This window comes from Heloderma suspectum, chromosome 3 (assembly GCF_057233095.1).
Source record: "Heloderma suspectum isolate Gila_16-S chromosome 3, 16-S_ref, whole genome shotgun sequence".
Lineage (NCBI taxonomy): Eukaryota > Metazoa > Chordata > Lepidosauria > Squamata > Helodermatidae > Heloderma > Heloderma suspectum.
Genome location: NC_139460.1, coordinates 128,454,549 through 128,598,727, shown reverse-complemented (window position 1 = coordinate 128,598,727; position 144,179 = coordinate 128,454,549). Strand labels below are relative to the sequence as shown.

The 144,179-nt window shown below is 43.6% G+C and overlaps 2 protein-coding genes across 2 annotated transcripts; one reads left to right on the top strand and one right to left on the bottom strand.

Annotated features, from left to right (window-relative positions):
• The first annotated feature begins 52,128 nt into the window (after positions 1-52,128).
• Positions 52,129-105,672, top strand: UXS1 (UDP-glucuronate decarboxylase 1). The gene is made up of 15 exons (XM_084844488.1): positions 52,129-52,408; positions 65,348-65,375; positions 70,829-70,877; positions 73,604-73,647; positions 78,774-78,834; positions 86,012-86,192; positions 89,795-89,899; positions 90,767-90,826; positions 92,524-92,645; positions 94,302-94,421; positions 96,688-96,731; positions 99,875-99,935; positions 100,731-100,788; positions 101,250-101,353; positions 103,895-105,672. The coding sequence occupies exons 1-15, from the start codon at positions 52,309-52,311 to the stop codon at positions 104,024-104,026; spliced, it is 1,269 nt and encodes a 422-aa protein (XP_084700614.1). The 5' UTR covers positions 52,129-52,308; the 3' UTR covers positions 104,027-105,672.
• Positions 105,575-114,499, bottom strand: ECRG4 (ECRG4 augurin precursor). Its single transcript, XM_084844494.1, has 4 exons — positions 114,390-114,499; positions 112,913-112,960; positions 109,255-109,412; positions 105,575-105,941 (listed from the first exon to the last, which is right to left on the bottom strand). Exons 1-4 carry the CDS (start codon positions 114,472-114,474, stop codon positions 105,780-105,782), a joined length of 453 nt encoding a protein of 150 aa, XP_084700620.1. The 5' UTR covers positions 114,475-114,499; the 3' UTR covers positions 105,575-105,779.
• Between the last annotated feature and the right edge of the window lie 29,680 nt (positions 114,500-144,179).

Genomic DNA, 144,179 nt, shown 5'->3' with positions numbered 1-144,179 from the left:
TTCTTCAGCTACGTGCATAGTAAAAGACAGAGGAAAGAAATGGTGGTTCAGCGATTAAATAAGGATGGCAAAATGATAACAGATGACAAAGAAAAGGCAGAGGTGCTCAATTCCTACTTTGGCTCAGTCTTCTCCCAAAAGAGGGTCTATGACCCCCCTGGCAAAGGCAAAGTACAGGCTGAAGGGGCAGGATTGCAGCTTGAGATCGATAGGCATATGGTCAAGGAACACCCAATTACTTTTAATGAGTTCAAATCTCCAGGGCCACATGAACTGCATCCTAGAGTAATCAAGGAACTGGCAGAAGAACTCTCAGAACCACTGTCTATTATCTTTGAGACATTATGGAGGTCGGGTGAAGTGCCAGATGACTGGAGGAGGGTGTCAGGGGCTCCTTGGAGGCCTCTCTCAGTCTAATCCAGTAGCCAAGTCCAGACACAGACAAAGGAATTCCTTTCCAAGCTTTATTCTTCTTTTACAACTTAACAACTCTACAGGTAGCAACTAGATCTGAGCAGCAGAGTACCTATGCCCTAAGTTGGAACAGTTGGTCCCCGTTTGAAAGGGAATTACTGGCAGACCCCTGAACTTAAGGACTGGAGAGAGTCCCTCCCCTTTTCCCTTGGATCCTCTGGGCGCAGCTGTTGTTTGCGCGCCAACCGGGCACCACGCTTCCTTTCTGCGCCCTCCATTTGGTGCCGCTCTCTGCATCGGCATCGCGCATCCACCAAGTCTGCTATCCACGCTCGGTCACTGCCTGGACTGCTATCTAATCTAGGAATGCTGGTGGGAGGAATCTCCGTCAGCTGTGGGCCCTGGGAAAGAGGAGCGCGCTCCTCTCCCAGGAGCGACTGCTCTTCCTCAGAATCAGAACTACTTGGGGATTCTATGGGCTCAGTGTCCACCCTGACATCATCCCCGCTCCCATGAGGCCCCCCCTCGTGCTCCTCCCCGGGGGGCCCAGGTTTGTGGGGGTACAGCTGGTGGAAGCGCCTCAGCAGCAACGGAGCAGGCACATTTTCCGGGGGTTCCCAGGATCGCTCATCAGGCCTGTACCCCTTCCAGTCCACCAGATATTGCAAGCAGCCACGAGAAAGGCGGGAGTCCAGAATCTCCACGACCTCAAACTCCTCCTCCCCCTCCACCAGCACTGGCGGCAGGGGGGAGCCGACTGAGCGATGAGAGTCGCCAGAAACCAGGGGGGACAGCAAGGACCGATGAAAAACGGGATGGATCTTCATGGAGGGTGGGAAAGCCAGGCGAAAAGCAACAGGGTTAATCTGGGCCGTAATCTGGAAAGGCCCCGTGCGGCGAGGCGCGAGCTTCCTTGCGGGCGAGTGAGAGGGGAGGTATTGGGTGGACAACCAAACCCAGTCCCCCGGTTGCAGAGACGGACCCGGCTGGCGCCGCCAGTCTGCCGAGGCCTTGTAGGCTGTCTTGGCTTGCTCGAGGGAGTCCCGTAAGAGGTGGTGTACCGCTCGCAACTCCTCTAAAACGTCCTGGGCTGCCGGCACCGAAGAGGGAGCTAGGGTGGACGGGAAGGCCTTGGGGTGGTAACCAAAATTGGCAAAAAATGGAGTTTGGCGGGTGGAAGCATGGCAGGCATTGTTATAAGCAAATTCTGCAAGAGGCAGCAAGGAAAACCAGTCATTCTGCTGGTAATTTACATAACAGCGCAGATATTGCTCCAGAGTCACATTGGTGCGCTTGGTCTGACCGTCTGTCTGTGGATGGTGGGCGGAGGAAAGACGGAGCGTCACATGGAGCAACGCCAGTAGCTCCCTCCAGAAATGGGCAGTGAATTGGGGCCCCCTATCGGAAATGAGACCCTCGGGCCATCCGTGGAGGCGGAAAACATGCATCACAAACAGCTCTGCCATCTCCCTGGCTGTGGGCAACCCAGAGCAGGGGATGAAATGGGCCATCTTAGAAAACAAATCCACCACCACCAGAATGGTGGTCTTACTGTGTGAGAGAGGCAAGTCAGTGATGAAGTCAAGGGAGAGCAGTTTCCAAGGTCCTGAGGGGGTAGGCAGGGGGTGAAGCAAGCCTATGGGCTTGCCCGAGGGGGCCTTCGCCTGCTGGCAGGTTGGGCAGGAGGCGACATAGGACTTGACGTCCTGACACACACGCGGCCACCAAAAATCCCTCGTCACTCCATGCTAGGTCTTGGCAACGCCAAAATGCCAAGCTGTGGGGGAGTCGTGGCACTGATGGAGGACCTTTTCGCAGAGGGGTCTAGAAGGCACATAGACCCGGCCGGAATGGTAAAGCAGGCCACCTTGCAAAGAGAAGGGTGTAGAGTGGGCGGGGCAGAGGCTAGCCCCAATTCCTCCACCCTTGTGCGAACAAAAGCATCCTGAGCCTGTGCAGAGAGAAGGAGCTCCTCCCAAGAATGAGGCACTGCAGCTGCCGCCAGGCCTTGGGGGGGAAGCTGGTCAGCCTCCTTCTTGTCAAACACATCCCGAAAAGCTGCATACTTCTCTGGGAGGATGACGGTAGCTGAAGGACTGCCAGAAGCAGACAAGGAGGGGGGGAAAGGGTTAATGCCTGGGCCGGGACTGGCACCTCCTCCGTGAGGCAATGCTCCCGGCAGTAGGGAGACACAAACTCCACTTGCCGAAGCCCCCAAGAAGTCTGAGGGTTGTGCTTAGAGAGCCAGGAAAAACCCAGCATGATTGGGTATAAGGGAACCTTGGCTAAGTGAAACTGAATCTGCTCAGCGTGGGACTGGGTGCACAGAGTGAGCGGAACTGTAATACGGGTCACCTCGCCCGAAGAGAGAGGACGCCCATCAATGGTCTGCACTGCCAAGGGGGCAGGAAGGGGCAGGGTAGGAATCTTGTGGAAGAGGGCGAAGGTCTCATCCATGAAACTAGTCGTAGCACCTGAGTCCACTAAAGCTAGGGTCTCCATCCCACCCCACTGTGAGAAGCGGAGGTGAACATGCAACAGCAGATGGGAGGGTGGGAGGGGGTTGGGGTAGGCACCCACCCAGTGGGGAACTGACCCCCACACTGGAGGCCCCCAACAAGCTTGGGGGGCAGTCTAGTCAGGCCTGGGGACGAGGAGGAGGAGGAGGGGGAAAGAGAGGAGGAGGAGGCAGCGGAGCTGTGGATCTAACTCGGCAGGTCTTGGCAAAATGCCCCAGGTTTCCACATCGAAAACATCGGCGCTCAGCTCACCGGCACTCAAGTTCCTCTGGTGGCAGTGAGGCTTGGGTAGCCCCCAGCTGCATCGGGGTCTCCTCCCCCCCCCCAGCGCCGGAGCAGGGGGTGGGGGAGGAGGCAGGAAACGTGGGGGAATGGGAGGAGGGAAATCCCGGTCCCCGGCGCCCCGCCAGGTCTGCCGGCACCCCTCCAGCTGACTATCTATCTGAAGGCAGGTCTGGATGAGCTCCTCCAAAGTAGGCGGGCTGGGCGTGCACGCCAACTCATCTAAGATCTCGTCGTTCAAACCATCCAAAAACTGAGCCACGAGCGCGGCATCATTCCACTGTAAATCCTGCATCAGCAAGCGAAAGGTTGTCGCGTAGCTGGAAACTGAGTCCTTCCCCTGCTGGAGGCGGCGAATCTCCCGAGAAGCCGTCTGCATGCGCAGGGGGTCCCCGAAAAAACGTGCCATGGCTGTCATGAAACCTTGATAGTCCCCGAGCAGGGGGTCATTAGCGAGCAGGAGTCCCGAAGCCCATTTAGCTGCCATGCCTGACAGTAGGTTAATGATGAAACCCACACAAACCTGTTCCATCTGGAAATCCTCAGGTCTAAGACGCATGTACAGCTCTGATTGAGCCCTGAAAATCTGAAAAAGTCCTTTCTCACCAGAAAACTTCTGTGGCAAAGCCACCGGGTACTTGCAGCGGGGGGGGGATTGGAGGTGGAGGGGGCTGAAATGCCGCCTGTAGGTTCTGCATGGCAGCTGTCAGTTGAGCCATCTGATCACGGAGCATCTGGTTCTCTTGCGCCAGAGCTTGCACCGCTGGGTTCCCGGCACCCTCCATAAGGCAATAGGGGAAGAGAGAGAGAGAGAGGAGAGAAAAAAAAGAGGAACGGGGACCAAGCTGTCAGGGGCTCCTTGGAGGCCTCTCTCAGTCTAATCCAGTAGCCAAGTCCAGACACAGACAAAGGAATTCCTTTCCAAGCTTTATTCTTCTTTTACAACTTAACAACTCTACAGGTAGCAACTAGATCTGAGCAGCAGAGTACCTATGCCCTAAGTTGGAACAGTTGGTCCCCGTTTGAAAGGGAATTACTGGCAGACCCCTGAACTTAAGGACTAGGGAGAGTCCCTCCCCTTTTCCCTTGGATCCTCTGGGCGCAGCTGTTGTTTGCGCGCCAACCGGGCACTACGCCTCCTTTCTGCGCCCTCCATTTGGCGCCGCTCTCTGCGTCGGCATCACGCGTCCACCATCTGCTATCCGCGCTCGGTCACTGCCTGGACTGCTATCTAATCTAGGAATGCTGGTGGGAGGAATCTCCGTCAGCTGTGGGCCCTGGGAAAGAGGAGCGTGCTCCTCTCCCAGGAGCGACTGCTCTTCCTCAGAATCAGAACTACTTGGGGATTCTATGGGCTCAGTGTCCACCCTGACAGAGGGCTCATGTTGTCCCTATCTTCAAAAAGGGTAAAAAGGAGGAACCTGGGAGCTACAGACCAGTCAGTCTGACATCAATCCCAGGGAAAATTCTGGAGCAGATGATAAAGCAATCCACCTGGAAGTACCTTGAAAACAATGCAGTGATTACTCGAAGCCAACATAGATTTGTCAAGAACAAATCCTGCCAGACTAATCTGATCTCATTTATTGATCAAGCAACCTCCCTTGTAGACTGTGGGAATGGAATGCTGTAGATATAATACATCTCGACTTCAGCAAAGCTTTTGACAAAGTGCCCCATGATATCCTGATGAGCAAACTAGCTCAAAGTGGGCTAGAGGAAACAACAATCCAGTGGATCCACAGTTGCCTACAGAATCGGACTCAAAGAGTGCTTATCAATGGGATCTTCTGAAACTGGGAGAGGGAACGAGTGGGGTACCACAGGGCTCAGTCCTGGGCCCAGTGCTCTTCAACATTGTTATTAATGACTTGGAGGAGGAGGTGCAGGGAATGCTGATCAAATTTTCAGATGACACAAAATTGGGTGGGATAGCTAATACTTTGGAAGACAGAAACAAAATTCAAAGTGCTCTTGATAGACTGGAGCACTGGGCAGAAAACAACAGAATGGCATTTAATAGGGACAAATGCCAAGTTCTGCACCTAGGAAAAAGAAACCAAATGTACAGTTACAAGATGGGGAATACATGGCTCAACCACACTACAAGCAAGAAGGATCTTGGACTTGTTGTAGATCACAAGCTGAATATGAGCCAACAATGTGATGTGGCTGCAAAAAAGGCAAATGCTCTTTTGGGCTGCATTAATAGAAGCACAGCTTCCAAATCCCGGGAAGTACTAGTTCCCCTCTACTCAGCACTGGTTAGGCCTCATCTGGAGTCCTGTGTCCAGTTCTGGGCACCACACTTTAAGAAGGATGCAGACAAACTGGAGAGGGTTCAGAGGAGGACAACAAAGATGATCAGGGGACTGGAAACAAAGCCCTATGAAGAGAGACTGAAAGAACTGGGCATGTTTAGCCTTGAGAAGAGAAGACTGCGGGGAGATATAATAGCGCTCTTCAAGTATTTGAAAGGTTGTCACAGAGAGGAAGGCCAGGATCTCTTCTCGATCATTCCAGAGTGCAGGACACGGAATAATGGGCTCCAGTTACAGGAAGCCAGGTTCCAGCTGAACATCAGAAAAAATGTCCTGACTGTTAGAGCAATATGACAATGGAAATTATTACCCAGGGAGGTAGTGGGCTCTCCCACACTGGCGGCATTCAAGATGAAGCTGGACAGCCATCTGTCGGGGATGCTCTGACTTGGATTCCTTCCTGCATTGAGCAGGGGGTTGGACTCGATGGCCTTGTAGGCCCCTTCCAACCCTACTATTCTATGATTTTATGAAACCCCTGGGGATCTTATCTGCTATAAAAGGTTCGTTCTTACCAGATAAGTAGGTAGAATGAGACGTGATGTACTTGCTAAGGACTTGTAAGAGGCACTTTAATTAGTCACAAACGTTTATGCTCCCAGAAAAGGAATTTGATTTTTTTTAAAAAATCTGGCAGCCTGCTGTATCTAAAGTAATTCCAGCCTGTGTTCTGTAGTTTCAGATAATCAGACTTGGCAGAAGCTCCCAACTCTCCTTATCCATGGGGGATTCATGCTCTGCTGGGTATTAAAAAGGCTGATAACTGCATTGCTGTGTTTCTTTGTGCAGTAACTATGGGCTTATATAAGAGGATAGAGGCAGCAAATGTGGGAGGAAATTATTTCTTTAAAAATAATCAGTATGTCACATTGAAATGTGATTTTGACTCCGAAGAACCAACCCTCACCAAGACAATCTGGGGTATGCAATTGTAGTTTGCTGTATTTTTGCCTTAACATAACACAACCTTCTAACTATCACCAAACCCCAGAAAATGGTTCAATCAAGAGCAGCAAAATGAGATATCTTTCGTCAAGCATCATTAGCTGCCACACGATGTAGTGAGAGCTGTTAGCTTAGATGGCTGTAAAGGGGCATTAGACATAGTCATGGAGGATGACTCTATACCAGGCTTCCTGACATACCTTGTTTCACTGTTTTCCCACCATGGTTGCTGTAAATGTGGCAGGGAGGTGCTGTGTGCCTTCCCCCCTCCCCAAGAAGTTGCCCACCTGCGTGCTAGAGGATCAAAACAAAAGACAAATGAAAATTCAAACCTGACTTCTTTCTGGATATGAATAATCTCACTCTAAGGTTAAACCACCATCTAATCAGGAGAACCAGAAAAGGAAGCAAAAGGCATTTAAAGTTGCAATTCTATGCATGTTTAGATCGAAAAAATCCTACAACTCCCAGCATGCCCCGGCCAGCCATGCTGGCGGGGGCATGCTGAGAGTTGTAGGACTTTTTTCTGTCTAAACATGCATAGGATTGCATCCTAAATGCTAATCCATCAGCAAAATCAATATGTATATGTGCATAATCAGGAAGAACTAAGCCAAACCATCAACAAGCAGGATTGCTACAGATGCCAATAGAAAAGCATTACGTTAGCAGACTATGTTATCGTGGCAAAGAGGGACAGAACTATTGGAATAATTAATATTTATTTTTATTTAGTTATTACATTTTAATACTGCCCAATAGCCGTGGCTCTCTGAGCAGTTCACAATAGATATGCCAAGTGCTGAATGTATAAAACGAGGGGTGCCAGGACCCAAGCTTTCCTAAGCTCTGCAGCTTTTGCCTTGGGCTAGATCTACACTCCCCTTCATGGATCACTGCCTTGTTGTGGCGAAGGGGCTTGCATAACTCTGGGAAGCCATAAGCTATGCCGTGCAGGGCCACCCAAGATGGACAGGTCATGGTGGAGAGTTCTGACAAAATGTGGTCCACTGGAAAAAGGAAATGGCAACCCACTCCAGTATTCTTGCCAAGAAAACCCCATGGAATGTATCACAAGGCTAAAAGAGATGATGCTGGAAGATGAGCCCCTCAGGTCGGAAGGTGTCCAATATACTACTGGGGAAGAGCAGAGGGAATTTCCAAGTAGCGCCAGAAAGAGTGAAGTGGCTGGGCCAAAGCTGAAAGGACACTCAGCTGTGGATGTGTCTGGTGGTGAAAAGAAAGTCCGATGCTATACAGAACAATATTGTTTAGGAACCTGGCATGTAAGATCAATGAATCAAGGTAAGCTGGAGGTGGTCAAACATGAGATGGCAAGACTGAACATTGACATCTTGGGAATCAGCGAACTAAAATGGACAGGCATGGGTGAATTTAATTCAGGTGACCATTATATCTACTACTGTGAGCAAGAATCCCTTAGAAGAAATGGAGTAGCACTCATAGTCAACAAAAGGGTGGGAAAAGCAGTACTGGGGTACAATCTCAAAAACGATAGAATGATCTCAGTATGAATCCAAGGCAAACCATTCAACATCACAGTAATTCAAGTCTATGCCCCAACCACTGAGGACGAAGAAGCTGAGGTTGATTGGTTCTATGAAGACTTACAACACCTTCTAGAACTAACAACAAAAAAAGATGTCCTCTTCAGCATAGGGGATTGGAATGCTAAAGTCAAGAAATCACGAGGATAACGGGCAAGCATGGCCTTGGTGTACAAAATGAAGCAGGACAAAGGCTAATAGAGTTTTGCCAAGAGAGAACATGCTGATCATAGCAAACACTCTTTTCCAACAGCACAAGAGGCAACTCTACACATGGACATCATCAGATGGTCAATATCGAAATCAGAGTGATTATGTCCTTTGCAGCCAAAGATGGAGAAGCTCTATACAGTCAGTAAAAACAAGACCTGGAGCTGACTGTGGCTCAGATCATGAGCTGCTTCTTGCAAAATTTCAGCTTAAATTGAAGAACGTAAGGAAAACCACTAAACCGTTCAGGTATGACCTAAATCATATCCCTTATGAATATACAGTGGAGGTGAGGAATAGATTTCAGGGATTAGACCTGATAGACAGAGTGCCTGAGGAACTAAGGATGGAGGTCTGTAACATTGTTCAGGAGGCAGCAACGAAATCCATCCCCAAGAAAAAGAAATGCAAGAAAGCAATGGCTGTCTGATGAGGCTTTACAAGTAGCTGAGGAAAGAAGGGAAGCGAAAAGCAAGGGAGAAAGGGGAAAATATATCCAACTGAATGCAGAGTTCCAGAGAACAGCAAGGAGAGACAAGAAGGCCTTCTTAAATGAACAGTGCTAAGAAATCAAGGAAAAAAATAGAATGGGAAAGACTAGAGAGAGATCTTTTCAAGAAAATCGGAGATCTCAAGGGAACGTTTTGTGCAAAGACAGGCATGATAAAGGACAAAGAAGGCAAGGACCAAACAGAAGGAGATAAGATTAAGAAGAGGTGGAAAGAATACAAAGAAGAACTATACAGGAAAGATCTGAATGTCCCATGATAGTGCGGTCACTGAACTTGAGCCGGACATCCTAGAGAGTGAAGTCAAGTGGGCCTTAGGAAGCATTAGTAACAACAAAGCTAGCGGAGATGACAGTATTCCAGCTGAGCTATTTAAAATCCTAAAAGATGATGCTGTTAAAGCGCTGCACTCAATATGCCAACACATTTGGAACACTCAACAGTGGCCACAAGACTGGAAAAGGTCAGTTTACATTCCAATTCCAAAGAAGGGCAATGCCAAAGAGTGTTCAAACTACCGCACAATTGCACTCATTTCACATGCCAGCAAGGTTATGCTCAAAATCCTACAAGCTAGGCTTCAGCAGCATGTGAACTGAGAACTACTGGAAATACAAGCGGGGTTTCGAAGAGGCAGAGGAACTAGAGATCAAATCGCCAACATTCGCTGCATCATGGAGAAAGCAAGAGAATTCCAGAAAAACGTCAATTTCTGCTTCATTGACTATGCTAAAGCCTTTGATTGTGTGGATCACAACAAATTGTGGCAAATTCTTAAAGAGATGAGAGTACCAGACCACCTTACCTGTCTCCTGAGAAACCTGTACGAGGGTCAAGAAGCAACAGTAAGAACCGGACATGGAACAACTGATTGGTTCAAAATTGGGAAAGGAGTACGACAAGGCTGTATATTGTTGCCCTGCTTATTTAATTTATATGCAGAGTACATCATGAGAAACGCCAGGTTGGATGAATCACAGGTTGGAATTAAGATTGCCAGGAGAATTATCAACAACCTCAGATACGCAGACGATACCACCCTAATGGCAGAAAGCGAAGAGGATCTAAAGAGCCTCTTGTTGAGGGTGAAAGTGGAGAGTGCAAAAGCTGGTTTGAAACTCAACAGTAAAAAAATGAAGATCATGGCATCTGGCCCCATCACCTCCTGGCATATAGAAGGGGAAGAAATGGAAGCAGTGACAGATTTTATTTTCTTGGGCTCCAAGATCACTGCAGACGGTGACTGTAGCCATGAAATTAAAAGACGCTTGCTCCTTGGGAGGAAAGCTATGGCAAACCTAGACAGCATAGTAAGAAGCAGAGACATCAACTTGCCAACAAAGATTCATATAATTGTTTTCCCAGTAGTAACATATGGCTGTGAGAGCTGGACTATAAGGAAGGCTGAGCGCCGAATAATTGATGCCTTCGAACTGTGGTGCTGGAGAAGACTCTTACGAGTCCCCTGGACTGCAAGGAGGTCAAATCAGTCCATCCTAAAGGAAATCAACCCTGAGTGCTCATTGGAAGGACAGATACTGAAGCTGAAGCTCAAATATTTTGGCCACCTAAAGCAAAGAGAAAAGTCACTGGAAAAGACCCTGATGCTGGGAAAGATGGAAGGCAAAAGGAGAAGGGAACGGCAGAGGATGAGATGGCTAGATAGCATCACCGATGCAATGAATATGAACTTGAGCACACTCCAGGAGAGAGCGGAGGACAGGAAGGCCTGGCGTGCTATGATCCATGGGGTCACGAAGAGTTGGACACGACTTAACGACTGAACAACAACAAGATCTACACTAATGCTTTTTATCGGCATTGAAGAACACTGAAAACTGTTGGGGCCCATTATGCATTCCGTATACCGCTTCTCTAGCATTGTTTCATGCTTTTTATTCAGTATCCAAAATACTGCAAAAGATGTCGTCGTGTGTGCTGCAAGGTATAAATGCACAAGAGGGATATAGCTTTCCCAAGATGGGATCGTATCGTTATGACATGAAGTGTAGATCTGGCTTTGGTTTTTCTTGGGCATAATCCCAGTGATTTAACAGGGAGAGAATGACACTCTGAACAAGCTGAAGCTTAATCCAGATAAGATGGAGATACTGTGCGTGGGAATCGGCCAATCTGGGTGGAGATTTGCAACTAGTTCTGGAGGGGATTGTTTCTGAAAGACCATATTCAGTGATTAAGGGAGCAATACTATGGCCACTAGACACTGTCTAGAGGGCCATAGGATATGCTCATTTCTGGAAACCGGCCTCAGAGCCTGCGCTCCGAGGTCGGTTCCCAGAAAACCAACTGCCCCCCTCATCTGTGCTGCCTCGGAGAAACCCCATCCTCCATGCTCATAGAGGAGCACAGAGCAACTGAAAAGGGGCAGGGCTGGGGGGCGTTCCAGGGTGGGGAGAGCAGAGCTGCTCGTACAATACATCCAATGTGTTGTACAGCAGCTTCCTCTCCTGGTCAGCCCCCCTGCCGCTAGACAGCTGAAAACAGCTGTCTAGTGAAAAATAGCAAGGCAGGAGAGGTGCGGAGGGAATGATCCCCCCGTGCCTCTCCTGCCTTGCTTAGGATAGGCAGTCACCTCTGTGTTCGGAGGCAGCCACCTGTCTTGATAGGATTGCTCCCTAAGAGTCCTCCTCGACTCAACCCTATCTCTGGAAGCACAGATGGTGGTGCTTTTTTACTAGCTTAGGCTGGTGTTTCAGTTGCAGCCCTATCTAGGAATGTGGGCCTTGGTTACATCCAGACTAGACTACTGTAATGAATTCTATGTGGGGCTGCCTTTAGAGAAGATTTGGAAACTTCATTGGATGATTTGGAACTCATCTACCCAAATGCTTGCTGGGATAGGCATTTAGAGCATATCACACCCATTACATGAGCTGCAGTGCCTGCCTGTTCATTTCCAGATGTAATTTAAAGTGCTGGCATTGACCTTTAAAGCCCTAATGGTTTGGGACCAGGTTATTTGAAGGACTGCCTGAACCCATAGGAATCTGCCCAAGCCTTGAGATCAGCCACAGAGGCCCTGCTCTCAGGCCCACTGTCAAGACCAATTAGACTGGTAGGCACAAGTGACAGGGTCTTTTCAGCAGTGGCCTCAGGTTTGTGGAACCCTCTCCTTTTCTAGTGGCTTTAAATAGTCCTTGAAAACCCTGTTTTATTCCAATCTGCTTTTAGTTGAATGATGCTGGACTTTTTTCTGGGTTTTTTTCCATTGTTGCTGCTCTCTGTTCTACGTTGTTTTGAATTGCTTAACTGTTTTATTTGGATTTGCTGAGCTGGCTTAGAGTGTGTTTTATACTGTTACTTTAGCTGATGATGTTATATACCACTATATGTTTTAATTGTTTTGTTTTATTGACTGTGAGCCACTCAGAAAAGCAGTACAGACATATTTAAATAAATACAAAAATAAGTAATGCTCTAAGGCACTTAAGAACGTAAGAAAATAAAAAGAGCCCTGCTGGATCAGACCAAGGGTCCATGTAGTCCAGCATTCTGCTCACACAGTGGCCAACCAGCTGCCCACGGGAAACCCACAAACAGGACATGAGTGCAACAGCACACACACACACACACCGCCTGTGTTCCTCACAGCAACTGGTGTACATGGGCTCACTGCCTCTGGTACTTGAGATAGCACATAGCCATCAAGATTAGTAGCCATTGATAGCCTTTTCCTCCTGGAATTTGTCTAACCTCGTTTTAAAGGCATCCACATTGGTAGCCATCACTACATCTTGTGGTAACAAGTTCCATAGTTTAACTGCTCTGTATGAAGAAGATATCTCTTCTTTTATCTGTCCTGAATCTCTCACCAGTCAGTCAAATATGACCCAGTGGGATGACCCCTGGGTCATATTTCAGGAGTGGGAGAAAAATGTCTCGCTATCCACATTGTCCACACCATGCATAATTACACCTCTATCATGTCTCCCCTCACCCTCCCTTTTTCCAAGCTAAACGATCTCAGCTGTTGTAACCTTCTCTCATAGGGGAGATGCTCCAGCCCCTTGATCATTTTAGTTGCCCTTTACTGCACTTTTTCCAGCTCTACACTTCTTTACTGTTTGCTAGTGAAACCCTTTCATGGATCACTGCCTTGTTGTGGCGAAGGGGCTTGCGTAACTCAGTGAAGCCATAAGCTATGCCGTGCAGGGCCACCCAAGACAGACAGGTCATGGCAGAGAGTTCTGACAAAATGTGGTCCACTGGAGAAGGAAATGGCAACCCACTCCAGTATTCTTCCCAAGAAAACCCCATGGAATGTATCACAAGGCTAAAAGATATGACGCCGGAAGATGAGCCCCTCAGGTCGGAAGGTGTCCAATATGCTACTGGGGAAGAGCAGAGGGTATTTCCAAGTAGCGCCAGAAAGAGTGAAGCGGCTGGGCCAAACCCGAAAGGACACTCAGCTGTGGATGTGTCTGGTGGTGAAAAGAAAGTCCGATGCTGTAAAGAACAATATTGTTTAGGAACCTGGCATGTCAGATCAATGAATCAAGGTAAGCTGGAGGTGGTCAAACATGAGATGGCAAGATTGAACATCGACATCTTGGGAATCAGCGAACTAAAATGGACAGGCATGGGCGAATTTAATTCAGGTGACCATCATATCTACTATTGTGGGCAAGAATCCCTTAGAAGAAATGGAGTAGCACTCATAGTCAACAAAAGGGTGGGAAAAGCAGTACTGGGGTACAATCTTAAAAATGATAGAATGATCTCAGTACGAATCCAAGGCAAACCATTCAACATCACAGTAATTCAAGTCTATGCCCCAACCACTGAGGCTGAAGAAGCTGAGGTTGATCGGTTCTATGAAGACCTACAACACCTTCTAGAACTAACACCAAAAAAAGATGTCCTCTTCATCATAGGGGATTGGAATGCTAAAGTAGAAAGTCAAGAAATCACCGGGATAACAGGCAGGCATGGCCTTGGTGTACAAAATGAAGCAGGACAAAAGCTAATAGAGTTTTGCCAAGAGAACATGCTGATCATAGCAAACACTCTTTTCCAACAGCACAAGAGGCGACTCTACACATGGACGTCACCAGATGGTCAATATCGAAATCAGATTGATTATGTCCTTTGCAGCCAAAGATGGAGAAGCTCCATACAGTCAGTAAAAACAAGACCTGGAGCTGACTGTGGCTCAGATCATGAGCTGCTTCTTGCAAAATTTCGGCTTAAATTGAAGAACGTCGGGAAAACCACTAAACCGTTCAGGTATGACCTAAATCATATCCCTGATGAATATACAGTGGAGGTGAGGAATAGATTTCAGGGATTAGACCTGATAGACAGAGTGCCTGAGGAACTATGGATGGAGGTCCGTAACATTGTTCAGGAGGCAGCAACGAAATCCATCCCAAAGAAAAAGAAATGCAAGAAAGCAAAGTGGCTGTCTGATGAGGCTTTACAAGTAGCTGAGGAAAGAAGGGAAGCGAAAAGCAAGGGAGAAAGGGGAAGATATACCCAACTGAATGCAGAGTTCCAGAGAATAGCAAGGAGAGACAAGAAGGCCTTCTTAAATGAACAATGCAAAGAAATCGAGGAAAACAACAGAATGGGAAAGACTAGAGATCTCTTCAAGAAAATTGGAGATCTCAAGGGAACGTTTTGTGCAAAGACGGGCATGATAAAGGACAAAGAAGGCAGGGACCTAACAGAAGCAGATGAGATTAAGAAGAGGTGGCAAGAATACACAGAAGAACTATACAGGAAAGATCTGAATGTCCCTGATAGCCATAATAGTGCGGTCACTGAACTTGAGCCGGACATCCTAGAGAGTGAAGTCAAGTGGGCCTTAGGAAGCATTAGTAACAACAAAGCTAGCGGAGATGACAGTATTCCAGCCGGGCTATTTAAAATCCTAAAAGATGATGCTGTTAAAGTGCTGCATTCAATATGCCAACAAATCTGGAACACTCAACAGTGGCCACAAGACTGGAAAAGGTCAGTTTACATTCCAATTCCAAAGAAGGGCAATGCCAAAGAGTGTTCAAATTACCGCACCATTGCGCTCATTTCACATGCCAGCAAGGTGATGCTCAAAATCCTACAAGCTAGGCTTCAGCAGTATGCGAACCGAGAACTACCAGAAGTACAAGCTGGGTTTAGAAGAGGCAGAGGAACTAGAGATCAAATCGCCAACATTCGCTGCATCATGGAGAAAGCAAGAGAATTCCAGAAAAACATCTATTTCTGCTTCATTGACTACGCTAAAGCCTTTGATTGTGTGGATCACAACAAACTGTGGCAAATTCTTAAAGTGATGGGAGTACCAGACCACCTGACCTGTCTCCTGAGAAACCTGTACGAGGGTCAAGAAGCAACAGTCAGAACCAGACATGGAACAACCGATTGGTTCAAAATTGGGAAAGGAGTATGACAAGGCTGCAAATTGTCACCCTGCTTATTTAACTTCTATGCAGAGTACATCATGAGAAATGCCGGGTTGGATGAATCAGAGGTCGGAATTAAGATTGCTGGGAGAATTATCAACAACCTCCGATATGCAGACGATACCACCCTAATGGCAGAAAGCGAAGAGGATCTCAAGAGCCTCTTGTTGAGGGTGAAAGAGGAGAGTGCAAAAGCTGGTTTGAAACTCAACATTAAAAAAACTAAGATCATGGCATCTGGCCCCATCACTTCCTGGCATATAGAAGGGGAAGAAATGGAAGCAGTGACAGATTTTACTTTCTTGGGCTCCAAGATCACCGCAGACGGTGACTGTAGCCATGAAATTAAAAGACTCTTGCTCCTTGGGAGGAAAGCTATGGCCAACCTAGACAGCATAGTAAGAAGCAGAGACATCACCTTGCCGACAAAGGTCCGTCTAATCAAAGCTATGGTTTTCCCAGTAGTAATGTATGGCTGTGAGAGCTGGACTATAAGGAAGGCTGAGCGCCGAAGAATTGATGCTTTCGAACTGTGGTGCTGGAGAAGACTCTTACGAGTCCCCTGGACTGCAAGGAGGTCAAATCAGTCCATCCTAAAGGAAATCAACCCTGAGTGCTCATTGGAAGGACAGATACTGAAGCTGAAGCTCCAATATTTTGGCCACCTAATGCGAAGAGAAAACTCCCTGGAAAAGACCCTGATGCTGGGAAAGACTGAAGGTAAAAGGAGAAGGGGAAGGCAGAGGATGAGATGGCTAGATAGCATCACGGGTGCAATGAATATGAACTTGAGCACGCTCCGGGAGAGAGCGCAGGACAGGAAGGCCTGGCGTGCTATGGTCCATGGGGTCACCAAGAGTCGGACACGACTGAACGACTGAACAACAACAAGTGACACAGCAGCCATTCCTTTATATGGAATAAAGCAAAGGGGTCCACTTAGAGCAGCCCTAGCCTAGCCAGGTGAAGGTATGATGAGCCTTTTAGCCCAGAACATCTGGAATGCCACAAGTTGCCCATTTCTGACTCATACAAACCATTGGGAAGGGGCTAAATTTGCTCCTGGTGACCCCAGTGTCTGGGATGAGGATCATGTTTAACCTCCTTTCAGTTGTGTCTCAAATGAAGCCCATTTATTTTGTCCCATAGAACTACATGGGAGCCATTGAGAACTGAGCCACACCCATCTGCATGGGTCTGTCCTTCATATAAACATTCTCAACCTTGATTGTTGGCATGACAGACATTCTTTTAACTGCATGGCTAGCAGCTATGTTTTTTTCTTCATTTTTACTCTAGAGTAGGCACAAGGCACCCAATCCAGGTCTTAAAAGCCCCCTCTAATCCCCACCCCCATGCTAGGGTCTCAGTCCAGATCAGGGCTCTTGAGCCTACTCTAGAGTAAAAATAAAAACATAGCTGCTAGAAACACATTCAAGTAATGTCTGTTTTGAGCCTGAATTGCTGGGAGTGTGACAGAAGTCTGTGATCAATCCATCCATCGGGACAGGGGTAGACAATCCAGCACTATCAAGATGTTTTGGATTACAGTGCCCATAATCCCTAACCATTGACCATGCTGGCTGGGGCTGATGGGTATTGCAGCCCAAACATCTGAAGCAGGTTGCCTATACCTGCTATAGGGTTTAGCACTATCACTGAAAACAAATTTGGGGATTAAACACAAGTATGAAGTAGTGAGAAATATCATATTATTCATGATTTATATAAATTACAGGGAACTGCTACACAATATTTTTTAAAACAATGCTATATGTGTCATTATAATTTTGGTCGGTAGCCTGTGTAAATATTGACCTGGTTTGCACATCCTGCTAAGCCTCATTGGGTTGTTACCCTGGGTGGTTGCAGGGTGGCTTAGGGTGGCATCCAAACCCTGCGCAGCTTTTTTGTTGTTTTTGTGAGTTGTGGTTTTTTTGCAAACAAGCTACCCTGAGAACCAATGGCTTGTAATAGGGTTGTTTAGGGTGGCTTGTTCTCAGGGTAGCTCAGCACGTCATCTGAACCTGGCAGAGGTGCTTCTGCATGGGTTGTTTGCGCTGACGAGATAGCCGCCCAGCAAAGAGTGGCACAAAACTCTGCCGACTGATCCTCGCTAGTGCCACCGCCATCCACCCTCCTCCGCTGCTGTCAGTATCCAATCCTTCGCCAATACAGCACCGATGTTTGGCGATGTCCCTATTGCATTTGCAGCCCTTTTTAAAACTATTTTTTCAGTCCTTAAACATTGCGCAAATGGGTTTGGGGGATTTTCCCCTTCAGTCCTGCACAAGTGTGCACATCCGCAGGACTGCAGCAAGGCATATTTTCCTATTTTATTCATCTGCTTCATTGATTGTTAAATTGGCAAAGCAGAAATAAGCTCCAAATACTCCTGCAGTAATGACACCTGTAGCAAAAGCTCCCATCTCATTCAGCCGCCCCTTTTGGAGTTTGGGCAAAGCGGAGGAGGAATTTGATGGCTGCCATTTCTAGGCATGCAGTGGGAATATCGATGTGCTTGGGTACTGTACTGTACTAATACAGTTGTAACACTGGCACAACTTAGGAATGTAAATGGCAGTCTTGCAAATGTGATCACTTACGCAGGACTGCAGGAAAAAAAGTGATCCCATTTGTGCGAACTGGAAGGACCCATTTTCCCTCTGTAGGGAATATGAAGCTCCGAGATTTTGCACTTTGCAACTTGTAGAATTTACAGCATATGATGATCTGAGAGGGGTTGTGCCACAAAGGCAACTGGGATAAGCGCTGGGGTGGAAGGGAAGACTGAGGGGGAAAGAAGCCATGCCAAGCTGCCAGATGCCTGATGGTCTGTTGATATTAACTTGGGTTGTTCAGAGAACAACCAACCCACAGTGGCTTATTCTCAGGATAATTTAGCATGACATGAGAACTCACCCATTATGTTGAGAAGTTGTTTCTGGAATTAAATCCTTGAGTGCTCTGAGCTTCAATCAATCATCCTGTGAAGATCAAATGTTCCAGTGGTACTGGCCTGAAGTAATACAAAATCAAGCAGAGCAGTAAAAGTTGTGCATTTCATAACCCTAACACCCTCATCATGTCTCTACTTGAAACTCAAGGCTTGCCTCCAATCTTAAGCAAACTAAACAGCTGGGATCTCTTCAGGGACCAAGTGATGTTTACAGACATATAACAAATTCCCTCAGGTGTGATTGTTGTTGTTCAGTCGTGTCCGACTCTTTGTGACCCCATGGACCATAGCACGCCAGGCCTTCCTGTCCTGCACTCTCTCCCAGATTGTGCTCAAGTCCATATTCATTGCATCGGTGATGCTATCTAGCCATCTCATCCTCTGCCGTCCCCTTCTCCTTTTGCCTTCAATCTTTCCCAGCATCAGGGTCTTTTCCAGGGAGTTTTCTCTTCGCATTAGGTGGCCAAAATATTTGAGCTTCAGCTTCAGTATCTGTCCTTCCAATGAGCACTCAGGGTTGATTTCCTTTAGGGCTGACTGATTTGACAATCTGTTAAAATCAAAGATGTACTGACAAAGTGTTTGAAGGTCACTATAACCCACCGACTATCATGGCCAAAAAGGCATAGAAATATTTCTTGAAACTCAGCGTTGTTTGTTTTGCCCCCCCCCTTTTTTTTCCAGGGAAAAGATCTGATGCAAGACAATTACACACAATCCTACACATGTCTACTCGGAAGTAAGTCCGTCTGAGTTCAATGGGGCTTACTCCCAGGTAGATAGGTCATAGCATTGCAGACTTAGTAGGGTAGTGAAAGAAAATTAGCCAGAAGTCCAGGAGGAGTGCTGACCTGTGTTGGACCTGAAGGAAGGCAGCTGCAGCAAGCCCGTCCCCCCTCTAATACATGTGCTCATTTGCATGTCTGTCGTCATGGAATCCTGCTCCCTTCTATATCTGCTGCAAAGATTCATGGGAAGAATGCTATCCTCCTGCTTGGATGCTGGTCACACACACACCCAAATGGAAATGTGGGAAATACCCTGGAAATGGCAGATCTCTCTTTCTATTTAGGATGTCCTTGTTCATGTCCAGCTGGAGGAAAACCAGCTATGCAGACATCAGTGCCTATGTTGCTCCTTCAATCCCTCTTGACAGCTGAATCATCCTTGTTCGAACACAGGTGTGGGGAATGTGTGGCCCTGCAGAGGTTGTTGGACTGAAAGCCCCATCAGCCCCAGCCAGCATAGACAATGGTGAGGGATGATGGGATTTACAATTCAACAACACCTGGAGGGCCACACGTTCCCCCATACCAGTTTTAACAGAATCTTTCTTTTCACACTGATAGAGTAGCACAGGCTGCAATATCCTGAATATTTGTACTGCAGGAATCCGGTGCACTGAAACATCCCACACCATCGCCCTAATTCACCCAATGTCCATAATCCACTTGATCATCTGAATAAAGCTTTTGTGGGCATGGTTCAATAATTAATGTGGGTGAAATGCTTTCCAGGACTCTCTCTACACAACACCCTCTGTTTCCATGGTTCAGGCTGTGCCATTGCTTATGTGACCAAAATGGCATGCAGAAGAGAGAGATATTAGTAGGCTCAGGGAAACCCCAAAGTTTGCAGAAGTATTGAGAAATCTTTAGAAAAAGGCAGGGGGAACCTCACTATATCCTAATGAGGACTGGGCCTACTGGGCATGGGAACTCACTGACTCTCACCACCCACCACTGATGGGGTAGGTGGAGAGAAAAGGAAAAGCGTGGTTGGAACCCACTCTTAATTGTGTGTGGGTGTGTGTGCGCGCGCACGTGCACATGCACGAATTGTGCAGAGTGCCTCCAAGCACATTCTAAGCCCAGGATTTTTTTTCAGTGCCAGAACTGAACTGAGCCCATAGTCCTTTCATACAAAAGTCCATACCTGATGACCCCAATTTTCTTCATTTCAGCAGCCTAATTTAAGTGGGAAAAGTCATTTTGTTGCTGTATCTGTTAAACAATTGGGAGTCAGAAACCCTTGCTGACCTGCCACAAATCACCCAGAGTCGATCCTGATCGATCTTCTACCACCCCAGCTCTAAAACTATTAAGAGTTCAGAAGCAACATTCACAACATTCAGAAGCAACACCTTAAGAATCTCATCTCAATATTGCTAAGCATATTAAGGGAAAATATATTTTTATTGTCAGAAATAATTTTGCTAGATGAGGGGACCCCGTGTGGTAGATCTAAGAGTAGCTTTTTGAGCAGAACAGGGGCTCTTGAAATGAGCAGCATGGTACCTAGATTTCAACCTTGTTGAAGACAGAGTATTTGAAATGACCTCTGAACTTCCTCCAAAAATCTTGGCAGACCCAGCAAAGTGTCTCTCAATGATAAAGCCCTGCTTAAAATATCCAAAATTTTGTCATATTTGGATTATTCTTGTAAATGTGTAGTTCAGTGGGCTATTGTCTTATTTGGCTTAATTTGGTTATTTGTTATATGTTTTCATAAATTTGCAGGTTAACCAGGAGGAGAAGTTCTGTAGGCTCAGGAGATTGGGAAGGTGCCCAGAAGTTTCATCAGAGCTAATGGACATGCAAACATTACAGGGCTGGGCATTTTGCCCACTCTGTAATGGGTGGTCTCCAGGTCCTGTAATGGGTGGTCTCCAGGCTGGGCATTTTGCCCACTCATGACTTAGGGCTTCCAGTTAGGTAGGTGGCTCAGGCATGAGTCATGGAAATATAACGCCTGGATAGCAGCACCCTGTATACTGATGATGCAGAGTCAGAATCTCACCTCCACATTGGTTCTAGTTTTGTTTGAATTGTTTAACTTGATAAACTGGTGTTGTCTTGGACCACAATTCCCATCATCCCTGACCACTGACCATGGTAGTTGGGGCTGATGGGAACTGTATTCCAAAACACCTGGAGGGCACCAGGATGGGGAAGGCTGAACTGTGCAAGTCACTACCATAAAATGTAGTGGTGCCGTGGCCACCAACTTAGATGACTTTAAAAGGGGACAAATCATGGAGGAAAGAGTATCAATGGCTACTAGTCATGGCGGCTATATGCTACTTCCAGTATCAGAGATGGTATGCCTCTGAATACCAGTTGCTGGGGAACACAAGAGGGAGGATGTTCTTGCCCTCACGTCCTACTTGTGGGCTTCCGATGAGCACCTGGTTGGCCACTGGAGAAAAGAGGATGCTGGATTAGATAGGCTTTTGGTCTGATTCAGCAGGACTCATCTTATGCTGTGGCCTATTTTAATCATTTTTGGCTGCCTGACTCTTTATTCTATTCCGAAAAATGTGTTGTGTGATACAGTGGACTTGGTGCTGGCTTTTAATGTGGGGGAACCAGGTTCAAATCCATACCTAGATGCGAGTCTCATTGGAATGTTTTGGATCACTCATATACAGTCTCAGTTTTGATGACAGAAAAATGGACTTTCCAACTAGACTTCAATCACAATGACTAAGTACTCCCATTACTGCTCTGTGCTGTGATTAAGGCCTTAGTCTAATTGAAAATGCAAGTTGAGCCAAAAAGTTAACACGCCTTAGAGCCAGTCCTTTCATATAGTCTTCGGCTGTCTTCACACCTGGTATTTTATCCCACTGCAAACCGATCCTTTTGATTCTGGATCCTTTCTGGGATTTAGACCGTCCCTGTATGTAGGCATCCCTCATAGCACATCCCTCCACTCTATACCTTTCCATGGCTGGGCGGAAAAATCAGGACAGAAAGCTGATCATTGGTTCCTGTAACATGATTGATGGCTCCGCCCATCCCTCCCTCCTCCAGTAGGAGGGAAGTTGGAAGCCCTTCTAGTGACTTTAAAGGTGGAGGGAATCAAAGGAGCACCTCCCTCCCTCCCTCCCTGGCATGTGTGCAAAAGCATGGGGGGGTGTCTTATTTTCATCTCTTAACTTGTGCTGAACTGTTACCTCGCAGCCCCCAGTGAAGCTGTTGCAGAACCCAGAGTCAGAGAGACCACGGAGTGAAGGAAAAAGAGATTCTTTATTTAACGCGCGGGCTTAAGGCTGGAATCGTTTCCAAAGAGCCAGAAGCCCCGATTTATATTAGCACATTGGTTTTATAGACATTGTGACACATATGAAACGGCTCCTCCTCCCCCTCCCGCATGGGGTTGCAATCCTCAACATTTTTTCTCTTAGCACTATTGTTTATAATACAAGAACTGGGTTATAGGGTAGCCATGATAAGGAGAGAACAGAAGAGAACAGCAGAGAACAAGATATACAATTGTATGACCTTTGACAAGATAAGGAATTCCTGTGTCTCGTCAGCTTACAACAATATATTCAAGGGAGAAAGAGCTCAGCAAGAACATGAAGCATGAGACTGCATGAGGCTACTTAGTCTGACCCCCGATATGGCTGCTACAAAGCTACAACTTACTTCTGAGTAGACATAAGATTGTGCTGTAAGGTTCCAGCTTCTTCCTTCTGATGAAGTGGACAGGGTGCTTTCATCTGTAAGGCCGACCACCTGCTTACTGGATCCTTGCCCATCTTGACTCATTATGGGCTGCAGAGAGAGACTGGGTGAGGGGATCAGGGCGGTGGTGAACGCCTCCCTTGAGGAGGGAGCGATGCCATCAGCCCTCAAGGAGGCAGTGATAAGACCGCTCTTAAAGAAGCCCTCCTTGGATCCCCAAGTTCTGAACAACCTTGGCCCAGTCTCAAATCTGCCATTTTTGGGCAAGGTGATTGAGCGGGTGGTGGCAATGCAGTTGAAGGCACACTTGGAAGAAACCGATTATCTAGACCCATTTCAGTCGGGCTTCAGGCTTCAGGCTTGGGCATGGGACAAAAACGGCCTTGGTTGCCTTGGTGGATGATATGAGGAGGGCTCTGGATAGGGGTGAATGCTCCTTCCTTGTTCTCCTCGACCTCTCAGCGGCTTTTGATACCGTTGACCACGGTATCCTCCTGGACCGCCTGGAGGGGTTGGGCATTGGGGACACCGTATTGCGGTGGTTCCGGTCCTTCATCTCCGGCAGGTACCAGAGGGTAGCACTGGGAGAGGAGGTTTCGGACCCGTGGCCACTCACTTGTGGGGTGCCACAGGGTTCCATCCTCTCCCCGATGCTATTTAATATCTATGTGAAGCCGCTGGGGGCTATCATCAAGAGGTTTGGGGTGCGGTGTCATCAATATGCGGATGACACGCAGCTCTACCTCTCATTCAAATCTTCACCAAGGTTGGCCGTAGAATCCCTGTCCAAATGTCTGGAGAGGGTGAGTGGCTGGATGGGGAGGAATAAGCTGAAGCTGAACCCCGACAAGACCGAGGTACTTTTGGTGGGAGACAAGAGGAGGCTGGGGGATGTTGACCTGGTGTTGAATGGGGTATAGCTACCCTTGAAAGACCAGGTCCACAGCCTGGGGGTCATTTTGGACTCGCAGCTGTCCATGGAGGCTCAGGTGTCAGCTGTGAGCCGGACAGCGCTGTATCAACTCCATCTGATACGGCGGCTGCGCCCCTTCCTTCCCGACCATCTGCTCCCATCAGTAGTACATGCCCTGGTCTCCTCTCATTTAGACTACTGTAATGTGCTCTACGTGGGGTTACCCTTGAAGACAGATCGGAAGCTGCAGCTGGTACAGAACATGGCAGCTCGCCTGATTAAAGGCAGCTGCCGGTGAGATCACATCACTCCAGTGCTGAAGGAGTTGCACTGGTTACCAGTTGTTTTCCGGGCCAAATTCAAGGTGTTGGTTTTGACCTTTAAAACCCTATATGGTTCCGGCCCAGCCTACCTTAAGGAGCGCCTCCAGCAACACCAGACAGGCCGCTTAACAAGATCAGCCTCGGATGGCCTTCTCTCTGTCCCATCAGCCAGGACAGCTATACTGGTGGGGACGAGGGAGAGGGCCTTTTCTGTGGTGGCCCCCACTCTGTGGAACTCCCTCCCTAGGGAACTCCGCCATGCCCCCTCTTTAATGAGCTTCCGCCGTGCATTAAAAAATGGTTGTTCAGGCAGGCATTTGGGGTGGGTTAGGGTATTTTAGAAAATGTTTTTATTGTAGAATTTTATTGTTTTAAACTGTTTTATTATATGCTGTACATCACCCAGAGTGGCTGGGTGGTCAGCCAAATGGGTAATTAATAAATTTAATAAATAAATAAATAAATAAATCTGCAACCCTTGGCACACTTACTTGGGAGTAATCCCCACTGAACTTAATGGGGTGCTCTGAATCAACAGAGGACATTGATTCGGAGCTTGGTGGGGTGGGGAATCAGATCTGTCTCCCTTCATTGCAGGGAGGCATTGTACCCTCTTCTCCCTCCAGTCAAGAAATGTGCTCAAGCACAGGCAGGCACAGAGAAAGCACAGCCCACAGCCGTCCAAACACAGCGGTTTCTTCCACTATTGCAGAATTTCACCAGGAGATCATGGCGCTCCTGTTCCGTGGGCACTCCTGTTCCGTGGGCGCTCCTGTTCCGTGGGCTGAAAAAAATACCACATTTTTTGTGTTTGGGGAAAACACAGGATAGGCTGGGGGAAATTGCGGGAGGCGCCTTGGATGTTAACAGCGTCATCTAAAGAGCCCTCAGACTTCCATGAGAGAGCCATCTCAATAGCAGGATAAAAGCTGCGTGTGAAGAAGCCCTTTCTAAGTCCCTCTTTTTTTCTTTTTCTTTTTTACTGTGTACTGTTTTCTTAGCACCACAATCCATTCCAGCATATTACTGGAACTTCCTGGAAGCAAGCAGTTCAGCCACAAGACTAATCTTTCTTCACGAAGAGCAGAAGCATCCCCACCCCCCACCCCGCCACTACTAGACCTTGCTTGATCCTACAATGGTTAACTTTACACTTTCAGATAACCGGCTATCGGTGGAGCCCTGGTCATAGCATGACCCCTGCTGGTAAAATGCAGAAGTAACTTGCACCAGTTAAGGCATCTGAGGAAGAAAATTGCATCAATTGGTTCAGAACTCAGGGGAAATGTATGTCAAATGGAAACACAACTTTATGCAAAAGACAGGATGCTTATGTAGAGACAAAATCCTTCACTTGCAGGGCCGGCTTAAGCTGTTTTGCTGCCTGAAGTAAAGGGCAAGAAGGCTTCCCTTCCCACAGCCCCCTTTACATGTACAGAAGCTGAGCAGACTGGGAACTGAATCTTTCGTCAGTGCCTGGCTGTCTCTACTGTACCTGAGAGCAGCAGGCTAGCTCAGTGGGGTTCAAGGCAGGCTGTGTGGTGAACATACAGCTCTGTCTCTCCAATACCGTCCCTCAGCCTCTGCTCCCTGAAATGGCCACTTTACTCTTCCTCACAGAGTAGGGCGAGCCCAGTTCATTAGGTGACTCACATACAGACTTCATAATTCAAAACACTTCTTGCTCAAGGGGGTTGTGTTTGATCCGAGTGTCATCTGGTGATCCAGGGATAGATCACTGTCTTCCACAGGTTGCAATTCATGGTGGTTTTCATAAATCAGGACCTGAATTAGACAATTGAAATAAGGATAATGTAGGATGCAAGCAGTAAGGAAGTTCTCCTGTGCAAACATCACAGCATAATCCTATACATGTTTACTCCGAAACAAGTCCCACTGAGTTCAATAAGGTTTACTCCCAGGTAAGTGAATATAGTTTTGCAGCATTGGCTACTGTTCTTTAATCACTGTGGGTGCTCCAGAAGTGTGCTTACTGGTTTTATATTTATTTTTTTAATCTATTTTTATTTTATTTTTATAAATGAAATAAACACTACCAACAATATAATCAGAATCTTCACTTTCCAACATTACAGTATTCTGAGGAAAAGAAAAAAGGGAGGATAGCAAAAGAGGGAAGAGAAAAAAAGAAAGGGAAAAAAAGGATTATATTAAACTTCAATAAGAACAGACCAAATATCCAAATATAAATCCAATTGCAGATTATACCTATACAGCATTCTTCCAAACCTTGCAAGTATTATTAAATCTTCAATCCACTACACCACAAATGGTAAACCTTATCTTTCAATATCATAACCTCAGCAAAGGAATGGGAGCAAACAATCCATTTCCATTGGCCATATGTTACCATTCAGTTAACGCGCATTAATAAACATTAAAGGTTTAGCCAACAAGAAATAGTAATAATAATACTGGTTTTATTTTTTGATGTGTAAACCAGACCATTCCAAGGAGAGTTCAGAAAGGGTATGCACAGCAATAAATGTCATCATTGTTCATACACTTCTGTCTACTATTGTTATAATGCAAAACAAAACAAAAAAATGCTAACATGTATGTTCATATAATGAAAGCAAAGTGCACTTGACATGCTGTTACTTCCTTAGTCATAAACTGTATGAACAATTCTATATTCCAGCCAGCTACAGTTCCCCACAAATACTCTTCAAATTCTGGGAAATCAATACCTTAATTTCTTGTGCTGCCCATGTCTGCTGCTTGTCTGATGCTTAGAATTATCTAATGAAAAATAATTAAGGGCGCAATCCTATGCAGGTTTAGACAGAAAAAAAGTTCTACAATTCCCAGCATGTTTCAGCCAGCTATGCTGGCTGGGGAATGCTGAGAGTTGTAGGACTTTTTTCTGTCTAAACCTGCATAGGATTGCACCCTAAATCAATGTAATCAGCCCAGATTCCAAATTGGATTCTTCATGTATTTATCATTTAACTTTTTATTTTATAGATTTGTATCTCATATTTTGATCAGAGTGCTCAGAATGTTAGTGAAATACAACAATTCCATGGCAACATTTAATTAAAAAATTAAAACCATAAAATAAGTAAACTTATGGGGAGGGACCAACTGGGAGTGCAGTATTTATTAAATACTGAACAATATACTAGTGTTTAGTAGAAATAGATAAATAGTAATATCAGATTTTGTTTGATAGCAGAGGACATAAAGGAATAAGTCCACAACAACATGAGTCTGGGAAAAGTGAATGTTCCAGATTAACAGAACAAGAATTATTCTGCATCATTCACATCGTCTGTAGATCTCATTAGCTCCCTGAAATTAAAAATAAAAGTATAACCTTACCATGGCCTTAGGTCTTATTGCAAGGTCTGATTACATTATTCCCATTACTTCGGAAGGGTTATAGTCAATGGGCTTTCAACAAGCACTCTGCTGAACTCTTCAGTAGGCATTAGGAGCCCACATGCTCATTTGCATATAAATTATTATCTTTGTGTTGTTAGCCGGCAGATCTAACATGACCTTGGTTAGTACTGAAGCTGCAGAAAGAAAACAACCCACATTTTCCTTAATTTTAATTTTTAATATTGAGGAAACAAATTTGCAGGCCTATCTTACATTCTGACCATCATTACAACCTCTTCAAATTTCCTGATCAGTTTTGGCCAGAAAAGATTATGGTTTTCAAATGGATATACATCTCTAGGCTCCCAATAATTGAATAATGCTTCACTCACACATATAAGAGAAGCCAGATTACTTTTCATGATAGCTTCATGACAATTTCACCTGTTCTGTTAGTTTAAAAATAAAATTCTTGGCTACCACTGAGGATGTGTTTGTATCTACCGTTCCAAATAGTGACAATCCATTCCTAATGACAGCAGCGGAGATATTGGTGGACTGCAACTCCCATCAGTCCTAGCTAGTATAGCCAATGATGAGGGATGATGGTAGTTGCAGTCCAAAAACATCAGGAGGGCCACATGTTCCCTATCCCTACCACAAATCCACGGGGGGGGGGGGATGCCTAGAAGGCATAGATTGCCATCTGTCAACAAGGACAAGCAAGACATAATCAGGAGGAGCAAAGAACAGGCAAAAACGGGGGGAATGCCACACAGGTATTCCATAATTACTATAACTGAAATAGAAATACAGTACATCTCACCCAAATCAACAGGACTGAAATGGTATTTTCATAGAATAATCTACAACCCAGATAAATCTTGGATGGAGGTCAGATTTAAGCAGCCACTTCCTGTACAGTTTTTTTTTTAACCGTCTGTTGTGGTGGTTGCAGGAAAGCATGCTAATTTTGAGATTATTTTTATGGAAGCCTAACTGGTTTTTATTCTTAACCCTATGATTTTGGTTTGCTCAGGTTTTTGAACAGCAGTATTGTTGTTTTTCCTCCTCTGAGGATAATGGTACATTCCACACAGTGCTGTTGAAGAAGAAAGCAGGATAAAGCAGCTTCCTTATTCTGATATGAATCCAGCACAACAGACAGAAGCAAACTGACATATTTTATTGTATTGTATTTTATTGGGTTGTCCTAGAAGCGGATTCATCTAATTTAATTGGAGACATCCCTACCGATTGCAGCACAATTCACTCCTGGCAGTGAGAGTGCTCTGTGGATAAGGACCTTGGGGGCTGCATAACTTGAAGAAGGGTCCAGAGTCATCATCCCTGTATGGCTAAGGACCTTGAGTAAATCATGAACAATAAATTAAGTGGATGTGCAATGGGTTGGTTCTTCTTTCTGTGCATAATAACTGAACTGGGTGGGGATTTATGCTTTTGTGGACATGCATTCTAAAGACCACAGATAAGATGAAGACCACCTGTTCCTTCATATTCTTAGTACAGTACTGAACATTATGGCTTTCGGCTGTTTCCTGTTTAGTCTAAAAGGCTTGCTGGGATTTTCCACCCATCACTAATTATTCAGTGACTGAGTCCAGCAACAGCAAACGGATGCCACATGGCCAAAATTGTGACTGTACAGTGTTGCACACTGCAATGCAACACCAACCCTAATACAGCCTTCCCCAATCAAGTGCTCTCTAGATGACTTGGACTCTGACTCCCATCAGCCACCACTTCCAATAGTCAGAAATGCTAGGAGCTGAACACCAAAACAAATTCATTTCAGATAAATGCTTGATTCCCTATACCTCAGATTTCCCCAGCATGGTGCCCTCTTGATGTCTTGGACTTCAACTCCCATCAGCCCCAGCTCCAGAATGTATTTGATGGTAGCGCCTGGACCAAGGCCTCAGAGCAGAGCGCATGAGGGGATATATACAAAAGAAGATGCTTTTTAACATATATATGTAGGTATCAAGCCATTTAGGGCTTTAAAAGTCAAAACCAGCACCTTAAATTGAGCCTGGAAGCAGACAGGGACCCTTGCACATCAAACAAAATGGGAGTAATATGTCGCATTTGACCACATTCATAAATAATCTGGTAGCAGGGTTTTGCAGTAGCTGAAGTTTCCAAATGCTTTTAAAGGACAGTTTTGTGTTGAGTGCATTACAGTTGTCTGGCTTGGACATCACTAGGCTACTGTAGCAGTGACCTGGACGTCACCTCTATGTGGGGAGATGGTTGGGATTTGGGAGGAGAACTAAAGTTGCTTGAGAAATAGCATCCTTGCTGCATACTATACTCTTCCAATGGTTGCTCAATCTGTATACTTGAAATAAATAGGTCCTTACAATACATCATACTTCTCAGGAACATGCCTTCGAAATGAAAATGAGCATGTACAGACTGTCTTGAACTTCCTACTGGTCGAAGTAGTGGGAATAAAAAATGATACTATGCACTGGGATCTACAGTAGTCTTGCTCTTTTAAAACAACAGCACCTTGATCTGCTTTGCAAGTGAATTCAGGTTTCTTTTCTTTTCTTCCCCCCTCCCCAATCCCTCCCCCAGGTCAAACAGTTTCAGGATTCTTCTTCTCCCCTCCTTTATTTTCTGTTTCTGTTCCAGGGTAATATATTAATTCATCCTGTTTCATTCCTTTGTTGTCTTTTTCTTTTCATGAGCCCCACAGATTCTATAACCTTCTACCAAGGTTGTTCCATTTGACTCTTTTTTCACAATTTTTTTGCCAATCCTTCTTGAAGGTGTCTCTTTTCTTTATTCCTCTGTGCACTCTTAGCTTCTGTGTCAATTTTTCATTTATTGCTATGTCCCAGATTTTCTTTTTCCACAAAGGCATTGTCAACATCTGGGCTGTCTTCCAATTACTTGCAATTAATTGCCTCGCAGCTGACAACAAGAAACCAATTAATTTTTTTTCTCTAATCTCTCTATTTTCTTTTACAAACATATTCAATAAAGCTAATTCTGGAATTTTACAAATCTCTTGATCAGTAATTCTTTCTGTTTCTTGAAATATCTTGCCCCAGAATTTTCTAACCAGGGGCGTGTTTCCACACTATCGGCTTCACTTTGTTTGCAACTTTGTTGCAATGTTTCCCCAGTCACATCTTCTCCTTTTCCTGTTTCCACGGCCCTTAAAGACCCGGCTTTTCCACGTTAAAATGCACATGACATTCGTGCTGAATGGCCAAGCCAACATGGAAAGACAGAGCAGCCAGGTTGGAGTAAATTGCTGGTGGAAACACAGGGCAGGTTTCACTACTAACATCATTCTGCCACTAAATGCATTGTTTATGGGCATCTCTACACCAGCCTAAAATCCTGCATTTACAATGGGGCTTTCTGCTTCTGTTTTAAATGCAGGATCACAACTGACTCCCTTTACACGCACTTCCTTCCCCCCTCCCCTTCCCCCCTCCTTCTCCCTGCATCTGAATCTTCCATTATCTTTCAGAGATCTCGCTCCTCTTCTTGCCGCTTTAACTCTTTTCACAGAGGAAACTGAAGAGGAACACAACAGGGTAATTTGATAGCTCATTATCTGCAATCTATTTAAAAATGGAACAAAGGGCATTTAGTGCAGGAGGGTCACAGCAGGGTCATGGTGTCACGTAAAGAGCCCGCAAACTTCTGTGAAGGAGCAATCTCAATCTCAGGATAAAAGCTCCATGTGAAGGAGCCCTATATCTTGGCACTGAACATCTTTTACTCTCGCTGACACAAACCTTATGACACCAGATGTCATACTCAATCATTTATGCACACCTTGAGCTGATTACTGTTTCCATGGAGGTTTTGTAAAAGATATCCAAACTGGATGAAAATCTTTGGTGACATGGTACTAACTCTTAACCAGCTCTTAGAATTGCTGTCCAAATAAGTTGGGATAACTTAAAAGGGCAAATCAGATGTGAATGAGCCAGATCGTTTTTATGCTTGCCCTTTAAAATAATGATCAAATCTATTTGACCAAATAACAGGTAATATACAAACAAAACTGAGTGTTTGATGAGAACTCAGGCAAACTCTTTTCAAATGCAAACAGTACGCACTTCCAGCGAAGTTTGAGCTTCCATTATTAAAAAGTCAGCTGTCAGTAATAATATGCTTTTGGAAAGAGGTCAAAACATGGCATTGGACAGGGCGTTAGAAACAGAAGATATAAACACTGATTAGGCACATGATGAATGGAAGTTGAAGGACCAAGGAGAATGGTTTGTACAAGCCTCTTTAGGCTGCCTTTACATTAAAGAAAAAATCTGCAGTCCTACCATTGTGGAGCCTTTCCGCATTTACAGCGGGCTCTCAGACAGCGACCATGTGATTGCTGAGAGGGGAAGTTTTTAATTTCAAGATTCCATAGAACTCAGTGAAACAGTGCCATCTAGTGGCTGTTTTAATAGCACACCAATCTGATGTATTTTAATACTTCATTATTTCCGGATCTATTTAACATGGAATAATAAGGAAATACCTCTGGATGTGCCCTGGAGGTTGATGATGTCATGAAAAGGACCCACAAACTTCTGTGAGTGAGCAATCTCAATCGCAGGATAAAACTTCCATTTGAAGAAGCCCTTAGTTGCCAAGCAAATAATCCTCCAACACTGGAAATTTCTTACCTCAGTTTTGCCCAAGATCAAAAAGGTTCCTCTCCCCTCTCCATTTTCTCATGGCACTACCCCTTGTAACAGATGTAGGTGGAAAATGAATTAAAAAATTGTATTTTAGTAAAAAAAGAAAGAAGTGCCTCTCAGCATCTCCTACTGTCCTCTCCTCCCTCACCCCCACAAGCACACCTTGGTCTCAGTACATAAACCATAGTGAAGGCGTGGACAAACCTTTGGGGGTCAAAGACTGCATTCCCTCAGCAGAGACTGGTCAGGGGCCCTATACAGTAGGTGAGTGGAGCCAAAGTAAAAATGGGGGGGGTGGGAATGGGATTCCTTTTATCTCTATTTCATTCAGCTATCCATCCTATCATTCCCTCTTCCAAACACACATCTGTTCATCAGCTTGCTTGCTCATGCACTTGCTTGCCCAGTTAGGTGCTTGCTTGCTTTCTCGCTTGGTTATGTGCTTGCTTTCTCACTTTCTCATGCAATTGCTTGGTTGCTTTTTCATGTGCTTGCTTGTTTACTTGGTTGCCTCTGTGCGTACATAAGTGCATGCTTCTGTGCATGCTTGCTGGCTGGCTGGCTGATGTGCTTTCTTGCTGATGTGCTTTTCTGTTTGCTTCCTTGTGTGTGTTCTTGCTTATGTGCATGCTTCTTGCTTAGATTCCTGTTGTTGTTGTTCAGTCGTTCAGTCGTGTCCGACTCTTCATGACGCCATGGACCATAGCACGCCAGGTCCTCCTGTCCTCCGCTCTCTCCCGGAGCGTGCTCAAGTCCACATTCATTGCATCAGTGATGCTATCTAGCCATCTCATCCTCTGCCATCCCCTTCTCCTTTTGCCTTCAGTCTTTCCCAGCATCAGGGTCTTTTCCAGGGAGTTTTCTCTTCGCATTAGGTGGCCAAAATATTTGAGCTTCAGCTTCAGGATCTGTCCTTCCAATGAGCACTCAGGGTTGATTTCCTTTAGGATGGACTGATCTGACCTCCTTGCAGTCCAGGGGACTCGTAAGCGTCTTCTCCAGCACCACAGTTCAAAAGCATCAATTCTTCGGCGCTCAGCCTTCCTTAGAGTCCAGCTCTCACAGCCATACATTGCTACTGGGAAAACCATAGCTTTGATTAGACGGACCTTTGTCGGCAAGGTGATGTCTCTGCTTCTTACTATGCTGTCTAGGTTGGCCATAGCTTTCCTCCCAAGGAGCAAGCGTCTTTTAATTTCATGGCTACAGTCACCGTCTGCGGTGATCTTGGAGCCCAAGAAAATAAAATCTGTCACTGCTTCCATTTCTTCCCCTTCCATATGCCAGGAAGTGATGGGGCCAGATGCCATGATCTTCGTTTTTTTAATGTTGAGTTTCAAACCAGCTTTTGCACTCTCCTCTTTCACCCTCAACAAGAGGCTCTTTAGATCCTCTTCACTTTCTGCCATTATCGTCTGCGTATCTGAGGTTGTTGATAATTCTCCCAGCAATCTTAATTCCGACCTGTGATTCATCCAACCTGGCATTTCTCATGATGTACTCTGCATATAAGTTAAATAAGCAGGGCGACAATATGCAGCCTTGTCATACTATACCATCCAATATCCAAAGCTCTCTGGGCAGTTCACAACAATAAGATAAAACATAAGATAAATCCTTTAAGTGTTCAAATCAGAATAAAGGTGGAGTAAAAGCCTGCAGCAGTTTAAAGATCTAAAAACACAATAACACATTTAAAAAACAAAACTGAAGGACTAAAAAGCCTGGAAAAGTAAAAAGCTCTTCCCTTGGTGCTGAAATGTCCACAGCGTAGGCATCATGAGAGCTTCTCTGATGAGGGCATTCCACAACTGGGGTGCCCTCACTGAAATGGCCCTGTCTTGGTAGCCACCTGCCTCTACTCTTGTGGTTGGAGCACCCAGAGGAGGGTCTCTGAAGATGGTCTTATGGCTGGGCAGATATATACAGGGATTCACACCTATCCTACCCCCACATCCATCCAGTCCTGTTCTCACACTTTCCTTCCATCCACATCTCCTATTCACACACTTCCCCCCACCCTTCACATGTTCTCATTCACCCCATTCATGCCCTTCCCTCTCCCCATCGACATTTGTTTGTTTATTCAAAGCATATCTATCCTGGGCCAGATCTACATGGCAACGAATTTGAAGCACTTTCATGTTTAATGTGGCTTTTCATGAAATCAGCTTTGGTCCATCAGGGACACACAAAGCAAAAATGCGGAGTAAACGCAACCTGCCTTACTTTGCAGCTGAATGGGCAGAGTCCCACTAGTAGAAGTGAACATCAGCAGCCCCATAGATGCTGCTCAGCCAATGAGAGAGTCTTGCTCCTGCCCCCTCCATGCGCCACTGCTTAGGGAAGTGTAATGGGAGAGATGAGTAATGTTGGATAGTTTAACCCCACACCTCTCCCCCTCTCATCCATCGACTATGAACAAGCCCAGGGACTGACCGACAGGCGGGCACGGGACAGACTAACAGGTGGGCAGACAGGAGGCACCTAGGTCCTGCATGGAGGGAAAGGGCTGGAATTGCCTCCCTCTCCTAGTGCTCTAGAGGCGGCAGCAGCAGCTTCTGCTGCTGCCTCCACTTCCCTGACCAGAACTAAGCTTCTCCTCCCCACAAACTTGCAGGAAATCACACAAAGAGGGGACTATTCTAAAGGGGAGACATGAATGAATCAGAAGCTGCTGTTTGTGAATGGAAAAAGCAAACCGCTACATTACTCTGAAGGGGCAACCCAGTGTGATTCTGTGATTGGGGAGGTTTGCTCCCAGCCCTGTCCGTGCTCCCTTGCTGTACTGGCCACCCTTTCTCCTTCCCGTCTGTGTATTCCTTAGTTGTAGATGTACTGTGTGACTGCGAAGTTGCTCGTGCACCACACGCCTGTGAAATAGCAGCTGGTCACCCTTTCTCCTTCTGCTCTGTGTATTCTTTATTGTGCACTACCTATAAACTGGCTACTCCACTATTGTAAATGAAACAGGGCTACTGATTTTATGAATGGGAAAAGGAGGCTGCTTATTGTGAAAGCAGCCATACTGCAAATAGGGAAAAAGAGGGATGGGGGGAGAAGCAGTCCCACCCCTTGACCACCTCACTGCCAGGTCACAGCCATGTCACAGAGGCACACCCAGGATTTAATGCAGAGCGACAGAGCATACTGCAGGGGAACCGCCTTGGAGCCACTTTAAGTAAGAAATACGGAGCAAAAAGACTTTCCAAAAATGCGGCTTTTCAAGACGGATGCAGCTGGTTGGCTGCGAACTGGCCATGATGTCAAGTGTCCCTAATGACTTTAAGTCACAGCAGCATCAGAGAAAACCTCCCATGTAGACGGGCCCCTGCTCTTCAGTCAAAAGACTCCCAGAGCGGCTTACAAGAATAAAAGATCCAAGACTTGGTGAGGGAGGCCAGTGGCTTGAGCACCCACTGAGGGCCGCACTGTGGGCCATACTGAAGGCCTCTGAGGGAGGCCTGTAGCTCATGGCCTGAAGATGGCCCACATTTGCCCTAGTGACAAAACAACAACTAGTTTCAGTCAAATGAAGCACTGGTGGCAAAGAAGCCAACCATTGCTTGAAGTGAGGATACTCCTCAGTTCAAAATGTAAACAAACAGCAGTGGTACTAAACAGAGATAGGTGGGTAGGGAGTGGTGGGTGAGTGTCAGTAGAAAGAAGATGCCATCTTCTAGAAGCACACCAGAAACACCAAAGGCAATCTGTTTCAGAAGCCCTGATTCTTGACAATGGATTTGCCTTTTTGAGATAACCACCATATCTTTTTAAAGTTTATATTCAGAAAGGGGTATGAAGGTGTTTCATTCTTCCACAAATGCAAAGCCTTGTCTGGAGGTCGTCAGTGGGCTACTCTGGCCTATGGGTCTTCGGTTGCTTTCCCTGCCTCTCTCGGATCAACCCTAATCATTAACAGCCAAACCCAACAAAGGAGGTCTTATAGTACTGCTGGCATTTGCTCATCCTTGGACTGTGTTAAGTTTCCAAAGGGAAGGAATTCCACAATCTCATTCACAGTGAACACTGTCTACACTGTTCATGACATGATGCCCTTTCAGTGCAAACAAACCCCAAACTTATTACAGGAGGGTTTTGCTGTGCCTTGCTTGAAATGCATGACTTACAAGACTAATTCTAAATACATTTACTTGGGAGCAAGTCCTTTTGATTTCAGCTGAACTTCCAATATGCGCATACATGTACTCAGTGTGGTGGGATAGTAGCAGCCGCTAATGTTGGGACTGGGATGGCCAGTTATGAACCGCCAAAAAAGAGGAAACGCATCACCAAAACAGAGGGCACTGATCTGCATAAAGACTGCATACGTTAATTTATATGTATAGATGCAAATTTAGGAATGGTTATAATAACTTAAATAGAAATACAGTACATCTCACCATAGTGTGGAGGACCATGCCTACTCAGTGTGCTGTCCAGCAGTTACTGATGGGCAACTTTAAGGCCCAGCTCTTCTCCCTGATGATTCTTCATTTCTGAACTACACTTGACAGCGCTTCAAATTGGGGATGCCTTCAAAATAGAGAACAGTCCTCTGGCAGCCCTTCAAACAGTGGTCAATCCTCTGTAAAAATGAACATGCATCCAGCCTAGTTGGGGTCCAGAGTGAAATCTGTCCAGCCTAGTCTCATTTGTAACTGTGTGTGTTTTAAGTACTCTGGAGTGAGTTTTGAGGCTGCAATCCTCTGCATAATTTTCTGGGACCAAGTCCCATTGAACGCAGTGGGGCTTACCTCTGAGTAGATGTGCATGGGATTGTGCTGGAAGAGCAACAAACATAACAGAACATAAGAACATAAAAAGAGCCCTGCTGGATCAGACCAAGGGTCCATCTAGTCCAGCATTCTGTTCACACAGTGGCCAACCAGCTGTCAACCAGGAAACCAAAAGCAGGACACAAGTGCAACAGCACCCTCCCACCCATGCTCCCCAGCAACTGGTGTACACAGGCATACTGCCTCTGATACTGGAGGTAGGATATAGCCATCAGGACTAGTAGCCATTGATAGCCTTCTCCTCCAGGAATTTATCTCCCTTTTAACGCCATCCAAATTGGTGGCCATCATTACATGTTGTGGTAGTGAATTCCACAGTTTACCTATGCACTGAGTAAAGAAGTACTTCCTCTTATCTGTCTGGAATCTCCCACCAATCAGCTGGTGCCATCCAGATGTTTTTGCCCCAATTTGCATCACTTTACATGATTTACATGAACAGATGTCTCAGGACCATCATATTGACCTAGTTCGCACATAACAGCAACCCATGGAGGTTTAACAACCCAGAGGAAAACAACACAGAGTTTTAACAGAGAGTTTGTTGTTAGGTTAAAACTCTGGGATGTTTCTCCATCAACAACCTAGAGTTCCAGTTTGCACATCACGATGAACAATCCAGGAAGCATCTCCAAACTAAAAATGAAAAATAAAAGTTACCATACTGGATCTGAATCCAGAGTCCATCTAGCTCAGCCTTTCCCAAACTGGTGCCCTCCAGATATTTTGGACTGCAATTCCCATCACCCCCAGCCAGCACAGTCCAGGATTGGGGATTATGGGAGTTGTGGTCCAAACACATCTGGAGGCACCCAAGTTGGGGAAGGCTACAATAGCTCTTCCCTATTATATGGGTTCCAGTTGTGCAATGATGTCTCCAGAGAGGCTTGCCTGGTCTTTTCAGCACCAGTTGAAGATCTTTTTATTTCCCAGACTGTTTAGCCCTTCAGATTTAAAAATTGTGTTAGTGTATTTTTAGATCTTTGCGTTTCTCCTGGCTTTTATCCTGGTTATTACTGTGGTTTTATTCTGTTTTAAAATTTCTGGTTTTATATTATGTTTCATTATGTTATTGCATTTTCTGGTTTTAATCTTTGTCTTGTAAACCACCCAAAGAACGTCAGCTAATGGGCAGTATAGAAATGCACTAAATACATAAAAATAAGGGAGGGAGCAATCCTACTGGGATAGGTGGCTGCCTCTGAACTTAGAGGCGACCGCCCATCCAATGCAGTGAAGAAGAAACGCAGAGGGGATTATCCCCTACGTGCTTCAGCTGCCCTGCATTTGCAGCTAGACAGTCCATTTCGACTGTCTAGCCATGGGAAGGCGGAGCAGGGGAAGCGGCAGCCAGACGACATGTTGGATGTCTCGTACCGGCATTTCCGAGTTCTCTGCCCTGGCACGCCCCCAGGAATGCCTCATTTTCACCACTCCACACTCCTCTTCTGAGTGCGGAACACAGGGCCGTTCTGCACTGCCTACGAGGCAGCGCAGGAGGGGGTGAAGGTCAGTTCTCAGGGAACCAACCTATCCTATGTCCGTCTAGCCACTGACTAGCGGCCATAGGATTGTGCCCTAAATATGTCAAATAGGCTTAAATTCATTGTGTGAAAGAAGAAAGATGCAGAGAGCAGTGAAGGGAAAACTCTCCTTTCACACATTCGGCTAGTACAGGGGTGCAGAACCTGTGGAGGCCAAATCCAGACAGCCTTGGTTCCCCTTTTGCCTTTGGCCCCATCCACAACTGTAATGTGGCCCCCAAGACCTTATCTAAAATGGAATTCAGCCCTCAGGCTGAAAGAGGTTCAACACCCCTGCTTTAGCAGATCACTGCTGACTGTTTTATCTATGCCGTTTGCTACACAGCATGTCTGCCTCCATTGCACACGATTGCCTGAACATACTCTCTTGAAAAATAGTAAACTATTACAGCAAGAACAGCTGCTTTACATAAATGTAAAACATCCCCTCCCTTGCCAAACAAACACAAATCCAGCACTGTTTTGCAATGACCATGGACACTTCCACTTTAGAGAACAGGAAGCCCTGTTGGTAATTGCAGTGTTTAAAAATGTAATTTTTAGACAATCCATTTCCTCATCTCTCCTGCCCTGTTCTTCACTGTATATGCACAGATTGCATGCAGTCAACCACATTGTACACTGACCTGACCAGCAAATAGTTCAATAAAATATTTAAAAACAATCAAGTGAGCAAGCAAGCAGTAATTTGTGTCTGGGTGAAGGGCTGTTGATGAATAAAATGAGATTTTTGGAGACTAAGACATACTCCACCACATTTTTATAAGATTTCTTGTTTTCATCTTTAAGAGAGCAGTCTTCTGGGCTAGCCACACATGGAGTGATAGAAGCTGTTCTTGCCTCTCTGTCCTCCATTTGAGCATTTTTCATTAGACAAGCCTCTGAGCCTGTCTAACTTGTTCTCTCAGTTGGAGGCTGACAGGACATTGGATCCATGGCCTCTCCCCTCCCTGCCCCCACCTGGTTCCTCCCTTCCCCAGGTTGGAATCCCAACACTGGGAGAGGAAGCCATGGTGGAGCTTTCTGCAGCAGCTGGGAGGGGCTCAGGCTAGGGGGTTCCACAGTCAGATCTTCTCCAAGTTTGGAGCTCTGTCTCCAGCCTCAGAAGGGGAGATCTGTTACTTCCTGTGGCCCTTCGGACCCTATGGTTCATAGGGTTACTCTCTAGGGCTCTCTAGTTTTAATTCTGTAGTTTTGGTCTAAGAGGGAAGAACATGACAAAGCAGAAATGCAATAACTACTACCTTGACTACATGTATGTGTTTCTTTCTTTCTTTAATATATTTTTACTCTGCTACTTCATCAAAAGAATGAAGTAGCTTACATCATAAAAGCAAAATATAAAACAAAACAAAAAATAAAAAGGTAAAGGTGTCCCCAACCAGTCGTGTCCGACTCTAGGGTGTGGTGCTCATCTCCATTTCTAAGCCGAAGAGCCAGCACTGTCCGAAGACGCTTCCGTGGTCATGTGGCTTGCATGACTGAACACCGAGGTGCACAGAGCACTGTTACCTTTCCCGCCAAAGCGGTACCTATTTATCTACTTGCACTTTCTTGCTTTCGAACTGCTAGGTTGGCAGAAGCTGGGACTGAAGACGGGAGCTCACTTCGTCATGCAGCACTCGGGTCTCGAACTGCTGTCCTGCCGACCTTCCAGTGTGCAGTTCAACGTCTTAACCACTAAGCCACCGCAGCCCTGCGGAAACAAGCAAACAAAAAAACAACAAAAAATATAAAACTGCTAATATAATAATGCCTTTATACAAATCTATGGAGTGACCACACTTGGACTATTGTGTACAGTTAGAATCATAGAATAGTAGGGGTGGAAGGGGCCTACAAGGCCATTGAGGAGAGCCCACCACCTCCCTAGGTAATTGGTGCCATTGTTGTATTGCTCTAACAGTCAGCAAGTTTCTCCTGATGTTCAGCCGGAAACTGGCTTCCTGTCACTTGAGCCCATTATTCCGTGTCCTGCATTCTTTGATGATCAAGAAGAGATCCTGGCCTTCCTCTCTGTGACAACCTTTCAAGTGCGCTATCATATCTGGTCACCGCACCTCGTAAAGGATATTATAGACCTGGAAAAGGTGCAAAAGAGGGCAACCAAAGCGATCAAGGGGCTGGAGCATTTCCCCTGTGAGAAAATGTTATTTAGCACAGAAAAAAGATGAGTAAGGGCAGCAGGAGGGATGGGATATGATAGAGGTGTGTAAGATCATGCATGGTATGGTAGAGGAAATAGATAAGGAGTTGTTTTTTTCCTCCCTCTCTCATAATACTAAAGCATAGGGTTATCCAATGGAACTGAATGGAGGAAGATTCAGGACAGATAAAAAGATGTACTTCATCTAGCCAGTGCCTAGCTGAACTACGGGGTTTGCTACCACAGGATATAATGATGGTCGCCAACTTGATGGCTTTAAAAGTGGGTTAGACAAATTCATGGAGGATAAGGCTATCAATAGCAGCTAGTCATGATGACTACATATTACATCCAGTATCAGAGGCAGCAGGCTTCTTTATACCAATTCTCAGGGAACATAAGTGGGAGGAAGCTATTGTGCTCATGTCCTGATCGTAGGATCCCCATAAGCATCTGGTTGGCCAGTGTGGGAACAGCAGGTTGGACTAGGTAGGCTTTTGGTCTGATCTAGCATGTCTTATGTTCTTTAACATCAACAAAAATCATTAAAACACCAACAAGCAAAGCTTTAAAAAAAACAGCAGCAACATAGTGGCAGACAAAAATAATACAGATAAGATTCTAGAAGCAGCAAGCAATAAGACAAAAGAACAGTACACTGAATTAAAGAGCATTTCTACATGAGGCTTGTATTGCATTGTCACGATCGGTAACTCATGGAAGTTTGCGGGTCCTTTACATGACGTCATCAACCTCCAGGGCATCTCCCATGCTTTCTGACATTTATCCCGGTTTTTAAAAGATCAGAGATAATGCAGTAATAAATGTTAATCCACTTTAATAGCTGTGTGAAATTGCATAGTTCTGCTATAACACAGTGCCACCTACTGGCTGTACAATGAAACATGTAGAACTTACAGTCAAAGGAAGTCCTGGAAAAAAAGCCCGTGTCGGCCCATGTAAGGAGCAAATCTTAATCCCACAAAGAATATGGAAGCAGAAGCTCCCGTAAGTTGCAAGATACAAAGCCTGGTGTGGAAAAGCCCAAAATGTCTAGACAAATGCAAATGTTTTTATCTGGTGGCTAAAACGCATAATGAAAGGTGCTGGGTATACAGATATAAGAACTGTGTTTCACAGTAAAGGTGCCACCACAGAAAAGCCTTTTTTTTTCAAAGGAAAACTGACGAAAGGTTTACCAGGTAATCTCAGGACATGGGAAGATTCAGCACTTCAATCTCAAACTATATAGTATATATTATGAAATGACTCCCCACTGGACGCAGCACCTGTAGCATGCTTTAGGTTCCAGTTGAAGACCCATCTCTTCATCTAGGCCTTCCCTGAGTGAGTTTCAGTTATATATAATTGTTTTAGCAGTTATTATATATTTAATTGTATTTTAATGTACATTTCAATGTATTTAAATTCTCTTGCAAACCACTTAGATATGTTTTTGAAATATGGTAAGTGGCATATAAATCTATTGAAGACGAAGAAGATGAAGATGAATACGAAGAAGAAGAAGAAGATAGTTTGTATATATACTATATACAAGTCCCTCCCCTGGAGTGTGGCTTTGGACTGCTATATAGTGATAAAAAGCATTACTTTGAACTGCCCCCAGAAAACCAGGAGAAGCCAATGAGCTATTTCAAAACTGACCTGATAGGTTCCAAATTAACTCATGCCAATTAGTGGCCTAGCTATTGTACACTGAAGTTTCTGAGAGTTCTTTGTCAAGCCGAGATTGGGACACAGATAAATGTGGTCAGGCTATCTCGGTCCAAGAGGGGTTCCACTTGGAATACCAGCCTAACCTGGTGAAAAGTGCTTCATGCCACTGATGGCACCTGGCCAACCAAATTAAGGTCCAAACCTAATACTAGATTTTTTGGATTGTGTTGGTCCACAGTCCAGAAGAGAACAAATGAGAACACCCCCATACCAACATTTCCGTATCATTGGAAGAAATGCAGCTTTAAGACATGAAAAAAAAAAAAAAGAATTGGTCATTAGTATTGAAAAAGAAACAAGTCAGGGCTCAAAGCTGCTTGGAAGTCATACTTTCCAACTTGAAATCCCTGTCTGAAATCCCAGGTGTTGTTGCATTGTGGTTACTTGGGAAGGATGCACTCTTCCAGTGCTCAATTCTTCCATTTAGCTCACTTGTTCCTGAGTGGAGACTGGATCATGGTGACCACTGACAATAATCAAATGTCTTCATTGAAATTAATGTTGCTTGCTTCACATATATTTGATGTGCTTGCAGGTAGGTGTGCTCTCTCTCTCTCTCTCTCTGTGTGTGTGTGTGTGTGTGTGTATAAAAGAGAAGAGACCATGACATATCTAATCCCCTTCTGTTTCTCTAGTGCTTCTGGCTATGGTGACTGTTCATGGCATAGTGGGACCAGCACATTTGGGTATACTATTAATAGTACTGTTTGGGCTTGGTATCAGACATATAAAGCATTTCTATACCAGGCTAAACTTTACTGGGGCTTTCTGCTTCTGTTTTGAATGTAGGATCATGAAGGACTCCCTTTACACGCACTTCCCTTCCCCTTTTCCCTCTTATCTGCATTGTTCTATATGTTTCATTATACAGCCACTAGATGGCATTGTAGTCTAGCAACTCTTATTACTGGATTTCCTCTTTTCAGGAGGGAAATCAACACGCTGTAATTTGATAGTTCATTATCTCCAATCTTTTAAAAAATAGGATAACACTCATTTAGCACGGGAGATGCCCTGGAGGTTGATGACATCATGTAAAGGACCCACAAACTTCCATGAGTAACCAATCTCAGTAGCAGGATAAAAGCCCCATGTGGAGAAGCCCATAGCTATACTGTTGTGATGATCACTGTGATATCCTTTAAATATTTGTTCTTGGCGAAAAGGTCTGGATGACCAGAATTTTAATGAAGCAATGAATTATTTTTAATCAGATTGGATGCTGCCAAGTCATCAGGAGAAACTGAAATTGTCTTGATGTGTGCAGGTCCAGCATCAAGGGTAGGCATGCTTGCCCACCTACCAAAGGCCCAATCCCAGCAGGGGCCCACTGACAAGAGCCTCTGGACTTGCTCCTCCTCCTCATCATTGCAACCTTCTTGTTCACCTGCCTTTCATTCTCGCCCAGACAACGGCGGTGGTGAGAAGTTTCCCGCCTCCCAGCTGAGCAGAGCAGAGCAGAGCAAGCTGCTCCAGCTGGTCCAGGGACTACAGAAGCAGGCAAGCTCCCAGAGAGCGAGCGAACAGAGCGAGCGAACAGGGGGAGCAAACAGGAGTTGGCCAGGGGAGTTGCAGTGGTTGAAGAGACAAAGGAGACAAAGGAGACAGAGGCTAAGAGGTAAGTGGGTTGCAGGAAGCCCAGGGGGCTGCCCTTTATCCTTCTGACTGGCTGTGAGCTCACCAGGAGCTTCTGAGAGCTCCAACTGAATTGGAGGGGTGTGGCCTGAGTACTCCCAGCAGCTGACTGGGCGGGAAGCTTCAGTCTGTTTCCCGCCTCCCAGCTGAGCAGAGCAGAGCAGAGCAAGCTGCTCCAGCTGGTCCAGGGACTACAGAAGCAGGCAAGCTCCCAGAGAGCGAGCGAACAGAGCGAGCGGACAGGGGGAGCAAACAGGAGTTGGCCAGGGGAGTTCGGCAGGGGAGGTCAAGGGGGAGGCCCCTAACATTTTTTTTATTTTATTTTATTTTACTAACTTTTTTTCATTTATTTGTCTTGTAACACACACTTCCACACCAGTGGGACTCTGCTTTTAACCTCTACTGAGTAGAGGAGCAGGCACAGGCTAGTCTAGAACAATCACAAAGCTAGACACAAAAAGGGAAAAGAGGCTATGGAAGGACAAGACTCTCCAGTGGTGGTGACCTGCAAGGTGTGTGCAATGTTTGTTTTCTTGCCTGAGAACAACATGGCCTACACCTGCAACAAGTGCAAGTTGATCACGCTGCTGGAGGAAAAAGTAAGTGGACTGGAGCGGCGACTGTCAACCCTCCGGGGAACAAGAGAACACGAAGAGTTCTTGGACAGAATGGGGGAACTACAGCAGCAAAGGGCAGACCACAAGCTTGAAGAGCAACAGCAAGATGAGGCAGTGGGAAATTCTGAGGTGAAGAAAAATGGAGTAGAGGATACTCCTTGGAAAACGGTGACAGTTAGGAGAAGAAGAACTAGACGACACTCTGCACCAGTGGAAGCGGTGGAGCTGTGGAACCGATTCCAGGTACTTGCAGATGAGACTGGAGGACAGCCTGCAGAGGAAGAATCACAGGGGAACCTGCATGAGAGTGAGCAAGAGGCTAAAGGTCAGTCAAACAGAGGCGATGAAACCCAGGCCTACAAGAAGAAGAAGAGAAGAGTGGTAGTAGTGGGAGACTCCTTGCTGCGTGGGATCGAGACCCAAGTATGTCGCGAAGACCCGTGGACTCGCCAGGTATGTTGTCTCCCGGGAGGACAGATTAGAGACGTGACTGAAAGGTTGCCTGCACTCATAAAGCCCACTGACAGGTATCCCTTTCTTCTCATCCATGTGGGAACAAATGATACCGCCAAGCGGAGCTACGAAGAGATCACGTCAGACTTTGAAGCTTTGGGAAGGAAACTCAAGAACTTTGGGGCCCAGATAGTTTTCTCATCCATCCTTCCAGTAGTTAGAAGAGGGATAGAAAGGGAACGAAAAATACTCCGGGTGAATGACTGGCTACGAAGGTGGTGCCGACGAGAGAGATTTGGATTCTGGGACCACGGGCTATACTTCCTGGAAGATGGGCTGTTGGCTAGGGATGGGTTGCACCTCACAAAGGCTGGGAAGAATGTGTTTGGCCACAGCATGAAGAACTTCATCAGGAGGGCTTTAAACTGAATCCTACGGGGAAGGGAGATGTAATGTTGGGGGTAACAATGGACGTAGGCGCATGCACTGCAATGGAGAGAACAGCTCTGAAAGCGTCCAATAATAGTCTTCAGACACAGGTAGGAAGAAAGCCAGACTATGAAGCACATGGTCTTCGATGTCTATATACTAATGCCCAGAGTATGGGAAACAAACAGAACGAACTTGAACTCTTAATACAGGAGGGAAATTATGACTTGATAGGTATAACTGAGACTTGGTGGGATGACTCTCATGACTGGAATACAGCAGTTGAAGGATATAACTTGTTCAAAAAGAACAGGAGGAACAGAAAGGGAGGCGGGGTTGCACTGTATGTGAAAAATACATATCTCTGCACAGAAATACAGGAGGAGGAGCTTGGTAGCCCCATCGAGAGCATCTGGGTTGAAATAAATGGAGCAAAGAATAAAAGGAACCTGGTGGTCGGAGTCTACTACCGGCCACCCAATCAAGGAGAAGACAAGGATGAAACTTTTGAAAAGCAAATAGCCAATGTTTTAAGGAAGCATGATGTAGTAGTAATGGGGGACTTCAATTTCCCCGATATTTGTTGGGAGACAAATTCTGCCAAACATGGCCCCTCCAGGAAATTCCTGACTTGTGTGGCGGATAACTTCCTCCTACAGAAAGTAGAGGAAGGAACTAGAGGATCGGCTATCCTTGACTTGATCCTATCCAACAGAGATGACTTAGTGGATAAAGTAGCAGTTACAGGAACTCTGGGGGAAAGCGACCATGTTGTACTTGAGTTCTTGGTTCTAAGGGAAGCAAAAGCCGAGTGTACTCAAACGCGTACCCTGGATTTTAGGAAAGCTGATTTTAATAAACTCAGAACAATGATCAGTAAGGTCCCATGGCAAGCAATGCTAGCGAGAAAAGGAGTCCAAGATGGGTGGGAACTTTTAAAAAAGGAAATTCTCAAGGCACAATCACAAGCAATTCCAACAAGAAGAAAAGGTGGAAGACAACAGAAGAAGCCAATGTGGCTTCACAAAAAGCTTAGGGATGACCTGAAAACAAAAAAGGACACATATAGGAAGTGGAAAGAAGGCCAAGTAACAAAGGAAGAGTACAGGCAGGTAGCACAGAATTGCAGGGATGGCGTCAGGAAGGCTAAAGCGGAGAACGAGGTGAGGTTAGCGAGGGATGCTAAAAACAACAAAAAGGCTTTCTTCAGCTACGTGCATAGTAAAAGGCAGAGGAAAGAAATGGTTGTTCAGCTATTAAATAAGGATGGCAAAATGATAACAGAGGACAAAGAAAAGGCAGAGGTGCTCAATTCCTACTTTGGCTCAGTCTTCTCCCAAAAGAGGGTCTATGACCCCCCTGGCAAAGGCGAAGTACAGGCTGAAGGGGCAGGATTGCAGCTTGAGATCGACAGGCATATGGTCAAGGAACACCTCATTACTTTGAATGAGTTCAAATCTCCAGGGCCAGATGAACTGCATCCTAGAGTCATAAAGGAACTGGCAGAAGAACTCTCAGAACCGCTGTCTATTCTCTTTGAGAAATCATGGAGGACCGGGGAAGTGCCAGATGACTGGAGGAGGGCTAACGTTGTCCCTATCTTCAAAAAGGGTAAAAAGGAGGAACCTGGGAACTACAGACCAGTCAGTCTGACATCAATCCCTGGGAAAATTCTGGAGCAGATCATAAAGCAATCCATCTGGAAGCACCTTGACAACAATGCCGTGATTACTCGAAGCCAACATGGATTTGTCAAAAACAAGTCCTGCCAGACAAATCTGATCTCATTTTTTGATCAAGTCACCTCCCTTGTAGACCGTGGGAATGCTGTAGACATCATATACCTCGACTTCAGCAAAGCTTTCGACAAAGTGCCCCATGATCTCCTGATGAGCAAACTAGCTCGAAGTGGGCTAGATGAAACAACGATCCGGTGGATCCACAGTTGGCTACAGAATCGGACTCAAAGAGTGCTTATCAATGGGACCTTCTCAAGCTGGGGAGGGGTAACGAGTGGGGTACCGCAGGGCTCAGTCCTGGGCCCAGTGCTCTTCAATATTTTTATTAATGACTTGGAGGAGGAGGTGCAGGGAATGCTGATCAAATTTGCAGATGACACAAAATTGGGAGGGATAGCTAATACTTCGGAAGACAGAAACAAAATTCAAAGTGATCTGGATAGACTGGAGCGCTGGGCAGAAAACAACAGAATGGCATTTAATAGGGACAAATGCCAAGTTCTGCACCTAGGAAAAAGAAACCAAATGCACAGTTACAAGATGGGGGATACGTGGCTCAACCACACTACGAGCGAGAAGGATCTTGGAATTGTCGTCGATCACAAGCTGAATATGAGCCAACAATGTGATGTGGCTGCAAAAAAGGCAAATGCTATTTTGGGCTGCATTCATAGAAGCATCGCTTCCAAATCCCGGGAAGTACTAGTTCCCCTCTACTCAGCACTGGTTAGGCCTCATCTGGAGTACTGTGTCCAGTTCTGGGCACCACACTTTAAGAAGGATGCAGACAAGCTGGAGAGGGTTCAAAGGAGGGCAACAAAGATGATCAGGGGACTGGAAACAAAGCCCTATGAAGAGAGACTGAAAGAACTGGGCATGTTTAGCCTTGAGAAGAGAAGACTGAGGGGAGATATGATAGCACTCTTCAAGTACTTGAAAGGTTGTCACAGAGAAGAAGGCCAGGATCTCTTCTTGATCATCCCAGAGTGCAGGACACGGAATAATGGGCTCAAGTTACAGGAAGCCAGATTCCGGCTGAACATCAGGAAAAACTTCCTGAGTGTCAGAGCAATACGGCAATGGAACCAATTACCTGGGGAGGTGGTGGGCTCTCCCACACTGGAGGCCTTCAAGACGAGGCTGGACAGCCATTTGTCAGGGATGCTCTGACTTGGATTCCTGCATTGAGCAGGGGGTTGGACTCGATGGCCTTGTAGGCCCCTTCCAACCCTACTATTCTATGATTCTATGATAAGTGTTGGGAATATTGCAACCTCGCCTGCAAGTTACCGGAAGGGGGCAGTTAGCTAGTTAATGCATGGGGATCTGGGGCGTAGCTAGCTTTAGGATTTCTAAGCCTACGTGTGGCTTCCTGCTCTTCCATTCCCCCCCCCCCCGCCCCTCTGCCTTCTTCCATTGCTGGGAGCACATGGCGTGCTCTCTCGCTCTCTCCTGCCAGTGTTATAGAACACAAAGAAATGGACTGAAGAAACTTCTTTTGAAACCCTGTGCTGTGCCTGCATCTGTATGTGCAAGAATACTTGTGATGAAAGCTGTTTTCTTTCCTTTGCTAAGGGAAGAGTGTGGCCTCTTTTTTCTTTTCTTTTTTACTAAGGTAGTCATGCGTGCATGTAAGACTGGTAAATGCTCATTCTGCTTTGCCTTTTGCTTTTGTCTGCTAAGTGCCTTTTTAACAGGAGTTAAAAAGCAATACCATATAATTCCCCTCAAGCGGGAGGAGCGGTAGTGCCACTGCCGACTTGCTCATTGACTTTCTGCCCATCTAGCAAGCAAGTGGTAGCAATGATGAGAAAGAGGATGAGGGCCAATAGCAGCTGGTGACAATGGTGGTGAGATTGTGGACTCCCTGAGAGAGAGAACCCACTGAGGATGTCTTGCCCAAGGGCCTCAAAAACCTGGAACCAGCACTGGCTGTTCACATTCAAAATATATGCAGAGGGTTGTGGAGAAGGAGCCATTTTTAAAGGCATTGCCTGCTATGCGAAAAAAATACCATACCCAGGCTCAGTGTGTAGCCATGTCATAAGTACTTCGTGTTGTTATATTCTTCTTTTTTTTAATGTTGCAAGCTGCTTTTGATGACAGATGATAATAATAGCAATAACAGTGATGCTAACATGCTGTGTGGAAAAAAGGATGTGGGTGATACAGATTTATGGTTTAGAAGCTGAAAAACAACTTTTAGATTAGGACATTTTAATGGGCAATAAACTTTTGCCACAACCCTGTGATAAGTTCTCGGATGAAATGCCCCTATCATTCTAATCAGCTTCATTAAATTTGTCATGATTTAATATACTATTAAATATTGCTTTGACCTTAGAAATGCACATAAAAATGGGGGCTGTGTTAATGAATGATTCTACTGGTCTTCATTGCTTCTTCTCACCACATTACAACGTTACTTCAGAAAAGTTATGGCAAAAAAACTTCACAACATTGGGCCATTTCAAACTGAACAGCCACGATGAAGATATCTCCTCCCAATGGCATTCACAAATGAAAGTGCAAGAGTAGTAAGCTTAGCCTTTGAACTTGCAGGTTTTACCAGAGGAACTCATAGAAGGTTGCCCATCATTCCTCCTTCTGGCAGCCACCATGTTCTCATGAAGCTTTTAGAACTAACACAAGAACTCCTACATCACTCCTACATTTCTGCAGTTACGTTCATGAAAAACTGAAGAGACTGAAGTGAAGTGGTTTACTCAAGCTGCCCAACTGCCAGGCTGATAAGAACATAAGAAGAGCCCTGCTGGATCAGACCAAGGGTTCATCTAGTCTGCGCACCCAGTGGCCAACCAGCTGTCAATCAGGAAACCACAAGCAGGGCATGAGCCCAACAGCACCCTCCCACCCATGTTCCCCAGCAACTGGTGAACATAGGCTCCCTGCCTCTGGTACTGGAGGCAGCACATGGCCATCAGGACTAGTAACTATTGATGGTCTTCTCCTCCAGGAATCTGTCTAACCCTCTTTCAAAGCCATCCAAACTGGTGGCCATCACTACTGGCATCACGCTGATGCCAGTACAACTTCAAAAAGCATACCTAGTTTGCTGTGGGATGACCTCATTTTTATAGCATTAGAACAAACACTGGTTTCCAAGACGATCTTAGTGAGGCCTGAAGAACTGTCGTGCATTGTGGTCTGCTACAGCTTGACCGGGTTTCCCTCCCTGTGGAGGGGGCCCTATGCCTCTGAATGCATGTAAGCACACTTCAGACAGACGCTGATTGCGCATTGCACAGGGGGCTGGCCTGTGCTACAGCATCTAGGGGGTGGGGCTAGCTGGCGCATCCTTGAGGTCTCCTTCATGTGTTTGATGTTCATGGGTACTTAATATCTGCTCACTTTTAACTATCTTTGTTTGCACATTTGTAAATAAAACAAATATTACCATGGCACAGTACCCACCTCCAGTGGTCTCTCATCCAAAGGAAAAGCAGCCTTTTGAATTTCTCACTGCCGAGGGAAGTGGGACCACACAACACCAGATATGAACAAAGAATATCCCCTCTTCAATAGTTAATGATGAAAGTTTAGTGAAATAAGATATTTACCAACTTCTAGAACAGGGGTTAGGAAGGCCTGGCGTGCTATGGTCCATGGGGTCACGAAGAGTCGGACACGACTGAACAACAAGTACAGGGGTTGGCAACACAGTGCCCACAGACACCCTGGCGCCTTCTGAAACCCCCAAGTGCGCCTGTTAGATCCCTGTGGACCCCAGCCCCTTCTTTCCTGCTGCAGCCTTTCCTTCACACCCCCTCCCCAGGGCCTTTCCTATTTACCCCTCCTAGCACTAACATTCAAAAGGCATTATGCATCTATTCTGTCTTTTCTTTCTTAACAGATTTATCTAGATCCCCCAGAAAATTATCTGCAAGGGGCAGGGCAATTGTACCATAAAAGGCTCATCTGGAAGCACCCTCAGACTTTGGTCAACAGTCTTTGCCTTGAAGGTAGCAGAAATAACTAACAATCTGTATTTTCAAACTGCATTCAGAATATTCAGAGTAAACGTGGATAGAACTGGCCTGCTCATCTTTTGAGTTATTGGTAGGTATTGGGCTTGCTAGGTGTGTGTGTGGTATTTAAGACAAGTGGTTCCATATTTTCAAGGTCCACTTTAGTACTAGCTGATGCCGGCGGATACTGTAATCAAAGTTAGTTCTGATTGAACCTGTCATCTTATGTATATTCTGCACTTGCAGTTTGCATTTGTCAGCTTGATTTCATATTTTGTATTTTCAGTGGCTGGTCTGTGACCGTAATTCAGTAAAATTCCATTTTTTCAAGGCAGGGATGTACATTTCCAGAAGGTAGCCGTGTTAGTCTACTGCAGCAAAAACAAGTACAGGTCCTGTGGTACCTTAAAGACTAACACATTTATTCTGGCATATGTCTTCATGGACTATCGCTCACTTCATCAAATGCATGGAGTATGAAGGAGAGTTTCAGGTTTATATACAGTACATATGATAGTGAAGAATTGTAAACAGCGCGTCGGCTATTGGGCGGTACAGAAATGAAATAAATAAACAAATAAAACAGTGAGGTCGGCAAGAAATTGAGAAAGCGCAGAGTTTCTGCATTTCATTTCACGCCAATACCGTGATTGTCACGGCCAGTACTTCCCGCCACAAGACTCTGCTGTTTGCACCGGGACAGAATGTCCCCATTCAGGCGCAACCCATTGGGTGAGGCCGTTTGCAAAACGGAGCGGGATGCAAAGCTCTTCTCAGCAGGGATGATGCCAGCTCGTCATGTTGCTTTGAATATCTGCGGCCTCCTCGCGCGGGTATTTGGCTTTGGATCTCTGCGACGCAACACCGCGGCCGTCGCTGAGCGTGCGGGGGCGGCGGGCGCAAAAGGATCTGCCCCTCCGGCTGCCCACGCGGGCTCCTCCAGCGATCGCGGGCTCCTCGACGACTCCCTCGCCCCCACACGCTCCGGCGCGCCGCTGCGGCGCAGGCGCAGTGGGCGCGCGTGACCTCACCCCCCCCCCCGCCACCTTCGCGTCAGCCGCTCTCCTTCCGCCGCCGCCGCCTCCGCCTCAGCTCGCGTTGCCGGCCGAACCCGGGGGAGCGTCGCGTGCGCGCCTGCGCGGCGTCGCGGCCAGGAACTGGCTCGGCCGCGGCTCCTGCTGCTGCCGTTAGTGGCGCGGCGGGCTGCGGAGGCGGGCGAGGTCGGTGGCGTCCCTGGGGTCCCGGGTCTGCAGCAGATGCTCCGCGGTGGTCGCGCCCGGCTCCCCTCCCGGCTGCTCCTCCCGTGCCCCCGCTGGGGATGCTGAAGAAGGGGACGCTGCAGCGCGTGCTGTCCGCCATCAACAGGAGGAGGAGGATGAAGCTGCTCATGGGGCTCGCCCTGGTCGCCTATGTCGCCTGTAAGGGCGGGGCGGGGCGGGGGGCCTCATTCATTCACGTCCTTCGTGCTGTTTGGAAAACCGGAGCGTCCTCCTCCCCCCCTCAGAAGAGTGGGGTGATGCACGCTCTCCTTTCTGGACTCCCCGTTTTGTTTTTCTGCAAATGCAGCATCGGGGGTGTTGCGCCAGACGCGGGGAGGGAGGGAGGGAGGACGGGCAACGACGTCCGAAGAGACGGGTGGAGGCCGGGTCGAAGATGTGGCAGAGCAATTCCGGGAGCTTGCAAAGGGGTTGGGGGGGGGGGCGGTGTCAGGACAGGGTTGATTAATTTCTCGTGAAGTTCGCAAACTCCACCACAAACGAGGCCTTAAAAAGAAAAGAAAAAGTGCGGGAGGGAGCCATCTCTACGCCATCCCTTGATGGTTTTTCCCGGTAAGACTACAGAAGAATCGAAAAATATCCAACCCCTAAGGGCACAATCCTGTGCATGTCTAGTCAGAAAAAAGCCCTACAGTTCCTAGCATTTCCCAGCCAGGATGACTGGCTGGGGAATGCTGGGAGTTGTGGGACTTTTTTGCAGGCTAAACTACCATAGGATTGCGCTCTAAATGTGCCACCAGGTTAGGCCTTGACGGCGGATTTGAACGATGTCACCATAATATGCCTTGAGATTCAGTAGTCCAGGTTTTGTTTTGGGTGCGAGTGAGAGAACTTCTCCATGCCGTTTATCAGACAAAAGGTGTGTCATGTGTTTACATCTAGTATTTATAACTAAATGTGCTCGGTGGTACCTTTTTTCTTTCGTTTGTTCAAAGAAAAGAACTAGTATAATTGGGATCTTCCTGCTGATTCTCTAAAGTGATGGTCTGTTCACATGACCAGTCTCCCTGTGTCCTGGTTTTGTTTTGTTGTCATCTGAATTACACTGTAGTAAATAGTTTGTCCGAATTGACCTGAGCTGTAATGGCCATTCGCCACGCCAAGCAGGATTTGGCTGAGGCCTGCTAGAAAGTACCAATTTCTGGTATTTTCAAAAACGTGCTGGAAACAGTGCAAAGGAGACTCATTGTGGGCTTTTCCATGACTGATGGTATACACACACATCGTCAGAATAGATCCTGATGTTTTAAACCATAGCAAACAATTTGGCCTCAGTGGTAGTGAATTACATGTTGTGCTTGGCAACGGGTTATCAAATTCTCTCTTGGCAATGTGCACGGTAGGGTATGTGCTCAATTGGGGTTGAGAAGGGTTTGGCCTACATCCCTTATCATCCCTCACCATTGGCTATGCTAGCTAGGGCTGATGGGAGCTGTAGGCCAAAGTATCTGGAGGGCCACCCCTGCCTTAAACCTACCCAAAGAGTATCTTGTTTGGGGCAGTGAGCAGTGTGTCACCACCTCAACGCAGTACAGACAGTGTCCCATTCCTTGTGTTAATTATCAGGTATATATGCTGCAACCCTTTGTTTACAATCTGTATGATACAAGAGTGCAAGGGAGGTCATTGCCAGTTGAACGGACCTGGCAACATCTTGAATGCTGTTTTCTTGCCTTGGGGACTTTGTTATATGGGTGATTCCTAATACAGAACTTCAGTCTGATGGGTTTGCATTTGTGGAGGGCTCTTGTTTTTATACCTATGTGATATATTGGTGGAACATTCTAGACCTGGGTGGGCAGAAAGTAGATCTCCAAATGTTTTTTACTTCAATTACCAGCATTCCTGACCATCAGCCATGCTGGCAGGGGCTTCTGGGAGTTGAAATCATAAACATCTGGAGATTTACCTTCTGCCCACCCCTGTAATCTAGACAACTATAAAGTAGCTTAGCACATGCACCTTGCTTGACAACATTTTACCAGTGTTGGGGTTTTGTAGAGTCAGGGTCAATACACTTCAGGATTATGGGAGATGGATTTGGGAGATCCACGTGCAAGTCTCTTGCGCTTTGCCCGCCTTCCTATAGTTCGTATTGTGTGGTTAAGTTATTCTGTTGACAATACATTTCCCAAAATTGTCAACACTTTTGGTTGTTCACCTGACTTCCCATACTGAGGCTGCAATCCTATACTTACTTACTTGGGAGTAAGTAAGTATAGGATTAAGTAAGTAGCTTTTGGAAAAGTAAGTAAGTACTTACTTTAAAAGTAAGTAGCTTTTGGAAAGCAATTTAGCAATTCCAATTTAGTAGCTTTTGGAAAGAATTTAGTGAGTACATATTATGTCCTTTGCCTATTTAACAAAACTAGTTAACAAAACATGTTATGTTTGCACCACCTTTTTCAGGTTACTATCGTAGAGACCATGATATCTACATTTTTGTCATCCTTGGCTATATCAGACTTTTCCAACTTCTGCAGTATTTTTGTGTTTGAGCCAGCCGCTCGCTGTGTCTTGTTGCATTGATAAAGAATGAGCTGAGAATTGCCACAGAGGTTACTTGGTGGTTTACAGTATTTTTCCACTCCCCTTGCATGTGTTAGCTTGAACAGTGACAAGGAGGAGCTACTGTCAAGATAAACAGTGGGATTATTAAGGGCACACTCTTCCTTGCACAATGCAATACCCTCTGGGTTTCCTTATTAGGGCTCTTGTAGTCATGTGAGGTGGTAATGTGACGATAGTCCCTAGGGCATGAATTTTTTGTCCTAACCAGCAAAGTATGCTTGTGTTCTGAAACACTCTGTAGAGCTCTCAGCAATCAAATAGTTCTACTTGAAGATGTTGAAACCTTGGAGGGCAAGAAATCCCAGAGGTAACCGACTCTTGCCCTACTTTCCATAGAGTCATAGCTGATGAAAGAGGGCATTTGAGTGTGATTACTGAAAATGTGCTACGTTTCAGCCTTTTAACTGAAGGTATGATAGTCTGCATACAATCAGGAGACAGCCATGCTGTTGGTATACTTTTAGAAACTGCACAACCTCCAAAGAGTAATTTAAAAAACAAACTAAATCAAATGCTTCTCAAACTGTTACATATAAACATGTCACTAACTGTCTCACAAAAAATAACCAGTAGGTGCCTAAGACATTAATGGTACTGTATTCCCTACAGCAGGGGTGGGCAGCAAGCAGATCTATAGATGTTTTGGACTTTATTATTTATTTATTTATTTATTATTGCATTTATATCCTGCCTTTTTCCCTCTTGCAAGGAACCCAAGGCGGCTTACATTATCCTCCTCCTCTCCATTGTATCCTCACAACAACAACCCTGTGAGGTAGGTTGGGCTGAGAGTCTGTGACTGGCCCAAAGTCACCCCAGTGAGCTTCCATGGCCAAGTGGGGACTAGAACCCGGATCTCCCGGCTCCTAGTCCGTCACGCTCACCACTATACTACACTGGCTCTCAGCACTCCTGACCATTGATCATGCTTGCAGGGGCTTCTCTCCAAATGTTGGATTACAGTGCCCATCACCACTGACAGCTCACCGTGGGTTAATTTACCTGCAGGGGTTGTTGTGTCGTGCTAGGCACCCATGGGTGCCATTTTTGCATGGTTCCCTTGAGTGCCCAGCTTGCCATGGCTTATGTGTTGTGAAGCCAGGCAGCAGGGGTTGTTTAAGGGTTAGACAACCCTCAGATACCCCTAAAACAAGCCATGGATTATTTTAGGGCTGTCTAACCCTCAAACAAACCCTGCTGCCTGATTTCGCATGACACAACAACCCATGGTAAGTTGGGTGCCCATGGGCGCCATGGAAAAAATGGTGCCTAGCACGATGCAACAGGCCTCACAGGTAAATTAAGCCACAGTGGGATGTCGTGTCATGTGAACCAGGTCATTGTGTGTGTTCCTAGCTAGTTGCCCTATGCAACATATTTTGTATGTTTCGGTTTTTGCAACTCTCTTTGGTTATTTTATATTACTTTTTGTTGTTATGGTTCTGCAATATACAAATGAGTTATGGGTCTGCTGTATCTGTGATTGTGGGATGGAGCCCGTTTCAATGACTGGTCAGTTCCTGAGAGATGGAGTTGGTGGGGTTTTTTTTAACATTCTTTATATAGAAATAAGATAATCTTTAATATCCTCCACTTCTGAAAGATGATATTTTTGGTTGTTACTGATTTTCCCCAACACACTGTTGCAGCCAGATACTGCTAAAGTGCAATCACTTTTAAGGGCTGAGAAGATCGATCCACTTCTGCAGGTGGATGTGCTGGCTATCTGCCTAATGCTGTCTTGCAAAATGATTAAGTTTGCAATCCTACGCATGCTTAAGCAGAAAGAGGTCCTACAACTCCCAGCATCTCTGGGTGGAGAATGCTGGGAGTTGTAGGAGTTATTTCTATCCAGACATGCCTAGGATTGCACCATAGGTGTTTAGTGGCCATGGCCTCTCTGCATTTTTCCATCCCCCTTTCTTTGAAGCATTACCATTAGTAGAGGAGTTCTAATGTTTTCTATTTGGAATATGGTAAAATACTAACACTGACATAATAAACAAATCATCTAGATACCATTCTTACTAAGCAAGGACATTCGACTCCGAGAAACACATACTTTATTTTGAATGCTATTTTATCTGTGCAGACAATTTTTAAATAATACTAAGAGGAAGTTATTGCTGAAATGTTGGAGTTGTTTGGATTTTACTGGCACAATTTGTTGATAACTGGAGCTCAAAAGCTGTTTTGAGCCGGACTTGATCTTGCAATTCACAGCAGCTGCATCTTTTTTTAAATCTCTCCTAAAGTGAGATAGGGCTAACCTTGAGACATTGCCTTGTCTACTTCACTTGTAAAGCCATGAATCATTTGAAATTACATTAATCATTTGGAATCACAGTGATGTGTGACATGGATAGCAGCAGCTTTGGCTAAAGCTCCTGCTAGAGTCTTCGGTGCGTAGCCCTGGATCCCACGCTGGCTTTTCTGTGTGGAGGGGAAGAGGGGAATACGTCTGGTGAGTAGTGAGCTGTTTTTCAACAACTGATTGTTGGAAACCTAGACTTGTAGGTACTGAGAATGTATAATTGGCTCTGATCAACAGTGAGAATTACTTAATCTACCTTTAGCAACCAGGATAAGAGAGAAACAATCTGTAAGCAGAGTGATTAGTCTTGGATAAAGTGGACTTCCTTTTTTAAAAAGAAATACTGTAGGCCATTTTGTTCATTTATTTGTTAAATGGATGATGAACAACTAATTTACTCTTTAAGACAACGGTTCTAATTGGAATTTGGCTGGTGGATAGAGATGAGATATGTCCCAAAGCCTTGCATGGGACTTGGGTAAGTTTGTTCCCACATCAAAGACAGGAAAGGGCAGATGGGATATTAATCTGGACACAGAGTCTGGGAAGTGGGTATATGATCCCCTACCTGAGCTTGTCATTGGTGTGCAGCTGTTGGATGAGGACTTCAGAATTTTTGTTCAGGATTCAGTACTTGACTGGTCAACCCACCATGTCAGGGTGACTGTTTTATATTAAGTGTTATTTGGTTGGTCAAACAAAAGAGTGAGGGCAGGCTTTTGGTTCAAACCTCTCTACCAACCTGCTTCTGGTTTGTGTAGACCTGCATAGTCCCTTTGGCGCCATTTCTAGATTGGTGGATGCTTGTGTGTGTGTGTGTGTGTGTGTGTGAGGGGGGCTGTTATTAACCCTTCCAGGGATGCAAGGGAGCACTTGGATACACCACCTGAGCATGACTAAACCTGCCCTTCTGTTGATGCAGAACCTCCTCTTGAGGAGGTTTTGCCTGCATGTTTATCCTATAATACGTAATATAAGCCACTGAAAATTGACCCTATTCCTACCCTCAAGGCCTTCACTTATTCCTGGGTTCTGCTTCTTTGTATCTTGATAGAAGCCTTCTCCAGCCTGATGCCCTCCATCACTCCCAGCTAGCATGGCCAATTGTCAGGAATGATGGGAGTTGTAGTCCAAAGCATCTGGAGGGCATCAAATTGGGGAAGGCTGCAAATTCAAGAATTAACTGTTAATGTGTGTGTGTGTGTGTGTTTTTAATGATTTGCTATTTTAAATGGTCTTTATTGCCCAATCTATATTGTCTGGAAGAGGATCTTAATGGTCTCTGTAAACCATTTCGCATAACTCTCAGTTTTCTTGAAGTGACTGATTCCTTTCTCTGACTTCTGACAAGGGTTGTAGCTAGTCTTAGATCTTGCTCAGTTTGTCATGCAGCTGTTTCAGAAAATAAGACTGCTTAAGCACGGAGCACAATTCCTTTTCCTTAAGAAATTTCCAATTTGATTGTGAGAACTCCCTATGATGTGCATGTTAGAGGGCTTGGAGAGAGCAGTAATGGTATAAATCACCTTTTACTGGTGATTTATACCACCAAGGCAATTTCTGTACCAGAGCCAGCCAGGCTGGAAGCCAGGTTGAAATGAGTCCAGATCTGGGGCATAGTCAAGAGGAGGCAAAACCAAATCCTTGCAATGACAGTTACAAAATGCCTGTGAAGTGCAAGATAAAAAAAATCCTTTTGTCTCTCTTTCTGCCACTCCTTTTTGTCTCCCTCTTTCTGCCACCTCCTTTTTTTACTGGGTGAAACTGTCCTTTGAAAGCTTATAATGATGGCTGGATGGAGAAAATATGAGAGAAGCTATTCTAGAGTTCCTATAACAGCCTCTCCCTCCCAGTGTGTACTCCTTCATGGACTATTTCCAGACTACTGCTCCTTATATTAGAATGTCTACTTGTAGCAATGGCAGGCAGCCGTGAGACTCCCATAAAATGCAACGTAGAGGAATAAATGTTAAAGCTAATGATAGCCAGTGTGCTGATGAAACCACACTCCAAACCTCTGGATGATATTTTCCAGTGGTTTCATGTAGACATGAAACAGTATGGCAGAGAGAATGGAACCTGGTGGCACTCCGTAGCTCAGATGCTTTGGGTAGGTTAGAACTCATCCTGTACCACTTTCTGAAACCTGCTATCTTCATGGCGTTGGGGCCACCAACCCTTTCTCCCCACCCCCAGTGTCTCAAGAGAAGCAATTTACAAAGAGCCCATGGTCAGTGGCATATTGCTGAGAGGTCCAGGAGAATCAACAGGACCACATGCTCCTGGCAAAAGTAACTCACCAGAACCTTGTAGTAACAGTTACAAAATGCTTATGGAAGTGCAAGATATTGGAACTGGCTTTAAAGCAAATGATTGTTTTGTTGTAGCTTGGAAGGCTTGGAGCAAAAATCCAAACTTGATCTTGACATTCACAACAGGTATATCATTTTTGTGACTGCTATTCTCTCCTAAAGATAGGTGTACCTTGACTTAGGCTGGCATGGTAAAATGCTTAAAATTGTAAGATTAACTCTATGATTTTGTAACTAAATTGAGACAGGAACAATTGGCCTATTGTCCACTGTAGTTAATGGTAAAATGCAACTAATGGATTCACAAGCAGGCTTTTAGATGTCCTGTTAAAGTGGCTTTGAAGTTCCTTGATGTTGATAAAGAATTGCCTTTTGTTTATGGAACCTGACAGGGTCTGGTGACTAAATATCAGCTTGATCAAAGTAATGCTGCCACTGCATGCATTTGAGCTTTTGTGTCCAGTCAAACAATGCACGTTCGTTTTGCCAGAATGTAGATGCTGGAATTAGAACAAGGCAATTCAGAAAGTAAAACACACACACAGTGCTTTCGCCTCCTCCCCCATAGTTGATACAGTGACTGGGTTCACCCGTCATGCTAAGCCACGTGGGTTGTTATCGTGGGTTGCCACAGAGTGGCTTAGTGTAACATCCAAATCCAAAGCGGTTTTCCCATTATGCATAGTTCTGTTCAAACAAGCCATCCTGAGAACCCATGGCTTGTAGTAGGATTGCTTAGGGTAGCTTGTTCTTAGGGTAGCTTATTCTGATGTCCGAACCTGGCAGGGCAATTTTTCTGTTGGTTGTTGAGAGCCTGGCGAGAGTGGTGAAAACCACTGCTGCTCCTTGTGATCTCACTGCTACCGCCACCACCATTCTCCCTCATCCCCTCTCAGCTTCAGGATGGATTTTTAATTTTTTCCCCCATAGGGAACTTGAAGAAAGGACATCAGAAAGTGTTCCAGATGTGTTGGCAAGATGTCTTTTTTCTGGTCCTGTGCAAGTGCGCAGGAATGAATGTTTTCAGTACTACTGTTCTGAACCCAGGAATTTATTACTACTGTTAAACCATTGGGAGTCACAAACCCTTGCTGATCTACCCCAAATCACCCAGAGATCTACCAGTAGACCCCAGTCAACCTTCTGCCCTACTACCTTCTGCAGTATGTGAAACAAAAATTACTTATTTTGCATGTTTTCATGTCTTTCCAATTACCACCCATTACTCATTCCCTGTTCATCACCTGTCTCTTCTTTTCAAACCACTAAATTACTGCCTTGTTAATTAGCTGAAGTCTAATTGACATCAAGACTTTCTGGTTGTTGCTAGACTATTTGTACCCATTGTAAGAACCTGCCATTTTAGCTGTGTTGGTGTGACATGTTAAACACTTTCAGAGATGTGTCTGCTTGATTTGCCCAAGCATGTATGATTTAGCCACAGTTGTGGAGTTTGATTTCTTTCGTTGGGCATACCAGTCCAGATAACTATCCGCCCCTTTCTTCAACGTGGGCAACCTTTATTCTGAGGGCCACATTCCCTCATGGATAATTTTTTGGGAGGAGTATGTCGGTAGTGGGGGGGGAGCCAAAAGTGAGTGGATCACCCTTTCTCTCTTTCTGATGCCCCCTTTTGTGTGTGTGTCTCTTTCTTCCTTATTCCAGGCTTTTGGTTAACTAATCTGCAATCTAAATTGTAAGCCTTTGGAATAGGTTCTTAAAGTTTGTTAACAGGTTGGATCCGTGGCACCTTAAGCCTTTTATTGTTTGTGAGCATTGGTCTATAACATGCTTAGAAGCTGGAGAAGCACAGTCACCGTAAGCCAGAATCCCTGTTGTTACCTCTGGTATTGCAGGACAATCTTGAGGTAGGATACAGTTTTATTCTAGCATATATTCTAGCATATATTGTGACCTTATTGAAGTTTGTGGAATCAAATTATAAAGATCCATCTTTAGAAGTAGATTTCTTTTATAGTGTCTGGGTTGTAATTAAAATAATACTGTTTTATTTCTCCTGTTTATGAGATGCTTGATAGCCTTAAATAACACTGACACCTCAGCCTTGCTTAACATATCGGTACCAGATGCATTTCAGTTTCTTATTCAGCCTCTGTCTCCTAGGTCTAGCCTGTACAGACACTTGGCTGAGAGAAACTTTCAAGTGATAATGATCAAATAGTATGTTCCCACTATTGCCTCTTTTCCCCCACCATGGGGTGGGATGGGGGAATTGCAGTATATGCAATATTTAGATTTCTTATTAAACATAAACTATTTTTTACTGCTTTATCAATATATTATGCATCATTCATAACTTAGCATATAAAATTGTACTATATGTGAAATGTACAGAGCAGTCTTATGCACGTCTACTGAGAAGTAAGACCTACTCTGGTTTAGTGGAACTTACTCCTAAATAAATGTGCATAGGTTTACAATTTCAAAAGTATAAACACCTTACAGTACAGTGCTATACATAACTATTTGGAAGCAAGTTCCATTGACTTCAGTAGGACTTACTCCCAGGTAAGTGTGCATAGGTTTGCAAAAGGACAACAAATACAGGATACTTGCTTCTGCAAAATGGATTGGATCAAAGGTCAGCAGAAGAAGTCAAGCAGCAGTTCACAATAAAACAAAGGCCTGAATTTTCCTTTAAGGAAGTTTGGCAGCACCCCTTAGGTGCAGAACACCTTCTTGGGGTGGTCATATGTCTACAGATGTTGTGGATTGCTACTGTACATCTGCCCTGCAGATGTGTTTGGCTGTAACTCGCAGCCAGGATGGCCATTGGCCATGCTGAGTTATAGTCTAACGTATCTGGAGGACACCACGTTAGGGAAGGACATTCTGTATGCATAAGAATTATCTGATGCTGTTGATTATCTTGTATAAATAGGTTCATTCCACACGTTTTGAGGGGGTAAAACCTCATTCAAAAGACATTCAACTCATTCTGAAAGAAGATATTTCATAGGCCTTTTTTTTAGTGTTCCCCCAAATTCCCGATTTTTCCACTGGAAAACTTAGTTATCAGAATATTTTTCTGTTTTTTCCCCCCTCCAGGCCCTTACACCTCAAGTTCTGGGACAAATATTTTAGGAGCACTGGGACATTTTTGTAGCCTTGATCTACTCAAAATGGTAGGCTTTGGAATATTGCTTCCTTCTCATTGGCATTAAGAACATATTGCATTCGATATGAAGCAGGGAATTTATGAGCCATACAAAATATACTGAATACTAGGATTTTGTACATGATAAACGTTCTATGAAGGCATGCTTTAAATCTGGGGCAGCTTTTGTTTATGTGCACCATTGTACATAACAACCTGGTTGGCCAGCAACCAGTCCATTAAGTGTGTCTTCTGTAAGTTTAGCTTGTGTGGTAAGTGGGCCTAGGAAGTGAAGCTGCATTTTGTCTGGACATGCCCTAAAGCAGCTTATGGGCAAATTAAGGTCATTGCATAAATGCTTTGTGTCATGTATATATATGACAGTCCTGTTCCAACAAGCTTATTCAAGAACCAAGGATTTGAGTGTTTATTGTGTCTGGTTTCAGGGTATAGTAAAGAGGCAGTTGTCGTCATTGGGTTGTTTTGTTCATTATAATGGCTTGTTAATCTTATAAGAATTTTGTGGCTATACTGTTCATTATCAAATGAATAAAATCCTCCCATAGTTGTTTATTTCTCTCAGCTTTCTCCCATATTTTCTTAAAATAGTTTAAAGTGATTAAGTAAAAATGAGTATCCAGGTGCTGTTACTGTGATCACTTCATTAGCTTAAGGCAACAAATTACTTTTAATGTCAAAACACGAATTATAGTATATTCATGTTTTCTGTTTTTCTCTAGACAATAAGAGGGCGCTAACATTTTGTTCATTCTTAATTGTGTTCAGTAGTTCATAACTAGTAAATGATCCAGAAGCTGCTTGTATTTCTTCCATTCTTTAAATCAGTCAACCCCCAAAAGAGGATTTGAAAGGGCTGGTATATGGTATGGAGAAAGTGCATAGGGAGAGGTTTTTCTCCCTCTCCAATAATACTAGAACCCAGGGTCATCCCATGAATTTGAGTGGTGGTAGGGCCAAGACAGATAAAAGGAAATACTTCTTCACACAGCAGAGTTAAACTGTGGAATTTGCTACCCCAAGATGTAATGATGGCCACTAGTGGCTTTAAACAGGGATTAAACAAATCAGTAGAGCTTAAGTTATCAGTGGTGGCTAGTCATGATGGCAACATATTACCTCCAGTATCAGAGACAGGTATACCTCTTTATATCAGTTGCTGAAGAACATGAGCAGGAGAGTGCCATTGTCCTCTTATCCTGCTTGTGGGCTTCCCACTGGTTAGCCACTGTGTGAACCAAATGCTGAACTAGATGGACCTTTGGTCTGATTCAGCATGGCCCTTAGATTTATGCGATCCTTCATACTGACACCTGACCATGTGGATAAAGATCGGTGAGAATCGGGTGAGCTATAACTGCAGGTGCTGGAAAAATGTAGCGATGGTCACAAAAATGACTGCCAGCTTGCTCAGCTCACACAGTATGTCATGTTTGAAGGGACAACCAAGAAAATGTCCAGTGTGTATTTATAGGCATGTGACTCCCTTTGAAATAAGACGTATGTTCAGTAGGACATATGCAGTGGGAAATGAAAGGGCTGCTTATAACATGATAGTTCATAATTGTGTCTGGATTTTGTTTTGCTTTAAGTGTACATGCTGGAAGCTTTTCAGTACATGTATGCATATACACATGTGCACGCGAACGCACACATCCTGGTATGATTGTCAAATATGGTGATAGATATGTGAATTGCACATTATTCCTTGCTTGGCAACTCTTTCTGTGAATGAGTATGTAACATGAAGAAGCTCAAAGAACCTTGCAGAAGGAGCATGCTAAGAAGGAGCATCCAGTTTCTATCTGAAGCTTTCTGCTGTTTAAAGTGTTGAATATTCTTCTGATTAATTGACGTAATTTATTTTCAGCTCTGTTGGAGGTCTAATGATTTCTTTTCAACATCCCAATAGTTTTCCTAATAATTTAATTTATGGATGCTAGAGAAATTCATTCAGTCTGAGTTCTAAAGTGAACTCATCTAATCTGCATCTCCTGGACAGGCTGCTGAGAACAGGCCTACAAATGCCCCTGAGAGCGATAGAACATGGTGATGTGCTGTCCCTCCCAGGGCTGTAGCTCAGGTTCAGTCCCCAGCATCTTCAGGTGGAGCTGGAAAAACTCCTGCCTGAAACCCTGGAGAGCTGCTGCCATACAATGTCAACAATAATGAGCTGACACAACAACTTGAGCACCTGGCACAAGACTGCCCCCACAGGTAAATTAAGTCACAGTGGGCCGTCATGACGTGCAAACAGGCCCAGTATAAGGCAGCTTCCTTTGTTCCTATGACATTGTATTGGGAAAAGATGGCTGCCCCCAGTGGTGTTTGTGGCCTCATTTTCAATGTGTAGGGCAGCAGCTGGGCTATGTAGCTGCTTGAGTTGCCATGACCTGTAAAAAAGAAGACAAAATTCACTAAAAGGCAGCTCTCGGCTGTCTCCTAAGTTCTACTTTTACAATAATGTTGTGTGAATAAAAGAAATCCACACATTTAATGCAGAAACATGATAAAATGGACCTCATTATCAGTAGATAAACTTCATTATCATTATGAATGCATGCAAGAGTGGCACCAACGGGATTTAGACCCATTTGTCCGTTTTAGTTTGATATCTACTGTGTGACGTTTTTGTGGTATAGTTGCTTTTCTCCAAATTAGCCTTATTAGTATTTGAAACAAAAGTATTCTAAATTGACTCAAGTTATTTTCAAGCAATGCTAATTCATTCTTCTTCTTTCCCACAGCTGTATGGGGAAATGTGCTCAACATGAGGTAATATTGAACACTTCATTTGTTTACATCTGTGAGAACATAAAGTGGTATTTCTCTTAGTTTAACAAAACTTGTATTCTCCTAGCATCCCCTGCCTTATTCTATGGAGAGGAAGATAAGGGGGAAAATTATAAGTAGCATGCCCCATCCTTCTTATAAAACTGTCATCTTCAGCTACACATTTGGGGGATTAAAAAGAAACAAGTGTTGGTTAGTATCCCTTTCATGGATGGATGGACCATTCCACAAATAAAGGATAATGAGCTCCACTTCCATTTAAATCAGAGAAGATACTCCATCCAAAACGGTACTGTTGTATTACCTCCCAGCTACTTAACTTGAGCAGATGTTGGCACTACCTTATGAATATTGGAATGGGGGAATAACGTAAAGGAGAAAAACAGAGTTGGGGAACCTAAATTAATCTGGGTTCGTGTGGTTAGTATGCTTGCTACTAATTTGTCAATCCATTACAAACAATCTACAGACAAACATGCACGTCACCTTTCTATTTTTCCCTCTCCCCACCTCCCTCTCCCCACCTCCTCCCCCAAATAATTCTTCCTCCTTTTCCACGTTCTGCCACAAATGTTTGCTGAAACGTACAGTGAGTGTAAAAACTGGGGCATACCCATACCATAAAATAGATGCTCTGTGGTGACCATTTGATTACTTCCCCATATTAGTAAAATTTCCATAAATTTTGATGCTATGGGAAAAGGTTTCTTCAGGGAAACATGGAAATATATGCAATCCTTACTTTCTTAGACTTACTTTCCTTCTGTAACAACCTGACATGCATCACTTATAACTTGCATATAGAATTGTACTATTTGACATACTACAGATTTTGAGTGATTTTATTCATCCCCAAAGAGCATATATTTCATAGGAGTTTCTCTCCCCCGCCCCGCCCCATGTTCTGTTGGAATAAGAGAAAAGTCTAGGGGGGGGAGTCCCCCCCACACATTGCCCTCCAGGTTTTTTTTCCAGGCTCTCACATCTCTGCATATTAGTATAGAGCTCAGTTGGCGTATTAAGGGTTTCACATTCTATCTTTGTAACAACCCTGCAAGTAGCTTAGTGTGAGAACTAATGACTGGCCCAGGGTGACTGAGGCTGCCCATTTGCCTGGGAGTAAGCCCCCTTGATCCCAGTGGAACTTATTTATGAACTTATTTATGAGTAGACATGTACAGGATTGTGCTGTTAGTGAGTTTTGTGATGGGGCGTAGATTCAGTTCTCCCTGATCTCCAATTCCCTGATCTTGAATCTCCAGATCCAATACTCTGTTCACTGCACCACATTGGCTTTCTGTCTTCTTATAGAAAACAAGAGAGCTGCTTTGCGCTGCTTCATTTCCTCAAAAGCTGAGCGAAGGAAGGTTTCTCACCCATGTGTTCCAGGTGAAGCATTTATATGCTTGACAGCCATCGCAAAGCCTTTGTCTTCTACCCCTTAGCTAAACTTTTCCTTACTGATTTCCACATAAGCCCAAAAAGATGGTGGTGGCTGCTGCCAGGAAAACTTAAATAATGAGCGGCTATGGTCAGTTCTGTCCCCTGACAATGCTACATAAGCTCTTTTAAAAATTCTTATTGGTTGGAGCTCATGTACAGGCAGCCACCCATCCCATTACTGCACTAATTCACAAAACAAAGTTATGGAAATCATCTGGGAGTTTTGCCTAAAGCAAAGTGAACATAGTTTTGTAGAGGAATTGTTTACCTCTTTTCTACTGCTGTGCCTACCCAGTTAACAAAAGCCCTTCTGTTGCTGGAGGTGTTGTGGCTGTCCCAAGTAAAGCAGCCCTGTTTTACTTGAAAGACCTTCAATTTTGCAGTGGTTGAAACCTCCAGGATGCAAAACACATTAAACGGTTCCATTATTTTCTGTTCAAACATTCTGAAGCCAAGATAGATGCATGTGAAGTCGCTTGGAGAGGATAAAAGCTGTAAGCTGAATTGGTGCGAATTCTGTATACATAATTTTATTGAAAGACTTTCTATTTGTAGAAATCCTCTTAAGTAAATATTTGCTAAAGGACTTACTTGAAATCTTTGCGGTTAAGCCAATTGCATTGGTTTTTAAAAACCCAGCAACTCTGGAGTACAGTAACCATCCCTGCTCTCCTAGACAGAAAGACAGGATGTGCTTTTCAGAAGCTGACTCTTCCAGACTTTAATGCAGTGGAATATGGGGGAGCCATTGTTGTCGCCTTCACAGAAGAACAAATCAGGGAACAATAGTGGGAGGTTTAAACTTCGGTGAGGTGATCATGTGAACCATGCTGCAGTATTTTATAGTGAAGTTAATATGGAAGTAGACTACTGATATTTTGATAAAGTCATACAAATAAGCTCTTTGAAAGTAGTTTTGGCCATGCACCCCCCCCCCCCCCGATTATCTAAAGTGTGGAAGAGACTGTGACAGGTAATTGGCTATATCCTTGACTCAACACCCTCCTCCCTCCTTGATACTAACGCAGAGTCGTCTCATATGTCACTTGAACGGGCTCTTTGTTGTATTTAGGACCTCACACAGGCAGTCCACGCTTATATTTTTTTATCCTGCTCTTCCTCCAGGCAGCTCAAGCGTTCATAGATTCCCCCCATCCTTATAACAACCCTGCAAAGTAGGTTAGGCCGAGAGAGTGTGACTGTCCAAGCATCCCCCTCCCTTGCCCCCCCAATGAGAATTGTGGCCAGCTAGAGATTTGAACCTGGGTGTCTCCATGCTTAGCCTGACACTTTAAGCACAATACCATGCTAGTCCTCAGAGTTCAGGCATGTTGGGGACGGCTTTGTTCAACTTTTCAGAGCAAGGATTTCTGCTTCAGGAACATCCCCCACCTGTGAAAGCTGATCTGTACTCGTTAAACTATTCACAGAATCTTAAACCAATATATACAAAGTGGGGTGGGTGGGCAGAGCTACTTTGATTATCCAGGCTCCACCATCCAGGGGTGAAGCCCAGCCCCTTGGAGGAATCCCCATTGTTATTTTGATCGCAGATCTGCAATAATTGTGGGGATGCGGGAGGTGGCCACTCTTCCCAGCACTGGCTGTGTTGCCTCTCGCAGTGCTCCCATGGGGACGCTGGGCACCCCATGAAGCCAGGGACTCAGCTGGTGCTGGGAGAAGTGGCTGCTCCTCCCTGCTCTGGCCCAGTCCCTTTCTCCAGAGCTAAAATGGGAGGCATTGGGCAGTGATGTCACTCAGCATGGCCACACCCACTGATGTCATCTGGCCCATGGAGGGCCTGGTGGGAGGCAGTCTGGCCTCCCACCCATATATAATTCTGCACCCTGGTATAAAGCAAGCAAAAACAACTTATATAAGTAAATGGACTGATTCAGCCTTCTTTATAGGCTACTGTTCAGTGGAAATCAACACTAACAAGAAGTATTACTCTCATTATAGAACACTCAGAAGCAAAACAGAAAACTACAGTTCTTCAGCTGAAAAAGTTTGTCCTTTTTTTTAAAGGGATTTGCGACCTAATTCTAGTACTTTTAATTATCCAGTAATAAATTCCTAGGAATTATGGCAAGCCATTTTTGCTTGCTTTTCAGTCAGTGTTAAATTACTTGTGTGAAGTATTATGAAATCACATACAGCGGAACTATGCTTCTGAAAATAACTGTATAAAAATGCTCCTTCAAAAAAGGGGGGGGCACTCCTGCTTCCTGTTGTATCGCAGAGTCAGATTGGATTACTCTGGGGATAAAAATAAATATTTACTGGGGCTAATCCTGCAGAGGCAATATAGCTGGAAGTGCGCTGGGTTCTGGGCTGCCCAAATCAGTGCAACTGTGTGTGTTGCACAGACTCCGAATTGCACATGATGCCCATCAGATGGATCAAGTTCAGCTGAGGACAAGGTTTCACCTGGGAAACCTTTTTACAGGTGATTCTGAATCTAAGGAACCCAGGTTAACTCTTTCACCCCAGGCCAGTGACTGGTACCCACTGGAACACAGAGGAAAAGATCCCCCCTGTGTTCCACCCACCCTGCATTGGATAGGTGGTCGCCTCCGAATTTGGAGGTGGCTGCCTGTCCACATAGGGTTGGTCCCTAAGGGGAATAATAGTTTTTTGGTGCCTTGATGATTCCATCAATGCAATTTCCTAAATAAGCTGTATATTCCTAATATGTGTCAGAAGTAATAAAAGTTCTAACTCCACTTTGTTGCACTCAAGCATTCCATAAATATTGTTAAAAGGTTTTCTGAAGCTTTCCGTTCATCTTGTTGAACTTTTTTTTAATTGTTGGGAACAGTGGATGTGGGTGCCTTTTCAAAGTTAACAGCATGGTCATGGAGCTGTTTTTAAATAGTGTTATCCCTTGGTGCCAAAGCTTTCAAAGTCCAGCATGTGGGTAAGGCCAGTGTTGGAGAGCCTTCCTGTGTAATCGTTGCTCAGCCATATTTGCCCTCGGAAATCGCTACATGTATATGCAGAACTGATCTGTCATGACTATTAGACATAATGCTAAGAGTGGAGCCTCAGTCATGTGTGATTACCAGATTTTGGACACTGTAGATAGGATCCAGTTGTGTTGCAGTGCTAGCGATGTTGCGCTAGCATAAGCCGATGCGCGCGCACTGTCATTAGTGCTAGTGCTGTGACACCATTGGATCCTCCTGAAATACCCATGGGACGGCTGTCGCTATTGAGTCCTGCTTGTCCTACTTCCAAGAGACATGTAGTTGGACATTTTTGGAAACGTATGGTCAAGCTAGACAGCAGCTGCATTCAGGACTAATGGTGAACCATAGTTCAGCAGTTCAGGAGCAATCTTGGACTTGTGTGCTCCGCTATTTCCCCTGTCCTCTTCTGGCATGGCCATGAGGAAGAGATCAGACACTTTCACTTCCATTTTCAACTAACTATGGTTATGTGTTAACCCAGACAAACTGTGGTTAGTGTTAACTATGGTTTAGGAAAACAAGGCAACGTCAGTTTATCTGGGTTTAGACAGAGCAAGTAACCACAGTTAGTTGAAAATGGAAGCAAAACTGTTTAGTTCCACATGTGAGCCAGGCCAATATGTTAAATGTGTTACTGTATTTCTCTCTTCTTGATTTGTTAAAAAAGCTACCGTGCAGGGCTTAACTTTTCCCTCATGGTATTTTCTTGCTAAAATCCCTCTTCCCCCCAAATTTGCTATTTGCCCTGGAAGGGAAGCTGCTATAGATCTCAGCTTCCCCTTGGGGCAAATGGCTTTGAGGGGTGATATTCATCCAGAAAATGGCACATGGAGGAAAAGCATTAACCATCTTTCTTCCTCTGCACCATGGTCTATATTGGGGAGGGCATGCAGCATATGTGTGTTTTAATAAAGTACTGAAATACAATGATGAATTTAATATATCTTGCTTGACGCTTATTGCGGGACTAGTTAGACCTTTAGCCATTTTAAAGTTTGTTATTGGCTTCCTACCCAACAGGTCTATCCAAGATAATGCTGATCTGAAAGTAGAAAATAAGATTGAAGAGGTCAGTACATTGTGTAACATATATAATTTTTTTATTTCCCCACTGTCTCTCAGTAGTTTACTTTAATTACTCTACCAATTGTTTGCCTTCTTTCTGCAAGGTCTGCAAATGGGTAGGATACAAATGTGTTATGTGAGCATATTGCTCGATTTGTGATGGCACACTTTATCTTAATTTCAGTGGTGCTAAAATGCAAATGGGTAGGGTCCAGACTAGAGATGTAAAATTTCTGGAAATTTTGAGGCAGTGTTAAAAATACTGTTTTTTTTCTGGAGGCTTTCAGAAAAAATGAAAATTTGGGGGGGAAATTGAAAAATAAGCAATTTTTTAGCACTCTTTACATTACTAAAGTCACTTTGTTGCTGTAGGACAGCCTTCCCTAACTGGTGCCCTCCAGATATTTTGGACTTCAGCTCCCATCAGCCTCAGGCAGCATGCTGGAGTGCTGGGCATTGTAGTGTAAAATATCTGGAGGGCACCAGGTTGGGGAGGGCCACTTTAGGAACATAAAACAGCCTTTACGTTCCTAAAGTTATATAAGTTGGTTTGCTCATAAAAATATCATTATATTGAAAAACTTTTAAAAGTAAACTCAGTAAAGTTGGAATTGACTGAACAAATTATACTTTTAAATTTAATATACCAAACATAATAATTTTATGAGCAAACCAAGTTATACATAACATATTTTAGGTTCCTCTTTTATGTCTGTTCAGAGGGAACTTCAGCAAGTAGTCTGTGAAACATTTGTATCATCCTAGAAGCCAGAAGAAGTAGGAAGAACTGGAGGCAGAGGAACTGGAAACTGGTGTACAGCATCTGTTCCTGTTTGTAAGGAAATTTAGGGAAATTCCGAAACCTGTTCCTGTTTGTGGGAGCTTAGGGAAATCTGAACGGAAGGCAAAGCTAGTGAAATTTTATTTAGCTGGGAAAGAGTCAGCTTGGGAATGGTAAGCAACCATTTTTAATTTAAGAACCTCTAAGCAATCTTGACTGGTTGTTTGAAGAATGACATTTTATCAATGTCTTTTGTAAATAATTTCCATTAATGAACATCTTATTTTTTTTGGTTTATTTTGAAAGATGGTCTGTAGTGGTAGTGTCAGTCCCATGCCTAAGCCACAGGAACCAAGCAACTGGGTTTCTTTTAGCTAGAAAGGGTTTATTCTAGTGACACCATTTAAGCACTTTTATAGCAGAGGCAGCATTCTGTAGTGGTGAGGTCTAATTGAGAACGTTATTAAAAACTGTGGCAGTGAGTTCTTGTAGACCCAAACCTCAACGTTTCTTTTTAAAAACATAGCTGGGATAACCCACCTGCCATTCTGTCACATCTGGTGACAGTGGTGGGATAATCCACAGCATTCTTTTCACATATGGGTTTTAGATTTGTTGTTCAGTCGTGTCCGACTCTTTGTGACCCCATGGACCATAGCACGCCAGGCCTTCCTGTCCTCCGCTCTCTCCCGGAGTGTGCTCAAGTTCATATGGGTTTTAGATTAGAACTACATTAATTGACCACTGCAGCATCTAACCAGAACAAGCCCAGAAGCACAGGACTCTGTCAAACAAAACTCAAACTGTCAAGAATGTACATTTTCTTCCATGTTATGATATGGTGACTCTACATACATGTTGAGAAACTAAGTGTGACTTGGAGCATCCATAAATGTATATCAGTAAAAGATGCATTAGACCAATAAATTTAGTAAGGAATGGAAGAAATAACTATCCTGGGAATCTTAGAGAGAGAATTTTTTAAAATCCTCCCTTTGGGTTCATTATTTCCAGACATTTTATATCTCTAATCTTTTTATAAGTTTATTGCATTGTTTTTAGAAATCATTGGGGACGGGGGAGTAAAGGTAAAAATATATATAAACACCTTGCTTTAATTCTAAAAGAAAATATTGCATAATCCAAAGGCATTCAATTGGGGGGGGGGGTCAATCCTAGGAAATACATGGAGGGGATGGTTTTTCCCCCAGAATTTTCTGGTTTACTTCTGGCGCTTCACATCTCTAGTCTAGACTTTGTCATACTAAACTACACTCACTGAAATCAATGGGACTTCAGTTACTCATTACTAACTTAAATCCCATTGATTTCTGTGGGTTTTTTGTAAGTATGACAAAGCCTGGAACCAACCCAATATTGCCAAGGCCCTCTCCAGATACCGCTCTCTCTGCGTCTGTAAGTCAGTATCTAGGGGCCAAAGCACACATTCCTTCGGGGGGGGGGGGTAATGCTGCAGTAAGCACGCGGGGTCCCAATATGGATCAAGACCCTAGCTTGGGCTAGATGGAAGCTTTAACCCTTTCCCCCTGCTGTGGTCCCAGTCTGGACTGGGGCTGCTGCACCGGCAGTTGAGGTGGCGCAATCCATGTCAGGACCCCTGCGCTTACCCTAGAGTAGCTGCTAGCTCTGCCTTTAAACTAATATGTGCTTTGGGTCTAAGTGGGTTGTCTTGGGTATCAAACTGAGCAACATATGGTTCTATATTATGGGTGACTGTCTTACAGTAACTAAACATATAAGTTGTTGTTACTGTAAACTTGTAAGAAATGATGTATCTGGAGTGCGTGATGTTAATTTAAACGAGTTAATTCCTGTCTTCTGGTCTAACATGGGCAGCCACAAATATCTCTTATCATTTGTCATTCTCATGGGGAAGGATATTTATGCAAGAGAACACCCTGAGTATTTACTTTTAATTTTGCCTTTAGGTTGTTGCACCTTTAAGGGAGAAGATCCGAGAATTGGAGAAAAGGTACACCTGTTTTGTGATTTGGCCAGTATACGATCATTTGTCTTGCGCTGACGTAATATAAAGAGCCTGGGGAAGAATATTAGTTGAGTGAAATTTTTGCAGTACCGAAGGAGCTCCTGTTTGCAATAAAGATTTAAACCTCCTAGCTTTTCTATTAACAATGGGACATTGCCTATAACAGAGCTCCTGGGAATATTTTTATTTATTTATTTATTAAATTTATTAGTCGCCCATCTGGCTGGTCACCCAGCCACTCTGGGCGATGTACAGCATACAATAAAACAGTTTAAAACAATAAAATTCTACAATAAAAACATTTTCTAAAATACCCTAACCCACCCCAAATGCCTGCCTGAACAACCACGTATTTAATGCACGACGGAAGCTCATTAAAGAGGGGGCATGGTGGAGTTCCTTAGGGAGGGAGTTCCACAGAGTGGGGGCCACCACAGAGAAGGCCCTCTCCTTCTCCCCCACCAGTCTAGCTGTCCTGGCTGATGGGACAGAGAGAAGGCCATCCGAGGCTGATCTTGTTAAGCGGCCTGTCTGGTGTTGCTGGAGGCGCTCCTTAAGATAGGCTGGGCTGGAACCATATAGGGTTTTAAATGTCAAAACCAACACCTTGAATTTGGCCCGGAAAACAACTGGTAACCAGTGCAACTCCTTCAGCACTGGAGTGATGTGATCTTGCTGGCAGCTGCCTTTAATCAGGCGAGCCGCTGCGTTCTGTACCAGCTGCAGCTTCCGAACCGTCTTCAAGGGTAACCCCACGTAGAGCGCATTACAGTAGTCTAAACGAGAGGAGACCAGGGCATGTACTACCGATGGGAGCAGATGGTCGGGAAGGAAGGGGCGCAGCCGCCGTATCAGATGGAGTTGATACAGCGCTGTCCGGCTCACAGCTGACACCTGAGCCTCCATGGACAGCTGGGAGTCCAAAATGACCCCCAGGCTGCGGACCTGGTCTTTCAAGGGTAGCCGTACCCCATTCAACACCAGGTCAGCATCCCCCAGCCTTCTCTTGTCTCCCACCAAAAGTACCTCGGTCTTGTCAGGGTTCAGCTTCAGCTTATTCCTCCCCATCCAGCCACTCACCGTCTCCAGACATTTGGACAGGGATTCTACGGCCAACCTTGGTGAAGATTTGAATGAGAGGTAGAGCTGCGTGTCATCCGCATATTGATGACACCGCACCCCAAACCTCCTGATGATAGCCCCCAGCAGCTTCACATAGATGTTAAATAGCATCGGGGAGAGGATGGAATCCTGTGGCACCCCACAAGTGAGTGGCCATGGGTCCGAAACCTCCTCTCCCAGTGCTACCCTCTGGTACCTGCCGGAGAGGAAGGACCAGAACCACCGCAATACGGTGTCTCCAATGCCCAACCCCTCCAGGCGGTCTAGGAGGATACTGTGGTCAATGGTATCAAAAGCCGCTGAGAGGTCGAGGAGAACAAGGAAGGAACATTCACCCCTATCCAGAGCCCTCCTCATATCATCCACCAAGGCAACCAAGGCCGTTTCTGTCCCATGCCCAAGCCTGAAGCCCGACTGGAATGGGTCTAGATAATCGGTTTCTTCCAAGTGTGCCTTCAACTGCATCGCCACCACCCGCTCAATCACCTTGCCCAAAAATGGCAGATGAGAGACTGGGTGAAAGTTGTTCAGAACTTGGGGATCCAAGGAGGGCTTCTTTAAGAGCGGTCTTATCACTGCCTCCTTGAGGGCTGATGGCATCACTCCCTTCTCAAGGGAGGCGTTCACCACCGCCCTGATCCCCTCACCCAGTCTCTCTCTGCAGCCCAAAATGGGCCAAGATGGGCAAGGATCCAGTAAGCAGGTGGTCGGCCTTACAGATGAAAGCACCTTGTCCACGTCATCAGTATATTTATTAATAGGTCATCTCCATAACTGACTGTTTACATAACTAGTGGCATAATCATATGGTTTACTCAGAAGTAAGTCCTGTACAGTTCAATGGGACTTACTCCTAATTAAGTGTGAAAGGGATTTCAGCCTTAAGAGCTTTTCCTCCAATGAATAGGACAAGGTGAGGTAACAAATCTAGTGGACAGGAAGAAGATAAGAGTTGAAACCACTCCCCCTGCCCCAATTCTCCTCTGCAAATTTCAATACAAAATATTCTTCAAATGTGTGGATATTTGGAGATTGATTTCAGACTCAGTATCAACACTTGGCATACAGTGATCTGCAACAATCAATATTTGACCGTATCTGACATGCAGCAGTAGTCACTATTTGATAGTAGCTGACAAGCAGTAGTATTTAGTAAATGCTGTACTAACTTCATTCGTTTAACCAGGTATCATCAACTTGAAGGGTGCTTAACTAAATCAAATGTGCTTTGCTGTAATTTATGAAGTTCATACAAAAACAATAGTTGTATCTTAAATTTTTGATGCCATATTTTAATTCCAAAATTCATCTGCTGAACTCAAGTTCAGATATTGACTTCAAAATCCAAACTTAAGAATTGACTGGTTTAAATTCTTTTGTAACTTTATTTCGGCTCTAGAACAGGCTGAAAGAAATTATATCCGTTAAGTCAATTCTAAACATTCTTTTAACGTGGAAGCAATTCGTCTTTTCAAATGTCATTGTGACCTAGTTAGATACTTAAAGCTATCACTACTTATTTTTTTTCCTGTCACTGTATATTTATATTCATAGTAACCTATAATAGCATGGACAATTACAGGCTGCTGGTACATCTGGCATTATTCTCTGTGTACCAAAGCAGCACTTCTTCATCTATTTTCATCCACTGAAATGAGATAAGAGTGATGGAAGCTACAAATTGGTTTGTAGCATAAACAAACAGTGGCCTTGGACTGCAAGCGGCAGATCTTGGATGCTTTATGCTACAGCCATTCTACATTAGAGACTTCTAGAGAATATCTGCTGTTTGATCACAGTAAAGGTTTAGTAAGCAAGGCTTCCCATTTACTGGTATGGATTATTGATAGTGTTACTAAAAAAAAATCTGGTGCAAAACAAAAAAGGACACTTCCAGCGTTTGAGTGTGAAATACGAGCTTTTGCTGCTTCCAGCATTTCCCTGTTCTCCTCCTCCTCCAGTTTGATGTAAGTGTGCAGAGATGGCATCCTTTCTGTAACTGTAGGATGTTTTGAGCAGGGCTGTAACCAGTAACGTCTATAACTGAAGTAGGCTTGGAAGTCTTCCCACACCAGTCTAGCACCATCCAAAGTTAAAAGGACAGTTATACCTTCCCAAAAAAAGATCGGTTTATGCCTAGGGTCCCTTATAGGGAGTGATCAGTAAAATCTATAGTGAGTCAAGAACGAGACAATGAGTCACTTCAAAGCTGTGATCCTAAAAATCTGCTGGTGGATGCTGGTCAGTCAGAAAGAGTTGACCAGAGTAGCATGTCTGATTCTTTTCCCCCATCAGCAGTATCCAGTGTTAGGCTGCAGAGCTAATAAGAACCCTCAATGGTGCCTCCCAGCAACCTGATAACTGACCTTTCATCTACTGCCTTGAATGCATGATGTAATTGTTCTGTACTGAAACAGAAACATTACATAAGGTTGTTGCAATAACAGAATATATTACATTATATTTTGGGGCCCGTTTTGTGTCCCTCTCCGGGTTGTGCCTGAGGTAGATGCCCTCGTTGCTCTAGCACAACCTGGTAAACAACCTGGTGTCCTCTGTATATTTTGGGCTACAACTCCCATCCCTGACCATTGGCCATGCTGGCTGGGGCTCATGAAAGTTATAGTCCAAAACATCTGGATAGCACCAGGTTGCCTACCTCTGTACTGACATATGTGAGTCTCCCGAGATTATGTGTGTGGAAGGGTGCAATCTGTGACAAAGGTGTATGCAACCCAGAGAATCAGCTTCAGAAGCTGGCCTGAACATATCCTTGAGATCCAGGTTGAGAGCAATTCCTATGTTACCAGCAGGCCTTTGTGGCTTCTCTCCACACTGCTCCAGTCATGTCTAGATGGAAGAACCACATAAGAGGAGCCAGGAACATGATTCTTCCCCATGTGAATGTCTGCCTACATCCCAAATGGGCAGTACATGAGAAAGCAGCTTCCAGACCACTGTGGGCAACCTATGAATCAACCCTTTCTCTGCTGTGACACTAAACAGATTTGTACATCCAGACCAGATGTATTCATTACTAATGAGTCCTTCAGTATTTCATTGTAAGGCTCCCATTTTGAAAGAGCTGTTCTGGAATTGGGGAACATAGAGACACTTGGTTTCCAGACTTTAATGGGATATGTTATTATTTTTCATCAAGAGCATCCAGCAAGTACAAAAATATGTATCTAAAAATATCAAATTAGTAATTGCCCCCATCCCTATGGCAGTGGTGTGTTTAGAAAGTGTACTGTCTTATAATAAGGTTATTGTACTGCCTTAAAATATTTTTTCTTCTTGTGGGAGATTTTGTACTAAAGGAGGGGAAAATCAGGATCCCAAATGGAACAGTAGTTCTCAGGGGTGGGGGTTAAACCATACTTTTCTCAAGAGTTTGTGTTTTAAAGACACACAAACAGTATCTTTGAACAGCTGGCAAAATTTTTCTTCTGAATTGGATAGTTTTCATTCTCTTATGATGGATGCCATTCAGTACTAATTATTTCAGTTCCCCAAGTAGAGCAAAATGGCCATGTTTGCATACAACAATAAGCTAGAATTCTGGAAACTCCTGGCATATCATTTGCTCCTTTTGGCTTCTCTCACCAGCAAAAGGGCCTAAACTAACCAGAATCAGAAAGCTTACTGTGTCATCTTGTATCCCTGAAACAAGCCAGGAATCATAAACCAAGAACAAACTCTGGTTTGTGTTTCCGGCTTGTATAATGGATGCAACAAAGTAGGAACCCTGGTTTGGAGGATGAGGCAACCTTTCTGATTCTGCTTAGTTTAGCCTCTCCAGCTGGTGGAAGGAACAAAAGGCCTGTGTGCATGAGCACATGATAAGCCAGAATTTGCATAACTTGGTTTGTTATTCTCTCATGTAACTTCCATGGTGCTTCATATGATACATAGAAGAAGAAGTAATAATCTACCAAACTCAGTAAGGTTTAACATTTTTTAATGCTTCCACTTGAAATGTTTCATAGTTTTACTCAGAAGTATCCACCTGTGAAGTTCCTATCCGAAAAGGATCGTAAAAGAATTTTGGTAAGTTAGCAACTTGCTCAAAACCAACTGAATGTTCTAAATTCCTGCATAAGATTAATGAGAAGACACTGCATGCGACAGCCAGTCTCTGTGGCATGGCACAGATCGAAAAGCATGCTCTGTATTTTAAGTTTTTAGCTCTTTCCCTAATTTGGTTTTGATTTTGGCTGATTTGGTGTGCAGAAGGCATTATTAAGAAGCACTAATAGTTGATTTGAAAGATGGCGCGCCAGTGAAGCTAAGTTGGGGTGGCGGGGTTGATCAGTGCCTGGATTGGATGCTAATGGAAATCCCATGAAAGCTGCCTTTTGAAATCTCAAAAGGGGAGGCAAGGTATCATACATAAAGGTTACGATGGGCCATAGGGGAGCGAGCAGTTGTTAGCTCCAAGCTGCGAAGCTGCTCCCATTCCAATCACAAAATGGAGATAACAGTGAGATGCAGGAGACTTGGCCGGCCCTGAGAGGAGTGGCTCCTCCCACCACTGCCCAAGTCATCCTTCACACACCTCTATCCACCAATGGAAAGGGGTGTGAGAGGTGCCCTCAACTCAGCACTGACAAAGGCAGAATGGGTGGGGGTCATGACATCTTTGGGCGTGGCGATGCCCACATACATCCTCCACCCCGGAGAGGGTTCAGTGGGGAGCAATTTGTCCCCCACCTTAAAATAGTTCCTCCCCTTTGTGCCAGGGCTAAGAGGGTCTCAAGCAGTGAATACTGGATGTGAGAGAATATGGCAGCCATTTGCGTGCTAATCTGAGGAGGAGACAGATGCGAATATAATAATTGTTCAGCGTGGACATACCATCTTGGAAGTGTAGTCCAATGCATCTGTAGGAAACTAATTTGGGGAAGGCTGCTTTATATTTTTAGGGCTCTAGTAAAGGGATACATTTTGCATTCTAACTTCAGTTCTTATTCAATTTACTTGGTTTATCAACCTCTGCATGTATTTATAAATAGATCTGTTATCAGTCCACCCTCCGTGTTTCAGTTTTATTTACTTAAAATATTTATATATTGCCTCTTGTGGCTCATATCTTTAAAACTACATTAAAGCCACAATTGGACATCTAATGCCTAAACCGCTACAGCAACTTAGAGTAAGTAACTCTTAGGTAAGAGTTCAGAGGTGTAGGCACTGTTACATTAAAGATCTTGATCCCCCCCCCCCAAACCCATACTTAAATATTGTGTTAGTAATCAGTGGCTTGGATCCCATGAGCTGTGAGTGAGGTTCTCCTTTCAGGATAGGACTTTCTCCTTCCAGTTGCACCTCCCCCCCAGTATCCTACACCAGTCCCAGGGAGACCCATGACCCTTAGGGGTGGCTTTTCAGGGGATGCAGGAAGCTACAGCAGAAATACAGGATGGGTTTGGTGGTCATCAGGGACCCTTCTCACGCCAGTAGCCCTTTGGATCCAACCCAATTGCTTTACTTCTGTGTAGAAGGAAATTTTCATAAACATCGTGCCTATAGATATGAAGAACCATATTGTCAAGTAATTCAGCCACTATAGGGAGGACTTAGAATATCAGACGAGAGGCTATGAATTGTAAGTCTGTTACATCCTTATAAACAAACTACTGAGGATAGATCACTGCAATAACAAATCTATGCAGGAATTGCATAGGTACTCATGCTCAGAAGCCTTAGGGAATTGCTTCCTGCACTGCAGTAGTCACACACACATGAAATGATTGATATTGATTAAAGTATACTTAGCCAGTTTGGGGAATGTAAAATCCAACTATCTGAAATCACCCAAAATAGATGAAGTAGATTTTTCAGTCCTTACTAGCTGACTGGAGACGTACTCTCCTGCATCCAAGTTTTCGGGTGATTATATTGTCAAGACCCCTTCATGGATCACTGCCTTGTTGTGGCGAAGGGGCTTGCGTAACTCAGTGAAGCCATAAGCTATGCCATGCAGGGCCACCCAAGACGGACAGGTCATGGCAGAGAGTTCTGACAAAATGTGGTCCACTGGAGAAGGAAATGGCAACCCATTCCAGTATTCTTGCCAAGAAAACCCCATGGAACGTATCACAAGGCTAAAAGATATGACGCCGGAAGATGAGCCCCTCAGGTCGGAAGGTGTCCAATATGCTACTGGGGAAGAGCAGAGGGTATTTCCAAGTAGCGCCAGAAAGAGTGAAGCGGCTGGGCCAAACCCAAAAGGACACTCAGGTGTGGATGTGTCTGGTGGTGAAAAGAAAATCCGATGCTGTAAAGAACAATATTGTTTAGGAACCTGGAATGTCAGATCAATGACTCAAGGTAAGCTGGAGGTGGTCAAACATGAGATGGCAAGATTGAACATCGACATCTTGGGAATCAGCGAACTAAAATGGACAGGCATGGGCGAATTTAATTCAGGTGACCATCATATCTACTATTGTGGGCAAGAATCCCTTAGAAGAAATGGAGTAGCACTCATAGTCAACAAAAGGGTGGGAAAAGCAGTACTGGGGTACAATCTTAAAAATGATAGAATGATCTCAGTACGAATCCAAGGCAAACCATTCAACATCACAGTAATTCAAGTCTATGCCCCAACCACTGAGGCCGAAGAAGCTGAGGTTGATCGGTTCTATGAAGACCTACAACACCTTCTAGAACTAACACCAAAAAAAGATGTCCTCTTCATCATAGGGGATTGGAATGCTAAAGTAGGAAGTCAAGAAATCACCGGGATAACAGGCAGGCATGGCCTTGGTGTACAAAATGAAGCAGGACAAAGGCTAATAGAGTTTTGCCAAGAGAACATGCTGATCATAGCAAACACTCTTTTCCAACAGCACAAGAGGCGACTCTACACATGGACGTCACCAGATGGTCAATATCGAAATCAGATTGATTATGTCCTTTGCAGCCAAAGATGGAGAAGCTCCATACAGTCAGTCAAAACAAGACCTGGAGCTGACTGTGGCTCAGATCATGAGCTGCTTCTTGCAAAATTTCGGCTTAAATTGAAGAACGTCGGGAAAACCACTAAACCGTTCAGGTATGACCTAAATCATATCCCTGATGAATATACAGTGGAGGTGAGGAATAGATTTCAGGGATTAGACCTGATAGACAGAGTGCCTGAGGAACTATGGACGGAGGTCCGTAACATTGTTCAGGAGGCAGCAACGAAATCCATCCCAAAGAAAAAGAAATGCAAGAAAGCAAAGTGGCTGTCTGATGAGGCTTTACAAGTAGCTCACGAAAGAAGGGAAGCGAAAAGCAAGGGAGAAAGGGGAAGATATACCCAACTGAATGCAGAGTTCCAGAGAATAGCAAGGAGAGACAAGAAGGCCTTCTTAAATGAACAATGCAAAGAAATGGAGGAAAACAACAGAATGGGAAAGACTAGAGATCTCTTCAAGAAAATTGGAGATCTCAAGGGAACGTTTTGTGCAAAGACGGGCATGATAAAGGACAAAGAAGGCAGGGACCTAACAGAAGCAGATGAGATTAAGAAGAGGTGGCAAGAATACACAGAAGAACTATACAGGAAAGATCTGAATGTCCCTGATAGCCATGATAGTGCGGTCACTGAACTTAAGCCGGACATCCTAGAGAGTGAAGTCAAGTGGGCCTTAGGAAGCATTAGTAACAACAAAGCTAGCGGAGATGACAGTATTCCAGCTGAGCTATTTAAAATCCTAAAAGATGATGCTGTTAAAGTGCTGCATTCAATATGCCAACAAATCTGGAACACTCAACAGTGGCCACAAGACTGGAAAAGGTCAGTTTACATTCCAATTCCAAAGAAGGGCAACGCCAAAGAGTGTTCAAACTACCGCACAATTGCGCTCATTTCACATGCCAGCAAGGTGATGCTCAAAATCCTACAAGCTAGGCTTCAGCAGTATGCGAACCGAGAACTACCGGAAGTACAAGCTGGGTTTAGAAGAGGCAGAGGAACTAGAGATCAAATCGCCAACATTCGCTGCATCATGGAGAAAGCAAGAGAATTCCAGAAAAACGTCTATTTCTGCTTCATTGACTACGCTAAAGCCTTTGATTGTGTGGATCACAACAAACTGTGGCAATTTCTTAAAGTGATGGGAGTACCAGACCACCTGACCTGTCTCCTGAGAAACCTGTACGAGGGTCAAGAAGCAACAGTCAGAACCAGACATGGAACAACCGATTGGTTCAAAATTGGGAAAGGAGTACGACAAGGCTGCATATTGTCGCCCTGCTTATTTAACTTATATGCAGAGTGCATCATGAGAAATGCCGGGTTGGATGAATCAGAGGTCGGAATTAAGATTGCTGGGAGAATTATCAACAACCTCCGATATGCAGACGATACCACCCTAATGGCAGAAAGCGAAGAGGATCTCAAGAGCCTCTTGTTGAGGGTGAAAGAGGAGAGTGCAAAAGCTGGTTTGAAACTCAACATTAAAAAAACTAAGATCATGGCATCTGGCCTCATCAATTCCTGGCATATAGAAGGGGAAGAAATGGAAGCAGTGACAGATTTTACTTTCTTGGGCTCCAAGATCACCGCAGACGGTGACTGTAGCCATGAAATTAAAAGATGCTTGCTCCTTGGGAGGAAAGCTATGGCCAACCTAGACAGCATAGTAAGAAGCAGAGACATCACCTTGCTGACAAAGGTCCGTCTAATCAAAGCTATGGTTTTCCCAGTAGTAATGTATGGCTGTGAGAGCTGGACTATAAGGAAGGCTGAGCGCCGAAGAATTGATGCTTTCGAACTGTGGTGCTGGAGAAGACTCTTACGAGTCCCCTGGACTGCAAGGAGGTCAAATCAGTCCATCCTAAAGGAAATCAACCCTGAGTGCTCATTGGAAGGACAGATAATGAAGCTGAAGCTCCAATATTTTGGCCACCTAATGCGAAGAGAAAACTCCCTGGAAAAGACCCTGATGCTGGGCAAGACTGAAGGCAAAAGGAGAAGGGGACGGCAGAGGATGAGATGGCTAGATAGCATCACGGATGCAATGAATATGAACTTGAGCACGCTCCGGGAGAGAGCGCAGGACAGGAAGGCCTGGCGTGCTATGGTCCATGGGGTCACGAAGAGTCGGACACGACTGAACGACTGAACAACAACAACAACATTGTCAAGACATTTGAATTAAATAATGCCAAATAATAGAAAGAGAAATTTAGATTTTAAATTGCTTGCCCTGACAAAGGCAAGTAGAAAAATGTTCCTGGTGGTGGTAGTGGTTGTTTTATCCCAACTTCCATCTGAGGAGCAAATGTCATTTCCCACTTGTTACCAGTGTGAATATACTAATTAACAAATAAACAGCCAAGTTAGTGCATTGTCGGGACTCTTCACCCTTTTCAGTAGCTATAAGAAAGTCGTCTACTGTTCATTATTTAGAGGATCAGTAATCACTTTTAATCCCACAGCTGCTATTTAGATTGCCTTGGTTGAGTACTGAATTTGGCTGTTACATAATTGACCCTTAGGAAGTCGCCACATCAGACTGAAGCTCGTTTGTTTTCTTCAGGAGTTCAATAGTTCTCAGTGATTTTCTACACCCTTTGGAATGTTGTGTGAAATGGGAACTTCTAACCGGCACCAATTATCGAGCCTTTTATCTGTCCCTACCACAAACGGAATGTCCTATAGTTCTGGTTTATTCTCTGCATGCAGAGTTGATGACAGAGACTTGTAGGAAAGAGTATGAGGCATAAGGAAAAGGAGCATTTGCTGAAAACATATTTCTATTTCATTATCTTAGTTAAGGTCCTAACGGAATGCTTGTGCGGAAATCATATTTGTGTAAATGGAGGTGTATCCGTATTAAAGTTAACCTACATTACCTTGAAATCTGCTATGGGACAGGCACAGATGTGCCAAAATAGCACATGACACCATCTTTCCAGGACTGCACCACTTCAGTCTGTAGGTGGTGCTTGCATGTATGTGTTCCTTCCACCCCGCATAGCAAGCATCCCTGTGCATGGAATGCAAGCATACTAGGAAGGTGGCTAGCTTAAAGTACTCTCATCCCTGACATTTATGTTTTTCCAGATGCAGGGAGTTTTTGACACCTAGTAGCTAGTCAAATACGCAATCCTACCCTCCACCCACCGACCCTCACACACCTGCAGTCGGTTTTGCAAAGGTATTTCTGTACACTCTCATCCGCCTTTTGAATTAAATCAGACGTTCTTCATACAAGGGAAAGCAAACACTGCATTTTAGAAACACTTACTGTGTTGTGCTCTACTCTTGGAAGATGGGATTGCAAAAATGTATACCTATATATAAGCAAAAGTAGCTATTGTTGGTCATAAGAAATAATCAATATAAGTGTAATACCTTTATTACGCCAACTCAAGGTGCAGACTTTCAAGATCTTGAGATCTCTTGATCTGGCAAGATGTTATAAAAAGTGGGGGAGGGGATAGAAGGGAGGAAAGACTGATTTGGTGTTGTAGTCATGATGACTGTATGATGGTCAAAGTCTTAAGATAAAATGGGGGAGGAGGGGTTGCAGACATTCAGACTGGGCTCTGTCAGGTAATGTGGTGGTTTCAGGTTTCACCTAGAACTGCTAGGACTGCTGAGAGCAAGAAAGAAGTAAAACATGGTTGTTTTATATTTTTTAACTTATTTTAAAAAATTTGTGAACCGCCCAGAGAGCGTCGGCTATTGGACGGTATAGAAATAAATAAATAAAAACATAAATAAATAAAAACATAAAATATAAAATCCAGCTGTTACTCAAAACTGTCTCTGCATTTTTCATGATTGGTCTTGATGGAAATCTTGATTGGTTCCTCTTCCTTCGTTTTTTTTCTTCTGGCAAATTGTGGGGGCAGGGTTGAGGGGGAATCTTATTTGGAGTTCTGTTGTGGCAACCTATTGTACCAGAAGGGGCATCTACAGTACATTAAAAAAATCTACTTATTTTTGACCTTGCACTAACAGTGTTGAGTTCTTCAAAGCCTGTGGTTACATGGAGCAAATTGTGAAATGAATGGAATACCTCTCTGAAGCGTTTTCGTTGTTGTTTTTTTTAAGTGCATTGAATTCTTTCCCGCTCTTTTCCCTCCCCTCTCTCTGTCAAGATGTAAGAAAAATTCTGAAAACTGCTGTTCATTCATTTCATGTTTCATGTTTGTGGACTTTTTGTCTGGTGTTTTCCTTTAAAAGAGAAGAAAAATTTATATGCAAACTGTCCTAATGCAGATAACTGGAGGAGCAGGGTTTGTGGGTTCTCATCTTACTGACAAACTAATGATGGATGGCCATGAAGTTACAGTTGTGGACAACTTCTTTACGGGCAGGAAAAGAAACGTGGAACACTGGATTGGCCATGAGAACTTTGAACTGATTAATCATGATGTCGTAGAGCCCCTCTACATTGAAGGTGAGTAGCCTGAGATGCCCACGGTGGGCTGTCCCTGCACAAGTGCCAATGAGCTGTTCCTGTCTTCTTCACTCAAGTGCCAGCTCTTGTGTGGCTGGTAAAATCCACCTTGCTTTTCCTAAAACCCCTGTGCCAACCTACTCCAACCTGGTGCCCTCCAGATGTTTCGGTCTTCAACTCCCATCACCTCCCGCCAACATGGCCAATCGTCAGGTACGCTACTAGTTCTAGTCCCAAACAACTGGAGGGCACCAGGTTAGTGAAGGCTGCCCTATGCAATTGTCCCTGGGAGCTTAGAAAGAACCACTGACCATCATAGGAATCGGGCAGCAGAAGATAGTTATGTAGCACTATAGAGGACTCTAAGCTCCCAAGGGCATCAGGCACTGAGTGGGACCTAGAGAGCTTACCAGTTTAGAATGGGTCTGGTTTTAAATTGGATTAATTTCAAACGTTTTCCAAATTTAATCCAGTTTAATGGGAGCCATTCAAAACTGGGTGGGGACAGTGGGACAGGCGTTCTCTCTCTCTGTCTCTCTCTCACTCTCCCCCTCCCCCCCCCAGCACACATCAATTCACATGTACTTTGAGAACGTGGGGACATCATACTGTTCCTCAGTATGATTGCATTCAGTGAAGTGATGTGGGGCTATCCTTGAGTTCTTGGTTCTGCTTCTTACAGCACAAACGGGCTTTACTTCTATAACATCCGGACAGAACAGTGTTACAGAGGAGGGGCTGTTTATCCCTGTGCTTTGTTTTCTTCTTCTCATTAACCCCTCACCTAGGCCCTGTTCACACATTTGGCAGTATGGGTAAAATAGACATGCAGTGAAGCAGCAGGATTTTGCCCACTCTTGCCTCCAGGTGAACCTCATTTTTACCTGTTGGCAAGAAAGTCTGAAGACCATCTGTACACCTGAGTGTGCATACACTGCATAGATGCAGACTCCATTCTTCAGTTTTGTGGAGTAATGGTCATGTGTTTCCAGCATGCAGGCATCAGAATGACAGTGCATATGTTGTCTTTAGAACAGCCCTTCTCCAACCTGGTGCCCCCCAGCTGTGTAGGACTGCAATTCCCATAATTATGGGAATTGCAGTCCAACACAGGTTGGAGAAGGGCTGCTTTAAAGGTTACATGTATCGGCATGGGTTGTGTGTGTTTTTGTCCCCATTGCCTCACAGTGCAGTGTGTTTGCAAATATTGTCAGGTGGATGAATAGGTTCTTGGTCTAAACAGGACACAAGAGAATAGCATTAAGTCTATTTTGGAAACTGAAGTCATTGTTTCTGTGAACTTTTCCTTTCTTCCTCTGATCCTAAGGCCACAGAACATCATCAGTACTCTTTTAAATGTAAAGGAGGGACACACTTCCTGATGGGGGTGGGTGGGAACGTTCGCCATGTCACCGAGAACATTATGAAGTGGGAATTAATAAGCTTCATCAGCTGTTCCTGTCTGCAGTTTAATTGGCTCCCCTAATTTTTGCTTTCTGGATCGTGGGGGTGTACCTGCACAGCAGGAATTTGTTAATGTCGCACAGCACCTCACTTACACAATCAGGAGCTTTTGGCTAAATAATACTGGTGGGACATTATTAAATCAGCAGCCTGCTTTTAGTGCACAATTCTAGGCTTGGCTGGGTATGAATTATATAGTTTCTTTTTTGTTGAGTATAATGAAAAGCAATTCCTCTCTCAGCAAGATATTTCACAGTTCAAAGTGTCTGTGGCAAACAGAAAATACATAATGTATTTCAAACTTGCCTGTAAGAAGTGCACCTTTGGAATTGGCTCTCAATTCTAAAGTATTTCTCTACAATGTTGCTTTACAGTCAGTTTTGTTCATCAGAATTATTTTTCCAACTGACTTAAAAAAAAAAAAAACATAAGGAACAAATTAATACTAGGAAAGTTTTTCAATAATTGTTGTATCACTTCAGTGTAATTTAATGGGAGCTAGTTTAGGGGCAAATTCCAGCTTAAATTTTTTGTAAAGGAAACAAAATTTGGAAAAATGATTTTATTTCCTTTGTTTAGCTTGTACGTTACAAAATGAGCTAAGCTTTGTTTAGCTTGTACGTTTCATAGCTCTCGCCCACTAAACGTTTGACCTGTTCAATTACTACTTTGCATTCTCATTGTTTTATAGCCATCTGTCCATTCTCCTACTTCTACCCTCATAGTAACTTGAGCATCACCTTCTTTACTTCTGTAGCATGTTCTTACCGAGATAACTTGAGATTTTAACTACTGCTGGGACGGGCAGGCCTTTGCAGGGGGAGAGAGTCTTGGGCTTCTTCAGAGGAAAGGAGGATATATATACCTCTTAGAGAATTATATCTCTTAGAGATAATTATATCTTTATATACTACTTATAGTTATATAAGTAGTATATAAATCTGTTAAAATAATAATAGTAATAATACATCTTACTCCCTCTCCTCATTAGCTCCTGGTTCTCATCCTGACTGGAAAGTCACAGAGTCCTTTCTCCCTTTGTCTCTTTTGGGTGCAATCCTATGCAAGTTTAGACAGAAGTAAGTCCTACAAGCCCCACCATGCCCCATCCATCCATCCATCCTAGGAGTTGTAGGACTTCTTTTCTGTATAAATGTGCATCGGATTGCACCCTTAATGCAGTTCTCCAACCATGTCTGCTTCGTACCTTGCTTGCTAGTAAGTAAGAGTAGGCCCTTTACTCACAACCAGGCTTTTGCTCATGGTGGTTGAGGAGAAACAGCTGCCTGGAGAACCTGGCGCCCTGTTGCCTCCCTTTCAACACTGCTGTTTGCCATATGGCTTCCCTCCCCTGTCGCTGACCCTGTTCCCATATCTGGTGCTTTGGAAAGGTGGAAGTGCCCCCTGAATGCCCACAAGTACTAATTACCCCTAATTTTAATCCAGGTGTGTCTTTCTCAAAGTATACCTATCCCATATTCCCTCGTAACCTAACACAGGATATCTTGCAGTTGGAAAGTACTCTCGCATGCACGCCAGTTATATGATGATGGGGTTGATCACAGTTCAAACTTCCATATTGCTTCTGATGCAGTGCTCTTCAATGAAGTGAATTAATGTGTTCAGGTTTTGATTAATCAAATGATGGAAGATCAAGCTGTGTAGTTTATGTGTGAACCTCTCCATAGCTATTCGGAGTCCTGGGATATTCACTCATTCTCTCTCTCACTCTCTCATATATTATGTTCCTCCTAGGACAGGGATGGGATCATGTGGCCCTCCAGGCATTGTTAGACTGCAACTCCCATCACCCCTCACTATTAGTTGTGCTGGCTAGGGCTGATGGATGTTGCAGTCCAACATCTGGAGGGCCACATGTTTCCCACCCCGTTCTAGGATGTTCAACTACCCCTGCATCTTCCATGGGATCAACTACCCCTGCATCAATAAAATGCTAGTTGAAATGTCAGCTGTGTTTTAGACACGCTTGTATCTATGTACACTGTAGTACAGGCTAGAAGAGTGATGTAATTATTTTTGCTGAGTCTCAAATAATTTCCCTAACTTTCTAATCTGGTGTAAAATAAATGGTGCATGTTCTCTCTCTCTCTCTCTCTCTCTCTTTCTTTGTTTCATAGTGGACCAGATTTACCATCTAGCCTCTCCAGCTTCCCCACCAAATTATATGTATAACCCTATCAAGACTCTAAAGACCAACACAATTGGGACACTGAACATGTTGGGTAAGTATAAACCTACATGAATGGTTGATATGAAGTATAATAAATCAAAATGGTACTTTCCTACAGATTTCATTGACGTAAAACCCAGCACCCTAACCACCTCTGTGTCTTGTCTTTAAAAGTCTTAGTGTTCTTATAGTGCCAACAATGTATTTTCTTACAATTTAGTATCCCTGTTGTCAGATATTTAAATGCGGAAGCAGCCATTCTTAGGGGGAGTCATGCAGCATATTTTGGTCCCCCCCAAGCACTTCCAACTATCCCAGTGCAAGCATTTGTGTGCACAAATGTGATTGGTGAACCAGGTAATCATGGATGCATTTTAATTATCATAGTGGCTAGAATGATGGCATTTCCAAGAGTAGCACAGAACTGGTAAAGACGTTGCCTGCTGCCAGTTGCTGCACGGTCAGTTAAGTATGTATTCTGGCCAACTCTGCCCTTAAATTCCTGTCATGTTGCAAGTTGTATTCTTGACAAAGAATTGGTAGCATTGCCAACTTGATATGTAGGTATGGACAAGCTGTTGGCTGTGATGGATACTTGTAGTCTTCAACCAAGTAGGAGGTAATTTGTCGAGTCCTAAGATAGCATTCCAACTGCTCTCACCTATGCTGCATTCTTTGCTTCTGTAGGGCAGATGAGAGGATGCTTTTCTTTTTAACTCTGGATAATACATTGCTCATAAGCCTCATAACTTTCAGTGGGATATCTGCGTTTCCTGGGTCAGAAGTTTTGATTTGAAAGAAATGTGGGGCTCTCGCTACGTAGCCAGCATTGGTAAAACAAAAATAATAATAATTAAGTGAAGAGAATTAGCAGCACACCGGTTCCTTTTCTCTAAAATTCAGCTTTCTTTTGTCTAAGGGTTAGCAAAACGTGTTGGAGCACGGCTTCTTCTTGCATCCACCTCAGAAGTGTATGGAGGTAAGAAATGAACTTGGCTTAGTATGTTGGCAGTGGCTGATGTGGGAACCACTTTCTGCTGCAGGACAGATTCCCACCAGTGTGTAGGCATTCTGACATGCTTTTAAGCAAAGCATGGCTAGCCAGGTGTCCACAGATGTTCAATGACTGTTGCATATTCCTACAAATTTGCCACCCTCCCCTAAAATCTTTGGATCTTGCTACACTTCTTGATGAAGACAGGTATAAAGGTGAATATTTATGTATTTATTACATTTATATCCTGCCTTTTTTCCTCTCGTAAGGAACCCAAGGCAACTTACATTATTCCCCCTCCTCTCCATTTTATCCTCACAACACCCCTGTGGGGCAGGTTAGGCTAAGAGTCAGTGACAGGCCCAAAGTCACCCAGTGAGCTTCATGGCCAAGTGGGGACTAGAACCTGGATCTCCTGAGTCCTCTATACCACATTGGTTCCCCATCCACACAAACAAGTGGCTGATTGGTTGTCTCCATTTTAAAATTCTGAGGACATCCATTTCCATGAATGAGTGGTGTTGATGTTAGTTGTGACTTCACATCAATGCACAGGGGTTGATCCCTCCACCACCATTCTCAAGAGCACCACTGTCCTTTTAATCATGAGTTACTATATGTTTGCATTGCCCTCAAATATGCACAAGTGCTTGCCATGCTATTGCCTAGTTGGTGCTACACAATAAAAGAAAACCTCCACTCCTCCTACTTAAGGAGTTTCTAAAGTATTGCCTTCAATGGTCACTGTAGTCAGTTCAAATTTCCACTGTTTTTTTGATGTACAAGCTCCTCAAGTGATACCTGTGTTTTCATCTGTGGCCTGACCTGCTGAAAATTGAGCAGAATGTCCAGTCTGCTTAGTATCTGTTCTCACATCTACGTGGGAAGAAGCCATGGACAAGTAGTTCATGCAGCACTGTTAGCTGAGTGTTAATCTTTCTTTATCCAGTAATCCATGGGAAAGCATTTTAGAAGATAAGTGTGTCTTTAGAGCCAAATAAAAGTTGTCAACTCTGAATAACTTACCAACTTCTCATCAAATTAATGTATCCTTCATCAAAACACACTGTGGCACATAAGAACGGATTCCATCTGTTTTTCATAGCTGCCGGGAAAAGTGAAAAATCAAGTTAGGAGTGGGAGGAAGTGGCAATTGCTTTCTATATAACTATTTCTATTTTACAGTAACTGAGGCAAAATCATTAAGTACTTTAGGTGAAAACTGAAGTATCAAGGCTGCAAACGTGTTTGCTAGGGATCCTTAATTGTTTTTGACTGAGCCGTGTGGTCAGTATAGGAAGGATTGGCCCTGCTCGAAATGGGCTTCTTTTGCCCTTAGTGAAGCCAGTGAATAGCCAAATTTGGCTATGTAGTATCATGACATCAGATCCCATAAGTGATCCTTGATTGGCTGGGAACACTCAAGAAGGAATGAAACACAGAAAAATTGTCACAGAAGCTGCTGCTTTTGGCAAAATGTTGGCTGCAGACAGCCACAAAAAACATTAAGGCTTTATGGTGGGAACGGCTTGCTGCCCTGAAATTGCAGCTTTCATGGCAAAAAGCAAACTAGGAGAATATTCAACAGAGCCATTGTTCTGTAGAGAGTAAATTAATATTAATCCTTTCATTGTTACTGGATAGAGTGAAAAACTCGTGATAGCTTACTCTTTTCTCTTAAGATCCTGAAGTTCACCCACAAAATGAAGATTATTGGGGTCATGTGAACCCCATAGGACCCAGGGCATGTTACGATGAAGGGAAGAGAGTTGCGGAAACAATGTGCTATGCCTATATGAAGCAGGTATCGGCGGTAACATTTTGATAGTAGTGATAAATATTCAAAACTTGAGAAATCAATGCAATTATTCATGTATTTATTTAAGCCATTTCTTAGCTGCCTTTCATGACCACAGTCTTCCTAAGGCAGCTTACAGCATAATGCAGAGCTGTAGTAGTTAACACATAATATAGAAATACAAGGTCACTCAGGTGGTGTCACTGAATGAGCCTAGGGAGATACAAGATGGTGTCTACTAGGGCTGAGCTGAAAGTTCTCACTAGAGAACTTTGGGGTCAAATTTAGAGGGCCCTGAAATGGGTGCATTCTTCCAGTTTGAGGGGAGGGATAAATTTACTCAAGGGACTTGACATTAGCAGCAGTGGCAAATCTTCTATTCCTTTTTTTTTTGTCCACCATAGTTAGTGCCAGCAATAACAGAACTTCCCTCTCAGTATATTTTATCTGTGAGAACATTCTGGAAGAACTTTTTGCAAAACCTGACCTACATTCAGTATTAGCTCTGGAAGATAAGGCTGTTAATGGCTACTAGTCATGATAACTACATTTTACCTCCAGTATCAGAGGCAGTGTGCCTCTCAATACCAGTTGCTGGGGAACACAAGCAAGAGGGTGCTAAATTGCAGTCACATCCTGCTTGTGGGCATAGGCATCTGTTTGACCACTGTGGGAAGAGAATGCTGAACTAACCTTTGCTGAGATCAAGTAGAGCTCTTATGTTCTTATGACATGCAGTGAACTTCATGGCGTATTGGGGATTTGAATCTGGGTCTCCCTGATCCAAGTACAACACTGAAACCCTGCTATACCACACTGGCTCATGAAGCAGTTGTTCTGCTGAAGCTAAGCAGTAAGCTACCTGGATAGCAGACTGCCTCAGAGCCATGTATAACCCATTTTAAATGCTCTGAAAAAAGAATAGAATCATAGGGTTGGAAAGGGCCTACAAGACCATCGAGTCCAACCCCCTGCTCAGTGCAGGAAGCCTGATTCCCAGGCGGTCTCCCATCCAGGAACTAACCAGGGCTAACTCTGCTTAGCTTCTGACATCAGATGAGATCAGGTGCATCCACCCTTTGCTCAGTGGAGAATATGCTAATAAATACTCATTCCTTCAACCCCACCCAAAATTTGAATGTATGGGATTGACATTAGCAACATTTTAGATCATAGAAACCTCACAGGATACAGTAACACTGACATATTCTTTATGGCGCTTGGGTTTAACATCCTTGGCTAAACCCTGCAATATCAGTTCTGCTTGCTTGCTTGCAGTGTTTCATATCCCAGTTGGCCTAAGAACCCATTTAGTTCAACCTGGACAACCCTTGACAAACCATTCTTTAGTACATCCAGAGAGAGCTCTGAGAGAAGAGTTCTGAGAACAGTAGTACCATAGGTAACAGCTCTGTCATCAGACAGCACAGTATGAATCAGGTTAAAACCACGTTATATTATGTGATTCCAGTTTGGTTGTCGTCCTCTGGCATAATTCCATAAAGATTTGAACACAATGTGAGAATATTGAATTCTTCTTCCTCTCATTGGTTACCTTTGTCTTGTTGGTCATTATCTTCTGTCTGGGGTGGCGCTGGAGGGGAGAACTTCCTTGGGTGGGTAGGGTGGTTTTTTAATTAAAAAGCTTCCTTATGCTTTCAGGAAGGTGTAGAAGTAAGAGTTGCAAGAATATTCAATACTTTTGGCCCTCGGATGCACATGAATGATGGCAGAGTTGTCAGTAACTTTATCCTGCAGGCTCTTCAGGGAGAACCTTTAACCGTATGTATTGTCCTCTGAACTTATTTACTATTCATTGGATAGACAGAGAAGCTGCAAGTGAATAGCTTTAACCAAAGCCTGTCATTCTGTGAAACATCAGTTGTAGGAATTGTTAAGTTTATGAGTAGGAACGCTGAGCTTAGAAAACCCGGGCCCAATACCCTCATGAAATCTTAAAGCTGTGCAAAGAATCAAGGCCTTCTAATACAATGGTGCTGAAACATAGCCAAACTATTCTGCTGATAATGATTCAGTTCAAGGTTTCATTTACATTCAGAGCACAATCCTATGTATGATTTCTCAGAAGTAAGCCCATTATGCTCAGTAGGGCTTGCTACATAGAATTGCAGCCGTAGTGAATATACTGAGCCTTCTTTTTCCAGAGGCACCAGTAGCACACTGTTAAAGAAATCTGTGTCTTACAGTGACTACCCAATTGGATATTTGCATAATACATTCTGCTTTGAAAAAATCCATCTTGTATTGTCACCTAATTTATTTGGCCAGAAGTTTGTTGTTGTTAAGTCGTGTCCGACTCTTCGTGACCCCATGGACCATAGCACGCCAGGCCTTCCTGTCCTGCGCTCTCTCCCGGAGCACGCTCAAGTTCATATTCATTGCATTGGTGATGCTATCTAGCCATCTCATCCTCTGCCGTCCCCTTCTCCTTTTGCCTTCAGTCTTTCCCAGCATCAGGGTCTTTTCCAGAGAGTTTTCTCTTCGCATTAGGTGGCCAAAATATTTGAGCTTCAGCTTCAGTATCTGTCCTTCCAATGAGCACTCAGGGTTGATTTCCTTTAGGATGGACTGATTTGACCTCCTTGCAGTCCAGGGGACTCGTAAGCGTCTTCTCCAGCACCACAGTTCGAAAGCATCGATTCTTCGGCGCTCAGCCTTCCTTATAGTCCAGCTCTCACAGCCTTACATTGCTACTGGGAAAACCATAGCTTTGATTATGCGGACCTTTGTCGGCAAGGTGATGTCTCTGCTGGCCAGAAGTTTAACAGGAGTTAAAATAGATCTTCAAGGTCATGGAAATCATTTTCTGCAAAGGGAAGGTTCACACATGCATGTATGTCACTTGTTGAATAATTAAGTGATGCTATCAACCATATGAGTAAACTGAAAGGTATCTTTGCATTGACGTTGGTTAACATGGCAGCTGAATCTGTGATGCTTTATCTGTGACAGCTATTCACACATCCATTCACACTTGATGCTACCGGTCAGGGGTGGCAAACATGTATGTATGAACCGGTATTGAATAGCATCTGGTGTGATCAGACAGCATCTGGCAGTTGGCTGCTTTGGTTATCGTTCTTATATGTAAATGCTATGAAAATAAGAACATTAAAAATTGCCCATTACATTTTAAAGATTTAAATATCACTTTTTTATGTTATATTAATACTTTATATTAATGGGGCAGAGTTGCAGTATGTTGTAAAATTTAAAAAAACCTTTTTCCAGGTGGAGTCTCAAACAAGGATGTTTTGATGTATTGCACTCATTTTAAAGAACAATAAAATCTCATGAGAGTCGTCCTGCAGAAGATTGAAGTACATTGTTTTCTGGCAAACAACTGTGTACCAACAGAGCTCTTGTAGTCTCTGTGTTGACAAGACTGTTGCTAGAGCACATGATGATTTGCCCAATCTCTCAACTTGCACTAGGAAAAGAAAGATAGTGTAAATTCTTCAGTGCTGCAAACTGTCAGGAAAGGCTCTAGGGATGTCTTTGAGTCTTTCCTTTGTCAACCCACACTAGGATTCTTTTTCTTCTATTTGCGCATTTTATATATATGTAGGTGGTGGGGAGACAGAATGTGTTCATTTGGTATAAACTGGGATGGAATCTTTGAAAAGAAAGAAAAAGAAAGAAAGAAAGCAAGCAAGCAAGCAAGCTAGCTCTTTTCTAGGTGGTGCATTAAAAATGCTGGCTGCTTTGTTGAATTAATTGGTGCAGAAATGAAAAATGAATGGAGGGGCAAAACCTGGGTGTGAAGACTGCCTGAGAAAACTCACTGATGTCATCCTGAGTTGCTTGTGAGAAATATTAAAATATACTTGAGGTTAAAATGAGCTAACTTTCCTAGCCGCAGATAATCAGTTACAAATCTCATAGATCGGGGCAGATTTTGCTTTAAATTCATGCTCACAAATGCAGTAGGAATTATCTGTATGCCACTACAAAATGATTGACACATTATTGATACCTCTCATAGCTTAACATACATTAATAACGCTGGTTGTATTTTCCCACTTAGGTATATGGGCCTGGCACTCAGACCAGAGCATTCCAGTATGTCAGGTACATTCCTTTCATGTAACACTGAACAAAACAATGGAATAAATGTGAAGCGCTGGGGTGGGAGAGGGGGAAAGACTGTATTTTGACACTGGCTATGCAGTGGTGATGGTATGTGGCTTTTCATTACTTTACTATTTGATGTTGTTTTCTCTGCATTATTCACTACCCAGTTAGTTTAGAACAGTATTTCTCAACTGTTTGGGACTGTGGTCTATTATCCTAACATGTGAAAACAGTACATACATTATGAGTAATAGTAACCTTTAATATTCCAAACCAATACTCTTTTTTGCACTAACCTAGCTTCAGAAAGTTTAAATAGGAGGAATAACTTCCCTTGGTGGGATCTAGAGCGAAGTCCCTGTTGAAACTGCTACGGTGGCTCACAAAACAAAAAGGACTTGCCATGCAGCTGCTTTCTAATGCCTAGCAGCCAAACAAAGCACATCCCTCTATTCCAGTGATACATCGGAGAACGGCTCGTGCAAAAAACACTGCTCATGCAATGAGTCTGTTTGCAAGAGTAGTAGGTGCAGCAAATGCTTTTTGTTTCATGGGTGGCAGCAAGCATCTTTATGCGAGTTTCTTTCTCCATCACACGGCTTGACGACTCAGTGCGTTTTTTAGTCCATCTCTGCACTGTCAGAACTAACGCTCAGAATTCTACTGAGCAAGGTGTGTTCTGCGGGTTTACTCCATCTCTAATTCCTCTCCAACTGCCTTCAGATCTTAACTTCGGGAATTCCTTAAATTGTTTTTGCCATTGGCATATGCACCGTTTTGCTACAGTTTTTAGTTTTGTGTCTCCCCCTCCCCTTTTAGAGGTTACTGGTGCAAGCCAATGCTGGCATATATTTGATTAAAGTGGCATGCCAAAAGGACTCTTGATGCAATTGCACGATCAGTTGAGGTTCCTTTCTATGCTTTGTTTTCTAATTAGTGTGCACATATGCTAGTAAGAAGGGAAGTGACATGAAAAAAAAATCAGCCTCATACTGCTCGTGCACAGCAGTGTGAGCAAAGTCTGGACAGTAAAAACAACAGGAGTGGAATGGTGCATCCCTAATGCACCGGTCCTGCTCTAGGAACAACATTAGGTAATTGAACACAAAAGCTTGGGAGAAATGTGGATAGGGAGACCTTCGGAAATGTTCCTTCTTCTAGTTCTGCCTGCTGTCAGCAACCAAGGACATAGCAGCACGTGTGAGACTGATGTCAGAAAAAGAGGCTGCTGAGAGCAATAGTAAACCACCATTCTGAATGCTAACTGTGCTGCCTTACTTGAAAGCCTGGAAGTTCTGTTGATTCAGAAATATTTTTGGTCTGGATGAACTTAAGATGCTGCCGTATAGCAAGCAAGTCAAACCGTTGCTCAGTACTGTCTACTCCGGCGGGCTTGGCTCTCAGGAGTCAAGTGCACTCTTAGCACCTCAGATACTTTTACTGGAAGTTGCCAGGGTTCTTCCGTATGCAGAGCATATGATCTACTACTGGATACATCCCCGTTCCAGTTGCTGAGTGGTACGTCTGTCTGTGCACGTGGATAGTACAGAAGCATGAGTATCCCAGACCTGTAAATGAAACTTTGAAACTTTTAATCCCATTTACAGTATCGTAATTGTGCAGATGAGGATTCTTATTGACAGTTTCAGTTTAAGAAAAGCCCAGCAATAAAAACTGTCTACGGAGTTACCTTTTTACCCTTGAATCACCACTCTTGATCTTCCCTAAGGCAGTGTAAAGGTCACAGCAGTACATGCCACTGAAAAGCACTTACTGCATGTAGCTACCCTACGCTCCCGACATCACATGTCATGGGTTAGATCGTATGTTTATATAATGGGCACACCAGCAGTCCTTGGCCCAGGCAGATGCCCTTTGGCTACCTTTGTGAAGATAATGCTGTTTCACAGAGGAATGCTTTCATATAGGTGCTTTTCAGCATGGCCGTGTAGAACATAAGAGCCCTGCCAAGGGTCCATCCAGTCCAGCATTCTGTTCAGACAGTGGCCAACCAGCTGCCCACGGGAAACCCACAAACAGGACATGAGTGCAAGAGCACCGCCCTCTCATGTTCCCTGGCAACTGGTGTACATCGGCTTACTTCCTCTGATACTGGAGGTAGTATATAGCATTGTTGCATTTAAACCAGCCCATGGTATATCCATTATCCTATGTAGTGTACTTTTAGAGTTTTCTTCCAGTATCCTCTGCTTGCCCAGTGCCTAGCATGCCACTGGTACAAAATAAATGTACCATTGTGTCCACTACTCTTGTTTTCATGAAGTGGGAAGTAAGTGCCTTGGTATGGAGTAGCTTATCTAAAAAAAAGTCCAAGGTGCAGGTTTTCATAAGCTCCTTGTTGATATTTCTAGAGTTGAAAGCGATGGTAATACTAGAAGCCATCGTAAAGTTCAGTGTCTTCTCTTTTTCTTAATCCACTGCTGCCATCTTGTGTTTACAGGCATGATATGCAATTTGTGTTTGGAAAGAGCAAGAGGGTTTAGCTGCACTGATGATAGGAATGTAAGCTCTAGTCTACTAAAGGCACAATGCAATTGTTAACCTTTATGCTGCTGTTGTCATTTTTGCTGCTATAGTTAAATATGCCTACTCTTCTGGAGGTTTTAAGATACTATTCAGTGACAGAAGCAACGGCTTGATTAGGCAGTTGAGGGTCAAAGGGAGAGGGCTTACCATCCTTCTCTGTTTTTGTAACAGAGCAGCAGTATTGGGTCCAAGGAACCCAAATCTCTGCCATCCTGCAACTAAGTAAATCAGCTCCTATCACTCTGAGTTGCATGTTCCTCAGCTTCCAATCCTGGCAGCTTGACAGCTGATCACATGGTTCTCTCTGTGCACTGGTAGGATGCATCCTGTCTGACACAGCAATTGGCACCAAGGGAATTCTGTATTAAACTAGTTAAGGCAGAAATGTATTACTCCACTCAATTATGTGTTCTGCTGAACTCCCAAGTCAGGTGCTATGGTTCATCTGCTGCTAGGGCTTACCCTGAGGTTACAGCTACCAACATGCAGAAGTGCTGCCACTAGATTTCCTAGGAATCAGCATTTTTGCAGGGTCAGGCAGCAAATGTATGAGGAAATGACTGTCTTCTCAAGCTGTCTCTTCTTTTTTGTAGTGACCTTGTGAATGGACTGGTGGCCTTAATGAACAGCAATGTTAGCAGTCCTGTTAACTTGGTAAGCAAGCAGTTTACTTCTTCTTGATATATGGTCTGTACATGAACTAAATAAAGTGACAGGGAAACAAGATAGCATCCAAAATCTACTGGGGGGCAGGGGGGGAGATTTGTAGTATGTAGGTCTGAGAATTGTAGTAGCTATGTACCGTTCTGATTTACTTTTCTGCTGGGCATGTGCGTAACAGGAGGAAAGGAAACATGGAGGACACCCAGCATTATAAATCTGACTTCCTTCCTGTGCTTCTGTTGCTGTGCAAAGCACTTGCAGGCCAAATTTTATAACTTCAGTTCAGTGTGTGCTGGTCTGCTTTTGTAACAATGGATTGTTACACTGTTACACTAAATAAACTGCGTAGGCTTTCCCCACCAAAATAGGTTTCATCTCCCATGGTTCTTTTATCAAAACAGAAAATACATCAGGGTGTTGACTCTCATGCTTGTAAGTATTAGTTGTGGGTCCCTAAGGGTAGCTCTGAGATGTTGTAAGATTTATTGACATAGGTCTGGTTCCAAGGATGGTGGTGGTGTGAGCAGTGGGCACTTCCACTCATGGGGGGTGGAGGTATCCCTGATTTCTGGCGAGTCTTCCTTCCTGCTGCAGCTGCCTGTGCTTCATTCTGTTCCAGAGGGCTTCCTAACTCTCAAGAGTAGATTTTCTGGCAGAGGGAATGGAGAGGCAGAGAGCCCCCATTCTTTTTATGGCACAGAAGTTAGAATCCAAGCCTTTATTGCCCTGTTAGTTATCCTATTGCAAATAAGCTTTTAAAATATCCTTTTAATATTGTATCCTTAGGGGAACCCAGAAGAGCACTCTATTCTAGAATTTGCCCAGTTAATTAAAAAGCTTGTTGGTAAGTATGGTTTACATTTACATTTTTGAGCAAAATGGACATATGGCATACTTGTATCAGCTGGTATGTATCCAATGGTTGCAAACTGGTTTGTAGCTATGTTTAGAGAAAACACGATGCAGATGTAGCACTGACTCTGATAAAAATGAAAGGAAGGGAAGAATTCACTTGTGAGGGGAGACGAGCATGCACACCCACAGAATGCTGTTTATCTTAACAATGGGCTAGAAGCTTGGACCACATAACTGTATTGGACCTTTATGGTTCATTGATTGTATACATTATATTTTAGGAAACCCGTATTGTTGCGAATCCTTTGAGTCAGCCTGTCTTCGAATATGTGTGAGCAGCAAGGGAATGTATCTGTTTTTGCTTGTTTGTAAAAGCCGTAAATACCACCAGTGCATAGTTGTCAACAACAGCATGCATAGATATGTAGTGCTTGTGTTTTTGTTTTACAGGCAGCGGAAGTGAAATCCAGTTTCTATCAGAAGCTCAAGATGATCCTCAGAAAAGGAAGCCTGACATCAAGAAAGCCAAGTTACTACTTGGTTGGGAACCTGTGGTATGTATTGCTAGAGTAACAGTGCTGTCTGTGAATATTTTCGAAATGTAAGATTAGCATCTGAATAAAGTTTGGTGTTCCTTGCTCTGCACAGAAGCTAATAAAATTATTCCGTGTTGTGCTACTTCCTTTTGGGGGTATTGGGAAAAGGTATTTCTAAAAAATCAATATTGCTACTGCTCATGGAAAATGACTACAGTTCTACAATTTGTTCTTAATTCAAAAAGCAAAGCTAGTTAAATTCAGTACAAATCAGCAGGGACTCTTACGAGCCAAAGTGATTTAACAAAGGTACTGACGGAAAGTATGTGCAGTTGTTTTGCATGTGGGTCTAACTCAGCTCCTACTGAGACATGTTTATTATTGATTGGTAGGTCATCATTGAGCCTAGAGGCTAACTGTGGCTTCTACCTTTTGGACTGAGTTGCTAGGCCTTGCCTTGAGACCTTAACATCTGTTTTCACAGCAGTAGCACTGCTGATAGAAAACTAGAATGCTTTTTGTCTGCAGGTTGTGTGTAGATTTGAAATTAAGCCTGTATCAACTCTGTTGCCAGTAGAAGCTAGTTGTAGTTTGCACTATACTTCAGTGGAAGGTATAATTTAATAAGAGTAGTGTCTGTGACTGCTATCAGTCCTCCTCAGCCCAGATATAATCCTTTAATCCATAATCCATATAAGGTTAGACTACTGTCTAACAGTGCAATCTTATGTCCACACAGTAGTAAGTCCCATGTCTGTAGGAAGTAAGCACTGGGCTAAATCTGTTGTCGTGTAAGCAGACTTCCGCTTACACAACTGCACTTTTCCCTTCCGGTCCTCCCCCCTGCAGCCACCTCTACACCCCCAAAATTACTTGGGAGGTCCCCCAACCCAAGGTCAAGAGCAGATTCAGGGTATGCAGTGGGAAGGGGGAATTTGATGTTCCAGAGTGTATGGTCTGCTGGTGGAAGGACACCGCTGGATGCAATCTAACATAAACAGCTATCAACGTTTTTTAAATGGTAGTAATTTGCACTCCATTACAATTCTTTATATGGAAGAGTAAGTAGAGTGCAAGTACGTGAGTTTGTGTAATCTTGTGTGTGAGCAAGAAATTTTGTATCCTGTTCTTGCCAGGTTGTGTGAATCTGTGAAGTTAACAGCATATACGTGTCACTCAGAAGTAAGTCCTCATTGAGTTCAATGGGGCTTACTCCAGATATGTGTATAGGATTGTAATATAAGGCTCTTAGCTGATTTTACTGACTTGTTTCTAGGCTGCAAATCCTGTAAATATGTAGGATGGGGAAAATATTGGGGCAAAAGGAAAAACGTTCCCTGTTAAGGATAAGTAATTCCCATGATCCTGGCTTCACGGGGTGGCAGTTCAAAGCATATCTGCATGAAGCAAATCTGGAAAATTTGAGGGGGAATGGAATTCGGGAGCTGATCATTATGGTTGTCAGTTCCAGTAGGCATCTAGTGTGTTGCAGAAGCCATTTCCAGGAGGGCGGGGGTGGTAAACGATTCTTCATGGTTCATGTGCAAGTGCTATGCCTTGTAGTATAGGTGATTGGAATGAGCATGAAGTAGTATGTGCTTTCCTGGGTGGGAGTGATAGAGGCCTGAAAAGGTGGAGATACCAGGTTTTGATCCATTCCCAAAACTCTCTAGCCACTTCATGCTACCTGGAGCCTGCCCAGGCCCTTCAGAAAGGCCTTTGGGATAACAGCTATCTGCTAGGTAGCTGTGGTAATTCCTGTATGACCCCAGCTCCAAAGCTAGTGGAAGGGGTTGTGCAGGCTGTGGCAACAGCATGCAAGGAAGATAATTAAGTAGCAACCTGATAATTAAGATAATCCGCCAACAACACACTGCAACACTCCCTGCTATAGCATGAGGCTGGTACTCTTCAGAAGGGACTGCAGTAAAATCTGTTAGTAACCATTGGCTAGAGCATTGCATTTATCAAAATGAGCAAGCCCTCCCCTAGCTGCTGGCAAGAGAATCATAGAATAGTAGGGTTGGAAGGGGCCTACAAGGCCATCGAGTCCAACCCTCTGCTCATTGCAGGAATCCAAGTCAGAGCATCCCCACCAGATGGCTGTCCAATGTGTACATGCGGCTATATAGATTATTTTCCAGTTTTCCTCTGCAGTGAGGTTTTAGATGGTGGAAAAGAAATGATGCACTAGGAGGAGAGAGTCACGCATCTTCCCAAATCTTTCATTGCTAATGTGGAGGATGAAGTTAAGTGGGCAAATGAGAAGGCTTTGGAAGTAAGGAGGCAAGTTGTACCTGAGGGCTACCCCAGTTACCTGCACTCCACATTTGGGGATATAAACAGGCTAGTTGAAAGAGTCAGTTTTGCAGCTGTCACAGGAATTGCCTCTTGAGTGCAAAGACTGTTTTTCGGGTATTTGGCAAGGTAGCTAAACATAACTGACTGTAAACGCTTTTGTGTTACGGTTATGATAATGATGATGACCAGCAAAGCATTTTTTTTTATGAAAAGCAGTGAGTAGGCTCATTTGGCTGTATCCATTCTCTTTGGAAACAGGTCCCACTGGAAGAAGGCTTAAATAAAGCAATTCATTACTTTCGGAAAGAGTTGGAGTATCAAGCAAACAATCAATATATTCCCAAACCAAAACCTGCCAGGATAAAAAAAGGAAGAACCAGACATAACTAAAAACTCTGTTGGACAGGATATAAAACTCCTTAAGTTGCATTTGAGAAGATGTAATTTGTCTTTTTTGAAAAAGACTTCAGAAACAGGTATCATGAAGAAGAAAAAACTGGAATTTCACTCTGAAGCTTGCTTTAAAGAAGTGGATGTGCCTAAATAAGAAAACTGCAATCTTTGCCTTGCACTTTTTAAATCTGTCTTTTTATGTAAAATAGAAACATCCTTTTTTAGTATCTTCAAGTTTTATATCTTGGTGTGAGATCATTTTGTTGTGACTGTCCTTGACAGTTTTATTTACTGGTTTCTTTGTGAAGCTGCAGATAAGATGGGGAAATGCCAATTTATTTATAAAGTGGGTACTTTAAATGAGAGATACTATGCATAAAGGACAAAAGTTAGCAGTATTGTCAGGTGACAAACACTGGCATTTAGTATTATAGGGTTATAAAAATTCTGTATGAGAGCTTTATGTATTCTTTTTAAATCAGTTTTTTCCAGAAGTTTAGTTCTAGTTGCACACTTGAATTTGAAAATATTTTCACTGACTATCATGGATAAATGCTATTTTAAATCACTACTGTGTTGTGCATACTCTGGGGCAAAAGTTATTGTATTATTGGTTACCAGTGGTTGAATATGCTATTTTAATAAAATATTGAAACTTAGAGATTTCAGTAAGTAAAAATTCCATGGTGGTGTCTCTGTGCCCTCTTGCATATTGATATAAGGAAAAAGCAAGCTAGCGCCAAACTTTGGCATTCCTTCCTATTTGAGTAACTGATTCTCTCAACCAATATTAGATGAGGTTTCAGACAGAATACATCTCACTGATGTGCACATGACTTATTAATTGCAGAGACCTTGCAAGAGTTTCTCTTTAAACAACCAAGCCTGAAGTACAGCATCAGTGCCCTTTAGCATCACCCTTATCAGGGCAAGGGCAACACCACCAGCACTGTTTGGCTCCTACATAGATGCTGTTCAGGAATTTACAGCTCATGAGCATTCTACTGGCAATTTTTTCCCTGCTGCTGCAGGGACTGTGCTGTATGGATAAGTTCTGTAAATCAGTTCTCGCTCCATTGAATACTTCAAGGTTTAGAAGACACACACAAAGCTGCCTGCAGAGATGCCATAGCCCTGCCATGTGTTAAATACAGCACACTGCTATGGTGGCTGTGATCATGAATCCACTGCTACTGTAGTCCAGCGTCAGGACAGGCAGGAAGAGCAAAGGTTGGACAACCATCCCCACGAACGCAGTAATTCCGTCTGAACAAACATGTTTGGTGCTAAAAGCTAATGGGGTAGGGTGGACAACCCAGAATTCAACAACCCATGGGTTAGCATTATGTGCAAACCAGGTGATTCTACCACTATGTGGATGTCTTAGAAACAGGCTATTGCTTCAAACTATGTTTTGCTGGGGGGGGGGGGGGGTGTGTGCCAAACACAAGACTTTGCCAAAGGCATGTTATAGAGGGCTGTCCACTGCAGCCAATAGAAACATCCAAGATAGTCTTTCATAAGGTAACAGTTTTGAATTAAGTATTTCTGCCAGTACTTTGGTGGAATAGTTTATCAAGAAGCTTTAATTCTAACACTTATACATTGTGTGCTACTGACTGGATATAAAAACATTTCACAACAACCATTTTCTTATTGTTTTTAACAACCTAGTTAAAATTAAACAGAGGAGTAAAGGTATATTAGGGGTTATCAATCTAATTGCTGTTATTAAACAGAGAAGAAAAGGTTAATAATCATCATAGTTGACACTTGCGCCATGCCTGAAGGTATGTGGGTTTCTTGGGCCAATTGGTGCATCTTCATCATAATGGTGATGGTAATAACCACCATAATATTCATGGCCACTACGGCCTAGGTTTGACCAATAGGAGACATCGTCTTCAAATTTCTGCATATAAGAAAAAAGCAGTAACAGTTAGCTAATAGCTGCTACGTCATCATAAAAACAGCTAAAGTTCTCTGCTGCAAGAACCATTACAGCTTACTTTAACATTTATACTTGAAGGTTTTTCTCTTCATACTGTTACCAAAATCATGTTTATGTATACCCTTTTATGCACAGTACAGGATAATGGCATTCTAGTTATCTGGCAGTAAACAAATAATGAAAACATGAGTATTTTTTAAAATGAATTTTTTACAAAGCAGATTTAAAGCTTCCACAATAGTTCAGCAGCTTTTATTTGAAAATATAGCCCATGGCCTATCAGACATTGAAGGCACATTTGCACATAAGCATTCCACATGGCTATGAATTATTACAGGTTTTGCATTTCACACAGTTTATGCAGTATTCATGTTAGTTAGAATTTTTTTTCAGCCACTTGTGCTGGATGGATATTTGAACTTTCCTAAGCCTGAAAATTAAGAATGTGCTGTTCCAACAAGTTACAAAACTCAGTTTCATCTTGGATGAAGGAAGAAAGATTGCAGAACTTGGCTTCACATTTTACCTTGCACTTTGTAGCTCTATAAAATTCAAATTGCATTTCAGGTTCTGACCTATATAACAAACACTCAAAACATTTGCTATGCTCATTCACTCCCTGCTTTCTAGGTAAAGAGACTCTGGTTTCACTACTCTATGCCCTTCGTTGTGCTTTATTGCATTAAAAAATGTCAATCTTACTATTGTCTACTTTTAGGAAAGCATGCAAAATATTCCTTTTCTTGAAGTTTTGTAGTGCTTTTGTAAATTTTAACTGATTGGGATTACAATGAGCTTTGTTATTTCTGACGTATTCAAGAGTTTTATTGGCTTTTTTTGTGTTAGCTACTGATTTTGTGAATACTTTTGTTTCATGGTTTTAAAAGTGAGATAAAAGTGAAATATAAATAGTGGTTTAAATTTTTATGAATTTCTTGATCTAGCTAGCCATGTAGCCAAACCATGCAACAGCCATGGAATGTAACTCAATGATCCAATCTGCTTAATAAGTGAGATACGAACAAACTTTATGTAGTTATATAGAGCTGCTTTTTTCCTCCTTTTTGTACATGTAGGGAAACAAGCCAGGATGCAGCAGTTAACTACAACGTCCTGTTACGTCCAAAGCGGGAAACTATGGTTAATGGGTTCCAAACAAACTAGGATATTAAGCCAAACCATAGCTTAATAATATTTATTTTGACACCATTAACTATAGTTTCTCAGTTTGGACCTGACAGGAAACTGTAGTTAACTTCTGCATCCTGGCTACTTTGCTGCTCATGCAAAGGGAAGAAAAGAGTGGCTATGTTCAAGTGGTTTGTTGATATTTCAACTTATTAAGCAGATATTTGATTGGCAAAAGAATAGATATCGGACAATCGGATGGCACATTACTTCAATTTAATATGTGTTATAAATTTCTCATGTAATCTTGTAAGAGCAAGATCCTTATGAAGTGAAGTTCTGTTGCACAGGAATATTTAAAAGAAATCTATGCAGAAGCTTTCCTTTAGAATGGAAATTTATTGATGTATTTCTATTTTGAAAGTGGAAACTACAAATTTTATCAGATATGAAATGTCCATATGGTACAAAAGTTGTCTCTTTCACTTCCTATTGCCTGCGCATCAAAGTAGTTAAATTGTTGCTTTTCTTAAGAAAATTTCTACCTGGCTAGCCAGTCTGTGTCTAGGATTTAGTTTATATCCAGGACATATATCCTTTCAATATATGTAGAATCCTAGATATATTTAAAGAAGGCTGCTTCTTTCTTTAAAACATGAGAAGCCTCCTTGAAATGTCCTGCTCAGGCAGTGTCATCAAGTGTTTTGTGTTCAAAGCTAGGCGTTTTAAACCTAAAATTTATGATCAATAGAATCCTGGTGTCTCAAAAGTCCAGGTTGCTGGGGGCTTCGATGCACATCCAGTACTCAAACTCACATAATCCACACACATCTTCGGCTCATTTGAGCCAGTGTGGCTTATTCTGTTTACAGAGTCCAATTTATAATAATGTTCCATGGCTCATTGCACTTATTTTTAATTCTTCAATTCTTCCAGTTTAGCCTTGAACTTATTATAGGCCTGACCTTAAATGCCTCTTCCTCTGTTCTCATTCAATTATCCTTGTAACGCTTTGCTTAGTCTAAGCATCTTCTGAAAACTACTTTCTCTCTGCTTAGGTTCCTAGTAATCGTGTGTACCCTGAACAGAAAGAGGTTTTTGCACATGATAGATTGAAAGTGATTTAATTGTTATGACTTCTCCCTTCATTGAAATTCTAGTTCTAAGAGAGGAACTGACAAAATCTCACCATTCCAGGATTTATTTTTGGAGTCCAGTTACACAGTGCAGGTGAGCTGCCCACAATACAATATTAGTGCATCTGTGACATGGCTGTAAGGTACCTTTGTTAGCATGGATCCCTTTATGCCTCTAAAAACTAAAGCTGAAATATTCTGGGCCAGGCTGCAGGCAGTCTCACCTTTCATACTGTGTGACCACTAGTCTTTCACGAGAAGCCTTCACAAAGACGGGGTCAAAATAACTTTGAGTGAAATTAAATCCCTGCATTAATTATAATCACAATAGGTCTGCCCTTATCAACTATTCAAAAAATACTTTACGGTTCACCTTGTCAAATCCACTCTCAATAAGTGGGCTGATTCCTCTGAAGGCTAAGGCAAATTTCCCATACCTGCTCCAATAAAGTTGATATTGTTAGACCCAAATCAAGCACTAGAGAATTCCCTTCCAGACCATAGGATGGATCCAGACTTAGTTATGCTTAAGGTAGACTTCTTGAAATCAGCGGAACTAGTTAGTATTGACTAACTTAAATCCCACTGATTTCACTTAGTCTACTCTAAGCAATCATCATCATGGCGATCACTCGTGACCAAGTAAGATTGTCTTCCAGAGACAGAGTCTTAGTAGTGGGTCTGCAGGTGGCTGTAAAGGCCGATTCTGGATCTACACAGCCTCCCACTGTGAGGACATAGGTTTCCAGGTGGAAGGCGGTCACAATGAGGGTTTGCTTGATGTGCCTTCCGCTAAGCTCGTTTCTCCCTCTCACTCTGTACTCTAAGCAATAGGTCTACATTAAATCTGGGTCCAACCCTATGTCCACAGCTATCCAAAAGGACAACAAACTCTGTGTTCACAAGAAAATAAAACACTGAAATGTAAATTTAAGTTACCACAACACAAGTCCAGAAAGAGAACACCAGTGCATTACTTAGATGTTTAAACAGAACATTTTGCCACTTACAGCTTCATCAAAGCCCAAGTAAAGGAACTGCTGGTACCACTGCTGTACATCAGGTTGACTCCTATCCCAAAGCTGGCGTTTCTGGCGTTTCAGGCTGTTTAAAAATTCCTTGGCCTTCTCTTCATTGACAGACACCTCTGCCTTAACTGGAACAGGGGCTGAAATGGGAGCCAGAAAATAAGAAATGTTAACTCTAGATTGTTGACTATAGATCAGAGATGGGGCCTGTGACCCTCCAGATGTTGTTGGACTGCAACTTCCATCATCCATCACCCATCACCATTGGCTACGCTGGCTAGGACTGATGGAAGTTGCAGTCCATCAACATCCAAAGGAGCACATGCTTCCCACCCCTGCAATATTTTGCAAATTTATGTTTATTTTAAATTTACAAGTGGAAGGTCTTGAATGAACAATTATTGATGCCCATGTCTGCATTTAATGCAACAGAAGTACCCCAATTAAAAGGTAACATTCTTTTCTACCAGCATAACAATGTCCCTGACATAATTCTTAACATAATTCATATCTTCTCTCAGACTATGTCCTTGATTATTGGTCCACATCCTTTGTACTGTCTGTATGGATATTAGAAGGGACACTATCTCCTGTCCTTCAGGCAATATGCTGCCAAGCTGTCCTCTTAAGAAAATTTATTTTGGACATATCAATATTTTGTTTCTAGGTCTCAGAATAACTACCCATAAAGGTAGTGACCTGGTTTGCATGAAATGAGAAGCCACAATGGGCAATAATCGGAGATGAGGAGAAAAAAAAAGATAACTGCAGCTGAGGTGCTCCAGCATAGACAATTCTTATCTCAAGCAGGTTTCATGACCAAGGACCATACACAATTGCAGAAAATAACAAGTACTAGAAGTTCTAGAGTGGATATACTCCACAAGTGTCAAATATTAGATGGATTGATTGTACAATACTGTACAAATGAAACTGGTTTGGAAAATAATAAATTTGAGCTAAATGTCTTATTCACAGGATCTGTGATTTGGCTTATATTCAGTCTGCACTAGCTTGTTCGGGCAGCCAGGATAAAAGGTGAAGTGATATTCTCAGAGCTCAAACACATACGGGCAAGGATCCTAATCAATCATGCAGCTGTAAACAATCTTATGGAAGAATTTTCACTAATACAGTAAATTAAAATCTGAGCACTTGATGGAGTACACAGTGATAATGAGCACACATTGACTGTAATCAGACATAATACTAAAGCATAGTTTAGTGGTATGTGAATTAGTCTTGGGCTTGGTTCCCGAAGACTTCCCCCTCCTATGGAACAGCCACTAGGAGAAGATAGAACTGTTTGCTTCTCTTTTCAACTAACCACGGTTGGTTGCTATATCTGAACTGGGGCAGACTGGTTAGTTTTAACTATGGTTTGTCCAAATAATCCAAATTCCAACCATGAGTTATGATCCTGGCTTTTTTTTTTTATAAGGAAAAGGAAAGGTTCCTCCTGTGTGATCACTGAGTCATTGCTGACTCCTAGAGAGACGCCGCTTTCACTGGTGTTTTCATGGCAGACTATAGCGGGATGGTTTGCCATTGCCTTCCCCAGTCATGACTACCTTTCCCCCAGCAAAGCTGGGTACTCATTTTACTGACCTCATTAGGATGGAAGGCTAAGTCAACCCGAGCTGGCTACCTGGGACCCAGCTTCCGCTGGGATCGAACTCAGGTCATTGGGAGAGTTTCGGTTGCAATACTGCCACCTACCACTCTGCGCCACATGAGGCTCTTGCCTCAAAAAAAATCTATGGTGTTTTTTTTTATAAACCATAGTTAAAATCCAACCACAGTTTCCAGTTTGAACATAATGACAAACCGTGGTTAGTTGAAAAGAGAAACAGATGGTTCTAGTCTTACCACAGCCATGGTGGAGAGACTTGTGCATGGAATGTTTAACTGTAGTTTAATATTATGTCTGAACCTGGCCATTAACTCGATACAGGTTCATTGTAAGGCTATGTGCTCACTAGACAACTTATTAGGAGTAGAAGGTAAAAGCTGACCATCCTATCCTGGAGTTGAATCCAATTTAGGTGTGTGGAACTGGGTTGCAGAAGATGGCTTTGCCCCCCCCCTCCCCAGGATAGCCCCTCCTACCCCCTGAAAATGCTACACAGAGGATCAGGGGACTTTGCTGAATGGGGTGAGTTGTGATGTAGGAGGATCCCCAAACATCAGGCAGAGGCACCTTCTGTGAGCAGAGCCCGTTCCATCAACAGATCCAACCTCAGGTAGTTTCCTGTCTTCTCACTTTTCATGTGTGTGCCTCACATGCACGAATCGCATAATGGAATTTACTTAATAGTAAGTGCCCTGTTGAGATGCTTACTCAAAGGACAACTGCCTTGTGGGGAAGAGCTCCAGCTTGCTGAATGACACAGCAAGCTCCAGCCTTTTCCTGCAAAAGCATCGGTTGTGACCTATCGTTGAATAATATTAACCTTTTGTTGAATAATAATAGTAACCTATCTTTACAAGAATGATTGAAGAATTACCAAGAACATATACATGAAGCACTTGGAACTCTCTAACATACACTATAATGTTACGTATCAACAACATTACCAAAAACAAATATACATGATATGCTTCTGAAGGTCAAAATGTAAATGCCTGTGGGTAATAACCAATGCTGTCACAGCACTAGCATTAGTGTTTGCTAGGCAAAAATAAAAAGCAGCGATTTGCCACTGAAACTGGGTACTGCTGCCTTTTCCCTTTGCCTAGCAAGCACTAATGAGGTTGTGCTGGCATTAGTTTAATTCCAGATAGGAATTTTCAAACATTTTGTTTGATCTGCATTTTGAAGCAAAGAGACCTGATCTATATTTCTTGGACTGATGTGCAGATTGGAACACAGATTTTTAGATGTGGCTCTCAGTTTAAAAAAAAAATACCAAAAGGTATATAAAAATGTTCATTTTCCAACAAAATATGTTTAGAAATGTGCAGTTTATGAGAAAATATGTTCAGACATACATATTCAAATACAATTTTTCATGTGGATCTTTATTTTAAGTCACAGATTATTGCAGACAAGGGACATAATAGATTTACAAAGCTGACACATCCCAGAAACTGATGCATACATCCATCCTTAGTGCCAGACCCTGGAACAGCTGTCATCACCAGATGAGGGACTCTACAGCTACAAGTTCCACCTCCGTCGTGTCTTGAAACAGTGACCACTTCTCCTGTCAAAAGCAGATTCAGGGGCAGGATTTGGAGGGCAGAAGCAGTGTGTGTGTGTGTGTGCGCGCGCGCGCGCACGCACATACATGTGCACTTAACCATTCACTGACCTTCTGCTCTTCTCCTATAACCCCACTCCCCAACTGGGGTTCTAGACTGAAGTTTCCATTTCAAATGTGAGTCTGGAACCCTAATTGGAGGGGTTGTGCAGAAGAAATGAAGCAGGTGAGAGAAAGGTTAAGCCACCTCTTCTTTTGCAAGACACTTATCCTCTGCATATCACTCTCCCGTAACATTACTTTGCAGAGGAGAAGCCGCAGATGGGGCTTCAGGACACAAGGTATTCACAGTTCTGACCTTCCTTACCTGTTCCCCCCCCCCCCCGACAAAGTAACAGCTAAGAGGGGACATGACAGCTGAGACAGGGCAGGCTTACCTTCACGTTTTTGAAGCATCAGCTTAAGCTTGTTTCCCTTTGAGACACCTAAATGAATCCAAAATCAGGTCAAATAAATAAAGTATATATGCATTAAATTTACAATATTTCCTATAAATACTACATTCTTAATAGGAAATTAACTAAATCAATTGGAGGGAAGCAAGCCTGAATGAAAACAAGATGCTACTGTATGTCCCCTTCTCTGTGCTTAGGTCATGGGAGAATATAGCTCTCCCCTGCCACTTTTACTCTGGTGTTAAAGGGAACAATGGCAAATTGTAGACATTTTCATATATACATCTGTCTGTGCTTCCATTCAGAACTAAGAGATGCTATTCCACATAAGTGTATGTTAGAGGTTGGCCTTTGAGGTATAATTATAGATCCAAGGAATTTATTCTATCGGCACCTGCAGTTTTCCAAGATTTGCTATATGTTGACAGGGAGATTATGCCTATGCCTTTAAAACAGAAGTGGCAAAACATAAGCTTCTTAATTGGGGTTGGGGGATCCCTAGGATTACCCCATGGAACATGTCTTACAAATTATTAAACTATCACCAGGGCTAAAACGGTGGTGCCTTTGGCAGAGCAAAGGAACCAACTCCAGAGTGAGGTAGGGTGAGTTGGGAAAGTGTCCACATCATTGTTTCTATAGCTGGCTTTTTAGAAATGGGAATGATGGTTGCTGGGGTCCCCATGTGAGACAGCAAAGTAAATGCACATATGCATAAACGCTTGCTTGTAGTCATATTGTAAGGGGTTTTTTTTAAGATATAACTTTCCAGAGCTTGCATGCACACATGCACAAAAACATTGGCCTTAATTTGAAAAAAATATTAAGGAAATAAATCAGCATGGGATGCTTTCCCCTGTCACTACACTTCCCCAGCGTGGGCAAAGCGCTGCCCCCAGCATTTCTGCTTCTTGTGTAGTTGTTAAAGACTCAGAAGCCTTGCTGGGGATGGGGGTTGGAAACCTTTCTAGAAACAGGAGTTTCCCCCTACTTTTCTTTCAAGCAATGTCTTGCTACGGAGGGAGGAGTCACTTCTATAACTACAACAACAGTGACATCCCCCTCAGACGCACAGATAGTGCAGGAATTTTGGCGGGAGGAAGCAGAGGCGGCCCTTCCCAGGCCTATAAGAACTTAGGAAGCTGCTTTATACAGGCTTAGGCCACCGGCTCATCTAGCCTAGTATTGTCGAGGCTGTCTGGCAGCGGCTGTCCAGGGTTCCACGAAGGATTCCTCCCAGCCTACCTGGAGACGGATCGAACCCGGGGCTTCCTGCATGCAAAGCAGGTGCGCTGCCACCGAGCAGCGGCCCCCTCCCGCGGCCGGGGCGAAGCTTGCATGCTCTCCCGCCCGACACTTCAAGCAGCCTGCCCTCCGATCTTCAGCCCTGGGGCCCTGAACCCCACGTTCTCCCGGGGATGGGGCTTCCCGGCTTCTCCTACGCGCGGGACCGACTCACCGGGACTCAGGCAAACGAGCAGGGCCAGCACCAAAGCGGCCAAGGAGAGCGGCCCCCGGCCGGCCCAGGGGGAGAGCGGCTGCATCTTGGCGGGAAGCTCCTCCGAGGGCGCGTTTTCGCCGAGCCGACGCGCGCTCCTTCCTTCACCTACGCGAGGAGAAAAAGCGAGAGGCGCCTGAGAGGGGGAGACGCAGGACGGGGGAGGGAAGGAGGGACCCTCCGGGGCGGGGAGAGCGCGCTCAGCCAGCCGCGGCCCGGCGGAGAGTAGCTGGCGAGGCTGTAGTCTGGTGGTCGTAACTCGAGGGGAATTTTGCGAGGGGGGGAGGGCGGCCATCTGCTTGGGAAAGGAGGGGCAATGGGCAGCGAACAGCAAGCGGGCAGCAGCTTGGCTCTGCCCGCTTTCAAGACCCAGTCCGTGTCTATCTCCAAGCTCGTTTTCTCCAGATGTGTTGGACTACCGCAACCATTGGCCATGCTGTTGGGGATGAGGAGAGTTGTAGTCCGACACAGCTGCAGGGCACCAGGTTGGGAAAGGCTACTTTGCTCTCACAGTGCGTTTACACCTTTCATCTCTCCCGCTCCCGCGCACGCTCCTCTGTCACACACAAGAAGAGCCCTGCTGGTTCAGACCAAGGGGACCAACACGGCCAGCATTCTGTTCACACAGTGGCCAACCAGCTGCCTGTGGGAAACCCACAAGTAGGACATGAGTACAATAGCACTTTCCCAGCCCAGCAACTGGTGTCCACAGGCATACTGCATCTAACACTGGTGGTAGCATGTAGCCATTAGGACGAATAGCCATCGATAGTCTTATCCTCCATAAATCTGTCTAAACCCTTTTTAAAGCCATCCAAGTTGGTGGCCATCACTACATCCTGTGGTAGCGAATTCCATAGTTTAACTATGTGCTGGGTGAAGAAGTCCTTCCTTTTAGGTGTCCTGAATCTCCCACCAATCCACTTCATAGGATGACCCTGCGTTCTAGTAGTATGACAGAGAGAGAAATGTCTCCCTATCCATTTTCTCTACACCATGCATAACTTGGTACACCTCCACCATGCCCCCCCCCCTTTACTCTTTTCTACATATCCATAACATACACCATGCCTGGTGCTGCTCACCTTTGACTGAGAGGCACTTCCACTAAAAGGGTGAGCAGGTGTGCTTAGCTAAGTACTATATGGTGAGGGCTGCACTGGTTGCTTTCATGCCTGTTCGGTGGATTGTGAGTGATTGCAGGCAGTGGGCTCCTAGCCCTACCAGCCAAAATGCATCATGCAGCTATTTCATCTTAACTGATTTTTTTGTGGAAAGTAAAAAAAAAGATGGAAGAAGCACGGCAGGTGGGAAACATGGGAGGGCTACCAACTGAAGGTGGCAAGATTGTCTAGACCCCCCCCCTGTAAAATTCTGTTAATGGGGCAGGGTGATTACTTGATAAAAATATTATCTGGAAGCATCACCTAAAGTACATAAAACTTGTTCACGTCATGTTAATCGCAGCCTCAAGGGAAAATGTTGTTCCAGACAGGAGTCTCATACTGGAAGAAAATCTAGGAATACTGATTCAGCCAGTGCCCTAGCCAAGTGCTGGAAAAGCAGAAGGCTCTTCAGTACAGGAATTCAGTTATGGTGCCAACCCCCCACCCCACACAACACATGTACTGCCCTAGATCCATGCCAAGCCCTTTCAATAGACATATTAAACACAAATGTAGTTGTTTGGGGCACACCACACCCACCAAAGAACTCTGCATCATTGGAAATAGCTCTTATATTAAGCAATATCAGTGTCAACAAAGTTTATCATTTTAGATTAGCAATTCACCAAGCCCTGGGTAAATTATTTTCCCATCATCTCAAAATGTGACCTAAAAACACCTTTGCCAGACCACATACTAATCTAACCTAATATCATAGGCATTGACATAATGATGATAGATGCTTGATCTAGATGGCAAAAGAGAGGTACACTGTTTTCTCTAGGAAGTTACAGTGGATAACACCTCAAGCAAGTTGTAGGCTTATAAGAAGGCACAAATAAGTTTTATTTACCTTCATCTCTCTTCCAAAATAAAACAAAGATGAATCCTTCTCATTCTGAAATGAAAATGGCATGCCAAGCAGTGACTTGCAAAAGTGTACTTTTAAAAAATTATGTATGTTTGTTCACTTGTCAAAATGTGTTCCAAGACTCTCAAAGACACTATAATCATCCAGCGAGGCAATTATTTCACTACTTAACACACTGCAGTAAACAGTTATGTTATAGCTCTGCATACATTGGTTTATCTCCAACATTACAGTTCTAAAAGTTCATAACTCAGTGATAAAAACATACTTTGGACTCAAAAGTTCCCAGGATCATCTAGGATATTTAGTAACAAAAAAAATAATTTCATGTAACAGGGCTATGAAAGACAAGTGTTTCAAGTAGACTACACTAAAAAAAAGCATCTTAATTTATCCATACAAAAACAAATATTTTAATTTTGCTATTAATATACAATAATGTCCTACTATGGCTGGATCAAGCTCAGGTTAAACTAAGGAGCAACCCAAAAGCAAGTCTATCACAATTTTATCAAGTAAGAGGGAGCAATCCAAAAGAGAGGTCTGCAGAACAACCAAGGTCAGAACAGATAAACAATCAGATACCATACACAGTTCAAGAAGCAGAGTCAAGCAGGAGTCCAAGGTCAGTAGTACAGGAGTTTAATCGCAAGGCAAGGTCAGGAACCCACAATACAAAACAGTAAAAGCTAGAAAAGACATTGTTTCTAGGCAGCCACTGAAAGCTTTTAACACTAAAGCCTGCCAAGTCCCACCCAAGACTCAGCTGCAGCACATTAGAGCTCTCTGGCCAGTCCTAGTCATGAGGAGTCACTTTCTCCTGAGGAGTCCTTCTTTGCAAGAGAGCACTCCTCTGCATGGGAGCCCTATTGGCCTGCCGCTTGAAGCGACGAGGCTCCTGGGGCCCGGGGGTTGCTCAGTCTCTGCCTCAGAGGCAGAGTCCCCTCCCCCTGACAGGGACAGACCTGCAGCCATCTCCCCCGAGGGCCCAGGCTCCTCCTGGTCTGGTGACAGTGACTGATCTGGGGTGCCCTTGGCTTCTGGGAGCTCTAGCTCTTCCTCTGAGGAGGATTCCTCCAGTGGCAGAAGTAAAATAAGCCACTTCCTAGATTTCTATTTTGGGGCACATGGCCTTGATTTGGTGCAGCTCCTTACTGCACAAGGAGCAGCCAAATGAATAGAGCCCTTTTCTGCCTGTTTGCTATGCAGCCACAATATTGCAAGCACTGAATCTTCCTGTGATGTTACAGGATAAATGTGTTGACACATGGCTTCTTCTTTGTGACAGGAGTGTCTCCAAGGGAAGAAGAATGCCTGATCATCTTAGCCTCTGCTGATACAAGATCTGTATGCGTCATGGGGGATAGCGGTAGCAATGTGTCTCTCAGGCACAGAAACACTCCCTGGAGACCCTGAAATCTATGGGTCCTCACCACTCTATCCATAATAAGAAATTAGCAGTTCTTCTAATAGCACATTTGGATGGCCAGTTATCTACCAGTTTGGAAATTGGGCCATCCAAAAATAAGGTAGTTGTATCTACATGCTCAGGGAGCTTCCTAGGTAAGCAGAATTATAATAGTAAATCAAAAGAAAAATAAGATGTTAAACCCCACCCCACAAAAACACCTGACAAGGACCTGTGCACTTCCAGGACTTACAAAATATTGCTGGTGTCAGTTGAAAACTGAAAGTGCAATCCTATGCATGTTTACTCAGAAGTAAACCTTATTCAGGCAACTAATAAATAGAATTGCAACTGTACCAGTTACCAACATTAACCCAAATACAAAATCTATTTTTTGTCAGAAGTCTAAGAAAGAGACATTTTTTATAAAGCCCAGTAAGTTGCCAGTAGATTGACACAGGAGACAATCTTTTGCTGAAAAAAATTCTGCAGACTTTTTTCTCTACCCCCTGAAGGCCTAAAAATATGAAAAAGGCCAAAATGTGTTGAGCATCTTACAATAAATTTATTTTTGCATCTTGAGAACTCATTTCTCTTCCTTGGATACAGATTTAGTCATACTTCAAAAACAGATAAAGTGAAATCAGTGGGACTTAAGTTAGTCATGACTAATTTAAATGGCAGAGATTTCAACAGATCTGCTCTAAGCATAGCTAAATCTTGAGTCAGCCCAGAGCATCCAATACTATGCTACTATTAATTTCTTCTAATGTGTTTTCATATATTACTGTAATTGAACTCCCCCTGTAGTAGGTTAGAAGTTAAATGGACTTGGCATAGCAAATTGGTTTCTAAAGTTAGTTCCAAGAAAATTGCAGTAGTCTTGTGTTTCTTCCAAATAGCAAGAACATTAAACCCATCAGTCAAGGCCTCCCTAAGTATTTTGACTTTCATAGAACAAGTACTGCAGTTTGCTGATGTAGTGTACAGGAGGTTAGCACTTAACCTTAGGAAAAAATCTGTTGTGAACCACCCAGAGAGCTTCAGCTATTGGGAGGTATAGAAATCTAATAAATAAACAAGTTTACATCTATATCTTATCTACTATAATAATGTTCCAGATGTCTGAATGCAATCTTGTCTGTCTGTCAACCTGCATCTCTTGACCTGCTTTACTGGTGAGGGCAGAAGATGTACATTCAGAAACCTGAGCAGGAGGGAAAGGTAAAGCTACATTAAAGGAACCTGTGATCTTTAATCTGGAAGAGATTGTTCACCCACCTACCCACCTAGCCATATGCCTCATACCTCTTGCAACAACAGTAAAAAAGAGGTTCTCAACACAGAGGTAAGGGCCATTGTGACACCAGCAGCCAGTAGACCTGACCAATCCTACTCCTCTGTCCATGTTTCAAAATGACTTACTATTTATTTTCTTAAATTATTTTTTATAAAATGTTTATCTTGTACCTTCAGTGCCAAAGAGTATTACCAGGAAGACTGGAGTCAAAGCAACAATACTAAGCCAAGCTAGGCTATTTGGTGGGATCTTTCTGTAGTCCTTATGGCAATGGGATGTTTTGATATATAGTATGCAACAGAAATAATAGATAACTCACAGGCAAAAACAGTAATATTCTTCTGCAACCTTCCACTTTTTCTTCTACTGCTTACTGTCACAATTCTTTATGGAAGTTGTTAACAGTGGTGGTTCCAGCTATGTCTTGAAGTCATATGGCACATTTTGGATCTGAACCATTGGCGGTGGTAGTTGTGAGGAGACAATGTAATAAGTCTGTGCAAGGCTCTGTGCAAGGTGGTATCTTTTAGGGCTTCCTTTGGGACATATAAAGGCATAGAGTGCTTTTCCTTGTGTTTTTATAATCACAACCTTTATCCAGTTTAGCAAAATCTGCTTTGGCTGTTCACTGTATCTGTCTACTTACTGAAAAGTCAAAAATGATTTTTAATCATCTGATAATTGTGTGATGAAAATGTTTGTACAGCTGTTCTTTGTGTCCATATCTTGAGACTGACTCAGGATGCAAATTGTAGGTCTTACTTGCTAGTATGGTATTTGTTATGAATGTATTGATTTATCATGAAAAAATAGGCTTTCTTGCCACTGCCCTAGGGCTTTGCATAGTCTTAAGAGTGTCCCTAGGTTCAGTTTAATTTATCTATTTGTTCATGTATACTTCAACTTCCTTGCGATAAAATGGCAATTCAAGACAGCTTACTAAAAGTAACATATTTATAAAATCCACCAATAATTGCAATAAAATCAACAATACGTAAAACACCAACATATCAGAAAAAGTTCATTCCCCAAATGCCTTAATTGACATAGAATCATAGAATTGTAGGGTTGGAAGGGGCCTACAAGGTCATCGAGTCCAACCCCCTGCTCAATGCAGGAATCCAAGCCAGAGCATCCCTGACAGATGGCTGTCCAGCCTCATCTTGAATGCCTCCAGTGTGGGAGAGCCCACTACCTCCCTAGGGAATTGGTTCCATTGTCATATTGCTCTAACAGTCAGCAAGATTTCCTGATGTTCAGCTGGACTCTGGCTTCCTGTAACTTGAGCCCATTATTCCGTGTCCTGCACTCTAGGATGATCAAGAAGAGATCCTGGCCTTCCTCTCTGTGACAACCTTTCAAGTACTTGAAGAGCGCTATCATATCTCCCCTCAGTCTTCTCTTCTCAAGGCTAAACATGCCCAGTTCTTTCAGTCTCTCTTCATAGGGCTTTGTTTCCAGTCCTCTGATCATCTTTGTTCCCCTCCTCTGAACCCTCTCCAGCTTGTCTGCATCCTTCTTAAAGTGTGGTGCCCAGAACTGGACACAGTCCTCCAGATGAGGCCTAACCAGTGCTGAGTAGAGGGGAACAAGTACTTCCCAGGATTTGGAAGCTATACTTCTATTAATGCAGCCCAAAATAGCATTAGGCTTTTTTGCAGCCACATCACATTGTTGGCTCATATTCAGCTTGTGATCGACAACAATTCCAAGATCCTTCTTGCTTGTAGTGTTGTTGAGCCATGTATCCCCCATCTTGTAACTGTACATTTGGTTTCTTTTTCCTAGGTGCAGAACTTGGCATTTATCCCTATTAAATGTCATTCTGTTGTTTTCTGCCCAGCGCTCCAGTCTATCAAGATCACTTTGAATTTTGTCTCTGTCTTCCAAAGTATTAGCTATCCCGCCCAATTTGGTGTCATCTGCAAATTTGATCAGCATTCCCTGCACCTCTTCCTCCAAGTAATAAAATTTTTGAAGAGCACTGGGCTCAGGACTGAGCCCTGTGGTACCCCACTCATTACCTCTCCCCAGTTTGAGAAGGTCCCACTGATAAGCACTCTTTGAGTCTGATTCTGTAGCCAACTGTGGATCCACCGGATCGTTGTTTCATCTAGCCCACTTTGAGCTAGTTTGCTCATCAGCATATCATGGGGCACTTTGTCGAAAGCTTTGCTGAAGTTGGGGTATATGATGCCTACAGCATTCCCACAGTCCACAAGGGAGGTTACTTGATCAAAACATGAGATCAGATTCATCTGGCAGGATTTGTTTTTGACAAATCCATGTTGGCTTCAAGTAATCACAGCATTGTTTTCAAGATGCTTCCAGATGGATTGCTTTATCATCTGCTCCAGAATTTTCCCAGGGATTGATGTCAGACTGACTGGTCTTTAGTTCCCAGGTTCCTCCTTTTTGCCCTTTTTGAAGATAGGGACAACATGAGCCCTCCTCCAGTCATCTGGCACTTCACCCGTCCTCCATGATTTCTCAAAGAGAATAGACAGCGGTTCTGAGAGTTCTTCTGCCAGTTCCTTTATTACTCTAGGATGCAGTTCATCTGGCCCTGGAGATTTGAATGCATTCAAAGTAATTAGGTGTTCCTTGACCATATGCCTATCGATCTCAAGCTGCAATCCTGCCCCTTCAGCCTGTACTTCACCTTTGCCAGGGGGGTCATAGACCCTCTTTTGGGAGAAGACTGAGCCAAAGTAGGAATTGAGCACCTCTGCCTTTTCTTTGTCATCTGTTATCATTTTGCCATCCTTATTTAATAGCTGAACAACCATTTCTTTCCTCTGCCTTTTACTACGCACGTAGCTGAAGAAAGCCTTTTCGCTAACCTCAGCTCATTCTCAGCTTTAGCCTTCGTGACACCCTCCCTGCAATCCTGTGCTACCTGCCTGTACATGTTTTTACCCACCTAATCTTAAAGAGATTTGGGCTCTGTTTGGAGAGTGCATGTCACAAATGAGGATGCTACTACCGAGACGGCCTTGCTATCTGCCCCAGAGCAAGTCGTCTCCCAGATACATGGCTAGTGGTGTAGTGGAGCCAGGTCTCCCAGGGTCAAAGCACCAGACTTTTTGATTAGCAGGAACAATGATGTCACCTGCTATACCACTCCTGCTTCTCTGTTTAGCTGCAATCCTCACAGTAGCTGAGGGGGGGGGGGGAGAGGATGGATTTTCCCAGCAACAACTTATTGTTGTGAGCTATCCCTGTTGTAATGCAAAATATTGTGGCCTAGTCTTGAATGGCAATTAACACCCATTAGCATTAGGAAAGACCTCCTTCTGGTGGAGATGAAAAGTGCTAGAGCTGGTTTGTTGATATGGATCAATATGGGGGTTGGACTCAATGGTCTTATAGGCCCCTTCCAACCATACTATTCTATGAACACAGCTGCCAGTGTTTTTGGACTTTCCTTAGGGATATGGCTATGGGGACTGCCATGATGAGAACCTGCACTTCAAAATTCACCGCTACAACACCACTGAAGGTGATACATAGAGCTGAGTGTCATCCATCAATCTAAACTGGCGGGATGGTTCAGTGGAAGCAGGAACTCCTTCAGGTATGCTAGATACTTTAAGGGTCTTATGTACTACATTGTTCCTTGTGTTTTGAGGTGGGTGTTGTTTCCCACTTCTGGTTTAGTGCTTTATGTGCCAAAGTTGGAGAAAAGAAATATCATATATGGACTCACTCTTATTGTCCTTGCTTTAAAATTCTGCATGCTTGCACCAAAAGTGACATGGTTCTCTTAGGATGCATTGTCCCCTGACAAATGGAAGCTTCTAGTTAATAAAGCATTTGTGAAGCTGCATTAAGCTTTAAGTCTAATATGCAAAGCAAGGAAGGATTACTAGGGTAATCGTTTGGAAAATGATAGCTTTGCTTACTCTAAAGCACTTCCAGTTTCATTCCTATCCTACTTGTCCTAATGCAGATGCACAAATGAATGCCAGACAGAAGACAGAGTTGCAGCAGAGTAGTTTATTTAAACACACAAAGAATCAGCACCAGTAACTGTGTGACAATGATGTGAAGACTGGCTTCAAGCGAATATTATTTCTCTTTTTTTAATTGGGCCTTATTCTCAAAGATGAATGCTTTTGAAGAAGTATCTTCTGCTGCTGATTAGCACATATTTTCATGTCAAGTGTGTGACAGCATGTGTGACATGCAGTGTAATTTGCTGTGGGTAATCACTTCTAAATTGGGGGCAATAGAATGGAATGCTCAAAAGCCTTTCTTTGACTAAAGAGAAAATCAGGCAAGTACAAAGCCCTCATTCTCTACAGTGAACATCACATTAATGTACAGTGAAACCATGGTTCCCAAGAGGGTGCTGCATGAGCAATCTGGACAGACTTTACATATTAGATACTGAAATGTTCCAGTAGGAAGATATATTTTCTTCTTCTTTTAAGCATTATTACATATCATGTCCTTCAGACAGCTGCTGAAGACAGTATTGTTCCACCAAGCTTTTAATAGTTAATGCTGTGCTCTGTTTTCATCAATAATCCCCAGTTTTATAATATATTTTAGGTTTTTGTATTTTTATGTATTTTAATCTTTGTATTTTTATTGTGCATCACCTCAAGCACTCATTCAGTGGAGGGTTGATTTAAAATATTCTAAATAAATAAGTGTATCCTTAACATTCTCATTGAGATCAATTGGAATTTAAGAAGTGCTTAACTTTGGATGGAGCTTGCCCTACCTATTTTATTACATTTCTTTCTTTATTAATACTTATCTACTGCTTGAGATGCTGGGAAAGATCAAAGGCAAAAGAAGAAGGGGACGGCAGAGAATGAGATGGCTAGATAGCATCACCGATGCAATGAATATGAATTTGAGCACACTCCAGGAGAGAGCAGAGGACAGGAAGGCCTGGCGTGCTATGGTCCATGGGGTCACGAAGAGTCGGACACGACTGAACGGCTGAACACCAACAACTGCTTGATATAATAAAATCTCTAAGCAGTTTAGGGCACAATCCTATGAAGATAGTTGGCCACCCCCAAACTTGGAGATGGCCAACTATCCAATGCAGGCTGGGCAGAGCGCGGAGGGGATCCTCTCCTCCACACTCTGGCCACCCTGCATTTTCAGCTAGGTGGCCAATTTCGGTTGTCTAACAGGGGCACCTCGGAGCAGTGGAGGGTGGAAGGCCAGATGGAGCATAAGAAGCATCATAATGGTGCTTCTGCAGTCCCCTCCCTTCCCCACCTCCAGGAACGCCCCCTTTTCAGTCACTCCACGCTGTTCTTCTGTGCGCGGAGCCAGGGATGAACCACACCTCCTATGAGTCGGATTTCTGGGAACCAAGCTCAGAGCACTGGCTCCAATCTTGGTTCCCAGAAACCAAAAAATCCTATGGCCGGCTAAACACTGTCTAGCAGCCATAGGATTGCACCCTTATATATAAATATTAAAAATCACTATTTAAAATACACTATTAAAATAATTTCAATAATAATAAACAATACAAACAACAGTAAGATGGAACAGCATGTGATTAACTGCAATTAATTAAAAGCCTGGGTGAACAGTTGTGTTTTCAGGAGGCATTTAAAATATACCACACTTTTTGGCTCCTGAACCTCCTGTATTTAGACGTAAATCATAATTGGAGTAGACCAATTGAAATCAATGGAAATTCAGTTAGCCTTTTATATTGTTATGACCTGTTTTATCATATGATGCACATTTTCATTTTTCACCAGGTCAACCCAAGTGGGATTTAGCTTAGCTAACCTGACTGTGACTCAAGATGGGCAAAGTGGAGGCTGACTTGTCTGTGATTCTCTTATGAGACTTTCATAAATGCACTTGTTGCAGGAAACATTTATGCAAGTGTGCATAAAACAAGAATGAGAAAAGGAACAAGTCAAGTGACAACTGTTGAGTTCTCATGTCATTTTTTTTTAATGAGGGGGTAGAACAAGCTGGAGTTGTCTTATGACTGCAGCGCTGAAAGGCAGTACACTGAATTCTGCCACTGAGCAGGGGACTAAAGGTAACTGGGAGGCTACACCCCCTAATCCCCAGAAAGAATTTCATGGCCTGGGGGAGACCAGCCTTGTCCCCACCCACTGGCCAGAGAAGGAACAGCTGCAACGAGCTTGCTTCTTTTCCTCTTCCAGAAAGAACATTTCTAAGAACGTTGTAACTGAGAACTTGCACCTGAGTTTGCTTTCTGCCCTCCTCCCTCCCAGTTCCTTTTACTTTTGTGTCATGTCTTTTACATTGTAAGCCTGAGTGGAGGGAAATTTATAAGCTGCTCTGGGAGACATATTCAAGCAGGATAAGGAGGCTTTAATTCACTGAAGGTAGCAGAAGAAAGAAAGCAGAAGTATACGGATATGATCATCTTCATCCAGAAGCACTATGGCCAAGCACCAAGCTAAACACAAGATTTGTCCTTACATACGTTGGTGCATTGTAAGCTGAAGTCATATATATAATCTTACTACTCAACCCAGGCTGATCTACAATCCGATTCAGATGAGACGTGAAATGCGTAATTGCATTTCACATGTCTGTTTTTGTTTAAATAGCAGCTGTGGGGTGGGGGTGGGGATTGGGAATTGGGCTACAGCATGTAGGGAGGAGAGTGTTGCCCTTTCCCACTGTGATGCAGTCCTCACAAGAATCTCCTCCCTGAAGCTGCTGCTATTCCCCCAGGGATGGAAGCTGCTATTTGCAGTGGGGCCGGAAATGGGGTTTCCTGGGTACATGATGGGGGAAGCTGTGGATCTGTAGGATCCTAACCCCTATCTCCCCACCCCCACCCCGCCGCCGCCTCCTCCCCAAGCAGGCTCAGAGTTAAGTCAGCACTGGAGCTGGCATAGGAAATTGCCTTGGGGGGGAGGTTAAAAGAAGAAAAGCTACCCCCATCTTTGGCTATGATTGAAATGAACCACCAGAGCTTTGGACAAGATGGAACAACAACCAGAGATTCCACCCACACACATGATTGTTTTGTTAGTCATGGAATATATGTAGCATGTTTTGAAATCAGCCACATACAAAGTAGAAATTTCACCTGCCATTGTGGAGACCATAGCTATATCCTTAGTTTGTCCTTTGAATGGAAGTTAATTCTTACCTAAGACTACTTCAGCTAAAGCCAAAACAAAACGAGTTTGTGGATATCTGGTATGTGGCCTCACCTTTAAGGGGTGGTCTCATAATCTGTTCTTTGAATTACATTTTGAGGATTTGCTTCCTTTTGTTGTGGTGGTTGCTTATTTGTTTTTGATTCCCCACACCCACCCACTTTCCCTTCTCTTTATGCTTAACTCAGCCACTGGGTTAGATGTGGAGTGGCTATTAGCTACCAAGCCACGTACAAGGCTATATTATTGTCCTACAAAACCCTAAATATCTTGGAACCAGGATACCTAGCAGACCACCTTCCCTTGTGCATACCAAGGTGACCTTTAAGATCAGCAGAGGAGGCCTTGCTAGTCATTCCAAAACAAACGGAATATCACCATGAAATACCCAGATGGCGGGCCTTCTCTGTGGCAGCACCACCATCTGGAAAACCCTCCCTCGCGTAGTTCAGGAGGCAGAAAATGCGACACCTTTCCCTGAAAATACACTTGTTCACCCAGGATTTCCCTGGGCTGTAAGTAAATTAATTATGCTGTTCCATTTTACTGCTCCTTAATTTTCTACTGTAGCTGGAAGTGTTTTTTATGTTGTGTTTTAATGTTGTGCTTTTAATATTGTATTTTAATACTGTGAACAGCTGAGAGACGTTATTATATTCAGCGGTATATAAATGCCACAAATAAATACATATACATGTTGTAAATTAAACAAACAAACAAACAAATAAATGCCCAGCCAAATAAGAAGGTCTTTGAAATGAATCTCAGTCTGTGGCTTTGATCATTTCCTGGGGAAAGGAGACCCACTGTTGCAGAGCAACCACATACCTTAGGTATCCTGGCCCCAGATTTTAGGTCCATGGAAATTAGGTCTCAAATGCTAGGCCAGTCTTTTTCCTATTAAGGGCACAATCCTATCCATGTTTAGACAGAAAAAGTCCTACAAGTCCCAGCATTCCCCAAGCAGCATGGCTGAGAGTTGTAGGATTTTTTTTTCTGTCTAAACATGGATAGGATTGTGCCCTATGGATAGAACCCAATGAAAAGGGCACATCCCCATTCCACTCTAGACATGGAGAATAGTCTTTCTGGTTTATGTCGCTAATTCTGCCCCTCCTCCCATTTTCAAAGTTCTTAGAGTCATATGTGGGTGAGGGAAACAAGCATGATATCATTTGCATGGTGCTGGGGCAGGCAGGAAGCAGTGGTGACAGAGGTCTTCTTTCCCTGGGAGAAAAGGATAGCACTCCTGATGCCAAGAGGTGGAGGTTAGAAGGCAATACAAGAGGGGCAGAAAAGAGTATTACACATGTTTTTCCACAGTATTCGGTCTGTTAATGCCACCACATATCACCCCATCTTCCACACACATTAGACAAAGGGCTACTCCACATAGGGCGTTCATCCTGTGATTGAGATTGGATACTCATGGAAGTCTGCTGGCCCTTTACATGATATCGTCAACCTCCAGCACCTCTCCTGTGGTTTCCAACCATTTCCAAGGCTTAATTTGAAAGGGAAATAATGAGCTAATAAAAAGAAGCAGCTTGAATCGGTTTGAGTTTGTCCGTGTAAAGAGGAAGTGGCACTATAACAACAGCACAATCTAGTGGCTGTATAATGAAACATATAGAACTTGCAGATAAAGCTAATCCTCTGAAAGAAAGAAACAGCAGGAAGCGTGTGTGTGAAGGACCCCATCTTGATCCCACAAGAATCCTGAAGCAGAAGCCCCAGTAAAGTTGCAGGATGGAAAAAAAAACTGATAAGGAGAAGGATCCAGAGGATTCTTCTCCATATTCATGGAGGATCCGGCTATCAATGGCTACTAGTCATGATGGCTAGATATTACTTCCAGTATTAGAAGCAGTATGCCCCTGAATACCAGTTGCCAGGGAACATGAGTGGGAGGTGCTGTTGTGCTCATGTTCTACATGTGGACTTCCCATAAGCATCTGGTTGGCCACTGTGAGGAATGGAACCCTGGACTAGATAGGCCTTTGGTCTGATTCACACATCTCTTCTTATATTCATATGTTCATACTTCAAAGCTAAAAAGTCAGATTCAAGAGACTAAGGGTAATTCCAGATGATGCTTTTATATGCAACCCGCCTGCCTCCAGGGTGTATGGGAAATTCATTTCAGTTCATTTCCCACACACACTTAACCAATTCACATGTCCCAAAATGCCCTGCACACAATCTGCACTCAAAGTCCATACACTTCTAAGCTTGTGATGTGATTTGCACTGCCAAAAAAAAGTGTTCAAAAATGCATACACTTGAAAAATGGACATGAAAAATGTGTACATCTAAGAATGTACACACAAATGCATTTTAATCAATGGGAGAAAATATATACACTTCAAATGCCCACAATGTATGTGTACATTTGAAAAAATGTGCACAAAAATGCACAAAAATGTTTTATGAAAAATAAAGCCACACACCAAAGCTCGCAATCTGATATGGACATGAGTCAGAATGAGCTTCAAGGTGGAAACTGGAGAACCTCAGTGAACTCGAGTTTTGATGATTTCCACATCCTTACCTGCCTCATTCACAGAATTTTATGTAGGGTCCCAATGTTATCGTCTTCAGATTGTAACTTACCTTATCTCCCATCTTTGTTCATTCCACAAAAACACCATTAAGGAAAAGAAAAGAAAAGAAAGGAAAGGAATAGCTACACAATGACCAGGTTTGCACAATCTCTTCTCCTCATTGTAGCTTATTTAAACCACAGTGGGTTGTGGTGCTCGTGGGCGCCATCCTGAATATTCAAGCCATGGCTTGTCATGTCATTCAACCCCGGGGACTATGGTTTTTGTGAGAGTTAAACAATCCCCACAGAACCCATGTCCTGTTTTAGGGTTATGTGAGGGTTGTTTAACCTCACATAACCCACAGTCACCAGGTTTGAATGACATGACAAGCCACAGCTAAAATATTCAGAACGGCCACCTACACATGCCGCAACCTACCTTGGCTTAAGCCACAGTGGGCTGTTTGATCTCGTGAGCTGGCCCAATGACTTTTGATTGATAGCACCAGGAAGCACCCTAAAGAAGCCCATTATCATATCACACCAGAATGGAATTGTCACACAAATTTCCATGTAACTGAAGTCATGGATGTACCTGGAGAGTTCAGGAAAGGGATATACAATAAAGTATACATTGAAGTCACTGTTTTTCTTGTGTTTGCCAATGTGTATGTTAGTCAGTTTTTGTTTCTACCCTGTGGTAAGCCAAGCTTCAACTAATTTCTCAAGAAATATAGTTTATTCTAGCACCTCAGATTACTGAAGAGCAAGGGTTCAATCCTATGCATGTGTAGACAGAAAAAAGCTTCTGGGAGTTGTAGGGCTTGGGGGGGGGGGTATCTAAACATTTATAGGATGGTGCCCTAATCCACCTTTCTCTCCCCTGTCCCCATTTCCAGGAACAGACCACAATGTTTTTTTTAAAGATTGTCTTAATTGTTTCCTAATAATCTGCTCCTTTCCAGAAGTGCCAGTGAAGAAATCCAACCATGAGTATAGCCAAAGAGTGTTAATGTTAATGTTGAATGACTATTTGGCTTAAAATAAACAGAAGAGAGAGAGCTCAACCACATGCAAAGTATCCCCAGCTGTGCAATCTAGAGTGAAAATCAGATTGAGCTAGACAACTAATCCTGTTGCTTTGTTAATTAGTAATTACAGAATGTACAAAGATTTTCCATTTCTCTAGAGAAAAAAGTTGAAGTTCGAACAGACAATTGGGGAGGGGGATATTTTGATGGAAAGACTACACATACACATATATAAATGAATTTGTGTGAACAAATTAACACTGTGTGTCTGTGTAATAACTCGCATTTTAGATGTATTTGGATGAGAATTCTTCCACTATGAAATTTCCAGAGAATCATATGTTTTTCTACTGAATTTTTTTTCCATACAATTTAATCATCATCCATTCCTTAACCTTTATTTTCCCAATGTCAAAAAAGTAGTTTTGTTCTTCAGGTTACTCCTGAAATACTTGTTACAATGGATACACAAAGCATATGAGTTAGGATAAATAAGCCAGTATGATTATTATTAGCCCCACTTTACAGTGACTAAAAGATACATGGCCTGACTACAGATCTGTCCCAAGATGAAGAAATCAGAAGGGCATTTCAGATTCAAGTCTCAGGCTTTCGTGACTCACTGCTGTTCTTTTGATATGAGCCAACACTTTACTATCACTCAGTTAAATGCAACAAAATACTAATAACTTCAGCCTTTTATACAATTTATTGTGATGAATGAATTATTTTATTCATTTAAAAAAAAAATTGATCACATAGTCATTGTTGTCCAATGAAATCCAACAGTTGTCCAAAATGAAAGCTTATACTATGCTATAAGTTTGTTAATCTTTAAGGCACCATTTATTTATTATTATTTATTTAGAACATTTATAACTCACCTTTCCTCTTTGTTTCAATATGAGTTAAGGTAATAATCATTTTAAAAACAGTCAGACAACAAGAAATACAATAAAACACCTATGGAACACTAAAACTACAGAGAAAAGGGCTTAAAAATGCAAACCATCACAGTTAAAACTACTTCAAAATGGGAGCAACCATTTATGGTCCAAAACCCTGCCTAAAAGGGAATAAGACACTGTTAGTTTTTAAAGAAAAGACTAACCTGGCTACCCTTTTGGAAACTGATGAGAGTTTAAAAAAACAAACAAGCTAGTATCAATCCTAACAGCACTTTGGAATGATAACTCCAAATGGTATCAGGTACAATGTACTCAGAATACACATGAAAGCCCCACTGAAATTAATGGGAGTTGCATATATGTGATCTTGCGGAACACTTCTTTATAGTGCAATTCTACGCATGCAGAATTGGGAGTATGCACCACTGTGTTCAATGGGTTTTACTCCCTGGTAAGTGTGCACAGGATTACAGTTAATTGGTGTGTGAAGGAAAAGATTCTGATGGACTGTGTTCAAGAACAGTAGCATAAAAAGGCTTCAGATACCAACATAATCAACATTAAAACCACATTATGCTTCAGATTTAAGTTTCATAGTACTGAAAGATTTTGCAGTTTTTCAACTTTTCACCTAGTAAGCATGATTAATTTTGCTACTAAAGAATTCTCAGACACTCTTCAGAGGCTGTTATCTATATATCAGCGGAAATAGTTTGGAAGCTACAGAGCCATTTTATGTATGTCTACTTAGAAGTAAGCCCCATTGAGTTCAATGGGTTGACTCCCAAATAAGTGTGCATAGGACTGCAGCCTAAGTCAAACTGAATGGGGTTTACACACACACACACACACACACACACACAGAGAGAGAGAGAGAGAGAGAGAATAAGCTGAAAGAAACATCTCACAAGCTATATTTCCCTTATCAAAAAAGATTAACACATTGTAGAAGTCCATGAAGCTTAAACTACAATCCCTACAATCACCTGTATTTAACTTTTCAGTATAATAATATGAAACTGTCACTGTTTCTCCTTTCTTCTCTCTCTTAATTCAAATAGCTGATTTTTTTTTTAAAAAAATATCTCCTATTTCCATAACAAACGCATACTTTATTTATTAAAGTTACCTTTCAAGTAATCTGTTTCACCACCTTCAGCTTGGCCAGAAAAAAATATCTTTTTCTGTTACAGAAACAAGTTGTTCTTTGTTTAAGCACACCTTGACTTCTGAAAGTGAAGCAAGAAGTAACTGGGCAATAGAAGAAAATTTACTACAAATTTTTGAAACCACTAGGACTAAGGTATGAAGGGCACATTTGTTCCATTTTGCAGAAATCCACCCCTTTGCCAAAAAAAAAAAAAACCCTCTGCAAAGCATTTTACAGCTGCATTGGGAAGAATTGCATTTCTGCTCAATCAGTAGAATAGCATTTGAAAAGGGAAAGACAGATGATTGCAAGCAGATGTACATTCCTGTTCTCATCTTAAAGGAATCTCAGTGTGCGTGTGCATGTGCGTGCATGCAAGTGTGTAGTCAGAATGATGAGCAACAGATTTCAGAGTATATTTTAATATATTTTTAAATTTCTTGCAGCTGATGTAGACAAGCATATTTTGGCAGTCCAAAGTATATCACTACATGGACAGTATTTCTGTTTGTCTGAGTGTCTGGCTTTGTTAAAAATAAGAATTTTGCTCTTCCTGTATGTCAATGAAGAGCACCAGAGGAGTGGGATAGTACCTAGGAAACTGCCTTGTGACAAGTCAGATCACAGGTCCATCCAGCTCAGTCAATATTGTTTACTCTGTCAGCAGCTCTCCAGGGTTTCAGATGGGAATGTTTTCCCACCCCTACCTGGAGATGCTATGAACTGAACCTGGGATCTTTTGCATGCGAAGCAAGTGTTCACCCATTGAGCTACAACCCCTACACCAACATCCAGATGTCTTCAGCAGCCTAGGCCAGAATAGTGTTGCCAACATTTGATTATTATTTAAAAAAAAAGGCCTTTAGGTAATGCTTTATTGGCAGATTGTGGAACAGAGGTGGGGTGGAAACTGATAGGTCATGGAGCAGATCCTGGTGGATCCAGGACTTGGGGTCAAAAGAAAAAAGATCTTCATCAGGCCATCTCTGACCTTATCACTTTTCAGTCTGGATCTTGCTACTCATCACCTGGCAAAGTTTGGATTTACTGCTTGGATCAGGTAGCCAGCCACTGCAGGCCATCAGACTTTGATCTGGGTTGATTAATGGCCAGTTAGTCCACTATAAAGCACTAAATAGAATAACTTATGATAACCGCATTTAGAGAATGCAGATGTGGAAAGTGAGAAAAGGGAAGTGGGAAGTCAGGGTCAAAATAACCCACCTGTTTCTTCTTGACACTGTAGACAAGAAAGATTCTGTATGCATGTTTTCCTCATATCATTGGACAATACTCCCTGCAAGCAGCAAAAGTCTGTGTACAGGCAGGAGCAGTATAACTAAAGGCATTCCTACACCAGCCTAAAATCCTGCATTTAAAGCAGCACTTTCTGCTTCCATTTTAAATGCAGGATCACAACTGACTCCCTTTACATGCGCTTCCTCCCCCCCCCCTCGCCCTTCTCCCCATATCTGAGTCTTCCATTATCTTTCATTGATCTCTCTCCTCTTCTTGCTGCTTTTACTCTTTTCATGGAGGAAACTGAAGCAGAACACAATGGGGTAATTTGATAGCTCATTATCTGCGATCTATTTAAAAACGGGAGGAAAGGCATTTAGTGCAGGAGGGTCACGGGGTCATGTAGAGAGCCCGCAAACTTCCATGAAGGAGCAATCTCAATCGCAGGATAAAAGCTCCGTGTGATGGAGCCCTAAGTGCAGATTCACATATATCTTTGCCATGTAAAAGTCCCTGGGTTTTTATATACATGGTGTTTTCCCACCATAAATACAGGTGCACATATCATTCTCACACTTAACCAATCATTTAAATTAAATGCAATGGCATTTTACAAACAGCGGTTTTCACATCATCTTTTGGTCTAATAATTATCTGAGTCAGCATGATTATCTGTGCTAGTTTCATTGGATGGGCTTATCTTATCTTTGGTTTACTTTCTCCCCTGAAGCTGAGAGCACTAGCAATTTTGATCTGTCATTGACACAATTTGCCCACTTATTATTCCTGTGAAGCAGAAATACTCCATTCTGTATTTTCCAAAGCACTGCATTCCTGTATTTTCCCTCTTGTGCTCCCATTCCCCCCTCCTGCCCCACCATTTCCTAACTGCTAGTTTAGCATGATTTTTGAAAAACTTCCACAGCAGTTGCAGTCTTCAGCCACAGTTGCACATGCCCACCCCACCTCTCTGCAGCTACAATAAAGGGGGAAAGCAGCAGCAGTGAAACTGACAAAGTCCTCTCCCAATATCAACAGCCACCTTTGTCACTTTCTCATGGGACTTGCTGCAAAGCTGGGGGAAGCCTTATCACTTTCACCATGTATGCATGTGCATCAGCACTGGAGTATGCAATATTTGTAAAGCATTATTGAATCAGACAAGGCTTTTCCCCTACCTCTAGCAAGCCCCAAGACTTGTAGTGCAACTAACAAAACCTGTCAGTTTCACAGGGCTACCTTGTGTCACTGCTCTGGTCCCCATAAATGTTACAGCTTTGTTTAAAATAATAACAATAATGCTAAGAGCAGTAGCAGGGGACGGGGGGGGGGCACAACAGGGGCTCAAGAAGGCTGCCTTCCCTTTGCGTGGGTAATATATAATACAGGTAAAGGTAAAGGTGTCCCCAACCAGTCGTGTCCGACTCTAGGGTGTGGTGCTCATCTCCATTTCTAAGCTGAAGAGCCAGCGCTGTCCAAAGATGCTTCCATGGTCATGTGGCCGGCATGACTGAACACCGAGGTGCATGGAACACTGTTACCTTTCCCGCCGAAGCAGTACCTGTTTATCTACTTGCAATGTCTTGTTTTTGAACTGCTAGGTTGGCAGAAGCTGGGACTGAAGACGGGAGCTCACTCCATCATGCGGCACTCGGGTCTCGAACTGCTGTCCTGCTGACCTTCCAGTCTGCAGTTCAGTGTCTTAACCACTAAGCCACCGCGGCCCTTAATACAGAGTCGCCCCTGTAAATTTGGACCACCACCACCCAATTCATCTTCCTCCCTTTCTTTGGCCTTTTGGAAGAAGGCCTTTTCTTTGGCCTTTTGGAAGAAGGTAGAAGAATGATTCCTTTGATGTTACCTCAAGGTAGAAATGCCATATTGATACATTTTATCTTTTCTTTCAATTCAGTTATGTTTTGTAAAAGTACACCTTTCTTCAAAAGAGAAAGAGAATTTTGTCACCAAATGGAAATATTAGAATGCAGCTGATCATTGTAAAGAAGCCACCAAATCCCATACATTGTGGTCTTTTGTTTGATATTTACACAAATCTTTACCCAGCCTCAGAAATAAATGCTATTTTAAAGGTTGCAATGTCTTTCTACATCCTACCTTGCATACTATTCACAAATAAAATCTGTATGTATTATGTTCCACAATGACTGATCCAGCTCAGTGGGAAGGGAATATTCTTCCTGTTTTCTTGGACTCTCTGTCCCTGTTGGCTGCTCTCCTTGCTTCCCTGCATTCCAGTTTACACAAGAGTACTTTACAGCTCCTGTACCAGCCATTAAAACTAGCAGACATTAGTGTGACTCCTTTGCTTATAAAAGTACACGGAAATTATGAATGTCTACTTTGTGTGGTTTGTAGGTGAGGACAACATCAGCAGAGGTCAGTCTGAAGCCAGGTGGTTGTTTTTCAGAGAACTAAAGGGTGATATGGGAGGTAAAACATCATCACCCACACTCACCCTATTAGGGCAGCCTTCCCAAACCTGGGGTAGCATTCAGTTTTAAATGAACAGGTCTACTCTACATAGGACTAACATTGGATACTATGCCCTCTAGATGTTTTCAGCTACAAATCCCAGCATTCTTGATCATTGGCCATGCTTGCTGAGGCTGGTGGGAGTTGAAATCCAAAACATCTGGAGGGCACCAGGTTGGGGAAAGCTATAATCTCTGGTAAATGGAGTTTGCAGATTTCACTAAGATTTCAGAAGCTGACTATTCCTCTAATACTGATGGTGCTTCCAGATGGATGGTTCCTAGTGCTATCACCCAGAAGGCCTTGTACAGCAATTCCATCTTTATTTTTGCTTAACAGATTTTCCATGGTAAGGAAAAAGATGGAAAAAGTGACAGGGAAACATGGGAGGGTTACAATTAGAAGATGTCATTGTCTGGATCCCCTTCAAAATTCTGTAAATGAGGCAAGGCGATGGCAAAATAAAAGCCTTATCTGGAAGCACCCTGAAAGTGGCTCATAAGCAGCCTTCAATCAGCAAAACCTTTAAAACCAATAATCAAGGCAAGCATTGATCCTAAAACATATGCTGGATGAAAGCTGTTTACAAGCCATTTTACATTCAGGTGAAAAAGAAGCTTCAGTTCAACAAGCCACAGAAAATGGCAGGCTGTAAAACTAGTCTCCCCTTCCCTCCCTCCCTCCGTGTGTGTGTGTGTGTGTGTGTGTGCGCGCGTGTGCACGCGCAGGGGTTTTGACTGCAAACTGAGCTCAGCTACCAGCCTTCACTCCTGAAAAGACACATGTACATTCTGAGGATTCAATTCAGATTGCTTCTTTCTTCACTGCATTGTTGTTGTTGTTGTTGTTGTTGAACTGCCTGACCCGTTTATCTGACCAAACATTTGTTCAAGGCTTTTATTTTATTTTACTTTTAAAAAAGTTCCTGTGCTCTCTATAAACTCTTCAGAGAGAAGAAAGCTGACCAGAGCCATGCTCTGAAAAGGAAAAAAGGTAATTTTGTAACAAGGGCCAGCCAATCAGCACCGTGCAAATCTGGCTTCTGTTGCAAACTAAAATAGCAATTCGCTCCTGATCCAGTGACAGGAGTTCACATGTGCCTAAACAGGAATGAGTAAATTTCTACGGCAAGCTCACTGTTGAAGCTGTCTATATCTATATGCAGCTCGAAATGCTACAGGATCACAAACATGTAGTTAATCCATTTGTAAAACCTAGATTGAAGTGTGATTTAGGCTGCAATACTATACACCCTTATCTGGGAGTAAGCCCCACTGAACTCAGTAGAAATTATTTCTGATCAGACATGTATAGGATTGTGCTGCTAGTGAATTTTAACACAATCGATTAAGGGCACAATCCTATGGGTTGCGCCCTGAGTACTTATTGTAAGCCCCTCGAACTCAGGGGTTTATGAAGATCCTATGCAGAGAGGGAGGCTGCATGTTAATCTGATACTAAAAGGGTTAAATAATTTGGAATGGTGAAATGATCTGAATGAGGGCTTTGGGGAGACCTACAAGAAGACCCCCTAAAAGACCCCAGATTCATATTTCAGAATCAGACTTATATTCCAGACTATTAACCCATGGTGACAAAACCTTGACGTTTTGGTTCCATGCTAGTTGATGTTATCTCACTAAGACTCTGGCTAAGATTTTGTAGGACTGGCTTTGAAGGACGAGGGGGAAATGCAGCTGTCTTTGCAAGCAGCACTTCACAGTGTGCTGGCAGAGTGTATGACCAAAATAAACAGAAGAACTGAGCATGCTCAGATGCCCACGAAGTGGAAGAAAAGTACTGTTTTGACATCTCGTGATGTACACCTGCTGAGAAGGGAACGTCCTTATTTGACACTTGCTGGCTGGGGAAGCTGTAGCAGTGAGCACAAGTGCCAATTGGGAAGAGGTGTTCAAGTGGATATGGCCAAATATGACTGAAGATGACCATAAGTTCAAAGAAGATGTACTAGGGAGAAACGCGTCAGTCAAGATAACATGCCCAGATGGCAGACTTTGAGCCACATTTTAAGGAACACATTTGTAGTAGTAATGCCAGAAATGTTCCCCAAAACATATGGGCATAAAATGTGAAATTGTGGGAGATAAAGTCACCTTACTTCTGACTGGTGAGCAGGTTATCTAACCGCACATGCACCCTTTTGATTGGAAGATGGTTGTCTCATTTCTCATCAAGGCCCCCACTTTTGACCAGAACAGGGGGTATCAAAGTACAGGTAGTAAGAGCTTACGTTGGCTGCTGCTGCTGCCTCACTTTGCTCCTTCACTTTTGATCTTCCCTGGACCACCAGACCCAAGGATTTAGGTAACTACGGACCTCTTTAGACTCTTACACTTTGGAATTTAGAATATTTTCTGAAGTGAGGAAAGTACGATTTAGCATTATTTCTGAGTTTGGGACTAAGAATTATTTTTGACCTTGAGACTTGGAGTTATTTCTGAAGATGGGACTTGGAATTATTTCCAGGTCTTTGTTTTTTTCCCTTTCCCTTTAACTTCTACCTTTATTCTACACATGCCCAGAAGAACTTAGTAATGCTTTAACATGGTTTTTATAATTCAAGTAATGTGCAGGAGCAGGAAAGGGGAAAGTTAACAATTATGTTTTCATTTCGTTTAGATTTGTTTTAGTTTAGTTTTAAACTGCAAGTAGTAAGCAGGAGGATAGGAAGGAGGGCTCATAACAATGGTAGATGCTCAAACCATTTTCTTATTAGCTAAATTCATAGTACCGGCTTTGGCAATTGCAGTTCTTTTAATTAATCTCATGTTTTTGTTGCATTCTCTTTCCCTTCAAGTAGAGAGAAAGTTTCTAATGTTTGTATAACCACAATGCCACCACTTTCTTTTAATTTTGTAATTTCCTAAAATAAATAGATTCCAATCTACAATTTTGTCTGTAGTGATGCTGTCTGTTTGGATTAGCTTGGTTACCCACCAGGGTGTTTCAGACCCATTTGGTGTAGGTTCTGAAGTTAAACAAGACCAAATTTACGCGTTGTGCCTCCTGCATTGCATTTGAACTAGATGGAATGGAAGGAGGCTGGGAAAAGGCATACACCAGCCACCCAGCCTCTTCCCCTCCCCACCCTCAGGAATGCCTTTTTTCTGTCTCTGCACTCCATTTACTGAGTGCAAAGAGGCAGTCGGCACCGTTCTCTCCATGCCGGCTATGAGAGGGAGCGGGAGGGGAGCGCGATTTCCTGACTCTAACCTCGGAGCCCTATCTTCGAGGATGGAGCCAGAAATCTGAAAAATCCTATGTCTCCCAAGAGGCTGTCTAGGGGACACAGGATTGCTCCCTAAGAGTACTGAAACAGGTTCAGCTTCTTAACTATTTGTTATTTGATCTTGATCTACTCTTTGTGGATACAACACTATTATCCAGCTATTATTCTTAGATGTGTTAAATAAATAGTGGTAATATTTTGATAATATATTTTTATTCTAACCTTTTGCCGCTCCATGAAAGCTCATGCCACCATAAATTTGTTTGTCTTTAAATTGCCCTATAGTCTGAGAATCCCAGCATTTTTAAAGAGAGGAATGTCTATGGTTACACAGTTCAGTTTTTCAATATGTGATTGCAAAATTCCTGATGCAGTTTGCAATGCTGAACAGGTTGGCCTGGCACAGCAAGACTTTTACCTTTCCTTCCATGCTGCTTAAACATTTGCTGCACTATGATCTGGTTTAGAGATGAATTAACTGTGACACTTCTGAATCTGTTATTGCCACCACATCATTAATTTCTCCACACATCTGCTGGAGTATGTGTTACTGCCTGGCTCTCCCATTTATCTTCATCTGTTCCATATTTTACAGTTCTTGTCATAATGCCAGGAACCATTTTCAAGCACTGTAAACATTCGTTAGCCGTGTCGTCTTGCCAGTTCTCCATCCGCTATATCATAGCAGCTATTTTAGGCAAAGGTTGCAGCTTTTTACTCCTATTGTGCAGTTACTAAATCTTATATACTGAAACCTTCTTAATAGGTATTACCTAGTTTTTTCAAAGCTGCACATGGACTTTTACAGGCCTGTGATTGTTCTTTCTTTAGTCTTAAGGTATTCTGTAGGTGCATTCAGAAATGGTTCTGTTTGCTTAAAAAGGTACTTTGCAAGGCCAGCCCTACCATTAGGCAGAGTGATGTGCTCACCTCAGGCAGCAGATGATGAGGAGTTGGGAATGGGGGCTTGCTGCCCTGAGGTGCAATGAAGGACACAGTCCCATTACCAATGTTGAAGTGAGATTCAACTGCTGATCCAGTGGGTGTCTGTACATGGGATTGAGGGGTGCCATCTTGTCCTTCACCTCAGGCAGTAAAATATCTTGGGCCAGCTCTGGTACTTTGGCTGTGACAATTTAATTCCTTTCAGCAGGGCTGCTCCTACAGATTTCATTTCTTAAAACCCAAGAAACTCTTCCAATGACCTCTGAATATTTGGTTTCAAGCCCACACAATGTAATTAATCCCAGCTGTGTATTTGTATAAGACCATAAGAGATTATCATTCTTCTGTCATCATCATCATCATTTCTTTTTCCCATATTTGTACATGCAATAGAAAATCCCAAATCACAAAATGTGTCTTCTTTCTTCTTTTATTGGACTTGCTAATGCAGCTTCCCTGATGCCTGTAGGGATAATTATTGTTCCTGGAGACAATGTATGCGGTATTCAAAGTATTAAAATTTCAGAAGGAGAATGAGCTGCAGGAGAAGGTGAATTCTACAGAGAAAAGTACCTTGGGCTTATGCAAATAATCTAGCAACCCAGACCAAGCAGCAAAAAATGCATGCAATTTTTGTTTGTTTGCAAGAGCAGATATTTTAAACTAAAGGACATGAATGTTCAAATGATTCTGTCAAGCATCACTTGGGTTGTCTGTTGTCATGACGGTTGTCTTTTACTTATCACAGCCCACAATGGACAGTGTTTAACGATGTGGCGTCGTGAAGGAGAGGCCAAGAACAGAAAACTGGACCTGTTCAACTTAGCAGATGGGGAAAAAACACCTCTTATTGAAAATGCAGAGCCAGTTTGGATGCCATAGCCAATAAAACTCAAGACAAACAGTCCTACTTATTTTTAATAGAATTTGGGAGCAGATATAAGTTATTTGGCTTCTTTCTGTTTTACTTTTGATTATTAAAGTGTGCAGTGCAATAGGAGCAGGAAGCTGCTCTGTGGTCTTTCTTGACTTCCAAATGTTGAGAAGCAGCTTAATACTAAACAGGATCAGGAAGAGCATCAGAGGGGAGAATCCATAGCAGTGGAGGCTGGTGGCTCCAATTTTGGTCAGAACCAGCCAGGACTCTAAAGGAGCTATCCAAGCTGCTGAATCTGTTTTGGGATGGGGTCCTTTAGAGTCCTGGCTGGTTCTGACTGACCACCCAGAACGGATTCGGAGCCCCACTGAAATTGGAGCCACCAGCCTCCACTGATCCATAGAGTAGCTTCTGCCATTTCCTATGTCCCACTGATCATTGGGACCAAGACATGAGTTGTGGGGGCTTGTTTTGGCTTTTTGACCACTGCGGACTTAAAAATAAATCCTATCCCATTGACATAAATGTGGGGAGGGGGGATTTAACTACAGCAGATCCAGGGCTGGCATAGTTTCAGGGCTACTTTGGGGGCATGCTGGAGGAACCGGAAGGTTTTGGATTCTGTGGCTATGAGGTCGCCTTGATTTTCTCCAGTATCACCCTTCCTCCCAGCCCCTTACTGTCATAGCACCAACAGCAGAGGAGTGATGGCAGTAGCGGTTTCTGCAGCCACATCAAGGAGGCCTCTGACAGTGGATCTTCTTCCTTGCTTATGGAGAGGGAGGCCTACTGAACATTAGGAAACATCCTAATGTTCCTAGAAACATAGAGTTACTCTCCTGGAGGAGGTTCCTGACTTGCCCAGAATTGGAAGGTTGGCCCCTCCCAGTGCTGGCTGAGTCATCTTTGGATGCCTCTCGCCATGATGGGGATGACAACAGGTGCACTGTGGAGGAGCTTGACGGTGCCTCTTCTCAGCTCGGAGGAAGTGACAATGGGCAGAGGGGGCGGTGTGATTATGTTAGTGGGTGTGGTCACAATCTCTGAAACCATCTAGCCCATAGTGGGCCTGGTGGGGGGCATCAGGCCCACTAAGTCTGTTCTTCTGCTGTATAGGGTCATGTGCTTGTTTCTGCTAGTTCTCCTTTATTTGGCTGAGTCAATGGCTGCTGTGCTGCTGGGATGTTGGTTTTTTAATATTTGTTGTTGGTAAATTAATTGTTAGCTTTATTTTTGGTTTCATTGTGATTTTCCTATGACTATTCCATAAGCCACTTCGGACATATCTTTTGGGAATGCAGGACATAAATATTTTATAAACAGACTTGACACACACCACTAGTCAGTCTGCTACTCCAGGGGTCCCCAACCGGTACTGGTCCATGGCCTGTCAGCAACCGGGCCGCAGGGGTGTGCAAAACCCCTTCACCTTGGGTCCGCAGGCGGGGAGGCGATCCGTTCCTCCCCCTCCCCGGAATCCTTGCTGGCCCCAGCTGGCTCCACGGTGAGTCCGTGGAGTTGCTGCCCGGCTCCGGTCGCTGGCAGACTTCTGGCTGCTGGGACGCAAATGGCGTACGCTATGCAGACGCCATTTGCATCCCTGTTCTACAAGTAATAGGCTACGTAAATCTTTACGTAGCCGATTACTTCAAAGAATAGGGACGCAGCCAGAAGTCCGCCAGCAGGAAAAAAATAAACCCAGTCGGTGGAAAAATTGGACTGGTCCCTGGTGCCAAAAAGGTTGGGGACCGCTGTGCTACTCCTTGTTGCATCCAATCTGAACAGCTATTCATCAGATGACAGTGACAAGTAGAGAACTGGGGATATAAATGACACACCAACACCTCAACCACAGTATCTCCTGTAAGATTTCCCAGCATCATGTCCAGCCCAACACCTCATTTCAGCACAAGACACTGACCTAGTTTTCATGTTCACCATGGCTTAAACAAGCCATGGTTGCTTGCCAGTGCTTGCCAGGCATCATTTGCATAATTACCTGCACAGGCACAGCTTGCTGTGTCATCTGAACCCAGGCAGCATGGCTTGCTTGAAGGGAAAACATCCCTCAAATAACTCATGGCCTATTGTTGGGCTATTTGAGGGTTGATCCTCAAACAAGCCATGCCACCTGGGTTCAGATGACACCAAGCCATGTCAGGCGGGTAATTAGGCAAATGGCGCCCAGCATGCATCAACATGTGCCATGGCTTATTTAAGACCCAGTGATCATGAGAACTGGGCCTCCAGTCATACTGCCCCCATGCCAATAGTAGCCAATATACATAGAAATGAATAAGGAGCTGCCGCTGTGGTCTAAGGATTAATGAAATAAATGTTATTCATTCATCCAATAAGGAACTGGAGTGGGCACCCCAAACTAAGTTTTTGGCCTCATTACACCATCACCTCCAGGAGAGTGGCCTCTGTGAGAGGGCATAGCATCACAGCCAGTCAACAAAAGCAGAAATAGAGAAAAGCAACTTTAGAAACCAACCAAAGGCATGAAAAAACAAGCAAATCTGTATTGACACCTAAACGCCAGCAATGAAGGTGCCAGGCAGACCTCTCAGGGAAGCAAGTTCCAGAGACATGATGCCACCAACACCACCTCCCTCCTGACTGGATTGAGCCTCAGTTTATTAGCCATCATTCAACCCATGACTAACCCCAGTCACCGGATCAGTACATCAATTGCACTATCCAGCTCTGATGAAAAGGAGAAATAATGCTGAGTACACTGATGACATCTAACCCCAAATCCCCAGTGGACCTCGACCAACATTTTTGATGCAGACGTTAAATAGTCTGGGGCACAAAACAGAGTCATAATGAACCCCATAACATAACCATCCAGGAGGAGAGTGAAAGTCCTGTAGCGCCATCTTCTGGAACCTACACTCCAGGTGGGAACAGAATAATCCAAGCGCAGGTGCCCAAACTTAGGTGCTCCAGAAGGGATGATGAAAAGTGGTATTGGAAAGCTACTGAAAGATTAAGGACAATTAATAGGGTTGTACCTTCCCTCTCCCGGTATAGCTGATCAGTCTGGGCTGACCAAGGGAGGGTGGGTTTTAAATCCCAAACTCATATTGGAAGGTCGGTAATTGATTATCACCCAAAAGTGCCTGGAGCTAAACCTCCTCCACACATTTGAGCACCTTGTCCACGGAGAGGAGATTTGTGACTGGGTGATAGTTGGGTCAGTCAGTGGCATCCAAAAAGTTTTTCTTTAGGAGCATCCTAACAACTGCCTCTTTCAAGGCTGTTGGGACCACTCCCTATCTCAAGAAATAATTCATCACTTCCTGGATCCAGCTGACTAGATGTAACTAAGTCAACCATGAATGGCAAGGATTGAGAAAATGAATGGTAGGGTGTACCTCTCCAAGCAATTCATCCACATCCATAGGCTGCAATAACTGAAACACA

Coding starts and splice junctions, on each gene's coding strand:
- ECRG4 (XM_084844494.1), bottom strand. CDS start 114,474: ATGCAGCCGCTCTCCCCCTGGGCCGGCCGGGGGCCGCTCTCCTTGGCC. Junction 112,961..114,389: donor GCTCGTTTGCCTGAGTCCCG/GTGAGTCGGTCC, acceptor GGATTCATTTAG/GTGTCTCAAAGGGAAACAAG. Junction 105,942..109,254: donor ACTTGGGCTTTGATGAAGCT/GTAAGTGGCAAA, acceptor TCTTATATGCAG/AAATTTGAAGACGATGTCTC.
- UXS1 (XM_084844488.1), top strand. CDS start 52,309: ATGCTGAAGAAGGGGACGCTGCAGCGCGTGCTGTCCGCCATCAACAGG. Junction 52,409..65,347: donor CCTGGTCGCCTATGTCGCCT/GTAAGGGCGGGG, acceptor TCTTTCCCACAG/CTGTATGGGGAAATGTGCTC. Junction 99,936..100,730: donor TTAGCAGTCCTGTTAACTTG/GTAAGCAAGCAG, acceptor TTGTATCCTTAG/GGGAACCCAGAAGAGCACTC.